We start from the raw sequence: 144,179 nt of genomic DNA, 5'->3' as shown, positions 1-144,179 counted from the left end.
AACTTTTGATATAAGGCAGTGCTTTCACAAAGTTTAAGACTGCTTTTTTGGAGTAAACACACTCACCACTATCTTCTGGGCACATTTTTTCTTCTTTTTCCTTTTCTTTTAAAGTTATATATATTAAAATTGTAATAAAATATTTTTGTCTCTCCTCTTTGCCTCCGAAATGGTGACTCATATAATAGGTGGTGATTACACACAACACAAGTACATTTATTTAAAAAATAAGTCTAACCCAATTTTTTATATCATTTTTTGGTATTTCTCCTTTATATGATAGGAAAGCTGAAGATAGTTGGGAAATATGGGGAGAGAGAAAGAATAAAGACATGCACAGATACAAGGAACTGATCCCGTGACCAGTGCGCTGAGTACTATAGCCTCTGCTTATGGGGACCTTCTCTACCCACTGAGTTACACCAGCGCCCTATTCTACGGTAATTCTTAAAGAATGTTTAATATTATCATTAAATGTTTTAATGTAATGTACACAAGTATTTAAGCAGAAACAAATTCAACACAAATGCCTCACCTTGCATTCTGTTTTTTTAGCCCCTGCAGCGAGCTCAGCCCATTGATTCTGTCAAGCCCACATCAGCTCATCGAGTCTCTGCCTTCATTTGGTATTTGCAGTATCTGAGAGCATGAGGTAACAACAGGGAGAGAGAGAACAAATCAAATGTAATTTATCCATGCTGGACAGACAGTCAGTAAACTATATATGCTGAAGAGGTTCAGGAGGTCACAGAGGAGAAGGTCACGGCTGTATAAATACTGACACAGCAGTCAACCCCATGACTATGTGGAGAACGGAAAATGTGACTGGGAGTGTGGGTGACAGACAAACGGACAGACAATAGATACTCTACAGATCCACAATATTTTTCAAAATTCCCCATTCTCATGATTGAGAATATGATGACATTTTTTATTAATCTGATTGACTGCCATACTGTGGCCACAGTGGCTTTCTATATAGACTGTCACTTTACACTAAGGTGTTGTTAATGAGTTTTCTGAGAGTTATAGTCAACTGCAAAGCAATCTGGCACCAGGTTGTTCGGGTCAGACACCTCAATGATCTTACCTGAGACCTTGGACTGTCATGTTGGCGATGCAGAAAAAGAAAAACAGCAACTGTGCCAGAATGAACCAAGTCATTGTGGTCTGACAGGCCATCATCACATTAAAGACCAGGGAAATGGACTGTGCTGCACAACTGAAATATTATTATGATTATGTATAGAGGTTAATGCAATTACTGTGGATGTGACATCTCTGTCAATCAATTTTATTATTTGTAATCAGATTAATCTGATTGTTCTTTCAGAGATTCATTAAATCAGTGTTGGGTATGAGATAATTTTCTTCAGGGTTAACTGAAATGCGAAAGGTCAGGAGAGGGCTTTGCCTATCATATATTAGAGCTCTGATTGGGGTTTTGGTTATCAGGCACTTCCATCAGAAAAAGAAATCGACTATAAATGACAGTCACATAACTAATAGTGTTGCACACCAGAAAGGAAACTTACCTAATATAGCTGAAGATAAGCAGCCACACAGTGATTTTGTGAAGTGCTGCAAGCATCTTTTCCCTTAGTGTTTCTTACCGAAGGGCAAATTAAACATTTTAAATGTGCTTATGGTGTTACTTTGACTAAGGCTTCCTCTCACAAGTGTTTTTTGACATTTTAAATCTTGAAATTCTTTGAAATCTGACATCTAATCTCCTATTCATCTCTTTGCTTTTTCCCCTTTTTTGTACCATGTTACCTGTTATTAAAGAAAATCAAAATTATATGAATAATGACAGAGTGAACAAACAGAGAATATTCATGTGTAAAATATAACATTTATATTCAAGGTAGAATGTTTCATTATGCATTTGCATTCTTTTACAAAATGTTACAATTACATGAACATACAAAAACTGAGTTGAGTTGAGTAATGTTCAAAAGTATTTTTCTAGGTATGGCAGAAGCTGATAAGACATTAGCCTTCTGGTGGTAGCCTTTATGCTCCAAGATGCCATACTTCAGCAAAAATTGGTTAATAATCCTCCTTTTGGAGAAAACTCTTGCACAGAAGCTACTGATTGGTAACTGTTTTCCTTAATGTTTCTGACAGACTGAGAGAGAAACTTTTTAAATTGTTGGTGTACACTCTCAGCAATCAAGCCCTGCAGGGAGGGGACGGCTCTGTTTCTACCTTTCTACCCGTTTCTTCACATTTCGTGCCAATCAGTGGATAAAACTAACCTTGCAAAGCAGATGGATACACCCATTTCCATGTGTCTCACTGGCAAATCAATCTTGCAAAGCTCCCGTCTGAACCGTTTGGGCCCAGTTAGAGAGTGACAGGACCAATCAGCGACGAGCGGCAGTACTTTTGGGCGCGACAGAGGCGTGAAGTAAGCAAGCAGCAACAAGAGGCCGGTGCAGTTATGGCGGAAGACATTAGGGTGGATGCTGCTAAAACACCAGTTTTATCAGAACTTGACATTTCTTCGTTAAAAGAAGAACAAAGAACAGCAGTGAGTTGTTTTCTTTTCAAAAACGACAAAAGTTGTGTACTGACATGTCTACAGTTGCCATCGTTCGCGTTATGCAGTTTTATATGGAGTTTACTTCTTCAGTAGGGGCGCAGCTTGGAAGCGGCTGCGTCACGTGTTTTGTTGCTCTGACTGGCCTGTAACATTGTGACAGACAAAATGTTCATCCACTCACCCTCCGAGTTTTTTTTTTTCAAAGCCTCTGCCCTTTCCCAAACGCTGTATATGAGAGGTTTTCCAGATGGATGCGTGAAACAAATCCATTTGGTGTGTCAGGTTAGGATAAAACAGACAGCAGAGGTTAAAGTAGTGACAAAGGGAGGAGCAGTGAAATCCTGAATTTCTGTGTTAAGCTGAAGATTCCTAAATTCTTCAGAGCAAGATTCTGTGAAACATCAGAAAATATCATTTTCTGTTGTGTTTGTGTCTTTCGCTCTACCTGGACTGTTCACAGCTGTTCTCCTCTGTGACTTGCGCCGTGTGCTTCACAGCCCCCCACCTCGCAACTGTCTGACCAGCAGGATCTTGGTTGGTAAAGAGCTCATCAACCAACTAATCCCCCAACCAACTGGAAGGTGCCAGCCCTATACAAGATGACACATATTATTATGGGTTAAAAAAAATCGATACCCCAATCCAGATCGATTCTTTCGTTTATTTATTTTTTTTATCAATACGATATCGATTCATATAACCCAGAGATCTATCTTTTAATATATGCCTTTTCCTTCTCCTGGCGGCTCCTGGCGCTACCAGTCTCGGACATACATCACTCAAACAGCTTGAAATTTGACCTGCACCCTCCTCTAAAAGCCTGTAGACTCAGATTTAAGGTTTGAATCGTGAGCCCAGTCATTTTATTTTTGATATCTGTGCATCATCAATATGAGCTGAATATCTCTTCCTCAAATGTGAACCTCCACCGGTGCAGGAAGAATAGCCAAACACTGCAAGTGATTAGATGGGGAGTGCTAAAACAGCTGATGCCACAGACTGAGCTGACTTTCACACTCACTACAGGTGATTGTCTGGGGTGCTACGTTCCAGAGGAGCCCTGGCTCAAACCCTCACTGTTTAGTGAAAGCCTTGCATACGATGCTCCGTACAGCGTGCTTTAACTACCTGTGTTCCTCCCTTTCGCAGACGCTAAAATGTGCAAAGAAGAGGAACTCTAGTTATTCAGGAAGAGATGAGTAATAAACTCACATCTTACATTTCCTATAAAGGTAGCATAATATTACATTTACAGCAACATACAATGTTCATAGACAACATGATGCATATTTCTCTTTCACATGTGCTGTGGTTCTGTCAATTAATTAATGAGCATAAACGTCTGCTTATAACACACACGTGTAACACGTGTTTGCATAATCATGTGTTTTCACTGGTGCTACTTTCAACACAGCTATAATATCTCTACCTCTGCAGGCTGTGTGAGTACAGATCTGACTGATCCTTGTCATAAAAGTTGAATTGCACTGCTGGACCATGACTGACACAAACCCTTCTGTGCCTCTCCTTGTACTTCACTGCAGTCCCATTCATGAAAAGACACAGATAACATCAGCTAAAGAAAGAGAAAGAGAGAAGACAATGCAGCATGGAAACCCAAAGTGTTTCATGAGAATAATGCTTGACCCCTATAACACCTATTAATATATTCATGCACCTTGTTAGCAGCTTTTAGCAAGCGTACCTGGATGCATCCGAGGACCTCCACTTCACCAGAAGGCGGAAAATCATCGCCACATCTCGTCTTCTAATACTGGAAGTCACTTGAACTGAATGTCTTCTTCATTGTTTTCTCCACATGTCGCTGCCATGTTAATAGAGGCAAGTCTGCCAAGTAAGGAAATGCAAGTAGATGAAAAATTTGCGAGTTTTTGGGTTAACAAGCACGACAATAACGTTACATTAATTTTAATGAATCCATTTATGATCCAAATTCATGTATCACTGAGCACAGACATAATATGCGACGGGAGATTGGCTGGCTGGCATCGCCGCCATGCTGCCAGAGGCAAGTCGCTACATCATTCAATACAGTAAACAAGGATGTGCAAGTTTTCAGAATAAAAGCTTAAACGATAAGATTGCATGGATTTTAATTAATCATTTATAAAAAATGATCTAGGTAAAAAAAAAAACTGACAGTGAAACATAAAAGCAGAATCTGCTTTCTTGTATTTTCTCAGTTAAATGAAAAGATCTACTCAATGATAAAAAAAATTATTATTTTATATATAATATATATGAAATACACCTAGTCTGAGACAATCATAAACTCCTTTACCAATCTACAATACAATTACTAAGAAGTGAATTGACCAACAGCTTACTGGGATTACTATCCACAAAGTCCTAACTCAAATGTTGTTAAACTCAATCTCTGGAAATCTAACTGAATATGTAAAAGTCATTTTGTGTCTGATATTCCCGTGGGAGACACACCCTAACCCATGTTAATACCTCCTCCCCAAGTCCCAATATTCATCTAAACAATGTGAACTACAAGTGACTACAAAACTGCTTCCCTCAGGTTTGATTTGACAGTCCATCTCTCAGGATGTGTCTGTAGAGGCCTGGAATATTCTCCAGGGAGTATTTGTTGATCACTGGCACCATTCTGTCATTCAGCAATACAAGTGATTTACCTGAAGACAAAGACTTGAAACAATAGTCACTGCCCATCAATCTTTGCCTCTGCCACTTTTTCTGTTTCTTCAAAGCGTTGCATCTACTGCGAGCACTAACACATTGCAAACAGATATCCAAGGTTTAAAAAATCCAAGGTAAGGTTCATGAAAGCAATAGCTGCGATAGTAAAGCGGACCCTTAAATCAGTAGAAAATCACCTGCAGGGACAAAAAACTGAAATAATGAAAGATAAGCTGAACTTATGGACATAGTGTCTCCAATACCACTCTCAATTGCATTTGCAGAAAATATATAATATATTTTATAACTAGGCTAGTTTCACTTTTTTGAATAATTCTGTGTTTTGCAGGAAAGCATCATGGCAGTTTTCCTTAACTTTTCTTAAGAGGAGAAAACTGCTTACATTCTATTGATTTCTCTTTTTTTATTCCCTATTCCCATTCTGCAGACTCCTCACTTTTTTCTGCCCATCTGTAAGTCCTGCATTTCCTGCCAGTAGATAACAGTTATCTGCACAATTATTTGTAGCGAAGTGACGGTCAATAGAGCTAATATAAAATGGTTAAAGAACAAGCAGCCTGATACCCACAAACACATTAGCATAAGTGGGCTTGAATGCAGAAGCCACCAGGATGACTATTAAATGAGATGGGGTGTGAGAGACATGGAAATGTATTCTGAGTGTGTGGCTGGTGGCATTAGCACCTCTACCGCCACCTGTCAACACACACACTGTACCCACATACACACAATGAAACACTCACAAATACACACCTACACAGGCACATGCAAACAGTAACAACAGCATGATCATGTGACAGAGAAAGAGAGAGCGAGAGAGACTGAAAGAAACTGCATGTAGCTAGCACATAGCGGTCTGTCTCACTACCAGTTACTTTACACACAGAGGCATCAGTGTGTGTCTGGCCCATCTGCTGAGAGAGGACAGTAAAATGGGAGCATGCAAAAGAGGAGAGGAAAGGAGAGGAGAGATGACAGTGTGTCAGTAATGTGTTTTGATAGTAACTGTCTCTGCTGAGAGACCATAAAGCATTCAGTTTGAATATAAAAAAGCGCTAAACACACATGAATATAAACAGCCTTTTATATATCACAGGAATACTCTTATGTTGCACAACATAATAAGAATACACACATAAGCAGAAAGGTGATAAACACATCCACATAAACACAGCAAAAAACAAGTAATGTGTGCATAATACAGCAATATTCTAACACGCCATATAGACTGTATCATATGTCCATAGTAGAGCTGTGCATCTTGACTTGTCTCACAATCGAATTGCAATTATAATTATCAGGCTGATTCTATTTGATACCATGATGCATCACGATTCCTCCAGCACATCCATCATTTATACACTGTCACGCAAAAGCATTGTCCCCCTTCCTGATTTCTAATTTCTTTGAATATTCAGGCCAGGTATGGGAGCATATGCCAGCTCTGAACTTCACCACACCAACTCTGTCCCTGCACCGCTATGGCCTCCTGATGGCCATTGACGCCCCATCTCTCCAGGCATCTCCCAGTTAACCTCTCCTCTCCAGACAAATGCAGCTGCCCTCGACGTCTGGTTTGGGTCCCCGGGACGCAGTGAGCTGGATAAGGTCTGGGAAAGCGCACCAGCTTCCACTCCTGTATACAGCAGATGACCCATCCCATCCCTGCTCTCCTGAGTACGTCAGCATTAGACACATGGTCTTGTCAACAACACACCAAAACCCAGCCAGTCCAGCCAGCACCTCTGGCCATCAGTCAGCATCCAGGACTCATAAGAGTATAGTTTTTGGGCCAAGGACCAAAAGACTCTGTCTTTCATCCACATGCTCTGATTTCAGCAGTACCACACCACCTTACCCAGTAAACCCATCACACTATGCATGAGTCCAAGTATGTGGTTTATCCCAGCCTTGCAACAGATCGATGGATTGCGCTGCCAAAGTTGGTGAACTGCTCCACAACTTCCATGCTCTCATCACTCAAAGACACAGATTCCATGGAAATATACAAGGCGTCCCCGAATACCTGGATCTTTGTCTAGGCCTAAGAGATGCACGGTCCAGATATTTAAGCCTTCTCGCTCAGCAAGTTAAGAGCCCCCACGAGGACATCTACAGTCTCCCCAAGGATTCCAGCAACATCAGCAAAGCCCATGCATTGATCATAAAACAATTCTTTAATATTAGACAAAGATAACCTGAGTTCATACAAAATGCAGTTTCTAAATTATGATTTCATTTATGACGTTAAAAAGCCATCCAAATCTACCTGGCCTTTTGTGTAGTGGAGCAGAAGTTTTTTGTGTTAATTCAAAATCTGAAAAAAAAAAAAAGAAGAAAAAACTTGAAAGACTTAACTTGCAAAACCAATATGTGTGCAGTTAAAAATGTATATGGGGAACAAGTTTGATTTTTTTCTGGTCTTTAACTTACAAATTTGTCAAAACAATAGAATGAAAAAATCCTGATAAGGTGTTTTTTCCATATCATCAACCCAGACTACAGGTCGGCTGCATTGCATTTTTAAGTGGCCTGTTAAAATTCTACCTTAAAAAACTAGGCTTAGTGTTAATTAATGCCCAGTGGACTGCCCAATGATTGAAATATTGTCTAAATATGAGAATTACCTTATCTTGCCTAAAGATGTGGAATCAAAATATATATTGATTCAGTAAAATCCAAAATACCCCATGCGAACAAATTCTGAAATGATGACTCCTCAGAAGGATTTAAAGAGTAACCCCCTTCTGGATTTGTCAGTATTGGCTCCTTTAGATAGATTTTGATGTGTTCAGAGGCTCAAACATGTTGAAAAGATTTTTGGGAGTGAATCCTTTCCTCTCCACTGTTTGCCGTGCCACCCACTGGTGGGAGGACAGCTCCACCCGCTGAGGGACATAGTGTCCAGGGGCATAATAACAGAGCGTCATCAAGTACAACTAAAGGAGAGCCAAGAGTCTTTCCTCAACAAAGGAAAGACTTTCAAGGGCCTGAAAGACAAATATAACACAACCAAATCAACATGCTGATCAATACTTCAAATTGATCGCCCTATCCTCTTTCCAATGTTTATTTGCACTCATCTGTTGCTCACTCTCAAAAACTCACAGAAACAATGAAAGAGGAAGTGAAGGACAAGGGATGTGTGGAGACAGAAAGAGAGAGGGGGCAGAACTTGTTTTGGTCTGGAAATCTGTTCTAAGGAACTGATCACTGTGGATTTGTGGATTTTGTGTTTACATGTGGATGTGGATTGACGAAGTGTGTAAAGAGCAATTAGAGTCCAAGGCAAATTTCCCCCAAGGGACGGTAATGTGTATCTTATCATATTGTAATTTGAACCATAGAAAGGTAAGCATAGCGTTTTAAACTTCAATTTGTAAAAACTTTTAATAATTAAATCAAGAATATTTCAAAAGCATTAACCTCCCCCCTGGCTAATTACAGGATTAATAAACAATAAACTTAATAAATCAATGTAAGACTTCAACAGAGCTACAACCCTTGATTTACTGCTTAAATTATTACAATAAAGGGAATAAAGGCATATTCTTTACACAGTCTTTTATAAAACAGTGCATGAATCTGTGGTAGATCTTTATTTTAAAATAGTAGTATTGAAAATGGAATAAACCGTCTCATTTCAAATCCACAATATGTTCAAAGCCCAGTGGGCCAAAAGGAATTGGACATCTTGCTGTCACGCTGACTTTTTTTTTTTTTTTTTTTTGACTTTTTTGTATAGTTTTTTTTTTTTTTGCTTCCCCATGTTTGAGCTTGTTTCCACTCTAGAGCATAGTCTCTCACAGAAATGTCAATAGCATGCCAGATACATGGGAAAAATTCAAACAGAGAGCATGAGAGGTAGAGTGACAAGATGAAGAGGAAAAAACAGACAGAAATAGAGTTGTTTGTGAGTTTATTTTGAGCTCCATTAACTCTATTACAGATGAGTATGTGCTCTCCAGCCTCTCCTCACTACTGAGGATGCAGGTGGCCCAGTGAGGAGAGCACCTATTAATCTCTCCCTGGATATCTACCTATCTGTCTGCCCATTTATTCATCAGCTCATCTGATGACAATCCACCCTGTCCATCCCACTATTCTTCTGCCTTTCCTCCATCTTTCACATAATCAGTCCATCAACACATCCATCTGTGCACCGATCCTGCTATTCATCTACCCATCCATTTATCTACCCATCATTCATCCATTTGTCTATCATCTATCCATCCATCCATCCTAACACACATGCTCGCTTCCATCAGTTTCCAGCAGCTCCATCAAGACTGCACCTCAGTGGTTTAAAGTGACTCACATGAATACAGCAGGCCATATGTTAGACTTCTGAAGAGACAAACAGAAAACAGAGGAGCTTTCAATCAATAGACAAGGTGAGCTGTGATCACTCCTGGGACTTGATAGTTCTGGGAAAATGCAAACCACAGCAACAGGGGAAAACAATTAAAAATACTGATAGAAACCAATGTACAGGCACTGTTAGGAGACGTGGTTGATAGCTAGGATTACCAGGAGTCTCGTCCTCAGAGTCAATTACCAGTTCACAGATATCCTGTAATTGAAATGGATTAGTGTTCAGGGATTATTCTCCTGTGTCATGCACAGTAAGGAAGTGAAAAACTGTCTAGACATGGACTTCAGTGTAATGACATTTTTCAAAGACATTTTTACTTTCCATAACCAGAGGTGTACCAAAACCCATGTTTGTATACATACATGAAAAACGTGAAATTATCTCAAGCAGACAGTGAGTAAAATAAAAGACTGGTTTGGCATTTCTGGTGAAAAAAACAAACAATGTTTGTACAGAACACTTCTATTTTGCATTTTTCCTGGCTTAGTTCAGCTACACAATGAATTGTGTGACTTGTAGGGAGATTTAATAAGGTAAAACTTATGAAAAAGACAGGGCTGTGACAGCAGGGAGAACACGCACCTGGAATGAGGCTGTGATGGCTCGAGTCAGAGTGGGCATGCACAGCAACTGCACGTGGCAAAACACACACCCAGTCTGAAATAGGCATATGACACATCAAGTGTTTCAACAGTCAATCAGCAACTTGGATCCAGAAAGAAAGTCAGCTGATCACTGCAGATTCACTTTTATGAAAGAGATACATCATACAGAGAATATAGTTCATGTTTATCAACAGTATGGGTCACCTGCTGCCCAAAAGCTCAGCAAAATGACATCAAACTAAAAGTCAGATCCAGCAGGAAGAAAGTGATCTTTTCTCTTTGGTTGATTATTCAAGTGGAGCACCCTCCAAAACATATTTTTTTATCCAATAATGCATAAACCATTCTTTATTAAGTGTCTTTTAGCTTTTACATTCATTCTCAGTTGTTATGTTCTCCTCTTTGACATGTTAGGATAGCTCTGTGCATAAGGGCACCTAGCAAGTGTTATTTTATAATGTATGCTCCACAGAGCCTAATTTAACAACATGCATGGATCAAGGATTGACTTCCAATTACCTGTCTGTTGAGCAATGGATCTGAAAACCTGCAGTCGTATCTGCCTAGTCACAGGAGACTACCAGCCAGTGTATGTGTAATGTTAAAAAAAGGGAAAAAAATATGTGAAAGGGAATGGTCTTAGAAAAAGGATAAACAGACTACTTAATAGTGCATAAAGAACACATCAAGAATGAAAGAGTACCTTGATTCAAGAAGTAAACAGAAGATTTGATAGACACACAATAGACTTAAAAGTAAGAGCTCAGGACACAGTGGCCTAACCCTTTTATCATATTGACTACATTAGTAGCAGATTTTGAATCCATGCAATAGACCATATTCCCACAGTGTGGGCATCTTAAGCCGTTGCTTCTGACCCAGCTTATTTAATCATCAGCGGCTGGTTTAAGCAGCGAAGCATCATTTCAATAGCTACCTTGTAATGCTGTCAGGTAAACAGGTTAGTTATATACTGTCAGATGAACAAAATTACAACCAAACACAGTAATTCAACACTTATAGCTAAATTTTACTCAAAGCTTTACTCTGCATTAAAACAACAACTATGACACCATAAAGTAGATCACTGCATAACAGGTTCCTGATTAGTGTTAATTACATCAATGGAAAATGTTAGTCAACTACTTCTTTCCAACGAGGACGATGAGACCAAGAATAGACCTTTATTGATAAAAACAATCTGACAAAAATTAAGTTCAGTTTCGTAAAGGAGACTTGAACAAGACCTATGTGTAAGTGCTGGAATTTATAAATACATGATAATCCTCCACTCTGACTACAAGTAATGTCAGTATTTTCATCAGCATGCTCTAAAAATTAGAAACTTTTTTTATATATATATAAAGAAACCAGTTTTCAGGACAAACTGATGACAATTAAACCTGAAAATATTTCATGTTGCTCTGCATGATTTTACCCTCAGGGGTATAAAAACAGAAGCTGTGTTTTTGCAAGGTTTGCTGTTTCAGACATTAAAAAATGATTGAATTTGTATTGATTTGTCCATTGTTCTCTCACTGGTATGTCTGCTATTGTCTGCAAAGTTGAGGCTCACTGGTAATATGAGGAGGAGGAGAAACAAATCTAGAGGAAAGAGCTTAGCTGCACGTGTCATTCTCTGACACCCCTCCAGGCCAACCATTAGCAAGCAAGAGGCAATCACCATTTCATCAGCGTTCACCGCACGGCCTCTCCCCCTCTCTCTTTTATTCATGTCCTCCTCCTTTTTTGTTTTGTTTTTCCTCCTCTATTTCTCATTTTCATTCCATTTTCATCACTATTCTCCCTCTCTGAGCTCGTCTCACCCTCCCTTGGTTGACAGTAGCCGGGGATACATCAATTCATCCACCTCTGTATGGACTGATGAATGTTGATTTGGGTGAAGAATACAACCCCCATTGTGTAAGATTCTGTATGTGCGTATGTCTGCAGGAGGTGTGTGTGTGATTGTGTGTTGATATTTGTGTGCATGTGTTTGCAGCCACCTGAGGGCGACCCACCTGATGCACCCTGATGGCAGCAAAGGAGAGCGCCTGGCCACTGTTATGGGATAATGGAGGGTGTATCTCTCATTTCTCTCATTATATCTCTGTATCTCTGCAGTCTGTCTCTCTAACAGAAAGCAGACAGCTCCCACCGGCTTCTTTCCACACACATATCCACTGACTGTATGCTTCCCCTTCCCTCTGTCTCTGAGAGGCTTCACTCAACACCTTATCGGCCTAAACCAGCTCTGACAGTACTGGCCCTGCTCACACACACCTTGTCTCGGGGGCACACCACATTATGAAACAATTACTCCCTTAATTGACAGTTAATTAATCTAAAGTCAATTTGACCTTGCCAGTGTAACCTTGAGATTGAGAGCCGTGAGAGCCGTGGTAGCCGTGGCAGTTGTGACACTGAGGCAAAAGAACTGGTGGGTTAAGCGAGCCAAACAGGGGAGTGAGACATTTGGGTCGACTTATCTCTTCCACAGTGGAGAAATCATTTGCAGTATCTGCCTGTGTGATGATAGGGATGTGCTTCTGTGTACGTGTTGTGGCTTGTTTGTGTGTGCAGCATCACACCTTATCAGAACTGCCAGCTTATTCTGCTGAGTTGATCATTTAGGTGTTAATTACACTCCTCATTTGAACACTCTGCAAAGCTGAGGTTTTCTGTTCACTCAGGCAACCATCTTGGCTACAGTTCATGTTTGTGTATGTGTGCAAATGTCTTCAAAGGTCAAAGTGCAATTATCTAACAGTGTTACCTTTGTTGGCGGTCTGTCTTTGTTATCTTCTTGATATGCAGAAATAAATATTGACACGAGAGGAAGACTGAGAGACATCACACACACAAGAAGACAGGGGATCTCTCAGAGTTTTACTTGAGCAGCTGCGGTCACTGACAGATGCACAGGCCAAAGACAAAGAATGGACACTTTGACAGTCTTATACACTCTTGATGCCTGATAGGGGGAGGCAACCCATGTGACCACTTCAGTCCCATAAAAGTACATTCCTTGCACAGTATTTCTGGTAGCTTGCCAACTTTGAGCCAAACTTAACTTTAGCTGTATGTTACATCATTCCATTAGAAAAAATGATATTTTCACACCAACAGATCCCCCATTTTTTATGTTAATTCTTTTTTCGTCACAGATAGTAACTGAACGCTGCATATTTCTAAGCTTGCCAAAGCACAGGGAACTAAGGCTTCTAATTATCTTTTCATGTTAAAGCAGTTTTACAGGTGGCCTTAACATCCCACCTCATCCCATGGACCCGCTGCAGTTCGCGTACCAGCCTGGCATTGGAGTGGACGACGCCATCATCTTCCTCCTCCATCAAGCTCTGTCTCACCTGGAGTCACCTGGGAGCTCTGTTCGGGTCCTCTTCCTGGACCTCAGCAGTGCTTTCAACACCATCAGGCCGGACATCCTGAGGGACAAGCTGGAGCTGTCTGGAGTTGACCAACACCTCACATGCTGGATTGTGGACTACCTCACCAACCGCCCACAGTATGTGAGGACCCAGGACTGTGTGTCAGAGACTGTCCTCTGCAGTGTAGGGGCCCCCCAGGGAACGGTGCTGGCGCCGTTCCTCTTCTCCCTCTACACTGCTGACTTTTCCCACCTGTCACCCACCTGCCACCTGCAGAAGTTCTCTGACGACTCTGCCATCGCCGGCCTCATCACAGATGGGGATGACCGTTCGTACAGAGGACTCATACAGGACTTTGTGGACTGGTGCCAGCGGAACCACCTCCAGATTAACGCTGGTAAGACCAAGGAGCTGGTGGTGGACTTCCGTCGGCACCCCCCCCCCCCATCGCCAGTGAACATCCAGGGAAGGGACATTGAGATGGTGACATCTTACAAGCACCTGGGTGTTCATCTGAACCATAAACTGGACTGGACTGAGAACACCACTGCACTTTACAAAAAAGGTCAGAGCAGACTCTATCTGCTCAGGAGGCTGAGGTCATTTGGGGTGCAGGGGGCACTCCTGAAGACCTTCTATGACTGTTGTGGCTTCGGCCATCTTCTACGGCGTGGTCTGCTGGGGGAGCAGCATCACAGTAGCTGACAGGAAGAGGCTGGACAAACTTATAAAGAAGGCCAGCTCTGTCCTGGGATACCCTCTGGAATCTGTGGAGGAGGTGGGGGAGAGGAGGATGACAGCCAAGCTGTCCTCCATGATGGATAAAGACTCCCACCCCCTCCAACACACACTCACTGCACTAAGGAGCTCCATTAGTGACAGGATGCTACACCCCAAGTGTGTGAAGGAGAGGTACCGCAGGTCTTTCCTTCCTGCAGCTGTCAGACTCCAAAACAGAAACTGCTCCAAGGAATTGTGCAATAACTAAGTTATATGTATAATTTGTACACGTTTGTATATATATATATATATATATATATATATATATATATATATATATGGTGTGTGTGTATATATATATATACATATATACATATACATATATATATACATACACACACACATATATATATATATATGTGTGTGTGTGTGTGTGTGTGTGTGTGTGTGATGACATTAATATCTCCACCACACCCAATCTGTAATATACCCAACCTGTACATAACTGTTTGTAAATACTATTTAGAATTTGTAAGTCGACGTCCTTATATTCCATATTTTTGTATTTATTAGTGCTCTTGCAACACTACTCTTATTTGTACTCTATTTCTATTGTGTTTCTGTTGCCAATGGCCTGCTTTGTCTAAGATACTTTGTGCTGCTGTAAATTGGAATTTCCCCTTGTGGGACTAATAAAGGAATATGTTATCTTATCTTATCTTACATTTAATATTACCAAGCCATTGAATACCCACCAAATCTCATGCATTAAAACAAGACACCACTCCTTATCCCAAAGTGGGCCACAGACAGCAGTAATGTCACTCACATTCTGGTGGATCTAATCTAATTTAGTTTTCTCAAAATGCTTCCTTTTATGGGATAATGATTGTCTGTTCAAGTTGTTAGAAAAGTCAAATATGGTTCTACGTAATCGTAATCGTATTTCAGAGACTTTAATTAAAGGAGTCATATTGTCAATTGGTTTATCAAACATTCGGTTAATTTTAGTCTTTTGAGTCTGTTTTAGGTTAGGATTTCACAGCTTTAGTTCTTTACCAGGCAAAGCAAACTAATTTATACTATCTGAGGACATCTACATGTCACGCTTTACTTTGGGCTGTACCCATGATCAAAATGAATTATGGCCTTACATAGAAGTATTTTTATATTTAATTTAATCAGGCAAAAATTCTATTTACCTTTCAATTTAAATGAACTATCATGTAAATACCATATGAACATTACAATTATTGACTTGTACAATCATAACGGGTCATATTTCATTTATCTGTAGTCATTTATCAATGGTTTCCCCACTTAATATTAAATCATAAAATCAAATACATGCAACAAACTGAATATTATAGTGCACTTAAAAGTAAACTCTAGAGATTTAAACCAGCCAATTATTTTCTTTTATACCACATATTAAACAGTTAACTTTGGACATTTTTAGCAATTGAACATTCATGAAAGAAAACCAGTCTGCTGCAGCATAAGCTCTAAGACAACAATTGGTTTGCTTTTTGTTGGAGTCTGGCTGCAGTTATGCAGTCTGAAGTTTGGCTTCATCTCTAGCTGAGGCTGGTTTAGAAAAAGGCAGAACAATAGTCCAGGCATAAAAAATATCAATACCCCAAAGATAGAAGAAAGTTTTTTTGTCTTATCAAAAGTTAAACTGCTTGAAAAACAACACCCAGTACTGGGCTACACCAAATGCACAAGTTTGAATGTATCCTTGTTTGAAAGTAATCTCTAATCTAGACAAGTTAGGTAAGTTTTCACACAACTAACAACTAAGGTGTTGCATCATCTGAGACAGATTCAAAGTATGCATAAACTACACATTTAATCTTATACCTAGGATCTATGTGCAACGACCCATACAATATGGTTGTCCTGGTGCATATACGACCTAGTCAGACTCCATGTTCAGAGGTTATACTCCTCCAGGTCCAACCAGTTGCCTCATAGTGCATTTTATTCCAATTTTTAATTTTGTCAAAAATAAGACTTTTTTAAAAAACCAGTGGTTATAGTGCATCATTTTGAAGTTGGGATAACTCAGATATATAATGTGATTCTCTGAGTTAAGATGAGAACATTATTTTCAACTGTTATACTACTGAGACACAATTGGCACTACAGGGAACAATCAAAAGTGCTGTGAAAAGCATTTGACCCCTTCCTGATGTCTTCCTTTCTTTTTCTTTTTTTTGCTTATTTGTCAAACTAAGATGTTTCAGATCGTCAAACAATCCCACCAATGTGAAAAGTAAAGCCCCCCCCCAAAAAAAACACAGCTTCTTCAGTCTCATTAGCCATTAGCCACATCCAGGCCTCCTGCCAAATCTGTTGATCATGCCATGATCTGAAGAAATTTAAGGACAGATGAGCAACAAAGTCATTGCTCTCTACCAGAAAATCCTGAAGGAGAATGATCAGCCATCAGTTTGGGACCTCAACCTCAAGCACACTTGGGTAATGCAGCAGGACAATGATCTGACACACACCAACAAGTCCACTTCTGAATGGCTTTAAAAAAGAAAAAACAAAATAAGGATTTTTGAGTGGCCTAGTCAAGATCCAGACTTAAATCTGATTGAGATGCTGTGGCATAACCTTGAACAGGCTGTTCATGTACCCTCCAGTATGGCTAAATTGAAACAATTCTGCAAAAAGTGGGATAAAATTCCTCAATGTGCAACTGCATTTTATATTTACTTCGTTCATCTTTGTCTAATGATAAAAAATGTGTTTGATGATCTGAAACAGTTAAGTGTGTGACATAGGCAAGCATTGATCTTTGATCTCGACAACATGCCCATGTGGTGGGAAAAACAAATGAACTGAGAAAATAGTTTGTGTTTATGCAAATATAACTAATAGGTGTAGAAGGTGCACAACATTATAAACAATATCTGCTATATTTACGAGTAATGAACATTAACTACTCATTTATCAGTTGCAGCAATAATGCAATGCTATTCAATATAACAGCTTTGGTAATAAATCTCATCTTGCCTTAAAGTTTATTATGTTAATTTTATGTATACACTGTTCTACTAGGCTTTAATCTGGCTGTATTGTTTTTGTGTTGCTTTTGTATTGTTTTTTTTTTGGGGGGGGGGGTTGGTAGTACTGTTGTTTAGGACTCCATTAAAGAACATGAATTTTCAAAGTTTACCCCCTTCCCTTATTTACATCCTTGTGTACCTCACAAACTTTTCTCAATATAATGCAATTCCATCACCTCATTATCTACAACAAAATTAGCATGGAGGTGTCCTAATAAGAAAAGTCTAACTACTGACATCACATGTTTCACAGATTGGGTGTCCTATTACTAGAAGTTTTAGTCTGCGTCAGATTTTACAAGTGTATGTGATAAAATGGTAAGACAGTCCAGAGGAGAGATGTGCCAAATGTGTGTGGATGCTATCTGCATTAAGGGTGTGAGTGGCAAATAATCGCACTGTTTCACACAAGTTTGTTTGTTTTATAGCTAGTTAAAATCCATTATGTGTTCCATCCATACTTTCATTTTCTTTATTGAACCCCCTTTTTACATACACGTGTGTTTGCATATGTTTGCATATGTTTATTGTGCTATTACAACCCCAATTCCCAAAAAGTTGGAGTGCTGTGTAAAATGTAAATAAAAACAGAATGCAATCATTTGGAAATCCGATAACCCCACATATTATTCACAGTAGAACATAAACGACATATCAGATGTTGAAATTGAGACATTTTGCCATTTCATGAAAAGCAATAGCTCATTTTGAATTTGATGGCAACACATCTCAAAAAGGGACGGCCATGTTTACCATTGTATAGCATCACTTCTTTTAACAACAGTCTGTAAACATTAGGGAAGTGAGGAGACCATGTCTGGAGTTTTGGAGAGGAATATTGTCCCATATTTGTCTGACGTAGGATTATCGCTTCTCAGCAGTCCTGGGCCTTCTTTTTTGTTTTATGATGTGAATGTTTTCTGTCGGTGAAAGATCTGGACTTTAGGCAGTCCAGTTCAGCACCTGGACTTTTCTTTTGTGAAGCCATGCTGTCGTGATGGATGAGGAATGTGGTTTAGCATTGTCTGGCTGGAATATGCAAGGCCTTCCCAGAAAGAGACGTCTAGATGAGAGCATATGTTGCTCTAAAACCAATCAGAGACAATGCAATCAGAGATGCAGGCTTTTGAACCATGCGTTAATAACAAGCCCTCTCCTCTTTTCCTCTCCTTTAGGCCGGCCACACACTACAGGATTTTAAGCCTGATTTGGGGCAAGATTTGACTCCCCCGACGATCGTGGGGGCATATACCAACCGGAGCCTCGTCGCAAACGATTATTTGTCTGAGTAGTCTGCATGTGTGTGGTGTCAACACAACTCAATTACTGCTCCAAATTACGTCGTAGCCTCCCAAACCCTGAATCGTGAATATCAAACATGTTTGATATTTACGATTCTAAGTCGTAGTGCCGCTGACGGAGTACCCACAACAACCAATGAGAGCGAGCACACCAGGAAGCGTCACCAGACAAATCATGCCTACTTTCACTGCTCACAACCATAAACACAACTGCAGCTTCATTCCAGGCAGGATTTCAGCCGAAGTTTTTCCCCTTGTTTTATGATTTTTACTGCATCTGTACCGCATGCCAGCACAGCCTGTTGTGGAGGGACAGAAAGACGGTATTGACAGACATCCGTGTTTTTTTTGTTTTTTTTTTTTTTCCTGAAATCACGTGATCATGCGAGGTTGTCGGCAGGTCGTCAGGTGTGTGGTCTCCAGTGAGTTGTCTAGTGTGTGCGTTCAGAGGATTAAAGATGAAAACTCTTTGGAAATTGTCTTGAAGTCTGTGGTCTCTCACAGTTTTAAAATCGTTTCAGATTAAAAAATCATCTAGTGTGTGGCCGGCCTTAGTCAATGAACTTTGACCTCGAGGAGATGGCAGTGTTCGTGGATGTCCTTCACATATGGCTTCTTCTTTGCATGACACAGCTTTAACTTGCATTTGTGGACGGTAGAGACCCTGCCTCGCTACAATGCTCCTTTTAAACCTAGTTATATTATTGACCTGTTGCCAGTAAACCTTATTAGTCACGAAATGCTCCTGCATTTTTCATAACTACCACTTACTTTTCTAGCCTTTGTTGCCCCGTCCCTACTTTTTTGAGATGTTGTTTGCTGCCATCAAATTCAAAATCAGCAAGTATTTTTCATGAATTGGTAAAATGTCTCAGTTTTAATGGCTGATATGTTGGTATATGTTCTATTATAAATTAAATATGAGTTTGTAAGATTGGCAAATTTTTGCATTCAGTTTTTATTTGCATTTTACACAGTTCCCCACCTTTGTTTGATTTGGGGTTATACTTTAAGTTATTTTACTCCCTATAGAACCTTGTACTTAAGATAGCAAAGTTAATTCATTACTCATACCAAACCATGCCTGCCTTACAGTGCTAACCACATGTTCCACTTGTTTATCTGATACGATATGGGTATGATAATGAGTTGTCTTTTCTCAGTGGGGGTGCTTATTTAGAAAATGCGCACCATTGGTCATACTAGGAGGCAGGAGGGAATAAAGGGATAATTGGATTGGAGAGCTTGTGTTTAAATTAAATGGAATATAACAGACAGTTCATGTGCTATTATCAAATATGTGTATCATGGCGTTCTGTACTCACCTTTAAGAATTTACCCTCTCTTAGGTGAGACATTTTGGAAGAACTGATGTTATATATGTGAGAGGAAAGGTTTAGTTAATCAAATGTAATCACGCAGACATTGCACATGCTTGGGTGTGTTCTTGACAAACATATTAGTAAGACACTGCCAGTATTAAAAATTGACTCAGCATGTATTGTCAAGCAGTTCTGGATTTCAGTGACAGTGGCTATTGTTTATCCTGCTTCACCCTGTTTTACCTCGTCATAGCTGTCAAATTAAAAGTTCAACATCTTGTCAAGCAACCGAACAGCAGCCAACAGTTATCAAAACAACATCAGAGCCGACCACAACACGAGGACTCGCATTTATGTTTAGCCTTTTCTTCACAAATGCCTACACATCTTCTGTATCAAAATCTATAGCTCCCTGGATAAATTTGTCTCCACTTTGTGTTGCTTTGACAAGACAGAGCTTCGGCTTCATGGCCGACTGAATTTGTGTGATTAAAGACGACAAGCAAAACCATCTGCTTGTCACATCCATCTGTCATCGCCCAGCGTTCGCCATCAGCCGCACATCACTCAAAAACAACAGCAAGTCATGGAGAGAAAGAGACAGAAGAAAAAACAGAGAAGGGGCCTGTAAACTGAAACGCCTGAGAGAGAGAGAGAGAGAGAGAGAGAGAGAGAGAGGGGGGGGGAGAGAGAGAGGGAGAAAGTGTGTGTGGGGAGGGGTGGAGACACTGGGAGGTGCAAGAACATGTATCAGAGGGTGTGAGTGAAAGTAAATGAGGGAGTAAGAGTGAAGAGGCAGAGCCAAGGGGTGATGGAAAGAGGAGCAAATACAGCAAGAAAAAGAAAGAGACAGTAGGAGATTTTCTGCTGGTTTATGCTGCCCATCTCTTAACCAACCTGTTGATGTCGCCCTGTTGTGGCCTGTGAAGTGTCTGGCTAGCTCCAACCAGCCAAAGAATAATATTACCTATGCTTCACACGCTTTTCATTTTGTCTTCTCCACTGCTGTTTTTTTTTTTTAACAGATACTCACTGCTTAAACGCTTAAACAAGAATGAATAAAGGCTAAATAAAGGCTGTGATGTGCAGAAAAACATTAGACATAAAGTTCACAAGCTCCTCCTCTGTCACTTGGATTTAAAGGGCTAGTTCAGTTTTTTAAAAGGGTTACATGCTACTTTTAAGTTAGTACTAGACACAGGGATGGGCAATTGATCACAAATTAGATTCAATCGCAATATGGCCTGTTGCAATTTTCAAATCACAGAAGATGCAATATTTCTTTAACTTGAAATTCCTCAAAATTTGATACAAAAATTTGACTGAACCAGTTTGATAAATTCATATCTTTGCAGCAGAGATTTTATGCACATTATGCAAACATTCAATTGTCAACAGAGCGGTACATTTAAATATGACGTACTTCTCATTAATCCCTGCTTGCATCAATGCTGGTGCACCATGCTGCTGCTGGCAAAGCTGAACATCCTCCACCCCAGCCACTTCCTTTATAGCTTAAAGCTTGTTTCACCCTCATAGTCATGCTACTATGGATTAATTGCTTCTGAAATAATTTCATTGTTTTCAATAAACATCATCATAAATAGATCTATCTATTTAGATATATTTCTAGTTATGCACTCCCTGGAAGGTCAATGCGGACTGACAAACCCCGGGAGCATCTTTTGAGAAGATTCTTCTCTGCCAAGTAAAACTGCATATCCTTTGTGCAAAAAAATGGTAAAATGTATGATGAGCATGTTCCTGACTGAATGTAGGTTTAATATAGAATGATTAATTGCTTGCATTTGTTGGAAAATGCACAAGAAGAGGAACCTAAAAATAATCGCATATTAAATTGCAAAGGAGACAAAATGCCAAAAGCAGCATCGTCCATTAGTGCCTGACACAGAGGGGTTTTTGGTGAGAAATAAAGTGCTTTGTATGTTTTCAACACAGCATACAGGCGAGTTAACATATTTTCTTGGCCCATTTTTACGTAAAACTCGTTAAACTACGCAGAATAACCGGTCCCATTTATAGCCATTATGCCGCGGATCTCTCTGACTCTCTGAGCTTATAAAGACTACAGGATCAACTTTCACAGAAATCCCTGGAGGGTTAGCTTGCAGTCGTGCATAAACCTACTATTCGGCCACCCCTAACCAACGCTCACAAGCAGAAACGGTTGCAGTGGGCCCAGAAATACATGAAGACTCATTTTAAAACAACCTTGTTTACTGATGAGTGCCGCGCAACCCTGGATGGTCCAGATGGAGGAGTAGTGGATGGGTGGTGGATGGCCACCATGTCCCATCAAGGCTGTGACATCAGCAAGGAGGTGGGCGGAGGCATCTTATGGGCCAGAATCATGGGGAGAGAGCTGGTAGGCCCCTTTAGAGTCCCTGAAGGTGTGAAAATGACCTCTGCAAAGTATACAGAGTTTCTGGCTGACCACTTTCTTCCATGACACAAAAAGAAGAACCTTCTGTAGCAAAATTTTCTTCATGCATGACAATGCACCATCTCATGCTGCAAAGAATCCCTCTGTGTCACTGGCTGCTATGGGCATAAAAGGAGAGAAACTCATGGTGTGTCCCCTGACCTCAACCCTATTGAGAACCTTTGGAGCATCCTCAAGCAGAAGATCTATGAGGGTGGGAGGTAGTTCACATCTAATCAGCAGCTCTGGGAGGCTATTCTGACATCCTGCAAAGAAATTCCAGCAGAAACTCTCCAAAAACTCACAAGTTCAATGGATGCAAGAACAGTGAAGGTGATATCAAAGAAGGGCTCCTTTCTTAAAATGTAACTTCGCCTGTTTAGATGTTTTTGATTGAAATAGCTTTTGATTTCAGTAAATATGACCTCCTAATGCTTCAAATTCAACAAATGACAATTACAGTTCTTTACAACTTATAAAATGTTGTGAAACTCTGTTGTGCAGTGGAACACTGCATTTTGAGTTTTTTTATTTTTGAAAAAAAAAAAAAGTTATCAATAGTAACCTTTCGAGGGCTGATGACTGTTGAACACAGATGTTTTCCAATGTTGTTGCTAAATAAACCTTTGCTTTTGCTTGTGTTGTTACTTAAACTGAAAAATAATGACCCCTTAAACTAAGGTGCATTATTCCAGCAGTCTGTCTGTGCCATCAATGTCCTTGGTTGAGTCATTTTGGGGGAAAATTTGGGAGAAACACCAGTGTTGTTGTACCAAGATGGACAGTTTCAGAGGATAGAAATATATGTGATAAGCTGTGTTCTAATTTTTGTATTTCCATACTACTTAGTATGAGAGAAAAAAAATTTGTACGTCCAAATACACTGTCAAATATAGGCCAGCCAACAAGCTTTTTACTAATTATTCATGCAGATCTCAGTGTAGCAACAGATATGTCATATCAACTGTCTTACAACCCTCATCTCTTGCAAGCTTGGAAAATTACACTTTTTATCTCGGGCAACCACTTCACACAACAACGTTCAAATTTGGCATAACTGACTGCTACAAAAGTATGAAAAACATTGCCAAATTCAAGGCCCAATCTGATGAACAAGAACTGACAGTAACACCATAAAAATTAGCACTGTTGTTTATTTCAAGTCAATCCCACACACCCGTTCAAAACAATAGAACTAAACAAATTCACTTTATACTGCAGCTTTGAAAATATGTTCTGCCAACTAAACTTACCGAGTAATGGCCATTTCAAAATGAAGTGTACAACACTTCATGGGTACCTACAAATGAAAATAAAATCCTTTTGACTGGTCCTATGACGGAGACAGGCAGTAATATCATTTTGTTAGGTTATGTTTTTCTAGTTTATTATATTATTAAGAGCATAATGGTCTCAAAGAAGTGAATGGAACTGATATAGTATGATATTAAAAAAGGAGCACTGTATTAAGCTTAAATCACATTATAGTCTTTTCAATGGAACAAAAACTTTGCCACATGACTAGGTAGAAATGACTCTGCATTTCTTAGACCGCTGAGTCAAATCTATATGGAATAAGAGTAGGCAAAATCTCTAAAGAGCTGTTTTTTGGCCAGAGGACATCTTCATAATTCAATGTACCGCTTCTTGTCCACCATATCTTTCTCTATGATTTCTCTGTTTCAGCCAGTCACCACTTCCTCTCCGTCTCCTCTCTCGTTCTCTCTCCTTTCACCCCAACAATGTCCTCTCATCCTCAGATAAAAACACAGTCAGCAAAGGGGCCTGTGGGAGTTTGTGGGAAAAGCAGCCCTCATCTTTCATCTTCGCATCCTGGCCCTCTTTCTCCCCATCCCCTCTTCAGTCCCCCACCTCCTCTGGAGTTTCTGTCTCCTTTTCTGCTCCTCCTCCACCCTTTCCCTCTCTCCTCAAGCCACTTTCTCTCCATCTTTTGCTGTCTCCCTCCCACCAACTATCTCCAGGATTATCGATTTAGCGTAGGCTGTGATTGAGTCTCACTGGGTGTAATGCAGGCCCTAAGGTGTCTTCTGAATGGAGAGCATCATGAGTTATGGACTAACTATAGTCACTCTTCCACAACACCTGAATCACAGCCAGACACGACTTCAACACACACATACACGCACACACACAGAAAGAAAATGCCTTCCTCAATGCAAACCAACCATTCTGTGCAAAAAAAAAAAGGGCAGAACGATTGTTTTTGTGATCCTCAACACATATCCACACGTGCATTCTGATTCACAGTGTTGATATAGCTTAACTCAAATATTGAGGTGAAATTTCAGGGTATGCCTCTAGTGTGTTGCTTACTTCTGTGTTGACAGAATGTATCCAACAATGACCTCAGACATTTTTGTGTTTGTTTTCATTGAAATGAAAGTATATTAAACATATACAACATCATTTGGAATACCACACATATGCACAACGCACAAATAAATCTCTTAAGAAAACAGATTATCTTTAACGCCAGTGGAATAAAGTTTAAGCTTTACTCACCATTGAGTAAATCAAAAATGGGAGATTGGATGCTTCAATGCTGAGCTATCCAAATAGTATTTTTTGAGTCATCAGCATACTTCATTGGTCAGGGTCCTCTTCAATTTCAGCCGTGTTTAAGCAGGCCTTTGCTGTTCAAAACAACCTGCAGTCAAAACAGCCTACAATGTGAAAGAAATAAAGCGGATGTGAGTGTTTTAAAAGCCCTTTCACATGTAAATGCAGGGCATAATGCACATTCACAAAGAGGCAAGGATGTAGTTAACACCAAGACTGGGGTATATCAACAAGAAAAAAAAAAAAATAATACAGTTACAACCCACACCCGGTCAGGAAAGAGACATTATCACTTTCTAGTTTTTTACTTTATATTCTTCCACCTTCCTATGGATTCAACTTTAAATTTAGGTTAGGTGATTTGACCAATCTGTGATTCACTTTATAACTTAAATCATTTTACTTGTCCTTCTAAAAATGGACCAAGAAATGACTCAAAACATGTTTTACTTTTGCAAATACCGTAAAATACCAAATAATAGCCGGGGCGTTTATTTGTCTCAATCACTGAGCAGACCAGGCGTTTATTTGGGACCAGGCAGCTATTTGGAACAGGCATTTAATTCCTTTCTCACAAAAATCTTGCTTTGCAAAAATTGGAAAAATATGGTAAATTTAATCAAACTATTTATTTACACCAGTATGAATGTCACTTTTACATTTTAAGGAGCTCAAACAGGGAGAAGAACAGGAAGGGAGGGGGAGTGGAGAGTCGATTCTATACGTTTCTCATCTCAACTCAGTCACATATCGTAGCTGTAAATAAATTACACCCGGCATTTATTTGGAACAGGCGTTTATTTGTCAAAATGTACAGCCACACCTGGCGGTTGATTGGGACCTGGCAATTATTTTGTATTTTACGGTAATAAAATATTTAAAAAAGGAAACTGAGTTTCCCTCTGAGATTTTTTAAAGCTTACCGAATTTCGGTGTTAAGTGCAAGATTCAAGCCTGGCTTTAAAAGCGCACCATGTAGTTTCAGGAGAGGGGATATTATTCATGTTAAAACAAAAGACAACCTTATAGGGATGGATTTTTGCCAATACCGAAGTAATGTTATTTACAAATAATATTAGCCAATATGCATACAGATACTTTAACAAAGTTGAAACCCAAAACTTCTGTACTTAAAACACCAAATTTAAAATTGGGGATGAACACACTTGAGTCCCTAAAACACACTTTAAAGTGTAAGTTATGATAATGAGTCCTACAGAGACTATGTAGCCAATATTTATAGCTAAGCTGGCAGAATTAAAGCCAGTATTGGCAAATATTGTAAATATTGTCAGAAATGTACATTTCCTATACAACAATACCAAAAATTCCCTTTACATGCTAACACATGATATCAATATCATGTCAATGATGTCATGCATCCCTTCTTTATTACTGTTCATAGCCATCTTATTGAGTGTGTCTTTGAAGGAATTAAATGAAGGGTTAGGGGCTGATCTAAGAGGGCCCAAAGGGAGTGGCAGAGAAAGCTTGAGGAAAGAGAAGATCATCTTTAAATAGGGTCCCAAACCAAGATACAAATTACTCCATAAAATTGATTCACCTCAGTCCTACTCTGAGATATCATGAAAATGGGAAAGAGGTATGGCCTTTCGTAGGCACAATCAAACATTATATCAGACTCTTGTTTACACTTATTAATGGACAAGTCCTTCAGGACCAACAGGCAAAATTTAATTATTACATTTTGACTAGGTGAGAAGGTACAATTTTGATGTCAGTTTATACAACCAAGGTTTAAACAACTACATTTTATTTTACCATAAAGGTCTTCATCTTATTTTAACTTGTAGTACACATTCCAACTAGAACAAAAGTACGATATGTGTGAAAGTATTTAACTGTTTACTTAGAGATTAGTTGCAAACTTGAGGTGGCACAACCAGTATGTCAGGGGGTGCAACCACAGAAGAATGAAGCCTTATATGTCATTGACCCTTGTCCAGAACACACGAAGTATTAAAAGCATGAAGTATAGATGAACCACATCACCACTATAGTATTTTTAGCATCTTGTCAAGTCTATTAAAACTTTGTTTATGTTTGTTATTTAGCCTGTTTTGTAAGCATTTTTCATCTACTAACCTCATCATCTTCTACTTATCATCTATACAGCCTATCAATAAACCGACACCATTCTTAAAAAGTCACCAGAATTACACTTTGGGATCAAACAAACGGCACCGGAGAAAGCTATCTCATGTTCACAAGAAAGCAGCTAAAAGCTCATGATAAAATGCATCTTTCCTCGATTATTTTGTTCAAAAATGGTTAACCTTTGGGTTACCTTAGGCTCCACTCCACTCCAATCCACAGCCTGACGGTGCGGTTAGTGGTTTGGCTTGCGACGTCACCATTGCAAAGTCTCGTGCGCCTAGCCAACTGTCAAGTTAGCCGTTGAACGGTAGTCGATTTCTCCAAACTAACTCGGCATATTTCACACTTTTGTTGCCCTTTCCTCAAAGCACCTTGTATTCCTGTGTGCAAAAAAACACTGGCTTCCATATTTCTGGTGAGTAGAGTTGGTTCAAAATAAGAAAATGTCAGAAAGTTGCATTTTAGCTAACCTCTAGTTGCCGAAATAAAAGAAACTTCCGGTTACTCGTTTAAATACGGCTCCGCCCCTACCTCGTTTGCAGATGTTATTTATTTATTTATTTATTTATTTATTTATTTATTTGTTTATTATAAACATTATGGGATGTTTTTATATTCGTTCATAAAACGTTTTTTTTTTTTTTACTGCTTAATCAACATTATTTACATGAGCCACACTGTTCTATGTAAGGGTGACCTCAAGCCCTCAAAACTGGGAAGGAGTTAAAGGAATGTAAAGAGACAGCATCCCACCGAAGTTAGTTTACTTAGGCACAGTGCTACATCCAGTATGTCAGTCCTACAGCATAGTGAGCACTGCCAGCCAATCTCTCCCTTAAGCACAGATGTTCTCTGCAAATTGGTGACATCGACAGATTTTCTGTATGACTGCTCTCTCACATATTGCATTGTAACGGAGGAGTTTTGAAGGGAAATTAAATTAGATTTCCTCTTGAGTGGGTATAGCACTTTGTCAAAGACTTAACGTTGAAAAGGAAGCTTCTATGGTGGAAAAAAAGCTACTAGAGTGGTCAGGCTTGTTTATTTGCATAGCCTGATATCCACTGCTATGTTGTATTGCACGAGATAAATTCCAAGAAGACAGCAGCAACTAAAAAAAATCACAGGAGACTCAACTGAAGAACAGATTTCCAAAAGTTGCAACTACCAAATAAAAAAAAACAGTTAAAACCAGAGCATTTAAGTTTGGACAAAAAACTTTTGGTGCAACTCAAACTAACATGAAGCTGCCTGCTTTTGCTGCCACTTTAATAGGATGCACCGGAAATAGCAGAATTCAGGAGGTCACTTTCTCTGACCTGACTTATTCACACAACATGCAGAACTACCAGGGACACCATGTTTTATTGATAATAGCCCTGGAGCCTATTATAGGTCTGCATAATTGATTAAAAGGCAATTATTTTAGCATAAGCCAGATGCATTTGCAGCTGATGTTTCCAAATGTATGCTGGCTTTTATCCATGCATTAACCCTCCTCTCCTTGTTGAGCATCCTCAGTGCCCCAAAAAACAAGTCGTTCATTGTAATTCGGAATCCTATTAGGATCGGCCCCAGAGTCGGCCTCTGCTTAGCAAATAAATAATGGTAATGATGATGATCCCTCATCTTGTCACTGGGGCTCTCCCCCGGGGGCCCTCACAGTGCAGGTGGAGGGAGCCTCTCCTGGCCTAATTGGTTCCAAGCCTGCAGTCTTCTCTCCAGCCTTTTCTCTCTCTCTCTCTCTCTCCCTCCCTCTCTCTCTGGGCCTCGGGAGTCAGTCAGTAAACTTGTCATTCTCTTTATGTCTGTGCATGTGTCATCACCATCTTAAATTAATTGTCGCACAAGCATGAAATCACACAAACACAGTGGAGCATTCTGTCTCTGTCTGTCTCTGCTCTTAATCTGGGCGTACAGATGGATGGACAGACGAGCTGTAAACACACTCAAGAACATTTAGTGTCGAAACAGGATGACAATATTTTGAAACAGTCTTCCCCCTGCAGTCCTATTTTGGTGCAAATAAACACATTAATGTTGCCAGGAAGGGAACTGTTCCCTACCTGTCTGTCTAACCCTTGCCCTGCACGAAGCCTATCACCAAACCTCATTACATTTCCACTTTAAAACATTTCTATCCTTTTGTGACACACGAGATGGCACAGTCATTTTGTAAGTATGAGCAACGGAGATTAATAATTGCACAAATCAGATTAGATAATTGAATTTTGGCGCCTCAGTGAAGAATGGATGGGAATAAAAGAGGTGTTATTTTGCAACAGTTATTAAAAGAATCATGTCACTGCTTTAATCTAATGCTTCAGAGGTTTTGGCAGGAAATATTAGATTTACACACACACTATTACACACACATGTCAGAAAAACAAAGACAGACAGAGAGCAAAAGAGTACAACATTTCTAAATATAAACCCAGCTCTAAAGCTTTGTTAAAATGTTATTTTGCTGCTTTGAGGACTGGAGAAGAGAAGCAGCTTTTTGCAGCGGCCCATGGTAGAGACTTTCTGAAACATTTCTTCAAAAATCAATACCCTCTATGCTAGGCAAAGAGGATCTCTAATATAGTTTTATGTTATTATTTTTCCTCACACATTGCTACATTTCTCAGCAGTCGGTGAAGGGAAGAGAAGATGGATTTTCTCTTCGACTGGATGCTAAATGTGTTTCTGAATATGGTGGGTCAATGAGATGATGCGGAGCCTGCACTCTTAAAAAGGGATACCTTACTCTCACATCCATAAGTGCACTTTGACACCTCTGAAATTTGCATTACTTTCAATGCTGAGCAAACATGACAGGAAGTGATTTATAGCACTTTTTTTTTTTATCTCTGAGTGGAAAGCAACAGGCAGGCATTTTACAAATCAGATGAATTAATCACAGAAGGGGTGATAGTGAAACTTTGAACTGATTAAGCTGATTATCAACTATTTAAGATTTTCATTTGATTACATGGATACAAAATTACTTCACGAATGAGTGTTGTGATTTTTATCAGCTGCTTCTGCAACTCTGCAGTTTTTTTAAACATGGCCATTCAAATACACAACAAAAGTATATTTCATTGGGAGGATTTGATGCTTTGGCATTGCAAACTGTGCACAAGCTTCAAAACTGTGATAAACACACACTTGGTCCCTGTGGCTTGTTGAGTTGATTTGGTGAACTTGTTTTCTTAATACGTGGTTCAACAGGGCCCTCTGTTGGGTAAAATAGTCATTGCATGTTATAATCTACCAGAGCATCACAGTGTTACTCTGTATGCTTTTGTTCTTTTTAGACATCTGCATCATAAATCTACATAGAATAAATCCATACTATCACTTCAAATTACATCTTGCAGGGTTTGAGAGTTCAAGGATAAACAGTGCATGCCTGTTGCTTTATGCAGTTTGATTAAGTTTACTTTTTGTATGTATGGAAGTAAAATACACTCACCATCATTTTATTAGGCATACCTGTTCAACTGATCATTCATACAAATATCCAATCGCACATGGTTGCAACATGGTAGAGGACATGGTAAAGGCAATGTGCTGGAGTTTCAACTGAGCATCAGAAGGTGATCTCAGTGACTTTGAACATGACATGGTGGTTTGCATTTACTCCAATTACAGTAGGTTTTTGGGGGTACTTAGAACGTAAGATTTAAGATGTTTTAACCAAAGTAGTCGTACTTTTACTTGAGTACAATCAGGGCCGTTTCTAGCTTTTTGGGGACCCTATGCAAGATGCTGTTTGGGGGACCGTAGTCTGCCAAACTATGATGCAGAGATTCCTAATCTATTAGATGGTCCATGAACAAGCTACAGTCACTCATGATAATCTCTCATATCTAATTGTTTATGGTCTAAACCTAGATGTTTGTCTGTGGGCAGTGCTAACAGTCATATATAGCATAGTTCATACACTTACTTCAGTTTGTGATATTAAGGTTATTTGAGTTAGCAATAATCCACAATAGTCCAAAATAATCAACAATGGGTCTAATTTTTACTAATAACTTCATAATAACTAGTGTTATTTATAAAGCAGTAGAACATTTCTAATTGGAGGCCTATAGAATACACAATAAACTTAATAAATTAACTTTAGGTAATCCATTCTTAACTTTTTTTGCCCCACTAGGATAACCACTTTTTGATACCATAAGGCTGTTTGCCATCCATATTCTCACTAACGGGAATAACAGGTACCTGTCAATCATCCCCATCCTACCTGTCAGCAGACATCACTCACTGCATGACAGTGGAGTTCAACAGTTTTGACTTAATTTTCCCACAAAAACACAAGCCACAGCTTATAATTGCAGCTTATTTTATTTGTACTGTACATCCTACATTTATTTTCAAGCGTAAAAGGGATGAAGATCGGTAATTTAAGTTCTCTTCAGATGAGGCTGAAAATTCAGCTTTGGGCCCCCCCTAGTGGGTTGTGGGTCCCAATGCATTTTCATTGACTGCATATAGCTAGAAACTGCTCTGAGTACAATACTCCTGTACTCTTCCACCACCTACATGTGTCTAAAGTTGTGACAGTGATCCTGGCTGGGGTTCTTTTGCTCTGGTGGATTGTTGTGTTGGACACATTTGAACCATGAGTGAAATTATCCACTGAGTTAGGGTTTGATTTTAGGTTTTTCTTCATCAGAATGCATAGTTTCACTATGAGGTTGACTCTCTGCTTTGATCCACCGTGTCACAGATTTTTAGCAGTTACTTCAGCACTGTCATACTGTAAAGTATTTAACCCTTTAAAACATGTGGTTTAACTGTGTGGTTGTGAACCAATATAGACATGTTTAAAGTGCTAAATTTCAATCTATATGAGTATAATTAACAGTGTCAATTTTGCTGTGTTTTACTTTCTTATACCAGTGTGACTTAACCTGAACAACCTTGTTGGGGAGCTATTCTCCTGTTCATGCCAGTGAGGAAAGATCATATTGTACTACTCTCTTCTCAGTACTCAGTACTTGGAGTAAACTTGGACTTAAATACTTTTTACTACTTTTACTTAAGTAGATTTATAGACCAATACTTTTACTTATGTAAATTTTGTCCAGAGTAACTATGCTTTTACTGAAGTACAAAAGCAGTGTACTTTTTTTCCATCACTGGTGGTTAGCCTGAAAGGTTTTCTTGTTGATTGAGCCAAATTCTGACCGCCGTTTGAATGTAACGGCAGAAACTGAGACAGTCAGGCCAGGACACATTTTCCAGTCATCTACTGTCCGAATTTTGTGATCCTTTGTGATCTCTAGCCTCAGTTTCCTGCTCTTAGCTGACAGGAATGACACCTGTGGTCTTCCACTGCAGCCCATCTGCTTCGGTGTATGTGTTCAGAGATGCTCTTCTTTTAATTTTTCAAGTTACTGTTGCCTTTCTATCAGTCTGGCCATTCTCCTCTGATCTCTGCCATTAACAAGGCATTATAGCCACTCACTGGATATTTTTTCTATAACCCTTGAGATAGTTGTGTATGAATATTCCAGTAGATCAGCAATTTGTAAAATGCTTGGACCAACAACCATGACACATTCAAAGCCACTTAAGTCACCTTTCTTTCCCATTCTGAACAGGTATACCTAATAAAGTGATCACTCAGTGTAGTTAGTTGTATAACTGCTGACAAATTCAGGTGCCAGAAAGAATTTCCAGATCTTGTAAAAAGTTATGTTTTTATTCCTCTGTTAGGTGGATATTCTATTTAGCTATTAATGACAAAGAGACATAATCCATTAAGTAAGAGTGATAGCATTGCTCTTTTTCTAGGTTAGAGTTTGGAAAATCCTGATATATGAGTGCTGGAGATACTGTTACATACCCCCTGGCAGACCGTCTATTGTTTAAAGGACTAACGGGTAGCATGGAGGCACATATTAAAGAGAAAGAGGTTCAATAAGTTGGGGTTTTGTGCAGTTTATGTGGGGTCATATGTGGGGAGTTAGATCTGGGATAAGATTTTAGTGGCATCCTTATATGAATTTTTAATCCTGCAAAGCAAGCACACAGTTTTTCTCTATCACAAGGGAACCCTGAAAGGCCTGTTACTGACATTTTCTGAATTTTCTCACTCTGAAGTCCACTAGAGATATGAGTGATCATATGTAAGTACTGATCTTAATTTAGTCACGCTTTATGAATGACCCCATTCAGCAATGTCCAGTGTCTTGCCCTGATTCGGAATACTCTCACATATTCCCATATATAGAATCACAGACCCACAGTCATCTGTAACATTTTTGCGACCCTCCTCCATCCTGCCTATCTCGAGTGGCAGGGTCAAAAAAGTCAGCGGTGACAACATGGCAGCTGTGATATCTTCCCTACAGTCCCTCAGTCCTGAGCAGCTTCAAGCAGTGGCTGTTTCCCAGAAAGAAGTGACCCGTGTCTGAAGGGGTGCTCTGTCATCCAATCAGACGACTGCTGAAGCCTGGCAGTGCTACCTGCCCGGGCTGCAGGGCTCCTTTTTTCCTGACAGACAACAGAGGAGGAAGGAGGCGTGACTGAGAAACACATCATCTGCATCCGAATGTGGACGGTGAGTGAGGAGAGGGAGATGATGAAACCAAGGAGAATAAGATGCAGACAGACAGAATAACTACGAAATGGTATGGTGTGAAAAAATGAAGGATTAACGTGTTAAGAAGGAGACAGTGATCCATCTCTGTCCGTGTGGGTGTTATTCAGGTCTGTATGTCTCTTTGGACCAACAAATGCCATTCTCTGAATTCCTGATCTCTGAGTTATCCTTCTTCATAGCATCCTATCTCCACACTGTGTCCTGTGGCTAATTGCACTGCACTCAGAGAAGCTTCAGAATAACTCTGCATCCTTTTGAAGTTCAGGAAATGCCTCAGTCTCATTTGAATCCCTCATTTGTTCCCCGAGAAATTTAAGAAAATAAAAGCATGCTTCCCCCCACCTCGAATGACACTAATGACTCAGTGATAAGAAATCTAGGACCGCTTCACAGAGACTCTTCTTCTTTGACACTTAAAACACATACATACCTTACATATCTATGTAAGGAAAAGTCATAGTTCTAACTCTGGCATATGACATGATTATAGTTTGATGTATAGTAGTTCAGCCCTTATTCAGCTTGAATATAAACAACCAGTGTGTGTTTCATTGGATACAAAGATATGATATATATCAGAGTATTTCCTGACAAGGTGTTTGTAACAACCTTTTTGGAACCACACCTTGATTAAATTTCATGAATATCATATGGTAAATAGTATTTTGGACCAAGAATTTTAGTGTGCTTCCAAAGGTTATGGCAGCATGTAATTACATGAATCTGAGTGGGCTCAGTGCAGAAGAAAACACAGGATTTTAGAGTTTTCTGAATCAATACTTTGAGCCATTTTATGTTTGCAACAGTTTAATTTAGGGAAATGTCAAACTAACAAAGAAACTGCAATAGCAGCCAAAATCACAAGGGTATCTTTTGAATTTGCCTTTTTTTTTTTTTTGTAAAACTTTGTAGGCATTGCAGGCTTTTACTTACATGTCATCAAGTTCCATTATCTCTTTAATCCTGCTATATCTATACACTTTTTCAGAGATTAAATACAAAGAGAGGTTTAATTAGAAGCAAAGAGAGAAAAAGATTCAGAAGTTAGGGAAACAAAGAAACCAGGTTTGTACTCTCTAGGTTTCAATTGATTTAATTTAATTCTACTCTTTCATCTGTCTGTTTTTGCCTGTTCACTCCTGTTTCTTGTGAATGTCTTCAGCCTTTCCTCTTCTTGAGGTATTGGCTGGTTGTAGCTGTTTCTGTAACTGAAAATGTATATTTCTGGACTTAAGCTTAGCGTTTTTCTAGTCATCCAACTACTGAAAGCACACGCCCAGTCACACACTGACTGCCAAGGCTGTTGTGTAAAGTGGGATCAATCTATCCAATTTTACACATTCAACCCCCACTGATGAGAGTTCGGGGTTAAGTATCCAACAACCTATCAACATGCACCTGTCGAAACAGAAATACAAGCTAAAACTTAGGAAATAAAAGTATCAAACGTCCAGGTAGGATTAACGTAAAGGTTAAGGTAAGGGTGAGGTTGCCAAAAGTTAAGTCAGGAACCTGACCTGCACCACCTTACAAAGTGCTTGATAAAAGCAAAATAAATGTCAGCTTCACAAAAAAACGTGTTCTCCATTAAAACATTCTAACGCTGCTACGAAGCTTAGGCTAAAGCCAATGAAGCTTCATTAGCTACGTAGATAGCTAATTTAGCCAATGGGTCTAAATCTTAAGCTAATGAAGCTACATTAGCTACTCTAGCTACGTAGGTTACGTAGCGATATAGCTCAATTTAAAGCTAACAAAACTGAGTAAACTATAGGTTACATAGCTACATAACTAATGAAGCTAAAGCAAAGATGGCTATGTTAGCTACATCAGATTATGCTATGCGTGCTAAAGCTAGACAAATTTAAGAATTACTTATTTGACTTAGTTTCTTAGTAAGCATAGCTAATTTTTATAGCTACTCTGATTTACGTAGTAACGTCAACTATGTAGCTAGTGAAGCTATGTTAGCTTCAGCTAAAGCTAGTGAATCTAAAGTGAGGCATCGTTCACATGACTACTTATAAAATGGGTCAGAACATAATTTAACACTTAATTTGCCATCAGAGCTTTTTTCTGTTTTATTTATGAAATTTGCTCTGTCTGTGATGTTAGTTATGTGGTTATTTCATTAGCATAACTGCCAGACTTTGTTTATGAGTAAAGTTGAATGTAAAAATTCTTCTATAACATTTTACTGGCAAACTGGATCAAAATTGCAATTTCAGCTGAAATTGCGTGGGGATGCTGAAAGCTGAATTGCGGAAAACCTGCTGAAAGTAGCCAAAAGCACAAAAATAGCTGAGAATAGCATAAAAATAGCATAAAATGGCATTAAAGTAGCTGAAAATGGCATTCAATAGCTAAAAAGGTTAAAAATAGCTGAAAGTAGCCTAAAAAGCTGAAAATAGCTTAAAAATTGCTGAAAATAGCCTTAAAGTAGCTGAAAATGGCATTCAGTGGCTGACAAAGCATAGAAATAGCTTTAAAAAGCATGAATATAGCTGATTTTGGCCTAAAAGTAACTGAAAATTGCATTCAATGGCTGAAAAAGCAGAGAAATAGCTGAAAATAGCATGAAAATAGCTATTTTTTCAAAATTTTACAAGTTAGTAAAAATGAGAAAAGTCATAGCAGTTGAATGATGAAGAAACTGATTTTTTTTAAAGTTTAAATGGTGTCGATACGACAAAATATGAAGGAGGAGATAGCTGGCGCGGAGGAAGAATAAACAAAATGGCCGACGCGGATATCAACAGTGTGGAAAAAATTATATCCCCTCAGTTCTAACAGAGGTGGCATCACACAGACATGGTTTGCAAGGGATCTGCTGTCTGCAGACGGACCCCTCTTGCAGGATCTGGGGTTTAAAGCCCAAACCTTCTAGTTCATAGAAGGCCAACCCTACCACTGATCCACAGTTGCATACAACACATTGATGAAGACATTACAGTGATATAACATTTTACTATTAGCAGGTACCAAGATATAATGATGTAAAAAAAAAAATGCTTGTGTTCTGCCATTATTCCTCTTTTTTGTTCCCCTTTTACCGGGTTACATTCATTTCTGATTTAATCCGGGTTCCCATTGTTAGTTCCAATGTATTACCTGGTTATTATTTGTATCATTAAGTGTAACTTATTTTGATCAGTTCATTAAGAAAATTTAAGCCCAATATTACCCATCTGATACATTTAACCTGTAAATTAAATGCAATAGTAAACTTTAGCTCAGATGTTGGATGATGTGCTACACAGGGAAAAATTTTGGAAGCTATAGTATAAGAACAGAGAGAAGTGCTATAAGAACTATTATGTTCAAGACTAAATACCACACAAACAGACAATGGCAAAATAAATGCCAGAGAAATAAAGTCTCACATAATAATCTTAAAACAAGCAATGAGTGGCAGAGATACATGAAAATGTGCGTCTTCATTTAAAAATAAAGGTGCTTCGTGTTTAATAAAATTTAGAGGTATAATTTCTTGATTTAAATTTACAGTAATATTCCAGGTTATATTGTTAGAAATATTTGTGGGAAGGTAAAAAGCACATGAGTTAGGACATCCCAATAAAATGTTAACATCACTCTGAAGATGGCTTAGTAAAGTTTAAATTGACTGAATGACAGAGGAAACACAAAGAAACGTTTTTTACAGACTATAAATCAGTTACAGGATAAGGTGATTTCATCTGCTAACAATCCTTTTTATTATTATAATTAGATGCTTTGCGTCGCTGTTAAGCACAGCTTCATAGCATTATGAGTATGTGGCCTCTTTATTGTATAAACCATGCATTATTAAAAGTAAACTTAAACAAAACAGAAAACACAAAAAAGGCAAAATATCTCTCCAAATGTCATCAGTGCAAGTGAAGCAAAGTTTTGTGGTCCAAATCTTTTTTATTCCACTAGCACATGCCTCTGCACACTGTAAAAAATTATCATGAAATATTTTTCACACAGACTTTATATTGTTCATTTGTGTTACCAAAAAGGGAGAATACAAACGTGTTGAATTACATTTCACAAATATGGTGTTATTGCTTTCTCAGAGTAAAGAAAAATGTGTCGGCTGCAGCAGGTGAAGCTGAGTTCCAAACACAGAAGAGTGACACCTGCTGGTCGTCTTCAGATCTCTTGCAGCAGGTCGGCGGGGAAGAAGCCGAGCTTCCGACCAGTGCTGACCTTCAGGTAGCCGTTCACTTCCTCCCCCTTTTTGACCACGATCTGAGAAAGCAAGCAACATACAGCAGTACTGTTTATTTCTTATTGGGGGATTAGATGAGGGTAAAGGCACTTCATTGCCACAGAGTTGGAGTTTAAATGTAATTGTGTGTTTCCACGGCCTGTAAAACACTGTACATGATTCACGTGTTTCATTCCCTTTTTTGATTCCTGTGTCTTCAAACAGCACAATTATTTTTATCATTTGTACATTCTTCTTTTGGATCAGTTTTTTAAGTCATTATAAAGATATGTAAAATAAATAGCTGAAAAGTCTTTATTTTTTCCTATATGTGGTGGAGTTATATTGACAGCTGCTCTGATAGCTCTGTAGGCTGCATGTTATTGTGGACATTTCCTCACAACATTTTGTATAAAGTGAATGAAATATTTGAGGTTATGTATCTGAGGATTAGATTTCCTCATAAAAAGATACACATAGAAATATTCAAGGTTAACCTTTTTTAAAGTTAGGTGAGTTAGCATGCTTCATGTTGGTACAGAAGCCCTACACCAACATTCATCTATGCATTTTAGATACTTTATATACTTGTGCTTTTGCAACTCTAGGGTTACAAGATAACAAACAGGTTTTAAAAAGTATGGATGCATAATCTGATTTGGGCTTCCATATATTTGCAATACAACGGTGACTAGGGTTATTTATAGTGAAGAAGTTAATAGTTTGGTTACGTAACCACATCTCCACAGCAGAATCTGTACATGGGTCTCTGTAATCATGTGAGTGTGTGTGTAAACCTGGTCTTTCTTTAGAGTGATTTGGCCCATCTCTCTGTTTCCCACAAAGGAGCGAGTGACCTTGTAGACCCTCTCTCCTGCTCTCACTCTGATTATGTAGCTGGCTGGTATGAAGCCTGTCCTCTCTCCAATCTTCCCCTGGTGGAGAGAAAAAACTTTCACAGTGAGTTTCTGCTTCAGCTTCTGATGTCGATCTGTTAGACACAAAACAACTGTCCAATGGGGTTGGGAGACAAATGACTCTACCAACTGAGCCTCAAGCTTCAAGCTAATTCATGGTTCCATCAATTACAGCAAGGGGTCCAGGTCCTGAAGCAGAAAAGTGGCCCAAGACCATCACACTACCAACATGTTTGAATGTTGGCATGATGTTCTTTTTATGAAATGCTGTTAGCTTTATGCCAGATGTAACAGGACAAACCCCCTTCCAAAAAGTTTTGTCTCAACAGTCCACAGAATATTTTCCCAAAAGTCTTGGAGATAAACAAGATGTTTTTGTCAAATGTGAGACAAGCCTTTGTGTTCTTTTGGTCAGCAGTAGTTTTGGCCTTGAAGCTCTCCTGTGGATACCGTTTTTGCGGAGTCTCTTTCATATTGTTGAATCATGAACACTTACTTTACGTGAGTCAGGTGAGGCCTGCAGGTCTTTAGATGTTCTGGGTTCTTTTGTGACCTCCTGAATGAGTCGCCGATGCACTTTTGGAAACTATTCTGGCAGGCTGGCTACTCCAGGGAAGGTTCCCTTTTGTTCCAAGTTATCCCCATTTGTGGAGAATGACTCCCAATGTGGTTTACTGCCGTCTGAAAGCCTTCTAAATGGCTTTGTTATGCTTTCCAGACTTAGTTTGCCATCTGTTCTGCATGACATTTTTTGGCATCTTTTGGCTTTGCAAAAAACATGTTTTATCACAGTTAATGTATGATTTAACAAGGTGAGGGGCAATTACTTTTTCCACATAGGGCCAGGTCAGTTTGGATAACTTTTTCCCTTAATAAATGAAATCATCATTTCAAAACTGCATTTTGCACTAACGTTGGTTATCTTTGTCCAATATTAAACCCTGTTAGATGGTCTGATGATCTGATGAAGTGTTACAATTATGTCAAAACATAAGAAATCAGGACGAGGTTAATACTGTTACATGGCACTGTATATTATACCACCTGTATGCTGATGACACTCAAATTTACCTGACTAGCTTATTTTAAATCCACGGTTACAGATCTTTATTTTAAAGTGGACAGAGATTCTGCATTGGATCTACATAAAAACTGTTGTGAAGTCCTGCCTTTATAATCCGAGGCTTTATCCAAGATTCAAACTGTTTTATCTTTAACTACTTCCAGCAATTTACTCATGCTTTGATTTCAACATGTCGGGAATACCATAATGCACTTTATGTTGGAGTTAACAGTACAAGCAGATTCAAACATATCCCCATCCTAGCCTCTCTTCAATAGCTCCCTGTTTATTTTAAAATTCACAACTTTTATATATTTATATTTAATACAAATAAAGTGAAATACATTATAAGGCCACTTGTGTTATAGTATCAAGGCATCCAGGTATGTCCATAACCATAACCTTCTGATTTGACCTCAAGCTACCACTAATTAACTCTCTACCACCACTTATTCCTTTTTCCTGCCTGTTGACTTTGCAACTACTGCTGTATTTAACAAAATTCAATTTCACGCAGCCAGATCTTATCAGACCTTCCCTTTAGCATTTTTGTCCTGACATAATTAACTACTGGCAAAAATCCCCAAACAAAATTACAACCAATCCTCCAGCAATCTGGATGCCTGTCTGTAGAATTTCATGACCTTTGGAGAGAAGTGAAAAACACCTCAGCATCTCTGTAAACAAAATGAGAAACCATGGCTTAGACTCACCCTCCACCATTCCTCGTTGGAGTCGTCGATCACTGTGATACGATCACCAGCACTATGAAATAAACAAGAGAGGAGAGTTGACTTGAATATTTCATGGATTAAAAATAAAGACAATTATATTTGATGTGAGTCTGACACTTGGAGGAAAGAAAGCATAAAAAGCACTGGTGTGGACAGGCTTACTGAACATCCAGGTCGTCTTTCTCTATAGCTTTGAAGCGATACAGAGCCAGGTAGTAATGGGACTGACTGAATACACCAATCTTCCCTGGCTGAACCTTTTTACTCTGATAAACACAGGAAGACATCATTAAAGATCACATGTTTAATGTGTATCATTCGCTGTTATCATTACCATTTTTATTAATATTTTTCATAATTTTCTCTGACCTTGTCATCAGCAGGAGCCTTGTCTCCTCGTTTGTCTCCTTCTGTGTTTACTGACAATCATCACAAAAGGCATGAGTAAAGATTATTAACTTTTATATATCATGATCAGCTGTGATTTTAGTGAGCTGTTGTAAAGAAGAGAGCATCATGACATGGTTCAAACAGGATACCCTGCTGTGTCATTATTACCCCTTTAAAATTAATCACTTTATCAAACATGTACCTCCTTCCCCTTCTGCATCCTCCTGTTTGGGCTGAGACTCTTCGTCCTCCATCATCATCATCATCTGAACATGGGAGGATAAACAAAAGTGATAACTACACAACTTTTGTGGTAAATTTATACTTCAGGATTCAAATAAAACAAGCAGATAGAAAAAGGTGAGGTGAACGAAATCAATGTCTGTATCCAGGGGGCATGAAATCTGATTGGCTACCTCAGTAGCCACGCCTTAATTCTAAACTGTGATTCGCTATTTGCTTTGTCAGAGACAAGACCTGTACTTTAACCAATTTCATGGGCTGTTTTGCAGGCTGCTTGTAGCTTTTTCTATGGCACATATCCTTTTGTTAGGACTTTAAAGTGTGAATTCTGACTTCTTTTTAGTCATCAAAACTTTCACTCGCTTTCAGGCAGATTTTGTTGAAGATTTAATCTAAATTTTGATCATCATGTTGTTTGATGTTTTCATCTGTGCTGCACTTTGAATATTTACTTTCTTCAGTGGCTTAGCTAGACTTCTTTTGACTGCGGTAACCCAACTGTGGCTGCCAGGAGAACGTTACGTGCCTGACTGCAATGTGCCACATGTGAAGTTTGGTGGAGGAGGGATATGGGTATGGGGCTGCTTTCAGGGTTTGGGCTAGACCGCTTATCGCCAGTGCAGGGCAATCTCAATGGTTCAGCATAACAAGACATTAAGGACAATGCTATGCAAAATCTTGTGGAAAGGCTTCCAAGTAAAAAAAAAACAAGGGGAGGAGACTCCATACTAAAGTGAATGTATTTAAATACAAAGTCATGTCAGTCCCTATTAGTGGAATGGTCAGGCATCCAAATACTTTTGTCTATATAATGTGTATAAACTGGAACAAAACATTTGTATAAAATTATAGTGTTCAATTAGAAATGTTATGTGATATAAGAAAGGGTAAATAGATGTTATTCATTCTTGTATCCGAGCTCACATATTCAAAGCTCAGCACAGACAAAAACACCAAACATGATGATCAAAATTTAGGTTAAATCTTCAACAAAATCTGCCTCAAAAGGAGTGAAATAATTGTCCATTTAGAAAAACTGGCAATCTTAAAACAAGTGTCAACACTGCAGTTTCACACTCACCTGCTTTTTGTCCTCAGAGCCTTTTTTACGCTCCTTGTTGGCCATGATCACACCGATACGCAGAGTTTCAAACACAGGATCAGTGCGGTTTGACTGTGCTGCAGATCAAAATGTCAAAATAAAAGGCCATAACAAAGCATCTTAAACTTGATTAACATGGGTGTAACTTTTATATATACAAGACTGTTTAATGCTTTTTTTCTAATAATATTTCTTCCTTTCTAAGGTTAATGAATGACTGATTTGTAAGTTGGAATCAGATGTGAAAAATATTAATTGGTTGGACTTACAGAAGGGCAGCAGCTGTGAGATGGTGGCGTTCTGCTGACTGCTGTAGAGCGGAGAGCTGTACGCTCTTCTGAATCCTGGAGGCTAAAAGAGCACAAGAGGGAAGCATATTCAGTAAATATCTTGCAAAAATATCTTTGAGGCATTTTAGAGTTTTATTTTGTAATATGAAGCTCACAATTTTGCCAAAACACCTCTGGAACTCGACGTAGGACTGACACTGGTGGTGGATGCTGGTTTTGCAGTTTTTACATCGCAGAGCAAACTTGTTGTTCACTGAGGAGAAAAACAGGCTACAACATTTTAAACATACGATCAGGTCAACTTACGATGTCATTTAGAAAGCAGGAAGACAGCAGGTAAACTTACACACTATCATGCGTGCGCAGACGTCACAGAACTTGGGCTTTTTGCAGTAGTGGTCCTTGAACTTGTGAGGTTTGTCGTTGACTGGTTTGACTGGTTCTGTAGGAGCAGCTTCCTCTCTCTCCTCCTCCTCAACCTCTTCATCGTAGATAAAATAGACCTGGAGAAAAAGAAGGAGGAAGATACAAAATCAGAGGATGGAAAGTTGATGGAAAAGAAATCTATATAGATATGGCTGCATTTGGTTGAGAAATATAGCTAAATACTTTCTGGCCAATTGAAGCCATTTTTAAGGTTTTCCAACAAATTCATTTTTAGAGATGAACTATAGATGATGAAACAAAATGAGTTTGGGTAGTTAATGGTGATCCATTTACTACACAGAGTTAACCTACAAGATTACATGCAAATAATCACTATTTTTATCAAGCATTTTTTGGTTTCAGTTTTTATTTCATCTTTATTTTACACTTGTCCCTGCCGCCTGGGGCGCTACCGTTTACTCAAGAGATGCATCATGAGGGCACCGTATTTAAGAGGTGTAGGTTTGAAGCATGTGTCAGTGTTGGAGGACTCCTGCAGTTTTCTCTAAGTGGAGACTAGCAGTGACGTAAGTTCTCTAAAATATTCCTGATTCAACACCAATAGAAATGTGAACTATGTTTGTTAGAGGAAAACTGCAGTGATGATAAACCTAAGGTATCAACAACACATGGCTAAGACTTTAATTTCCATGTGCTGATTCACAGGGAAGGGCTGAATGAAATATAAATAGGAGTAAGAGCTGTGTAGTCTAAAGGGTTGAACCAAAAAAGTCCCACAATCCTGCACTGACCACAGCCTGACAGATTCATATGACAAATGCTTCTATTATTACTGATCCTCACTCAAGTCTGAGCCACATGGAGCATCTGGCACAAACACATCCTTTAGAGTGACATCACAACACATACTCAGTCTAATTTTGCTTTAATGCACTGGTTGAGTTGAATAACTCTGCCAGGAGTTTTTGTGCTGCACACATACATGCAACAAACCCCAGGTGGGACTGTCTGAAAGCGCTCAGATCTTTAAATAGACCTCAGCGGAGACCAGCAGAATTCCCCTCTGAATGTAACAAAGGCTGACACTGAGCTCCTAAATATACTGCAGTCTAGTCGAACAGAGCCACAGGGATCACACCTCCCACACTGTCAGAGGGACGCCTGATGGGCTGAACTGTCACAGACTCTCGGTCACAGGCAGGATTAGAGGTGTGCTGTGTCCATCAGGCTGCAGATTAACACTACAATCACTGTTAATCCTGAGGACAATTCACACACATTACAGCAGCAGCTCGGTGTGTGACTCTATTTAGTGCTCACAAGCACACCCTAACTATGCCCCAATACATCCTCCAGTTGACATAGACATGAGTGTTGAAGAAAACATACCAAAAGAACACAAATCAGCAGTGTTAAAGGGCCAGTTCACCCATATTCTTACAATACATGCTGTATATCCCTGCACTGCTACATGACCAATCACACAGTTTGGGTTTATTGCCTTGGTCACACTTTCGTCCAATAAATGCACAGTATATCAAATTCGAGCACCAGGGGGCTCTCAACCAACACAGTACGCTACATTATTTATTAGTCCTGCAGGTTTCTGATTATTTCACCTTGTAATATGTCTCTTGAGTGTGCTACATGGTAGACTCTAGTTACTACATATGTCTTACTGTGTTGTCTTCTTCTTTCACTACATTATCAGGCAGAGGGGGGTTGTCATGAATATCCACAGAGTCCTTGTCATCCAGCCTGTCATCATCAGAGAGCAAATGTCAAACTGGCAATCATAAGATTAATCAAGAACAAGATTAGACAAAGATTTTCAAAGATGGCATATTCAAGATTTTTTTGAGAGCTTTAACTCTCCCAAATTCTTTATTTCTTACTTCTATGTTGCAATTAAATTACAACCCCAATTTCAACTAGAAAAGCACTTAGAGAACGCAGACCTCAGTCATCAGCCTTATCTCCCAGTAGTGAAGAATCCTTTAAAAACATTCCTGGATCCAGGTGATCCGGATCACTCCCAAAATCTAATTTGCCAATGACTCCCTCCCTGCTGGGGTGGAGACACGGTGAGGCAAAGCATTGGCTTCACTACGTGTGGACTGTCATGGCAGACACCCATGGTCTCACCGGATGACTGAAAGTCATGGCAGAGGTTGAATATTCCTCTATTCCTCCCAGCATTGTGAGTATTCTCGCTACAATTCGCTGTGTTTCTCTCTGTTACACTCCGACTCGTCTCCTTGACCAGGCGTGTGTCTTTCAAACTCTATAAACTCCAAAACTTTGAATAGAAACACACTAAAACATGCTGCTGGGATTGAAGTTACTCATGTCTGCCATCTCCTGGTGTAAAGTGGTAACAGTGTAGACCTCTGCCACCAGCCCTATCTCCCAATAGTAAAGAATCCTTTAAAAAAAATTCATAAGAAAAATAAAATGTGTGAATTTTCCCTGTGCTGGAGTTTTTGGAGAGGAATGTTGTCCCATTCTTGTCTGATGTAGGATTCTAGTGGCTTAACAGTTCTGGGTCTCCTTTGTTGGATTTTTCATTCTGAGTTTTCTACTGGTGAAAGTTTAGCACCCAGACTCTTCTGTGAAGCCAAGCTGTTGTGATGGATGCGGTATGTGGTTTAGCATTAACTTAACTGAAATATGAAAGGATTTTCCTGAAAGAGACATTGTCTAGATGGGAGAATACATTGCTCAAAAACCTCTACATACTTTTCAGCATAGATAATGCCTTCTAGATGTGTAAGCTGTCCACACCATGATGCAACCCCATACCATCAGAGAAGCAGGCTGGATTTTTCCTCTTCTCTTCAGACCGCAGAACATGTTGCCGTGGTTTCCAAAAGGAATTTCAAATCTTATTCATCTGAGATTTGGCTCAGAGAAAACAGCAGCATCTTTGGATCGTGTTCGCCTATGGCTTCTTCTTTGCATGATTCAGCTTTTACCATGCAGGGATTTCCAGTAAAGAATCATGCCTGTTTATAATACACTGTCACCTGAGGGCCTGAAGATAATGATTGTTTTACATTGAAGAACATTCTTCGAAAATTGTCTACCCATCTTTACTTCTGATAGACTCAGTCTCTAAAAGGCTCCTTTTATACCCAGTCATGTTACTGACCTGTTGCCAATTCATCTAATTAGTTGTAAAATGCTCCTCCTGCTGTTTTTCACTAGTACCATTTACTTTTCCAACCTTTTCCCTACTTCTTTGAGATGTGTTGCTGCCATCCAAATCAGAATAATCTTAATATTTTTGATGAAATGGTCAAATGTCTCATTTCAACATTTGATATGTTGTTTGTGTTATATCATGAATAAGATATGGGTTTATGAGATTTGCAAATCATTGCATTTTGCTTTTATTTTCATTTTACATGGCGCACCAACTTTCCAGGAATTGGGGTTGTACTTTTAAAATGTCCCGACGTTCTTTAAGATCTTTGTCTGATGTTGAAAATATTCAGTTAGACATACATATCTAGACTTTTCATCCATACAAATGAATGTTTATTTGCCAAACTTACGAGTCATAATGAGCCATGGTTGATGTCTACTCTGAGTTAGGACCAGCAGGTGGCGCTGTGGGCAGAAAAGATGAGCATCAGTAAATCCCCATAAGTAAAACCAGTGATAAAGACATGTTTTCTGCTTCGCTTACAATAAGAAATCCCCCAGTATATTTACATCTATACAAGTTCTAACAATAATCCACATTTCTAATCCGTCTGACCAGGTTTATGTCATTGATGTAATGTTTGAGGATCATTTGAACTCAGAAGTTTGTTCTGTTTTGTTCTGGCAGAGTAATTTACTCCAGTAGGACTGAAGGTACAGTAAACACAGCACCTCTTACATTGCTTTAAACATGAAAACCTGTGTTCTAGACATGCTAAGACATACTTACCAGTTTTCTTGAAGGTTTAAGTGAGTGGGTAATTTCTTCAAAGGAGAATCAGATCAGTATTTCATCAAACGGATCGTTAACTCCACTTCTTGTGTTTCCTCAGACAGCATCCCAGCAGTCTGACTGACCCGTGACTCTTTCTAGTTTTTTCTCCTGTTGTCCAGTCTTTTCTTTGCTCAGTGTTCCAAATGAGGCTCCAACAGGTGGGACAGTGGGATGAGTGAAGTCAGCGGGCCCACCCAGCCCAGCCTCTGTATGTGCATGTTTGTGTGTGGGGGTCCATGTGAGTGTTTGGGACAGCTGAGAACTTTAAAAGCTGAGGAGCTCCCACAGCTGATGGGGAGGCATTTTTCCCTTTAGTTTAAGTTAAGTGGACTTAATTTTAAAAGATAAAAAAACCCCTTTTTACTTCTGAGAGAGAAGAAAAACTGCTGGATTAAGTGTCTGGATTGTAACACATTAAGATTGATATTTATTCTTCTTGTAATAACATCTATAAAAAAAAACCTTTATATCATTTAGTTTGAGTCACAACTAAAACATCAAGAAAAAACAACAAAATGGTCCACCATTTATGATGTCCATCAAACTTTTTAACTGTTGTAGTCATGGCCCTGTGCTTCTTTCTTTCTGATTGGCAATCTTTCTGTTTCATGAAACAATCCATGGCTGATCTCAGTGTTCCCCCTCAAACAACAGGATTTCTGATCTAAATACTGAGCATTTATAATATTTACAATTTCAAATCTTCCGAGCAGATCTAGGAGGGTAAAAATAAAAGCATGAAGCACTCCAGACAAACCTTTTTTTAACCAGGCTGTAAGTATGTTTTCTTCTGCTAAATTTGATGCAAAAATGGGCATTTTCATTTGGTGTATGTGACTTCCAGTGCTTCTGTAGACAAGGTGAGACTCTTCAGTTTTTCACACTTCTGCACTGCCATGTTTCAGTAAGGATACACTGATGAAGGAGTTTGACATTGGTATTGGTGATACTGGCCCTGAGTAATGAAAAACATCAGCAGAATCGGTCCTGATTTTTAAAAACAGTGCATCAATTTTTTTTTTGCTGTTTGCTTTGAACAAGAGACACCAAAAGCAGAGAATGCCCCCCTGCTGGTTACAAAGGTTTTTGCAGTGTATATTTTTTAGACTGGTTTAAATGAGATAAAATAGGATATAAGACAAAGGTGAGGCGGATTGTTTAATCCAAAGTGGAAAATCCAGATTATTTTTATCCACATAAAAGCTTCTGACTAACTGAGGTTCTGAGAAAAAGAGCAGTAAAAAACTGCTATAACATGAAAAAATGTATATTAAGATCAGTTTAGCTGTTCATCATATTAGAAATATCAGTCAATGATGGCAGCGCTTCTAATATTGAAAAAAAACAAAAATAAAAAAACATTAATTGATCAAGGTCCTATCACTTAAACCCAAAACACACCGGCACTGCAGTGTGACGCGCCTCAGTCGTTGCCCCCTGCACACACCTGCAGCAGCACTGTCATACTCCCCATCAGCCCTGCTCGACCAGGCGTTCGATACCAGAGTCGAGAGTCCGCTTACCTCCCGGCCTAACCAGGTAAGTGAAAAACAATAGCGGTATTGCAACAGTAGCCAAGGCCACCCACTTCTTCTTCTACACCATGAGTGGAAGATGGCACGAAATTTCTTCTTCTGTGCTTTCAAACAGAGCTGCCACTTGGCAGCAGAGATTTTCAAAACAGCTGTTCCTTCAGGAAAACACTTCACCTTCCACAGCTGGCTGTGCTGGGAACAGAGTGGCGGTGTAAAACGCTGCAGCGCATCGTGTCCAGGTGCTTCTGGCTGCCACTGGTGTGGGTTTGTGCATAGAAAACAAAGGGGGGATCGTTTAGACGGTTGGATGGTGTTGGCGTGTTTTAGGCTGTGGAAGAATACTGATCATCCTTACAGACTTTTAGAAACTATGGCTAGTGAAAGTTAAGGGAATGTTAGCATAACGGTGCTCACACACCAGACATGTAGCATGTAAACACACTGATCACTTCATTAGGTACACCTGTTCCTCATTCTGATACTCCATTTGAACTGAAATGAGAAGATGAACAGGTATACCTAAGTCTGCTGGTAAGATACCCATATATTGAGCTCCAGTAACATCAAACATGAACCACATGACACAGCTGATTTGATAGATTTTTTTCTTAACTTTTATATTTTTAAAAACAAACAAAAAATAACAGATTAAATAAAATTTACAGTAGACATATGCAATCATTGTGCACTTTTACTACTTCTTCTGATACGTTCTGCACAGCTGTCAACGAAAAAACGCAAACACAATGGGGCGTCAGGGTGGAGTGGGGTGGGCGGGGGATTGTGGGAGAGAGAGGACCAAAGAAGTGTGAGGTAGAGGGCAGTAAAGAGGAAACAAATGTCAGGAAGAGGAGAGGAGGGGATAAAGAGGGAAGGAGAAAGGAAGGCCTAAACGTTTTCACTCGGGAAAGAAAGAAAAATCACTGAATATATAGATTTCTTTTATTCCTTACATCACTTATATAAATATATTGAATCCCAAAAACAAAAAAGAAAAAAACTTCTGAGAAAAAAAAAACAGCGCAATACAGAAACCCACAACAGCAGTAAGGCAAACAGAAAGCAAGAGAGGAGAGAGCAGTGAGAGAGCAGATGAGCAGGACGGAGGAGCAGAGAGAGTGTGTGTGAGAGAGAGAGAGAGAGAGAGAGAGAGAGAGAGAAGGGCGTATGAGACATGGCAAGAAAAGAGAGGAAGGGGGCAGTTGGGGTAAGCAGAGAGATTGCGCAACTGTGCGTATGAAAATTTATAAATATGTGAGATTAAGAGACGCCTGGGTGATGGAGAGCTGAGAGAGGAGAGGAGGCGTTGGCGGAACGAGGAGGGAAAAGGAGGAAGGGTGGGAAAGTGAGGGGAGAAGGAAGAGGAGGAAAAGGTTTGACTGAGGTCGACTGTCCAGTGTGTTTTTGTTTTATGTGCTACGTGACCCTGTTGCCTGCGTTTGTGTCCTGTGTTTGTGTTTGTGTGTCGTTGCATGTGTTTTAATGGCAGCACACATTCCACGGCAACAGTGAAACACATGCTTGCGTGTCTTGTGTGCTCTTCTGCTATATAAATACAAAACAAAACAATGAATAAAAACAAACAACAAAATTATATTTGCAACCAAACACCAGCCACCTCATGATTCACACCTTCTTCCCTTTTATACATTTGACACATCATTAACTCAAGTTTTTTTGTTTCGTTTTTGAATTGTACACTAAGAGCAGTCCTCCTCAGTCCTCCTTCCTTTTCCACCACTCCACCAAGAGTCTTTCTTTCTGTCTCTGTGACTTTCTTTCTTTCCTCCCCCTCTCTTTTCCTTTCACTGAGAGCTGGCCTTCTCCAGCACGCGCAGGTCATAGTTCTTTTTGGCGGCCCTTAGTTTGAAGAGGCTGGCCCCGCTGTTGTTAAGTTTGAAGGAAGCACTCTGTGCAGCCATGGTGCTGGGGAACACTGCCACTACTGTGTAAAGGTGAGCCGGGTCGCTGCCTTCGCCCTTCGCTCCAGCGCAGGCCCCAGGCCCGACGCTGGCTCCTGGCCCTGTGACAGAACAGGGGCCGCAGCCTCCCGGTCCTCCTCTGCCTCCCTGTGGCTCCTTCAGCCACTGGATCTTGGCACCGCACATTGAGAGCTGGTTGAAGAGCTTCTCGGCTTCTGGACGTGAAATCCCCTCTGGCAGGTCCGTTACCTCGAGTACCCGACTCACAACTAGACCAAAGGGACCAGGAGGTCATAGAGAGAAACAGAAAAGTCAAACATTTATTTGTTTAGAAGCGCATCTAATTAAAAAAACACAAAAACACACAAAAAATTCAACCCAACATAAAATCTTCAACCTTGAATGAAAAGTCTAGGTCTACCCGCCAGGGATGTAGTTTAAGCCCACTTCTGTTTACAATCTTTCTTGAACCACTGGCTGTATTAATTAGAAAGGAACCAAGAATTAAAGGAGGTATGGGAGGCAAGAGAGAACATAAATTGTTTCTTTATGCTGATGATATTTTAGTACTAAACCAAGAACTATCAGACTCGGTATCAATGCTACTAGAAATCATTGGAAAATACTCCAAGGTGTCTGGTTATAAAATTAACTGGCACAAATCTGAGGCTATGCCTGTTTCTCAAACTTGCACCCCTAACTCTCTCTCTAGTTTCAATTTTAAGTGGTTTCCAAAAGGCATGAAATATTTAGGAATAGAACTGAATCCGGAGATAGGAAAAATTATGACCTCCAACATGGAAACACTACTAAAAAAGATCAAAGTTAATCTTGAAAACTGGACTAGGTTACGTTTAACTTTATGGGGAAAAGTTAATATATTTAAGATGGTCATTGTTCCACAGACAAATTATTTAACTACAATGATACCTATGGATATACCTGACCAATTACTACAGAGGTACAACAGCATGATAAAAACATTTTCTTTGGGAGGGAAGAAAACCTAGAATAAATCTAGACAAACTCTGTCAACCCAAGATAGTTGGAGGCCTTTCACTTATACACAAATATAAAATACTACAGCATTTCATTTGAAATGGTTAAAATATCAAGACACTGGATGGATGGAAGCGATGAGTTAGATTGGGTCTTAATAGAACAGGAGCTTACCTCCCCCTTCAAACCTATCGAGGTATTATCACAAATATTAAAGAAAGATAAAAATGTCAGAATAAATCCTATCTTGGTACAGCACTTTGGTCAACCCCGGTTGTTTTAAATGTGCTTTATAAATAAAGTTTGAGTTGAGTTGAGTTGAGTTGGTTCACTCTAGGAAGGTATGGCTGGAGGTTCATAAAAGGTGTAAAATCTCTACAAATAATCAGAAGTATGCATCTTTATGGTTTAACCCTAAAATAAAAATAAGCAAGCAAACAATTTATTGGGCTCATTGGCTAAGACATGATATCAGAACACTTACAGATTTGTTTGAGAATGGTAATTTTCTCTCTTATAACAGGATGAGGGAGAAATTAAATTTGGAAGGACGTGGACATTTTTGGAAGTATTTACAAATAAGACACTGTATGGAAGGAACATTTCATTTTTCTGAGGAGAAAAATATAATTGAACAATATTTTCACCTTCCAGTAATTTCGGTTAAGCATCAAAATGGTATGAAATATGCCCATGGTTAAGCAACAACAAAACAAGAAATCTCAAGGGGATTTGGGAGAAAGATCTAGGATATACAGTAGATGCTGAAACATGGGACAGGATTCTCTTCAATAATGGGAAATATATTAGAGAAGCCAGGGGAAAATTTATACAATATAAGATCCTTAACAGATACTATTACACTCCTACAAGATTACACAATATATATATACACAAAAGATTACACAATAAATATACACAAAACAGAATGTGGTACTTATATTCACGTGTTATGCGACTGCCGGATGGTCTTCCCATTATGGAAATGTGTTTTGGATCTTATGGAAGATTGGTTAAAATGTCATTTGCCTAGATCGCCACAGTTATGTCTCCTCTGAGATAAAACAGTTGTACCTAACTTAAGCAAGTATGCATTTAGAGTATTGATGACTGGTTTGATAACATGTGTTCGGTTAATCCTGCGGTTCTGGAAGGAGCCAAAAATTTTGACACTGAAGACGTGGAAAGAAGATATTATGGCAGTAGTTGCATGTGAAAAGATGCTTGGAAAACTAAACAAGAAAGATGATTTATCTAAGGAACAGTGGGACGATTTTAGCTGGCATATTTTGGAAGTAAGAACCTGATCTGATCAAGGAAAGGATGGACTGTATAAGGACATTAGTGTAATGGTTCAGATCCTGCATTACTGTATCAAATGTACTGTATCTTTATCAATATCTATCATGCCTCCTGCCTGTTTTGTTTACGTTTGTAATTATAGATTTCTTTTTGTTTATTATTTGTTTTTGTTCATTGTTATAAAAGCAAATAAAATTTTAATTATTAAAAAAAAAAAAAAACCTTGCATGAAAAGGAGCAGAAATAGAGAATAATCTTGTATAATCTCGCCTCTCTTCACAGGACATTAATCAACAAAGCCTACACACAAATAAAAAAGATATGAAATATAATGAATGAAGTGAAAAAATGCTTTGAAATGTGGAAGACACAGTGAAATGTCTACCTCCATGACAATGACTGTGCTTTAATTTACTTGAGTATCGCAGTTTTATTTGCTTATATAACTATCGCGTTTTGTGTTCAGACATATGAACATCATATTCTCATTTTAGAAACAGGATTAGGGTTATCCCCATTTTAAGAAACTCTTTGACATCCTGGAGAGGTACAAAAACGGGCACACTGTGGTGTGTACAAGTCTGAAGGTTCGTTTATGCGCCCACGGTGTCCAAAAATAGATCCATGCATTATAAACAATACAAAGGTCACTGATGACATGCTTACTGGGGTAAAAGTTAAAAAAAAAAAAAAATCCACCAGAGGTCGCTGTCTCACATGAGCCTTCAATTCTCCTTTGCTGCTGTGTCTGCTCTCTGCTCAGCTGTTCTCTTGTAGCTGTAGTGCATGCAGTGCTGTGAAAAAGTAATTGCCCCCTTTGTTTCAGACCATCAAACAAATTTTAATATTTCACAAAGCAACTCACGTAAATACAAAATGCAGTTTCTAAATGCTAATTTGATTTATTTAGGGGGGAAAAAAATCCAAACTTTTACGGCCCTGTGTGAAAAGTAATTGCCCCCCCTTGTTGAACCGTGAGTTAAAAGTGGTAAACCTTCCCAGGAGTGGCTGGCCAACCAAAATTACTCCAAGAGTGCATTAACAACTGATCCAGGAGGTCCCAAAAGAACCCAAAATGACATCTGAAGACCTGCAGGCCTAACTGGCCTCAGTTAAGCTCAGAGTTCATGACAACCATAAGAAAGACACTGGGCAAAAATGGCATCATGGAAGAGTTCCAAGGCCAAAACCAGTGCTGACAAAAACAACACAAAGGTTCGTCTCAGAGCGTATTTCTCCAAGACTTTTGGAGAAATATTCTGTGGACTGACGAGAAAAAAGTTGAACTTTTTGGAAGGTGTGCGGCCCGTTACATCTGGCGTAAAAATAACACAGCATTTGATAAAAAGAACATCATGCCAACAGTCAAACATGGTGGTGGTAGTGTGATGGTCTTGGGGCTGCTTTGCTGCTTCAGGACCTGGACCACTTGCTGTGATTGATGGAACAATGAATTCTACTGTCTACCAGAAAATCCTGAAGGCCAACGTCAGGCCATCAGTTCATGCCCTCAAGCTCAAGCGCTCTTGGGTTATGCAGTAGGACAACAACCTGAAATATACCAGCAAGTCCACCTCTGAATGGCTCAAAAAAAAAAAAAAAAAAAAAAAAAAATTATTAAGGTTTTGGAGTGGCCAAGTCAAAGCCCAGACTTAAATCCAACTGAGATGCTGTGGTGTGACCTTAAACGGGCAGTTCATGCTGGAAAACCCTCCAATATGGCTGAGTTAAAACAATTCTGCGAACAAGAGTGGGCCAGGATTCCTCCACAGAGATGCGAAAGACTCATCACCGCTTGATTCAGTTATTGCTGCCAAGGCACAATACACAATACTCTGAAATATTTCCTCAGAGAGTCTGAGCAAAGTTTTATTCTTCATTGCATTTTGCTGCTCTGGTTTAAACCGTTGGCTTTATTGCTTAACACTGCTCCAATGATTTCTGGTTGTATTGCAACATTTGTTAAGCTTCTATCATGCAGAAAAATGGATCAAATGAAAGCAGAGTATGGAGAGAAAGCTCTATCCATATTCATAAACCTTTGAATGTGGAGCATTAATGGGCATTTACCCTATTTTTTGACTGTTGTTGACAACACGCGCAGGCACAGCCTTAGCCAAGTCACGGATCAGCGAAACAAACCAGGGAGTGGCAATGAGAGGGTCTTACTTCTGGGGCAACCAATAAACAGAGTTTTGTCTTTTTGTAATAAAATAATTGGAGACTGTCCCAAACAAAGCTTGTCCTGACACCAACCAGAGGTGAGGACATGTTCAATATTTACATTTTTTCTGCTGCTGGTGAGGTGTTGATGCCACATCTGCCATGTAATGCTAGCATTTCATAAGACTAAGCCCACAAAAGCAGCAGTATATTCATTCTTTTAAGACTGTACAATTGCCACAATTTTTGTACAATAGTATAAATATCATGTGATCAGAAACTAGGATCAACCATCCCTCATCATGGAAAGTGTATTAGTATTGAGTAAAAGAAGCATATCGTCTAAAAAAAGAAAATTCATTTTGGAAAAGAAAAAAATAAGGTTTGAAGAAAATCTTAAGTTGATGCTAACAAGTCTTTATGCACTTTTACTCTACAGATATTTGTCGCTCAAATGTTTTCAAGCATCCTCCGGACTAAAAAAAAAAAAAAAAAAAAAAAACTAAAAAGATAATCCCCAAAGCTTAACCTTTAAAAAACTGGAAGCCCCTGTTTGTAAGATGTGCTCCCTGTGTTTGCTTTTCTCCTTTTACTAAACCTTTAACAGTGAACAGGGGTTTAGGAAAAGTAGGCTGTGTCCACCAAAGCTGCTGTTGCCTGAGGGCTGCTAATTTATCAAAGGTTTTTACAAAGGTAGCAGATATTTCCAGTTCACCTCAAACTATGGCAGCAGAAAAAAAGACAACAAATAGCTATTCTCTGCCAAACGCTGCAAAGGTGCTGTTTCTATTGTTGTACAAGAGTGAATTTAGCACCTTAGAGACAACACCAGCCCATACCCTAGGAGTTTTTCACCAAATGCTTAATCACAGTGGAGAAGAGGAAATACAAAAAAAGACCAAACCACAGTGATCACTACATACAATTTTCCTCAACCGTTAAGTCTATGTAGCATATGCGCTTTTTTGGTTTTTCGTTTTCACAACAAAAAAAAAATCAAGAAAATCATCGCAGCTTAACAACTGCTGCTTCAAAAACGCTCTGGAGCGTTCCCAGCTGGCTGTTTTTAGAAGAGCACCTTCAGATGGGAGCTTAATTCTTTTGGCTTATTCAACAGCTATAACATTTTTCACACTAAAGGAGGGCGTTTAAAAATGCAAGTAAAGTAAGAATGTAGGCAGTCTAGACCTACTGTACTGAAATAACCCTAGTTAGCATACTTTCTACTATATATCCATTAACATGCTGCAAAGGTGCTCAGATGTGCTAAAAGGCAAATTTCATTGCTCAAATATTTCCACACTGAATTTTTTTAAACTAAAGCTCACAGGTGTTTTTGTATTGCGACACCTTGAAAAAAAAGTAAGAACTTTTTCCTCTTAGGTGGTTTTTAGAGGTAGTTGGCAGACAAAAATGTTGTATTACATGCAATAGCTTAAACTTTAGATTTCTCTCCTCTGATGCAGCCTTAACTTACCAACATCATTGGTGCCCAGATCTGTTGATGCTGATTTGAGTGTTTGTTTCTTCCCTCGTGCCCCATGTTTCATTACTCCTTGACCCTGACAACATAAAAACAGAAATAAAAGGACATAAGAGATACTGTTTGACAATGCACTTCCACAGTAAGACACTAGATGGGGGTATAAGCAGTCAGTGGGAGTGCTAAACTCTGTCTCATGCTGGTGGAACCAAAACAACACTAGTGAGCAGAAGAGAGGTGAAAATGATCCCTCCAGCTCGAAGAGTAGAATTGTTTTAGTTCATCACCTCTTGGTTACACAACAACACACTACAAACAATGGATTTAGAACAACTTTAACAGAGACTGAACTTTTGGAAAGACTTTAAAGATTTTAGAGGAATACTTAACTTCTCATCCATCACTGATATGAAAGTCTGTTATAAGAGGTTGGGTTGATATTTTAATGTATTTCACTCACTTTTACACCCTTAAAAAGATTTATTTTCTTGTGTTCTTATGGAGAAATGCTCTGCATTGTTCCTCATCAGTGACATGGTAACAAATAGCAGGAGTAAATTAGGACCAGCAGTCACAAATGAGGTGTGTGTTTCCCATTAGAATTAACTCCCGCTTTATTTCAATCACAAACAAACTGATTTATAGAAAAAAGAACAAAACAATCTTAAAATCCATAGTGAAATAAAAAATCAGATTCAATTATTCAAACCTCTTTATTTCCAAGTAATTTTTTTAAATACCAAGATGACTCAAAATCATTGACTTTACATGTAAACAAAATTAGAGATTTTCAAGCGGATCTGGCTGCAGACCTCTATGGTGGGGCGTTCTGGGCTCATCTATTTCATTAATCATTTATTTTCATTTATTAATTAAATTTTGAATTCAACACACCGCAAACTATGGAAAACCCAAAGAGGGTCAGGGTTAGGCACCTGAACCCTAAAGGTTAGGGGGGCAGTGAATTTAAAAATACCACATCACAAACTAAGAAAAAACCCAACGAGGGTTAGTACGTCACTTCCTGCCCAACGGTCGAGGTCGTCCCATTGCAGAGGCCCACATTGCCCCACCATAGAGGGCTGCAGCAGATGCCACTCAAGATTTTAGACAGGAATCAAATGTGTTCATGTACAGACCTGATGGGAGCTGTAGGACGACTGGCCGTGCATGAGAGGAGGAGGACACAGACTGTACTGGAGAGGCTGACCCAACAGAGAGTAACGCCCATCACCTAAACAACAGCAATCACAAGTTAGAACAAAAGTAAGAAATTAAGAACACATGTTAATCATGAGTTTTACATGTACATGGACATGAAAACTGCTTTCTTTGCCTTTGTATAACCAGGTCACATAATGTCTCTGACACTTAAACTTTGTTTTTAAAGGGAGAAAGAAGGCAGCAAAAATGTTGTCAGTAATACATTCAACATAAAGTAGACAAGATGATGGATTTATTGAAAGTTTATTGAATCAGCAAGACAGCAACACAACACTCCTAATGCTTCCTTTCAAAAAACTTCTATTTCTTGTTTTCTTGTGTTTCTTAAGCTTACTATTTATTTTTTTTTATCTATTTGTTCTCCTTCTAGCCCATTGGACACAATGCTTCTTCATCCTGTTGTATGAATGGAAAAGAGATATGGATGAAATGGCAATCAAATTCATCTGGATATGAACCTGAAAAGCCAGCATAAAATGAGCCCAATGCTCTGTTCTAAAGACAATTAAATCAAGACCTGCATCATGGTGATACTACAAAGGCTGTAGTAGATACAAATTTGTTTTGTGAAGGTTTTGTAGGTGTGTTTGAGTGAATATCAGTGAAAAGGCAAAGGCCAGGTTAAACCCAGTACGGGTATAGAACATTTTAAAGTGCCAGTCATGTAAACCTGCTGAGAAAACATTAAATGAAGCTCACTGGTTAAATCGAGTAAAAGAGCTCAGATCAGTGTGCAAATGTTTTCATCAGCAGTTTATATACTCGCCTTCTACTGTCTACTTTTACTCATGACCGGTTTCTTGTTTCTGTAGTAAGGCATCATCCCTTATAAATATGAATCAATAACTTAAAAAGACCTGAATTTAAAATGCAGGGAAAATTAGAGTAAGAACTGTAATATAATATTTACAAGTAGGTTTCTATTAAGACCGGCTCAGACTACAAGAATTTAAGCCCGACTGAGAGTCAGGAACGACAAACAGTCTTGTAGTGTGACATAATTACCGACGCGTCCAAGACTCCTTATGATTCCTCACGATAACAATTCTACAAGACTAGCATGTCAGAATTTTTCATATATCATCATCTAGTCTGACACCCTGACCTGACATTAACGACGTGAATCCTGACGTCTAACAACAGAAGAACATTTGCTCCTTATCTTTGCATCATCATTTACTAGATTTACCACTTAAATTCCCTTTTATTCCCTAAAATTAAAGTGTAAATTTTATTTTATTTATGTTATCACATGCATATCTTAAGTTCTATCTGAAGGAGAGCCAGTCCATATTGTCCTCCTCTTGATACATCCATACTTATTATCCATAATCCAATCCACAGTTGTTTCTCATTTTCCTTTCTGAGAAAAGACCGCTACAATCACACAGAGCACTTCTATTGCAGAATGATTGAGACTCTTTGGCCCGCCCCCCGACAACCTTTGAACTCGCACTTAGTCGCGGAGACAATAGTGACGTCAGCATACGATGAGCGGTCCGGATCACTCTTGTAGTGTTGCCAGGCTGTCGGCCAAGATGGGACAAGATTTTGGTTGCATAGTCTGACATGGTGCCATCGTGAACGACCAAAAAATTGTGTAGTCTGAGCCGGCCTTTAGTGTAAAATCACATTGAAATTAGTCTGGCTGTTTTGTTGCTACCTTAGAATGACCCTTTTTTTTATCTACAAAGGTAGCGTATCTACCATTTTTCATCATTACTCCAGAGTTAATTTCAAGCCACAATAAATTTTCCTGCAAGCTGTCGTATGTTGAAATCTGCAGCTTCACCACTAGATGCCACTAAATCCTATACAAAGCTCTTTGAAACTAATTACTCAGAATCAAGGTTGTGACATTATAAGGACACCGATTTTCAGTAAACCACGTATGTTTTATAAAAAAAAAATGTTTTCTTAATATCTATTGATCTGTACACAAATTCATACTTCAATGTTAATGAAATATGAAATATGAAATTAAATCAAATGATGAAATGCTAGCTTCAGGACCAGATTCAAAAGAGAACTGATGTTTGAATAAACAAATCAAACAGACATTAATAATAGAGAGGCCAATAAAAAAATGTGTACACACTGTTGAGAACAAACTGACCACCAAGAGTCAAAACTAAAGTTAACTTTGCATTTATGTGGGGAAAAAAACGTCAAATGATTTCAAGTGGGGGATAACATGAACACTTTGTCAGCCAAGTACTGTTTAATTTGTCTGTTAGACTAGAGTCTATGTATTCTTCCGTTAACTTTGAACATTTGTACCTTGAGCTGGTCCTCCTGGCCGTGGAAACTGGGATATGAGGGGTAATGGTCCCAGGCCTGGACAGACACTGCTGACACTGCCGGAGGGAGACGGGGTGGGAGACTGTGTGGGAGACGCGAGGGGACTCGTCAGCTGGGTGCTGGCCTAGACACGAGGAGAAAACAAAACTCATGTGACTTTTTTAAACTATGTTCCTGAGCACATGACTTTACTTCAACTCCGCATCACATCTCATAAACACAGACTAAGCATTCAGGAGACCACTGTTACTAATGTGACAAGCATGCCATTCCTCCTGCTGACCAAAAGAGGGCAGGCAGACTAATGTAGGTTGCAGTCGCAATTGTGTGGTTTGTGTGTACCTGTGGAGTGTTGTCGGGTTTGTAGAGTTCTCCAGGTTTGCTTGGCCTCTGCTCTATGCTGTAGTACTTGCAGGGGTTCCATTGGACCAGAGGGGGGTTCTGGGAGGGCTGGGGTCCGTTGGGGACACTAAGCTGCATGACCATAACCCCCGGCCCAGGAGGTGGTACTCCTGAGAGAAGGAAAAGGAAGAAAGACAAAACATGTACATTAAATTAAATATATTTTGAAACAACACTGACAGGTATCTGTAGCTCAGCCAAACCCTGTGGCTGACAAAGTAAAGACCCGATCTTTATTTAGTATGTTTTTAAAGATGAACCAGTAAACGGTAATAGTCAGTTGTGGGTCAATTTACAGTTCCTTATTGTAATAAGCAAGAGGATATTGCTTTTAATATCTTTCTGCAAGTTCCACGGCATAGCTGATCAAGCTTGCTTGGTAGAATAATCAGCATTTCTAACAAGCAAAACAACTAAAATGATCGAATTCTTCTTTTCAATTTCCATGAGGTTAATAAATAAGAAACTGACCTAAAGACAAACCAAGGATGCCTTGTTTTTGGTTCTAGATTATATTCTGGTTTGACTGAGCAAAGCTTTACACTGAAAGTGACTGTCCTTACCCGAATTAAGGCAAAGGTAAAGCACAAGGCCTCTGTCAAGATCAGGATTTATCTTTTTTTTTCTATTTCTAAAGGACACCAAACACACTGTCTTAATGTCATCTTTAAAACCTACTAACACCAGGTCTTACCTGAATATTGCTGCTGCAACTGTGGAGGGTTGCACGGGGACGGCGACTGTGTGATCTGATACTGCTCAGAACTGGGAGCCTGCAGGTAACCTACAGACGGGCTGCACACACAAAAAAGAAAATAAATACGATTTTAAAGGTGAATCACAACAAGTTTCAGAATTACTTGCTAGCCTAGTTATTAACAGACTACTTAAACTTTAATTTAAATGACAAAACCCTAAATATTCCTAGAGATTGATCTTTCCAAAGTTACTGGGAATAATTTCTGACTACTACATGTCTTTCGTACCTTGTGCTATTCTGCTGTGTGGGTGTGATAACACTGTAGTAGACAGGCATGGGCCCCTGGACAGACTGGCTGACTGGCACCATCACCTGCTGCTGGTACTGCTGCTGCACCACCTGCTGATTCTCATTTCCCACCGGTACCTGGTAGAGGGGAAAAAGTAAAATAAATTTTAGAGGAAATAACTTTTAGTTCACCCGGTTCCTTCAAATTCTTTGCAGGTTTAAAGGACAGGCGACTTTGTCAGCTACAAACTATCTGTGACCTAAATAAACCTCTGCATTAATATTAAGCAATCTTTACACCATTTACTTGGTGCTTTTGTTAACCTTGTTGCAACTTCAGGACTTATATATGAGTGATATGCATATTAATGTATATATTAATATATTATATACAATTAATGACAATGCATTTATTATTTATACCCTGATGATCAAGATAAGGATCAAGATACACAACACTGATAATACTTTATAGACCTGTTCATCCTCTGGCTATTAGCCTAATGTACAGTATATAAAATGTACCAACATTTTCAGCATACAAGGCAGGGCTATGGATGCTTTCAAACAGATGTTCAGACCTGATATGATGGCATCTGTGGGTATTGAACCATGATGCTTTGCATTTGTCCTCCCATTCCTGCCCTCTGGGAATTGAGCAGACCAGGGTTTTGAGGCTGCTGCACACCCATCATGCCCTGATAGCTCGGCTGCTGGCTGGGCATCATAGTCTGGAGACCTGCTATGACAACAGATGACAAAAAGAGGACAATAACAGTAAAATGTTTGTCATTTATTGCTAGGTGTTTCTCTGGTTTAAAAGTAAAATGATCTTTTTTAAAATCAGTGATGCCAACATGAATGCAGTTAAAGTGTACAGCACTTGGGTCCAAGAAAAAAATGCCCTAGGTAACAACAAAGTGTATGGTATGGTAACATAAATAGGAAAACAGTGCAAGACAGAAGATTAGAAAATATGGTTGTACAACAATATACAAGAGAACCAAAACAGAGCATTTACAGTTTGTAGTTGTATGAAAGGGAAAAAAATATGGCAAAAATGACACAAAAATGCAGCCCACTTTGTAGATGATAACAAATGGGAATTTAAAGTGCTTCTTGTCCTACGTATTACAGCATATATGTTACAATGTTATTGTCATTGTAAAGGTCACGTCCAAAGCAATGTCCAAGGACCTTGCTAGCATGCCCACACAGGATACTGATCATGCCATGACTGGGAAAGTCAGTGATATAAACCACTGAGCTATCCATGATGTGAAAATTCTGTTAATGTGTCTCATAGTTAAAGAAAGCTGTGTTAAGTTGCCTTGATTTGCCCCCTGTATTTAGTTTTTTTCCAGAATCTGGGCCACCCAAAATGTTCCCTAGCCACTAAATTTAGGGTCACTGTTCTTTGTGAGGCCAGTGCCTTAAGAATTGAAGTGACCGACTGTGACAAAAGTGAATTTCCAAAGGTCTAAGTTCACACTCTGAATATAATTTTTTAAACTCATATTTCAATTCAGGCACCAGCCTTAGGCTGATTCAAGGTCTCACTGACCGTGATCTTTATGATCCATGAGGATTTGGCAGGCCTTCACTATGAGCCATAGTCCATTAAGGTTGTCAACAATGTCTATCTGTCATGCACTGCATACACACACAGACAACCTTCACAGATCCCAAATGAGGGGGATTGAGGGATATTGCTGTCAAGGTTTTCCATGAAAAAGATGAAAGTGTTCTATTTCTGTCTGAGCATATTTTACTTGGCAGAGCAATGCAGGACAAGGTTAAAATTCAAACTTCTACCCGATAGGCTCAAAAACGATAATGATAAAGCAGTTTTCTGCTGAGGAACAACAAAGTACACTCGCTAAAAAAATTGACTGCACCTGTGTGTACTGAATGCAAAAATAAACACTGTCTGACTTTAATAAAAGGTGACATAAAATATACAAACCTGACTGCTGCGTGGGCTGAGGCATGGGTTGTGTGCGCTGGGTAGGATAAGACACCTGGTGGGAGATGGGCTGGGGCACACGGTACTGCTGGCCTGAGCTGGGGTACTGACCAGGAGGGTAGTATGAGACCTGTATCTGAAGACAAACAAGAAAAATACTTAAAAAGAAATGAAATATACAAAGATGAAAAAGGAGATGCAGCTGATAAACAAAAGTGACCTAGATTCTTTAACCCTGACATGTAGAACAGATAAAAAAGAGGGGAAAACCTTTCCTTTCTTTATTCTCTTGAGAATAAATCATTACCGGTATTTCTACTTGTATCATCATTAACATTATAATGCTTTCTATTATTTTGCCACCAGTTTTCCTAAGACAAATACCCCTGACTTAAGTGACAAGTAATAAACAAATCATGATCTAAATAATGTAGCTATATAATGTATAATAAAACCAACTTCTAGACTTTGTTTCTGTTTTATTTAGTTACAGATAATCAAGTTCCCAAAATTTCAAGCATCCAAAACCCACACTTGACTTACCTCTGGCTACTGTACTGTCCCCACTAAGTTCAAGAAATGTTTATTTTGTCAGCTTAATTTGCCGGATTTGACTGTTTCCTGTTTTAAGAGCGTTTCATAGAAAAAACTACTGCCTGCTGCTGAAAACAAGGACATACGAGACTGCTGACACAAATTCAATTACTTAAAAGTAAAAGAATTGGACAGGTAATACGTTGAAAGCTGGCGCAAGGATGTCAGGCATGAAAATGGGTCAGGGGTGAAAAAGGTGAGAAGGATATGACCCCTCTAGGGGGTCTGGGGGGATGCTCCCCCAGAAGAAAATTTTGAATATTTCATATTTAAAAGCATCAATCTAATGCATTTTGAGAGACAAATCAAGCAGAATTACAAGACAGTATGAATGTATAATAAACTAACTATCTATACATGATCACATTATGCTATATAAGAAATGAGACTGACAACTTCTCTCATGAAATGCGCAACAGCACAACTTTAATGTAGTCGGCTTGTTAAGATAGCTACGTTATTTCCAGGGCTTGACATTAACTTTTTTGCGGACAAGCCACAGTGGTTAGTGGTTTTGAAAATTTACTAGCCCCCTGGTATTTCCACTAGCCACAATTTTGGTGTTTGGAAACTATGAGCTATATGCCAAATTTGGCCCAAAGGTTATGATATGACACACATGCTTTACCTTCCCTCATCAATATGATCATTATCAGCTCTCCTCTTAATAAAGCACTTCTCCCTACACAGCACACTACAGAGATATGTCATACTTCACTGTTAGAGACAGTCATCTAAGAGTCAAGACTCTTAGATTTTTATTTTCTTCAATGGATATTAAATTTATGCTATTAATAAAATACTGTTAATTTGCCGTTTTGTAGAAAAAAACAGCAGATTACAAGAACATTTCTAACTTTCACTCTGACCAGAGACTGCTGTGTCAAACCTCCTGTCCTCTGCTCTATTCTCCTTTAAACTGTATGGTGGAAATGTCTACATATGTGTTTCTAAAATTAATCAAAATATCTTTTCAAATAATAGATGACATATATTTGGTGCATGAAGCTCACATTTGGAGAACATTAAACAACTGTAATGTCTGATGTTTAATATTAGAAGCAAAAAAATCACGGTTTAGTTGAATTCTCTTTGACTCCTAAGTGATCAGTTAGTGACTTTTTTCCTTCTGTCTCTGTTTCTCACTGCCTCAGTAAACTGATTCAAAGTTTCAGAGTTTCTCTCATCTTTTATAGCCGTTAATTATTATATGGCAAATACAAACGTATCAAAGGTTTTAATAATGTTTAAATTATGCACGCATTTGCGGAGGTTTAATCGTTTAGATCACCCTCAACAAAGAAAGATGTAAGATATAAATGGAGAATTAATCGAACAATATTCAGACAAACTGCCTGCACTGGCTCACACGAGCGACAGAGACACACAGCTGGAGCACGCATACACACACACACACACACACACACACAAATGGCGCTGACCCTCCATGGACAGAGAGGCACTTTAAAGCAGAAGGAGAAAGTTGAAAAAGCGTGGGGTGTGTGTCAGTAAATGTGTGTGCATTGCGTTTGTGTGTGTCATACAGCATCAAAGCCCTTGGCGTTGCGTAAAAACGCACAGATAGATTAAAAGACCAGCCTCTTCAGTTTTTTTGGAGGGAAATTTGAGCCTTTATGTGCTGAAGACCTCACTGTAACAAGCCTAAATCATAAGGGCTAACAGACAAGCACGGTCAGAGTGAAACATTAGTTGTGACACTGATAAATTCCACCCGGCATCGTGGCTAGTTATAGGTCGTTTCCACCGAGCAGTTCGGTTCAGTTCGGTGAGGGACGGCACGCTTATTTTGTCAGGCAACTAACGTTAGCTATATTCCACTTTCCAAATCGGCGAGGCATCTTTTCAGCTTCTGAACGCTTTGGTCTGCACAAGCGAACTGGTTGTACACTTCACAAACCAATTGTTGTGATCGTATTCAAGACTTCCTTCAGACGTGCGCACATCTCATCAGATCTACACGATTCACGTAGGTCATCTATTTTGGTTTCAAAACTTCAACTTTCAATTTCGCCCAAAGGTGAGTGATTTTCATTCCTGGATGTTACTGGATCTACTGTACTTTATAAATCTTGATAACAGCATACTTAATCTGGTGTCTGAGGAAATAACTTCCATTTTTGAGAGAAACTATCCATGTACAGCAGACACAGAAGCACGAGCGTGAAACACTGAAATATGAACAACCTGCAGCTTATAGAACTGGGCTAAATGTAGAGTTCAGAATTTCCAGCTAGACATAAAAACGACAAACATAGCAGGAGTTGAATGTTAGGAGGATCAATAGTTCGTGCCTCCACCTTCATCTGCATACGTGACAACATTTATCCCATCTAGAGGCTGCAGCAGTGTCAATATTTGCACTCCGGTTAAACTGTTGACCACCCACACTTTAAACATAGTGCATCTTTCTCTCACAGCCTGTGCTGTTTATACAAGCATGGAGATGCAACAGTGATGATAATATAGCCAGGTGTGTAGGGTGATAAAAGGCAAGAGAACAGAATGTATATTTAGGTCAGAGCTTGGAGCTACAGAATAAAAGCACAGAGAACAGATCAGATGAAAAAAGAGGAACAAGGATGATCAGTTTAAACTGCTTCACCATCCCTATAAAAACTATTTGAAAGATTTCAAAATGAAAGAGCCTGCAAAATATGTATGATAGAAAATCCCTTAAACAAAGACATGTGAAAGCAGAAACTTTACTAAAGCCATTTCACTTCTTCTTAAATGTGCAACCTTTTCTCATAAACCCTCTGCTCTCCATCACTGATCTAATTAACAAGCTGCTCTAAGAGGATACTACTGACCCTAGATTAAGTTCATAATAACACAACACTATTGCTTTATGAAAAAAAAATGAGGTCCCTTTAACAAATAAAGATGCTACTAAACAGACCATCTTCCTTTACAGCATAGCCCCAGAGCAGCATTACAGGCCTAATGTCTCCCACAGGGGGCTTAATGGTTAGGCCAATTTAGCTCTCTCTCTTCAAATGAATTATTATAACTACCTCATTGATTCAAGTAAAATCCTGAGGGGGGGATGAGTGACAGAGTGAGAGAACTCATTATTGTCACCGCCTCTGCAATCAGACGAATGTGCCAGGCTGGCTGACTGACTGAGACCGAGCCTGTGAAGGTGACGCACGGCGCTCTGAGTGAGAGGGATGGACTCTCAATAGAGCTGCTTTAACAGGAGTCACATCACTGATATGTCACTGCTAACAAAGAGAGATTGTGTTACATTTGTGATATTTATAGCATTTATGCATCATTGAATGGTATTTACAGTAACATCATTTACAGGGTTATTATTTCTAAAGAGAATTTCAGGGCATAATTACGTAATTCACATTTTCTTTCTTAAGTTTAAATGGATGAAGTAATACTTCCCACAATAGTGGTTTCCAATTCTTGATACTTTTTTGATGCCACTTTTTTTTAATATGATATGATCTCAGATTTTTATATGATCATTTGCAGCAAAAAAAAAAAAGTATAGAAGCTTTAAACAGTTACAGACCTCCAGACACATTTTAACCCAATGTTGGCAAAAATGAAGTCAACTTTACAGGTCAGGGAATACTGGCGTATCTTAAGTGTCTCATTAAGAAACAAAATGTATGTTTAGAACCAAAGACCTAACTGTATTGTGAATATCTTGGTGACAGAAGTGTCTCAATACCGTTGTGGACATGTGATGGTTTCAAACGATAGGTTTTCAGGGAAATTGTAGTTATTTTAGCAGAGCAGAGCTTTTTTATTTCCAGGTGTCAAGAAATGAGAAAGGAGAAAAGGTGACAGCCAACCAAAAACAATACGCAGACACCGCCAGACTGCAGTGACACACTTGATGGGGAATACGAGTAACACGAGGAGCCAATTGGCAAGTCATCACCCTGAAAGGATTTATCAACATGCAAAGAGCAGATCCTGGCCAGGCCAAAGACTTATAAGGAAGGGTTAACAATCACACTTCCCCACAACAGCGCTAGGGTGCAACAGAGGTGTATCTGTAAATATATAACCAAAGACCAACAGCTGTTTTCAGTGGTGGACAATGACAATTTTAGAGCCAAAGTATAGGTGTATATTTTCAAGCCTAATGCACACCTACAGCATTTTTTGTGCCATATTGTAATGTTAAAAGTGCAACTGTTGATTCATAAACGCTGACATCACTTTTTCCCCAAGTCTCCATTTGTTGTTTTGTTTCTTTGCTGATACCACTAAAAAACTGTACTGTGGACTTGTTACTGAGGTATTATTGTACCATTAAATTTTGATAACTTACATCCCTACTGTTTAGGTCTCAAAAAAGACAAATTCAGACAGTGAGCAGGAGTCTGCTTGCAATTTTGTTAATAAAACAATTTGTAAGTTTAGGATTTTAAGCCATGGTATCAATGCAAGTATTGATAGTTTAAATTCTTCTGTCATTTATGAATACGCCCTGATTCATTTTGGTTGAAATATGTTTAAATTTGCTTTATTTATCAGCACAGAGTATCTCTTTATAGTTGCATGTGTAAACAAATATACCTCTCTATGTATTGCAATTTGGTGCAAAACCTGCCAAGAGCGATGAAAATGAATTAATCTAACAATGTATTCAAGACAACTGATGCATCAGTCACACCTGAATACACTTTGAAAAGAATCAGTGTAGTTACTGCTGAGCTCACGTTGAATACCAACATTAATTTTTATAATGCAATGTTTTTTTACAGTGAAACATCAGATGTCTTACTACAATCTTATACAATCTTTACATTTTGGAAGGAAGATGACTGAATTGTGCCGCGATGGAAGGTTTTTTAAATGAAATTTTAAAACATTTGGGACAAATATAATTTCTTAATATCTGGTGCTCAGTCTGTGGAGATTGGCATACCTGTTGTGGAGGAGGTGGCTGCATGTAGCCTTGTGGGGGTGGTGGGGCCTGCATGACGGGCTGGGATGGAGGAGGCGGTGGAGGTGGAGGATGGGGGTGTCCAGTGGCAGGCTGGTAGCCAGATGGAGGTGGCATAGGCTGGCCGGTGGTAGCCATGATGTAGCCGGTCTGTGGTGGTGGGTGCTGGGACAACACTGTGGGAGGAGGCTGGTACATGGGGGGAGGCTCAGGGTTCTCACTGGAGCCCTGCCGACTCAGCGTCATTTGGCTGAACTGGGGTGCCAGCTCTTCTCCCTGTGAGGGACGGGAACCATGTTATAAAATTTTGATGCAACCACACAAAAACCCCCTATTATCAATATAAAAGTGATTTGAATACAGAGGTCAAACAGAGAGAACATAAGGTTAGCCAGATATGTTGAGCTTTATTTTAATATGGATGGACTGTCATGATAACTTAACTTTAACTAATGGCTGCTACATTTCCCCACCTTACATGCTGCAGAGAAGATATAGTTTGCAGTTTAAGGGAATTTAATTCGTCTTTAAACACTACTCTTATCCTGAAGGCATTGTCTATAAGTGATGTAGTTTCTAAGTGACTAATAATGCCACTACAGAAAGCCACAGCTGCACAAAATACACTCTCTGCATCATCTTCAGATAAATCTCAACAGCTATACCCAGCTTTACATTATAGAAATTCCTCCTCTCATGGGCGGCCAAGACAATTCATGGGCACAATTGCTTCTTTTATATTTATGGACCCCACTTAACACATTTTTATTAAACTGTTGGCCCCTCAAATGTGATGGTGACCCCATTTGTACCTTGCATGAACACTGATCGACATCTGTTCTGGGCATTCAGGTGCTAAGTGGTAATCCTTAATGTTGGATAACTCCATATGAATATATGTGTTTCTGATGGTTCAGATTGCTTAGGCAGGTGGTCTGGAAGGCCTTTATCTGAACAAGATTTGCAGTACAGATTAGGGATGGGGATCGTTATAATTATTGATACTGATACCCTGATCGATACTCCTTATTGATCCGAGTCCCTATCGATACCACTACTGATACTTCTCTATAGGTTGGTGGAAAGACAAAATGAGGACAAATATTTACGCTCGAAGTGGTCTAAGCTGAGTAGTGCTTGAGTTGGAAGCTATAATTCGCATCATGTTTTCCGTCTTTCAGCTTGTTAGGTTTGCTAATTAACTTCAACTTTGCCGATTCCACTGCAGATTTCTACACTGGATTAATACTTTTGACAAACAGAACTGTCTCAAAGTTTTGGAATACTTTTCAGCATTTATCTGAGCAGCTGAAGAAGAAAAACATTCTGAAGCAGCTTAAGTGAGGGATATGAGAGCCTGTTACTCCCAGCACAGGCGGATATGTTTGCATGCAACTCGCAGGCAGCATCTTTTTCTCTCAAGCCGACAGCTGAAGGTACCACACTGGTCTAATGGTCTGGTCTAATGTGATGTACAGTATTGATGTGTTTTTAGTTTATGTTCCCCATGTAAGAACTGATGTATTTTTTTACACCAGCTTTATCTTAAAATGACGTTACGTCACAGAGCCTGTGAGACTCGATAGCAGTATTGATAACCCAAAACGTTATTGATTTTCGGGTATTTCAAAAACACAGAACCGGGTCCTTATGGACATGGGTTTCGATCCCCATCCCCAGTATAGATGCTATGTGTACTGGCACAAGCTAAAGACTGATGTATATGTGGTTATATGCCAGTATACAAAAAGTTTGGTGTACTTACATCCATACAGCCTTGTAGTGATGGGAATTCTGGCTCTTTTGAGAATTCCAGTTTATTAAAAAAAAAAACAATAAAATAGAAAAAAATAAACAGGCTTTTAAACAGGAGCTGGCTCCCATTGTTCACATAGAAGCAGCTCATTTACTAACAACTACTTGCTTATTGTCTTGTTGGCTTAAAGTGAGCTGTCAAACCCCACAATGTTTACTTACTAAAAAGTTGTTAAGAGCCCTGCTAACCTCTTAGCTCATGGCTAATTGCCTCCATTCAATTGCATAGGTTGTTCTACATGATCCCGAATTCTTGAAAGGGGGCAGGACTGTGGGGACACTCATGCGAACCGAATACGAACGGAAGAAAGTTAGCACTTTAACCCCTAAATGGACCTGCATGCTGCAACAATCATTAGAAAAGTTCCTGCAGTTCACAAAATACTTTTGTTTACCCCAAAGATCTTCTAGTCTCTAGCGTTTTCTGGAAAGATGAAGGAAAACAAGAGTCTTGAGGAGTCTTGTACTGAGTTAAGAGGCTAGCTGAGCCCCTTTAAAACATAAAAATTACTCATTTTATCACAAATATTCTTTTAATTCAAACAGTGATGTAGTATCAACTGAATTAACCTTGTGGGGCAAGTGACTGAGTAACGATTTGCTGTTTCTATGCTACAAAATGGCTATTCTATAGAGCCAGCTCTATTTGCAGCTAGCTCTTGTTTGAGTGCCAGTTTCCTTTCCTCAATCCTTTGTTGTATTTTCATACACATTTAAAAAGCCAATCTGTGTGTCTCCACATTGTGAAACTGAGATTCACCTTGAAAGGATCACTTAAAAATATAATATTTGGTCTCCATTCATTGAATATGTTGAAAATTTATCCTTCCTAACATCCTGAATATAAAGGCCACCCTTAGGCTATCATTCATTTAAATGAGTGCTTAATCACCTAATTTTTTTTCAAGTTTTGGGATTGGTATTGTTCATGTTGTTTTAAATGTATCTGTTATTTTACTCAGTTATAATCCATGTGCTTCTTGTGTCCATCATTTTTTTAAATGTATTTATTATTATGATTATTATTTTTTCAATCTATTTTTTGGTTGACTTTATATCTTTTGTTTTATTTTTTTATTTATTTGTTTTTCCTTTCCCTCTTATTTCCCATCCCTACTCTTTTTTTCCTGTCTACATAAGGTGATCAAGATTACACCATAAGACATAATTGTCTAGTCACTGGATTATTTAAAAGCAGAATTCTACAATGTGATGCTGATAAACAAGAAGCAATTGAAAACTCTGTCTCCCATGCAATAGTTCTTTACTTGTTTCCTTTTGTTTCTGTATTTATATTGTGTAATACTGTTTTGTTAAACAAAAACAATAAATAAAGTGTTAAAACATCTTTAAAAAGCCAATCTGTGATTAATGAAGAGCCATTCAGGAGTCAAACAACCTACTTCACTAAACTGAGTCAAATGATCTGGATCTCTAAAAAAACGAGGTGAATATCCTATTAAAACAAGTGAGGCTGGATGGATATCAGCTAAGGAAACACAGGCGAGATCAGAGTTTAAAGTTTTAAACCATGGAAAAACTGGACTGAACAGCTCCGGACCATTTTGTGGAAACTGACAATACATGAGCGTTGTGTGTCATCCAGGCTTTGGACAGTAGCTTTTTTAATCCCTGCCTGCTGCCATTTCTCTGTGAATTTTTAAACTTTTTTTCTTCCCTGAATCTTTCACTACTTTCAGGACACAAAAGCAGCTAAAGTAGCAAAAGTACTGTGTGACATCTTCTACAAAAAACTGGGGACACCTAGCCACAGTGAGCCTGAGAACCATCGAAATGATGTACAGTCTGTTACCTGCATGAGAGTCAGGCAAGTTAGCTACAACTGCAGGTCAACACAAAGGATGTATTATTAATATGAAAGTGTGAACGCACCAGTGTAGTGCAGTCAAATTTGTATGTAAATGCCCAAAACGGATGATGATGAAAATTGTAAACAGGGTCTTTGAGTTCAAATGCAAACAGGTTTATTTTCCCAAATTTTAAAGATGAGTCTGTTCTGCACACACACTAATCTGATTTCTGCACATGTTCACTTGGCTGGTAAGGATGAAAGCAATGCAATTTATTTAATTTCATGGATATTCTTGAAACGTAAATATCTCTAAATTTAACCTGTTCAGCTGATTTCATATCACAGTAATAAAGATCAAACAGAATCCCCTTTTCGGATTTTCTCAAAATGTAATTAAAATGTTCTCAGTTGGGTTCTTTTTCTTTTATTCAAGGAGTGTGTAAAGTAAGAACAAGTACATACATCTACCTTTAAAATGGAATACGGTGTGAATGGAAGACCAAATCAAATATCACATCAAAAGGAACCACAAAGTTATAATTTCCCCCCAAAGACTATTCAAATCAGTACCTCTCAAATACAGAAAAATAAAGCTAATTATCTCGCCCTAAGTTTAGTCTTTCAGGCTGGGCCACATTTTCTGCAGCCCGAGAGGCGACACTTCCTAAATTATTTGTTAATACCTTACTGGAATGAATGAGAACAGGATGAAAGTGAGACTGCAAGCTATAAAGAGAATAAAGCAATATCTAAATGTGAAGTGTGAGGGTGTCAGTAATGCACTCTTTAACTCAATCTATATAAAGAGATGAAGCTACAAGAAGTGTCAGTACCATTGTGTACTGCTGGGGAGGAGAAACTGGCAGGAGAACCTGGGGGCAGGAAGGGCTGGAGTAGGAGACAGGCTGAGAGGGCTGCAGTGATGCCACCGGCTACACACCAGCAGAGAGAGGGAGGAAATAAACAGGCAGAGAACAGAAAGAAAGAAAGAGAGAGAGGAGCAAGCCAGTGAGAGGGAGGGTGTGAGAAGCAGACGGATACAAGGAAATAAAGAGAAATTAAGACATAGGAAACATGTGGGTTAGAACACAGAGGAAAAAGTTGTTAATGAACAGATGGAAAGAAATGGAAATCATTTAGTTTCTAAATATTTTTTAAAGGAAAATAGGTGAACAGAAAAAAAATGAAATTACCAATACTGAGAGACACAAGTCAGTGTTATTACATATGTTGTCAAAGCTCTTATGTACTGTAATTTAAAGTATCACCTTTAACGTAGGATCCATTATTAATTCATTTACCCCAGACACATTATTTATCAGTCCATCCAGGATTTTACAGGCTTTTTTTTGTCATTTTTATGACACAAATGATCAGATTTCTGGACTTCTGATAGCCTCATGCTTCTTTTGCAAGCCAAATGTAGCGAGGCTCTTTGCTTTGAGGAGGGCAGCCAGGGTACAATTGAGACCACTGACACTATGCAAATGCTCTAATGAAAGCTATCTATTGGCTTTATTATCAAAGATCAACTGTATAAAGTCTCCATAAAGACTGTGTAGTCTAGGTGTGCAGATGGGCTAGCAGTTAGGTCATACCCCATATATGCAGGCAGCTTGGATTCAAGTCTGGCTCCTTTCCTGCATGTCTTTCCCCTAATCTCTAATCCCTGTATTGACTCTATCCACTGTCCTCCTCTCTAAATAAAGACATAAAAAGCCCCAAAATGTATGTTTAAAGGTGGTGTACTCTAAAGGCAAATTTTGAAGCTAAGAGAAACACCAACATTGTAGCCTTGTTAGAACAGAACAGTTGTCTGCTTCTTTAGCGAGTAGCAGAGATAACACAAACAAAGTAACCCCCCTGATGTGTTAATGTTTCAGACCATACGTGAATCAAGGACGGGAAACTGTTGACATACATTTGAATGCATGCAGGAAAAAAGAGGTTATGGGCCAAATTAGAGGAAATGTTGCAGGGACTGTCAAAAATTCAAAGGTTGCAAAAAAGGTGCTGAGATTCATTTAATTTGCATGAATTCACAGAATCACAACTTCCTGGAGGGACTGATTTATTCATAAGCAACCCTTTCAGAGTAGAGGCCACACTTCTCTTTCTCCAAAAATATTTTACAGAACATTAGATCTGGTTAAATCCTCTTTTTCTGGACATCAAATCTTCACTTCTAAAGTTAACATGAACGACGGTTATGTGGATACATACCTGAGCGATCATGTGATTGCCCATTGGATGTTGCTGTGGGGTGGGCAGCAGGGCGGTCTGAGGCGGAGCCTGGGGCTGTGGCTGTTGCGTCGGGCAGGGGAGGAGGCTACGGCTTGACTGTGAGGCTGCAGGTGGGGGACATACATCAGGACTGACTAGGGGCAGGCCTAGTGGTGCAGAAGAAGACATGATGGATGCAGGAAATAATTTCTTACATTAATTTTTTTGCTTGGCGCAAAATGGGAAACCCACCAACATGTCATCATTACTTGTTAGAGTTGAAGTCTGTTTAGTTTGTTTTGGGATTGGGGTTATCTATAGAACCAAATGATTCTTTTAGTACTAATGTGCAAGGAAAGTTAAATAAGGGAAGAAACATTAAAATATACATCTGGATATAAAGGTTTATTTATTTAAAGAATATTTCTTTTAATAAGTGGGGGCCACATTGCATTCAAGCACTTGATATTTACATAGTCAGAACTTCAGGTTTTCCTTGTGAATTCAGTGAGTACTGCTCTAACAGGAGCTCTGTTTCGCATTAGAGGCTGTTAGATGCTTTAATGTTTCTATGCTAACAAGTCGGTTTAAAGAGCTGTCTGTTTCTGAGTTAAACTGCCAGTAATCTGTCAGTACTGCTTGTTGGAGAGACAAATGGCTTCAGAAGCTTTCTCCCCCTTGCACTTTTCTGATTTCAGTTGAGACGATTCTGTGTCCAACAATATCTTCTTCCAAATCAGACAATCTTACCTACACCTATTTCTCCAGTAGCACAGAGCTTAGAAATAACCTAAGTTCATTAAACACCCATTTTTACCCTCAATGCAAATATTGCCATGTCAATATCCAAATCAAACACTATGGCCTCTTGAAGAGGCTAAATTTATCAAATTAATGTTGTTTCTCCCCCTCTATCAATCTGTTTTCCCCCTGCATTCTAATGTTTATGATAGGCAGAAACAACATTTTTGTTCAAGCAGACACCAACCTAAAGTCAGGCCTGTTAGTTTTTATCCCGTTAAACCCCCAAAGCTTCTTTCATGGTTTATTTAACAACAGAAATTCTGATATTTAAGTTGCAGAAACAGCAAAGAACATCTCATTTGTCAAGTAGTAAAAAGGAGCTTAAAAGAGAAAAGTTTGGTAAAGGAAAGCTTCTTTGTAGAGCAGATTTAATGCGTTTTTAACTTTCTGTTTACAAAACAAAGAGTTTAATAGCATCTTTTTGTAGCGTATTAAAGCAATGCTCTTGTAACAAGCTACTTTATATTATGTCTGTATACATGGATACAGGTCATCTACCCATGCACCAAAGTGAAGCCAAAATACCCCCTACAATAGGAGCTGACATTTTGCCCTAGCCTAGTGATGGCAGTTGGAGCTAGAGTTGCCCTGTGGACTCAGTAACTCATCTAAATAACAACAAATTGCTACAGATCCCTCAAGTTGGTATTGACTAGAGCAGATCAGAAGATTCCTAAATTTATGGAAAGTTCAATCATTCCTGTGTGCCATAGGGTCTCTCTTATGGTTTCCCCTTTACACTGCAGGAGCCACATTTGTTACAAGAACTATCAATCACTACCCAATTTTGAAGCATCAAATAATTAATTAAATGGAAACAAATAAGTCAAATAATAACTTCTACATCAAGAACCAAAGTTTGAGAAAAGTGTGTTTGATATGTATTCTAATTTTGCAGCTTGACTCATTTTCCACCTGTTAAGGAGGAAGAGGTGGAGCTTAAGACCTACAATGCAGCCAGCCAGCCAGAAAGCTCCAGATGTTTTGGCTTCACTTTTAGGGGTCTGTGATGTCGTCCATCTTTTCATAAGGCATATACTATTTTTTTTTCTAATTGTTTTATGGCTAATTGATAAAATAGCCTGTTTCCAGGGCATAGTTTTTATGGACTTTCAGCAATCATTTTAAACATGAATAGTGTCACAGTAACAAAGGAGTTTAAGCAAGCCTTACTGATAAAGTCTCCAGACATGACTCCTTTCTCCTCAACTTTCCTCCACTATCCTTACCAGAACGTGAGCCTTTGCAGCTTCCCTGTGAGCCTTTGTTGCTACCAAGGCTATCCCCTCTGGTCAGAATGGAGATGCCAGAGAAGCTGCTAGCCTTGGTGACAGGCGGCCGGAGGGTGCGGTTGGAGCTGTCCGAGTCAGTGCTGCTCCAGGGCCGTGGCTCCAGGCACTTCATGTCACTGTCTGTGCTGCTTTGACGACTACTAGATGCCCTGCTAGAGCTCTCGCGGTTCCCCCTGAGAGTCAACAGAATAGGGAGGAAAAAGGCGACAGAGACGAAAAAGATGAAATGATGGGGACAAAATGGGAACAGGAGGGGGAGAAGACAAGGTGACAACAGAGAAAAAGTGAGGAGAGTTAAGGAAGAAAAAGTTTGAGAAATCAGGAGAGAAACACAAAAATGTGCATGGATAGAGTGAGACATAAAGAGACAAATGTAGATGGAAACAGAAACAGAAGGATAGTCAAGAACAAAAAAGGAGAGAGGGGAGAGCAGAGGAGCACAGTGAGGTCATCAACAGGTAAAAAAGACTGTGACAGGCTGTAGGATGGGCATTCAACACAGATGCATATTGGCTGTTTTTGTGAATCCACAATACAAAAAAAAAATCAAGCAACAAACCACCAAACAATATTATTCCAAGTTTAAACATACAACCGCACACACAGTCACACGCACAACACGCATACAAACCCAACCATGTAGGAAAACATACATGCAGGGAGATAAGATGCTTCAGACTATTGACACTTGGGTGAGGAGGATTTTACAGGGACACAAACAGAATTCAAACGATCTAAAACTGGGGACAACATTCACAAAAAGGACTTTACAGAGTGAGTGCTTGCATACATACATGAGGGCACGTTAAAGGTAAAACATGCACTTTGAGTTTGTCATATTAAAGACAATAAAATGGTGTGGAAACAATACAAACAAATATTCCTGTGAAAAAATAATACCAGATGTACATCAACACTCAGACAGTAAGGGAAGATGTACATCAACACTCAAGACTCTCACAAACTTACGACTAAATAACCACTCTCTACTACTGGTTCACCACTATGGCTTTTTGAACTGTTTTGCTGTATACACACTCATTGTGTTGTTGTGATGTTGTCACCCTGGATAAGGGTAGCTGCCAAGAAAACCAATAATCACACTGTAAGCTTAACCACCACTCTGAGGACACCCGTCCCTCACTGACAGGTCAGCAAGAAGAAAAAGGTTTCATTTAAACATGTCCTACTGTGCTTGAAAAACTATTAAAAAAAGAAAGGAATTTTTAAAAAGGAGCATGTCGCACATGTTAAAGCTGTAAAAGATATTTTTTGATACCATATTTTATAATATCTATTTTTGGTAGTTGATATCAATAAGTTCTGGAGCTTTAAATCCCACTCGAGATTTAGAGACATATTTCTAACCAAGAGCACCGTCTAAATTGCACAAATATGCTGGCAATGTTTCCAACATTTTTCAACAAGTTAAACAGAGTGGTATGTGTTTGCCTGCAGTTTTAGTAATTAAAACAAGAAATTACCCAATACTGGGAACCTTTAACTAGGTTATCATGGTATCAAAACAGGTATCAAACTGTTTTATAGTCTAGGAACCAATCAAAGTTAAAAAAAATACATATGTGACAACCCTGCTACATATTGTGTAGCTGAAAGTACAACAGAGACCTACGACTCTGCATTGAGGACAGTAGAATTAAAAAAAAAAGCCAAGTCAGCTGCAGTCATCGTCTTTTTTCATCCTCTTTGAAGGGATCTGAACAGAAAACGTCTGTGCAGATAGAGCCGAAGCTAAATGAATTCAAAACACAAAAGACTGATTGTGGGAATCTCCATGATGATGAGAACAGGAATGTGGGTTTGGGTTGTAAAAACCCTTGTGATAGTGAGCGCTGTTTGAAGGTGGCTGTGGCTGATAAATATTTCACTGAGACTGTAATTAATGGAGGATCTATTTTGAGTCCTCTCCCTGCACAGCCTATTTTGAGACAGGGTGGGTGCTCTGCCGTTCTCTGGGAAGGGAGGCGCGCACTTGTTCAGTTCGCTCTGCGGACAAAGATGAGAGCATGATGAGCGGGAGGAGGAAGAGGAAGAGGAGGAGGAGGGATTCTGCTGTTGATCACATGATAATTCATCTCCAGTCTCTCCGCACGACTGCAATACCCGTCACATGCATATAAAGACGAGGCAGCAGCATTGAGGTTGATGTGTGATCCCATCATTCCCCATCCTCAGAGTACAGCTTTTGTTTTGGTTCATTAGGGAGAAGTCAGCTGTTTTATGGTGTTAACAGCATATTTTCAATAAAGCTCAACAACTGAAGATACTTTAACATGAACACTGGAAATGAAATATTGAGTTCATTTTCAGGTGAAATGTAAAAATTATCTAAACTTCAAAGTGGAAACAATGGCTTTTTGGATTCAAAGGCGTTTTTGTCAAGCACCAAAAATACAAAAGAATAAGTAAGGAATGAACTGACACTGACAATCATATGGCTCCACCTTTGATGACAAAAAATTACCTTGGAAATACACAATTAAGAGAGATCAAGCAAAAAGGTTCAGATGAGGAAAAATGATTATCTTAAAGCCTTGAATAACATGAAACACACCAATTTATTTTTACAGCATATAAAAAACGTGTTGATTTCTTTGCACTTTACAGCTGAGGAGATTAGCTAATTTATTAAGCAACTTTTTAATTTCAAAATTCTGAATTCAGTTTTATGGCAGGTAATGCTGCTGCTAGAAAGCTACTGTCTCAAAATGAATGCCAAATAACCTCAAATTTACTTAAAAAAGTCTAACTGAAACAGTGATAAAAACAGTTCACTAAATACAAGGAAATCAACTAAAGCTTAAACTACAGAACAAAACTGAAGTACATTAACTATTTGAAGATGTCCACTGCAGCTCCTTTCCTCTCTATATGGAGCATTTTGCATGAGCTCATTTATAAGTCTAACAAATCAACACATTTCCTAGTGTCATCTCAGGAGGACGAACTACTTCACCATTATGTTCTATTTTTCAAGTGAGGATAATGTAGAAGGCAGGAAATTATTTATTTTAAATCTTTTTTCATTTAATCATAACCCCCAAGGTCATCAGATGTCTTTTTTTTGGATTTGATCATTTGGTTGCTTAATTCCTGCTTCAATGATGCCTGATCATTTTGCAATGATTTTTACTCAGAATGTCTTCTTACCCATTTTCCAACAATAAAAAAATGTTCAAGGATGTTTATAAGATTATTTCTACTGGTTAGGGCTTTAATGATTGTATTTACACTGTTAGACATTGTTAAAATAACCTGAAAGGCTAAAGCCTGGCACACACCAAAAGATTTCTTATCATTTAAAAAAATGTGACGACAAATAATGACAAATATAACCATTTTGTTCTTAAAGTGTGAGGTTCCAAGAGGATGTCCAAAACAGCACACCACGCACCAACAGGTCCTGTTCACCAGATTCTCTTTTTTTAAAACTCCAAATCTTTTACAATCCATCACGGTAGCAATTTTGGTCCAGTTCCTCCCTTGTCCGTTTGTTTTTACAGGACATGCCTTATAAACTCTCATGTTGTTTCCACTATTCAACACATTGTTCATCCATTTTTTATGTCTGTCTAACTTGACGCCTCATATTTACTATCATTGAGTCATGAGTCAGCTTGCTTCCTTATAGGCTATTGCTCCGTTCCACGTAACAATCCTGCTCATGCCTGCTTGGCTATCCTTGCTGTTCCCTCAACACAACAGGATTTCTGATGGTAAACATTGAACATGTTCGATATTTATGATTTCAAGTTTGAGTGGCTCTGATCATGTAAAGAGCAGGTCAGAGAGGGGATGATCACTCTGAGTACACCACAGGAAAATATGTAACAATTATCTTTAGAGTATTCTGATAATCAGGGGTTTGCTGACTTTGGTCAGAGGGGAATCAGGCTGATAACTGTCAGATTATCTTGTAGTGTGTGCCCTGCTTTAACAGTTCTGCTACCTTTCTATGATTAAGTTTTTTGTTTCCCTTGGACAAAATAGGGACAAGAAACAACAACTAAAGCATTGCCATAGATCAAACCCTTTTCATAAACACTGTTATCGCCCTTTTTTTATTCTTATTTGTTAACTTGTGCATTCCTACATAACATGACATCACCATCTTGTCTTTTTCAGTCTCAGTGTTGCTAATTTTCTTCTTGTCAGGTTGACTTTGTTGTAAGTTTATCAGCACTGTTACACTTTCACTGCTTCCATACTATGAAGAGCTGTTATGCAACAGGTGACATATTAACAAAAACTACAGGACTAAGTCAACCACAAAACAAACAGGTTACTGTGGAAGTGATGCAGTTATTTCATAAAAAATGTGGTTGGAGGTGGATGGGTGGAGGGGTAAGTAGGTCAATCAGTCCCCAGTGAAACCACAAAGCAGCCATGCATGGGCCATGGGAAGCCCCACGGTGCAGTGCTGGAAGAGCCATCAATCAGCCGTCTACGCCAAGCATATATAGAAAAAACCACCACAATTCACCACTATCATCACCAAACCACTTTCAGAAAATGGGCATGGCAACACACAAGTCAAGGTCAGCAGCACCCCAATACCTAAAGATCTGCCTCCTCTTTTGAGAGCTAGAGCAGTAGCCCTCAGTGGAAAGTCTGTTGGGGTTAACATTAGGAGAAAACGCTGGGGTTACAGGACTGGATGGAGAACAGGAAGGGGTTTAGGGGAGGTTGAAATAAGGAGGGGTGGCAGGTAGAGGTAGGTACAGTACAAAACTTTTATCCCTAAGAGGAAGAAGAAACAAAAAGGCACACAACGCAGAAACTTTGACTGTTTAAAAGCCAAAACTTGTCTGAAAATGCTTATCTTTTAACCTGAAGTGAAGGGGCACCGAAGGATCCAGGCTGACTGTTACCTTTTAAAGAAAACTTTTGTTCACCAACTGTCTCTAAATAATATTTTTACCCAAAATCTTGAAATTAACATCATTTTGAAAACTGTCGCCAGGGTAGAACCTCAGCAAATGCATTATGACAAATCTTCTTGCACTGGAAAGAATAAAAACGTCTGTAAAATAATTATTAAACATAAAAATATTCAAACTTTCTTATTTAAGGGAATATATAATTGCAAGAGCCCAGGTGTTTGCAGAAAAAAAGTCAAGTTAGATCTGTTTAAGTATTTAAACTGCCCTAATGGCCAGCCTACCTAAACAAACTAGCTTACAGGGCAAAGAAGACAAGGGTAGTTTCCTAAAATAAACATACTAAAGCTTACAGTGGGAAGCATTATCTTACCTGTTGTCATTGATGTATCCGTTTTGAGAGGACTGCAAAAAAAAGGACACCTGCACATTATGAAATGCTCCATTTATTTTGAGTACTAAGAGCAAAATGTTCCATTTCATCAAATTTTCAAAACTTTTCCAGCCCGAAATGGTTACTTCTAAGATGTAAAAAGTGTCTTATGCCACAAAAAGGAGCACAAAAACTTGATAGAGGCAAAAAGTACAAGGTATGAGGTACTTAATGAAACTTTTTCTGACAGGAAAACAGCTAAACACAGTTTGCAATTAGGAAATTACAGTAGGGTTAAGCTGCAACATGCTTTTTTACTCTGAGGAAACTGATAAAACATTCTGCTGAGTTAAAAGTTACTTACCACCTGTAAATCACTGACTTAAAAATGAATTATAACAAAATCTTATTAACTCTTGTCTATCTTAAAATACAAGTCATCTGTGATTTCAGCTGGAGGCAACTCCTAATGTACTACGTACTATGATGTTCATATGCCTCTCAGCATTTTCTTTCTACCCTGTCAGGGTTCAATACTTACTTCCCGTGCAAAGATCCGGTCTCGTACCCTCTGATATTCCTCCTCTCGCTCTTCAATAGACTTGCTTCTTCGGCCGTCCTGCAGCGGCACACGGATCTATTAAACAACAATCAAGCAATGAGAGACGGAAATTTTGATTTAGAATAAAATGTTGGTTATCTGCAAATATATCATGACATTATTGTGAATTCTCAGTGTGGCTTGCTTTAAAGATAACTACAAACAAGTCACATGATAACAATAGCATGTAAAGGAGAGCAGCTGTCTGCTGTCAAAACAAACAACAGAATGAAAACTGTGCAAAATAAGTGTTTTGAAGGGCAGAATTAGCGTGGGAAGGTTTAGCACCAAGACGTGATGGAACACTTGCAGAATATTAATACAGAAATATGACAAATGTGTGCAAGCATAGGCATTGAGCAAAGTGATAATGCTTAAAATAGACATTGTTGTGAGAAACACTTGCTTCAGATGGCAATATAACAATCAAAGAGGGTTAAAATAAGTTTAATTTTTCTTATCTATAATCATCAGCTAAATAGTGGTTAAACATAATAATTTAACCCCAAACTAAAAGCTTTGAAACACGTGATAAAGAAAAGACAAAAGGGGAGAGAAAAAGTCATAAAAAATCTGTAAGTGTAAATTCGCTGTTTCTTATAACCTTATAATTGACAAAGCCAAAAACATTTGATCACAAAGAACCTGTCATGTCTGCTCCACCGATGACTATAACACTCATGCATTCAGACCAGGGGTGGACAGAAACGGTCTGAATTTAAAAGCTTGAAAATCCAAGCTCCCTCCAGTATTATTACAGCTCAAGTCTAAAAGACTTTTAATTTCCTTCCTCGTGCCAATTTCCATTTCTGCTGGAATGTACACTGTTTCACACCCACCTGCTGACTATGAAACTGAAATCTTATACAGTAATCACTTTTCAAATCATGCATATGCCAACACATTGCTCAATCAAATAAACACTCTCTGTTAAGATCTATACTTTGACTTCAAAATGCAAAACACTTCCTTTCATTATAAAACTCTGGCAGGGTCAAAAGGTTGCTGCAGAACTTGTTGAAGCCACTCCGACCTATTACTTACACTACTTACAGTTAACCAGTCCCAAAACTACACCCCTATTTTGCTTGATAAACAGACTAGTTGTTAAAAGAATACCTCTGGCACTTTCAGACTGTGGATTTTATTACCTCCGCCAAGGAGGTTATGTGGTCGACAGGGTTTGTTAGTTTGTTTGTTAGCAACATAACTCAAAATGTTGTGGACGGATTTTGATGAAATTCTCAGAAAATGTCAGAAATGGCATAAGGAAGAACTGATTAGATTTTGGGAGTGATCCGGATCACTGTCTCGATCCAGGAATTTTTAAGGATTCTGTACTATTGGGGGTAGGGCTAATGGCGGAGGTCTGCGCTCTCTGAGTGCTTTTCTAGTTTGAAATATGTATGCCCATTTCACCTTGTTTGCAAAGGTTTTACGCAAATTGTGAGGCAAATAGTTCCTGACTGGCCATCAGAGTTAGTGACAGAGACGTAATGTAGGGATTTGTTCGGTAACATCAGGATGGGTGAGTGTTATGTCAGTATGTGAATGTGGAGCATGTCTACTTCTCAGTGTTTCAGAACACAGTTATGCAATGATACACACTGGAACACCAGTACTGCATCAGGTCTTGTCTCCTTATAATCAGGAGCTCAACAATTTAAAGTCTGACAACATACCCATTGAGTCACGACTGAGAAGAAACAATGACAAATTTATAGGCTATTACACACAAATTTAGAGTTAACATTGAAAAACTGATGATAAATACAACATACAGAGGTTACCATCCTATCCTTGTAGCCTACCTGATTATCATCCTTATCCATGCTGGCATCATCTCTCTTGAGGATGAATTTCTTCTGGAAGTCCATGTTGCGTTCATCCTTGATGTGTTCAGAGAACCTTTGTTCTGGGCTGTAGAAAAAAGCAAATGACAAAAGACTTGATTTATAACATTCTAAAAAAAAAGATATTAATTGGGCACAGATGGCCTGGTGGTTAGGTCATTCCCCATGTACATGGGTGGCCTGGGCTCAAGTGCCTGTGGCTCTTTCAACCCGCTTTCTCATCTCTGTTTCTGGCTCTATCCATTGTCCTATCTCTCTCTAACAGAGGCAAAATGCCCCAAAACACATCTTTAAAACCAGACAACTGTGACCAGACTGGCCACATGGGTTTGTTATTGCATTTTCTCTAAAGTCTGTTTACATGATAAATTTGACCTAAATATCCTCTACTATAACCTCAAATGACACAAACTGACACCTGGAAAAGCCACAAAGAAGGAATGGATTTCTTTTACTGTTCTCCTCTAACTCCTGAAATATCTCAGAGCTTTTTTATGCAAACATATAAAAATAACATCATTATACAAATAGTTCCCTGTAGTTTTAAAACTGTATGGACTGCCAAGTCAAACCTGTACTCACATGCGCGTGTTGCCAGTTTTGTTGATGATGACAGCCTTGCCTGTCTGGTCCACATTGTGGTCCATGCCGAAGTAGGCGGCCACACGGTGCAGCAGCATACGGTGATAAGAAGTCATCTGAGGAAACTTCTTATACTGGTTACTGGAAGGGACACAAAAATAAATGCTGTAATTAGCATGATTTCAGCTGTACATTCTTTTTTTCACTGCTTTGTCTTTTCCTTGAATGCTATAAAGTCTATTCTACATTTCAAATGTTTTGAAAACATCACTTTCTACTTGTTTTGTGCGAAACTTGCTTTCAAGGGGACTTTTCAAAACACTCAAATGGATATTTCACAATGCTGAAATAACATCCCTCTTCATTTGAAATTTCATTTCGAATATTTTCTACAGAATACAGAAAATACACCAATTATGTATTTTTTGGATAACACCCCTTTGCTGTCTTGTTTCTCACAAGTCTTATCCTCTCAAAAAGGGTTTGTTTTCCAGAATTCAAAGTTGTTTGAAAAGCAGGATGTCCCACTTTGACGCCAAATTATTTGTCTCTGTTGAGCACAAGATGATTTACTGCTTTCAGACAGATTTCAAATCCTAATACTCAAGTCACATAACACTTTTCTGGCTACAGGGGAACAGGGCGTGCAAGCCAGAAATACTGTCAGCCCATACTTGCCCTGTAATATCAACTACACTTTGCCATAATTATCCTGTTACCTCGGTGATCTATAAATAAGTGTGGGATGGCTAAATATATGTACAAGAGAGAGGTTATAAAGAACATGACTTACTTGTCGTCATTAATGAACTCCAGGATATCTTGTTCTAGTTTGAGCAGCATCATTCGATCCCTGTTAGGTCAAGGGGTGTGGAAGAAGAGGGGGAGAGATCAGAGAAGGGAGAAGATCAGTGCCTGTTGTGCAGTGAAGATCACAGAGGTGAGATATGGCAATACTGAAAATAGTGGCTTTAACAGTTCACTTACAATGAGGATCCTTCCAGCATTTCTAACCTTTTCAAACTGCATTTTATCTAGTTATTATTTACACTCGTATCCAGCTGTCGTGACTTTATGACTTCTGTTGCCTACCATATAAACATTATACAAGGCAAGCTGTTAATGCAGGAAAGTTCCTCTAAAATGTTAAGATATAATCATGAAGTTTATATAAAACACTTATTAATGCCCTAACTCCTGTCATCCTCTGTGGCAAGTGTGGTGCCAATCATTGTTTTCTGTATAAGGTTGGATTGTCCTCTTGCAAGGAGAGAATCAACACTCACTAGAACATTTTGATTTGGAAAGCCGTTAAGGAAAATTACCAAGTTGCCTCAATGGACTTCTTTATTTCTCTGATGGGTTTTAAAAGACACGATCTTCAAATCAGTGACTACAATACATCCCTAGAGTGAGGTCAGAAGAGGAAGGCAGCTTTTTGTTGTACTTTACCCCACTTCTTCAGCAAGACACAGCAGCTACATTACATAAATGCACTTTTAAAACTTTGACCTTTCATTTTAACTATTTTTTAAAATATATTTTGCATTTTCTTCCCATTTAATAATCAACCTTCTCAACTATTCTTATGCTATAAGGACTCTACTTTAAACACTTTCTTATTTTACATTTTGTGTTAATCTACACGTCTAATAACTCTGCAGGGTTGTTTCAACAGCCTTTCAACCATCTGTCTTCTGGTTGATGTGGCACTTTGCTGTCTGTCTTTTAATTGCTTTTGTAATGGACTCAACTGTAAATGAGGTTTGCCCCTCGATGATCACTGAAGTACAAATGAAGGTGTAATGAAAAATGAATGATGAAGCAACTACCATGTTAGCAGTCTGCATTTCTCTCTATGTAACCTGAGAAAGAAAAGAGCAAGAACTTTTTGAAGCATTCTTGTCTTCGTTAAACTGTGAATGTACTCTGACGCCCACTGTAATGATCTCCATAATAAATGATGAGGAGGTGGTATGCATTGAATACCTTTTAATAACCTTAATCATAATCAAATATTTCACACATGTAAATAGTCTGTTGAACTAAAGCTATTTTACATTTACAATGCATAAAACCCTCTTTAAATAATCAAAAACATTAATATCAAATGTAAATTTCTATGTCATGATTTTTAGGGATACCATTATTCCAAGAGTTTTGGATGAAGGGAATTTAAAGAAACAAACAAAAAAAAGCCTTTACAACGTCAATGTAGAAACATGGCTAAGGCTGGAAGGGGGTAATACATGCTAACTCACTTGTTTGTGTGGTCAGATTCAAACGTGCGCACATACATTAATGGATTATCAAGTTTAGCTAGGTTAGGTTAGGTTAAGCCATGAGCAACAACTGGAGAAGCATCAGTGACACGGAAAGTCTGTGTACGTTTCCAAAAAACGCATGCTTAACTTTTTCTTTATTGCAGTGGCTCTCAACAGATGGGTCAGGACCCAAAAGTTGGTTATGGAGCTGTTTTTAGTGGGTCGCAAAGGTGTGCCTGAAATAAACTGTGGTATTAGGTCCCTGATGTACAGAACGTCTAAGGCATACACCCATATATTTTGTTTTATCCTGGTTTTCTATGATAATAGATATATTTTGGACTTTTTGGGGGGCAAAACTGGTTTCCTCATTTTAAATGTTCATTTCTGAAAATATCAAGAAAACAAGAAAACATCAAAAGTGTATGCCTTCTGGGCAACGGAATAAAATACAACAAAGTCCTAAAAGTCAATTTAGGTTTTAAAAATAATAAACTACTTGTCCTGCCCCTTTGTTTAGTCATGCTTTTTACTATATATGGCCCAAACTTCAATAGTCATTTAAGTTATTAATGGTTTTAAGGAACATGGGTCACAATTGCTTAATCCACTGGTTCCCAACCTGGGGTCCAGGAACCCCAGGAACTGCCAAGGAAAAATGGTTGGGAAAGACTGGTTTCATCGAAAGGTGGTGGTGGATCCTGAGGCTAGACCAGTTGAGTACCACTGGTTTATGGGTCATATTAGGAAAGCTATAATCTACAATTAATTAAGGGAAATGCAATGGATGATGGGATGTGTAGTTTTTTTTCACTGCCCCCCAAAACAACATACACAGTCTTGTACCTTTACCCTTTTCTCTATTTATCAATCTTTTTTGTGCTTAATCAATTTTTTCAAAGTCACAAGTATCCCGATAGCTGGTTGGCTTGGTTCCAGAATTTTCTGAAATGGAGGATCTAAACTGAGAAATCAACTTTGGAAATGGTGTGTTAAAAAAGGTATGCAGTAATTATTGAGAACTACAGAAATGAAAGCTGGCACCACATAGGTAAACTGCTTCAGGATCAGGCAATAGAATAGTCGATACAGATATTAAAATGTAATACAGACCTAAAACTGCAGTCCTAAAGTTTGAGGATAACAAATTCCAATCCCTGAAACAAACTTAAAGGGGGAGGAATGATGCTGAATGAAAAAAGAGATTTCAGTTGACATAGGTCTGTTGTACCAGCCTAAAACTCTACTGATAACAACATCATACCGATAATACTGTGCATCCCTAGAGTATACATGGGTTTTCAGGTGAAATGTAGTTACTCTTAATAATGTTTTGTTTCCTGTTGTCAGTTCTTGTCAATACAACTTTAAATACAAGTCCATCTTTCATGAACCTCATACCTGGGATTGTTCTTCAGTGTGTTGACCAGAAACTCATGAACATCGATCCCCGTGGAGTCGGTGTATTCCTGACTCGAGTCTGACAGAGAGAAAGACAAAGTAAACAGAGAGGTGAGAGGAAGGAAAGGTTAAGAGACTGTGAGGGAAAAAAAGACAGATGCTTTTGAAAAGTGCTGAAAGAGTTAAGTCAAAACGCTGCCAAGCAGAGTTTCTAAAATGGCAGCCCAACACACCAGCAGTTACATTTCAGGTTGTTCAGAGAGGAAAAAACATAAGCAGGAGATTGCATGAGACACCAGCTCGTTGTTCTTCTATGCTTTCACACACACGCAAACACACACTCTTCAGGGGATCATTTTCCACTATTTTCCACTACACTAGACAGTCAGGCTAGCCATTTCATCTCTGCTGCTCTCAGACTGTAATGACGCCTGAGGGTCTCTGCAGAGAGAGAGCAGGGTAGGTAATTAAAAAAGAAGTCAGGGTTCCCATTATCTTAGAGAGAAATTAGCTTGACATCATATTAGTTTTGGTATTAATAACACAGTGGACATCATATTTACATGTACCAGCCATAATGTGACAAAACCATTTAAGGATGACTAATGCGGGACTAATACAGGACATCGAAACTCATACTAAGCACTCATTGCATTTGCTGCACAGAGAATTAATTGGAAAAACTACCAGTTTAATACTATAAATTCAATTCCTTTTCATAAAAAAAACAAAAAACAGTGCCAATATGGATTCTGACCAGGGTTTTATAAGGACAAGACTTCTAAAATGCATCAAAGCTTAAAAGTTGCATCTCACCACGTGACAACATCTTTCGCGGAGTCTTGTCTTTCTTCTCCTTCTCTTCATTTTCGTACTCGTCTTTGGAGGACTTCTCCTCTTCCTTGTCTGATGGACAGCTGATGTGAAGCTGGATGATGTCCTGAAAAAGCACAGAACAACACAGTGGAAAAAAGGAGGTTATTTTAATTTTTTTTTGCCAAGTCTATCAGGCAAGGTAATCAAACACAGTGTTTACATACAAACATGAGAACTGCAGGTTTGCCTAACTGCAGGGCATGACAGAGGTTAGGGTGGGGTGGTTAGGGGTTAGAGATAGGAACAGTACCGATTCTGGAGGTCCATCATTGGAGAACGGACCAGACGACTCCTCACACACTGCCAGACTCCGTACCAGCTTCAGTTTGGCATTAGACTGAAACAGAATCACATATATAATTACCTGCAGGACTAAGCATGTTTATTACAGAAATTCCCGGGCCGTTTATAATTAAACTAGAACCCGAAATATGATGCTTCAAGCTTAAAGATAACATTGATCATTGAGTTTTTTTTATTAAAAAGTTCCTGTTGCAACAAGCAAAGCCCCAAAAGAAGTGCAAGTGTAATGAAGTTAAGAGAAAAAAGGTGAGAAATGCAAATGAGCTGCTGATTAAGCACAAGAGTGGCCTGCAGTAAAATATTATATTCAACAGTGAACTATACTTAACAACAGTGTTGACATCACCAGGATAATTATGCCAGGCTACTTTTTTTTTAACCAAAGCTTTTTGAAAATTTAGTTTTTTTATGTTTTGTCTTCTACTGAAAATGCTTGGTTCCTTGCTTTTGGATTAAGAATTAAAAAATGGAAATGTCTGAGGGGTAAAGGGTGGAAAAATTTGGGTTTTGATGTAAGATAAGGAAGACGCCAGTTTATGAGTGCGTTATTTAGAGTTCACACAACTTTCACACGCATTATCTGGCTCAAGCATCGAAATTGAAAAATGTATGTCAACAATAATATTAGTGAACTTCAGATTCTCGTTTAGTTATTTTCTATGGAGTATTAGGCGTACACGGGGGAACACCACAGAGGTAAACCCATTTTACAAGGATATGTAAAAACTAGAAATGCTTTAAAAACATTTAGAGCTGTAATACGTAATTCACTGGAAGACAGAGTCCACTGGACTTAATTCCAGAGGTAGGCTGATTGTTTTTTGCATGAGGTCCTGCTCTCAGATGGTGTTTTCATGATTTTATAAGAGACAAATTGCATAGAAACCCTTAAACGCCTGTTAATCAAACGGAAATTAGAATAATGAAATATTGAAATCAAAATTCACATAGGACATGAAGAGAGGCTAAGAGGAGATGAGGAGAAAATTCAATACAAAGAGCTGAGTGGTTAGCTGTCTCGGTGATTATACTAAAAAAAAACAGAAGGCGATGTAACAAGAGGTAACCATCATTAAGTTTGTTATGTGTTTTGTTTTTAAACTGTGATAACAGTGATTTGATTTTTACTTTGCTAACTGTGCTGCTGCCTACATTGGCCGCAACACTTTGAGAAAACAAATGAGATTTTGGATCTCAACAAGGTTTCCCAGTGAAATAAAGTTAAAAAATAGAATTAAAGCTTCAAAAGAGGCATAATTAAACATGGTATGTCATAAAATAAAGTCACCCCCAAATCAAGTGGGTTACGTTTTATATCTGTTGTTCAAGAGTAACTTTGATATCTATAAAGATGCACACAGGCCAAAAACATCATGGTTCACTGCCTATCATCAAGTTAAGAAAATGCAAATTAGAGCTACAGCATAAAAATTACAGCATGTTGACACAACTATTATGCACACCTATGCACACTTATCAACATTATTCCCTTATGTTATAATGGGCTCTTATCTTATAAAAGCATGCATAAAACTAGTGGTGGCAGTAACTCAGTTTATAGCGACTTAGGTTAGGAATTGGAGGGTTGCCAGTTCAAGTGCCAAGTGTTGAATTAGGCCTAGCCAGAGTAGGGCTGTGGATTAATCGTGATCAATCAGCCCCCTGTTGCCACTTGCAAAACTTCCATGAACCCCTAATTCTTAACAATATTAATTGTTTACAGCTGTTTTGCAATCCATTTGGCAATTACAGACGTGTAAACATGTCACAGTAAGATTTCCTGAGGGACCTACGTTGTTCAGTGAAGGCAGTTTGGTGCAGCATTCAACTTGAACTCCCTTCGCCGACCAATGCATGTTTTGTGTTGAGGTGGTATTTGAGGCGCGTATTGCTTTAGTGAAACAATAACTTCTTCTCTAAGGGTGTGCATATCACATTGGTTTTGTTGAATATTCTATCTTTGTTTTTTTTGGAACAAAAACTTATCATCAGGTCATAGTGTTCATCAGAATTGTCCATCTTCTTTGTTTGTTTGGATAGCTGCAACTGTCTGGCTGCGTTAGAGTGGTAACAAGTGCAGATTGGTTGGAATTGTGGGATATACTGGAAGGCTCATTCTGTGCATGCCTTAAAAAATTAACTAATTAATCTTGTTATTTAATCATAAGATATTAACTTGTTATTTTTCACAGCTCTAAGCCAGAGAGATGCCAGCTCACTCCCTGAGTACTGAGTACTAGTGCATGTCCATAGGATCCTGCATGTGTTTATATGAATGATTAATGCATATCTTCTTTAAAAAACATAATAATAATTTCACAACAAACTAATGAATGTTGCTGTGTTCCCCTGTTTTATTCAATGAGAAGGGAATAAAGTAATATTTATAAATAGCTTTAAATGCAAAAGGCTTGATGGAAGTCATAACTACTCAGCTTGAGTAGTGAAAAAAAAAATTGTATCATGGGCCAGTGGGAAGAGAGGAAAATAAGTAAGACCAAAGAGTTCATAGAATATACAGAGTCAGTGCATTTTGTCTGTTTTTGAAGCAAGTGACAAACATTATTTATTCATTCAGCATACCAGATGTAGTTCTAAAATTAACTGGATAAATACTTAATCAACTGCCTTAAGTATATTCCTTTTTTTTGGCTCTAAGCCGCAGTCAGGCTACAAGAGTTTGTGGCAAATTTATCATCCTTTTCATCTGATGGTTGGTAAAGGACCTTGATCAGTAGAGATGCTCAGTTCAAGATTAAGAATAAACATACAGAGACTCATCATGATCACCAGTCATTTCTGTTACACTAGTTCAGAATCTGGAAAAACGACTTTCCAGGGACTGATGGTGATGCTAAAACACAGTGAATATATTTGCTCTAATGTAAACTCCATACTACTGTAGACTGATTTTAACACTATTAGAATATAACGTCCATATTCACTGAATTAAATATCAGCAGTGTTGACTAAAAAGAGTGCCGTTGCCTGGGAGTTATGTCCGTGCACCCCATGTACAGAGGCTGTTGTCATCAAAGAGGGCGACCCAGAGGTACAGATGGCCTAGTGGCTACGTATGCAGCCTGGGTTCAAATCTGGCTTGCAGCTCCTATCCCACAAGTCTCTCCCCACTCTCTCATCCCTGTTTCTGAGTCTATCTGCTGTCCTCCTCTCTGAATAAAGGTACACAAAGAACAAAAATATATCTTTAAAATAATAAGAAAAAAAGGGGGCCGGGTTCAAGCCTGGCCAGTAGCTCCTTTCTCACGTGTTTTTCCATATTTTCCACCTCTATCCACTGTCCTATCTGCATAACTACACCACACCGGTCTCCATTTAACTTACATTTCCTTCTACATGACAGAAATACATTTCACCTGAAAACCTATTCGAAATCCATTAGTGTGAGTGTGACTGGTCAATATCTTTAGTGAATGCATGTTTGAGATCAGACGGAAAGAAGACTTTCAGAGATTCTCCCAACTTGTTTGATGACACCTGATGTATAAACTGGTTAAACATTACAACTCCAACAGTCTATGCCTTGACTTTCTTTGGTCATTCTCACACACCTGCTCTAAAGCTCCTCACAGGATTTAAGCTGTTAAACTAATGGTAAGAAGATGGTGGTCCCCTTTAGATAAGAGGATTAGACTGTTAGCAATGGAAGGCCATCTTGTGCTACAAACCAGTAGGTTGGAGATTATTTCATGGAGCGGGATTATGAAATTATTGAGGTGAGTTTTGAACATGTGAATATGGCTTTTTATTTGAAGACACAAAAAAAACTACAAACAGATTACTTACCTTGGCTCTTTTCCTGCCATGGCTATGATTAGGAGCTCGTTTCTGCAAGAGAAATATAACATTTCAACAATTTCAATGACGAGCATAATGGAGATTAAATGCAGCTACAAAAGTGTGAGTGATTGTGAGTGTGTGTGTGGAGTGGGTGTCTTTACGTTTAAATGTTTCTGTATTGTGTTTTGGATTTATCTCTAATTATGATTTTGTACTACTGATGAATGTATTTGTTTTGTAAGGACCCCCTTGAAAATGAGATGATGCATCTCAAGGGGCTATCCTTGAAATAAATAAACAAATAAACAAATAAAAATGAAAAATGTAAAAACCTACACTACAATTTTGGAATTTCAAGGGCTCATTTATTACCCATATTCCAATCTTATCTAACATTTTCTATGTTGGAATATTAGAAGAATCAAAGATTTAGATAACTGGACAATTACCACTAAGTATCCAGAGGTTGTGTAAAATGAGGGACAGTCAATATTATCTGGGAAAAAAAATTTGTTTTAGAAAAAAAAACAAAACAAAGATACAAACAATTGTTGAATCTCATTGTCTCACAGTTAGGGGGTTGAATCTGTGGAATACCTTGTCTAAAATTTAAGAAAATGCAGTACACTGGTCAGGTTTAAAAAACTATATAAGAATCATGTAATTGTGAAATACAACATGGAAAATTTAAGTTATATATGAATATGTTAACTTGTGTTTATTGTTAATGATTGATAACAAAACAACGCATCAGTTTTGTGAATGCTATGAACTTGTTTACATGATTGTTATGTTTTTGTGTGGTAAGAAGAGTAGGTTTAAATAAGCTCTAGCTTCAGCCTCCACCCTCTTGGTCACCCAAAAAAATAACTGACCTCGTTAATCGTTTTGTCAGTTGTTGTGAGTGAACAGAAATAAATTTCATTCATTCATTCATTTCTTAAACTGGAATCACCTACTCAGCATAAAATTGGCAAACATTATGGGTGCAGTTTTCAAAATCAGGATTAATTTTTACAAAGCTTAAAACCAATGAAAACAAAAACTTTGCTGCTATGTTCTTCTCTCTTTTACAACATGTAGTATCTGTACTCTGCTTTCTGTGTGGGCGTCTTACCGAGAGAAAAACACACAAAAATCTGAAAAGGCCAAAGCTATGTTCAGACCAACAATTGGCAAGGAGATGACGTTACAGGATGTATACTGGCTCGTCACGGCCCTCGAGCCGTTAAGTCAAGCAGAGATGCTGATGGTGTTACCATGGAGCCAGCTTGTCAAATAACCAGTGGCTGATTTTAGAACATAAGGCACGTCACTTATTTCAACAGCCAATCGGCTTGTAACAAACTCAGAGAAGTCAGCTATTAACTATCACCTGGTCAGAATTGGACCAAAACTGAGAAGCAAGATTAGCAGCTCAATTTTAAGCCTAGCTGTTGCTAAAGGATGTCTATCAGTCAGGAGAACAGCAGGTTGGAAAAGGAGGAAACTGTTTGATTCAAAACTTTTGCTGCAATTTCTTCATTAATTAATTAGTTATCATTAAACTTTGAATATTTTCCCAGTGATCTGTGGAATTTTTAGGCAAGGACTTCTGTAGCACTGTGCTTTTATGCCAAAACTAATAAAAATTCTGTCATAAATGTCCCTAAAAAGTTTGTTTCTACCTCAATGATTGTGTTAGGCATTGATGAAAAGGTGCACTAAAAGGCATTAACTTATTAATGTGAAGTCTGTGTTTATTTTTAAGCTCTTTAAAATGTCAGTCTATGCTAATGGATGATAGACCAGTGGAGCTGATGTTATGGAGGAGCTTTACTAATGTCCTGTTTTGAATTTGCATTATATCTGTAAAATACAAAGTATGGTTTTCAAAAGGTTCCCACCAACACTCTCGTATTGACTTTCCCTCTCACCTGTGCATCCTGTGGGGAGCTCTCCTCCGGCTCCTGGCCCTCTCCTGTCCCTTCCTTGCCCTGTGGTTGAGGGGAGGTCTTGCCTCGACCGCAGGGCTCAATGAGTGGACCACTCTCTCCCTCCTGCTGGATGTCTGGTGTCAGGCTCACTGACATCTTCTTAGGGGAGGGGGAGAGGGTGGGAGTTGGGGAGGGGGTTGGGTGGAGAACCCAGGAGTGGCTGTAAGAAAAGAGGAGAAACAAGAAACACAAGAGGAAACGTCAAGGCTCTGATTGTACAAAGAGCTGTAATTATTTTTCATTCAGTGTATGTGTGAGGCTGTAGTGCCATAATATCTACCTGTAGGTGGTACCAGATCTGTTCTGGACTCAGTACAGTGGATCTGGATGGGAACCACACAGGAAGATGAGGGGAACCCACTAAGGTATTATACTGGGCAGGGCTGCAGCAGGGGGCGAAGCGCAGTCCATAGTAGGTCTAAGCCTTCGACGTGGGGCTGGAAGGAAACAACACAAAGATGAGGGAATAAAAGAGGATCAATGGCTATTCTTTGCAGAATAATTACTCATCAGCAATGCTCTATGATAAACTGTAAACAAAATGTTCAGTATAGAGGGGAAAAACTTGGCTGAGATTAACATGCATGGATGCAAGATACATTTTATGCACCAAGTAAGATGTAATTCAGTGAGGAAATTTACTTTACTTCCAGACAACCATCTTAAACCAGTCAGCCAATCTGTAGAAATGCATAATTTTTATTGCCAGTGCCCCAAATTTCAACTGAACACTGAGCCTTCACGAAACATACCACATTTTGCAAATCAAAATGACAGTTTGGCCTCTCAATGCTAACACGGAAGTGCCATGACATTTTAGCCTTAGCCAGAAAGTTATTCTTCCCTTTATGAGTAGATGATACAAAATAAAACCCTCAAAGGATTTAATTTGTTCTTTTTAAAAAACAAACATATCACAGAAAAACTAGTGGATTTAGTTTGGATACAAAGTTACTAAATAGGAGAAATCTTTAGTTGACAGATGCAAAAAGAGTAACACAATACACAAAAAAAAACTTAAGCAATATTTACTGCAATTAAGTGTACAGAGGAGGTATCAGCAAGCCAGCCAGACAAGGGGGAGGGGCACACTACCTCAGGCGTCACAGGGGCCTCTCTCTTCTCTCTCCCTCTGGCTCAGTGCAGCAGCATGGTCCGTCCTCCAGTCAGGAGTCCTGAACACTGATAACAGAAGAGGAAGACACGGATGACGTCATGTTTCACACACTTGAGTGACTCATCGCTGCTGCTGCTCCCCCTGCTGCTCCTGACTGTAGCAGGGAGGGGGACAGAGCAGCTGAAAGCTCAGAGCACACTGGTTCAGAGGGTTTATAAATGAGCCCCTCATGTGAGGTTTAATCTCCCTGACACAGCTATGTTATTCATTATTTGACTTTGCCACGGCTAAGACTGCAGTTTCTAAGGTGTGGGCACCAATCTTCATGAAAGGGAAAATGTGTTTTCTCTGAAGGATTTCTGTCAGATTTGAGGTATTTGTGACCTTAATCTGCCCATAAGACTGGATCACAACAGTATCATTTGTCTGACTAACTGTGGCTGAACATGTCTCATCCCTTCAGGAAACTCCTGGCTGCAAACACATCCTAATTTCACTTCTATTGACCTAGAACAAAAATGCTACATGTGGGCTCATATATCTTCATTAATAGCAAACTGCTGTGATAACAGTCTTTGAGAAAATCATACTCTTAAGACATTTTCTCTGGACCATGCTTACTTCTTACAACTTGCATCCTTTAACCCACTTTTTCCAGGGTGAAAGACATGAGACTTAGCCACAGAAACAGCTCTGGGGTAACTTCATGTTACAAAGAAGCAACTGTTGTATGTTAGACTTTACACACATGTAACTACACAACATAGATTAATTCAAACTCATCAATCCTATAAACCCTGTATAAACACTGGTAGGGCAAAGGATGGAGATTGTCACACTTTCTTGATATTTAAACCGTTCTTGATACGAGTCCTTATCGTCACAAATATCAACACTTTACTATTTTGTAAAAGGACAAAATTGCAATACATTTTTAATATAACTGGTTTAAGCCGAGTAGAGGTTGAGTTAAAAAGTTAAAAGAGTCATAATATATTGCAAAAAAAAAGATGCACTGTCCTCACAAATTTATTTATTCCCATTTATTGTCAACAACTGAGTTTCTTTTTCCTGCTGTTATATTCGAACACATAATGACATTTTGTTTCCAATCACCAAATAGCCATTTTACTGAGCTGACCTTGAATTTTTCACAAATTCTGAGGCCGGTTAGTCCGCGATTCAAATTTTCTTCTGCTGATTTCATCAAGGATTTCAACGCTAGATTTATTTTTTAACTAATAAGACTTGCCACAATGTTTTCGAATACTTTTGACCACAGCAGTTAAGGGAGACAACTGTTTTGCAGCAGCTAAAGCCAGTGTTATGAGTGCATGCTCTTCTCAGCACAGCCACTGGCAGTTAAAGGTACTGCACTATGGTTTGATTTGATGCACAATGCTGGACGCCCGGAACCTGGTAGACCAGACCTAGAAATCTGTATCAAAAAGCTAAACTACTAGTGATTTTTGGGTTTTGAAAAATGCACAGCCAGGTCCTTACAAAACTGGGTTTCCATCTCCATCAATAGGTAGGGCTGCAGGATATTGAAAAAGCTGATATCAACATAAAGTGTACACTGCAACTAAGATGACTGCGTGCTTTTTCTTCAAGATGTGCAACTTATATTTTTTTCATTATCACAAAATGATAATTTGCAATGAAAACATGAATGAATAAAAGGCCTGAATTAACCAGTGAATAAAAGGAGTTATTTAATGCAAGCAATGATTTCTCCCCCTTCATGTGCACATTTTACCTGTTAAATGGAGGCCATGTATTAAAGCCATGCTCCAACATAGTTTTCATACAGTCAGATAAAGCTCATGCTAGCTATGAACTATTCTCTGACTAATTGATGCAAATTAAGTTGGAAAAAAAAAGCTTCCTGGAGAAACCTGAAACTTAATAAAAGCCAATACATGAACTTTATTATTAAGTCAATTTATTGCATCTCATATCATAACACAATTATGAACATGATTGCACATCACAATTTTACAGATATTGGTGAAGCTTTGATAAAAAATACTTCCTGCATTTTATTTGTCACAATATAAATCATAGACGGAGAAGGTATTGCAGGAACAGATTTGTCCAATATCCTTCAGACTTGATTTCTTATTAACATTTCCATAATCTAGGCGCCTTTCATCTCTATCATGAACTGACAAAATTCTGAAAAAAGGCAACTCCAGCTCTTGAATCGGCTCTCTGCCATTCTTCCAGAGTACAGCTTGGACTTCTTCACAAGTTCAGAGAAAATAAGTGGAGAGGTCCTTTTGTAAAAACATGCTTCTAAATAAAGTGTTAGTCATCTGCTCTTTTCTCTACACGTATGCTTAATCTGTCTGGAGGAAGATAAATGGACCAGCAAGCAAGATGAACAGGTAGATCTGGTTATAGGCAGTGATGGCATTAAATTTGCAAATTTACAAACAAGCAATCGTGCAAAAAGCTGCATCATATTGTGCAATTATATGTTTGTCCTTCTTGACTTCGTTCATGAACAGCTAAAGGTCGACAGGAAAAGTGTGTGTGGGTAGGTGTGGGTGGGTGGGTGGGTGGGTGGGGGGGTGTATGTAGGCCTTCATCTAAGGGTAAAGGTTGAAGATGATTCTGCAAATGGTGCATCACAGACTGTAGTCTCTGAGAATGTGGGCCTCCTCAACCAACTAATCTAAAGTATTTCCCTGCAGGTACAGTACAGTACTAAAAGATGAACTTATTGTGACCCAAAGTGTAAGCTAAGGTATTAAAGATGTGATTGCCAGGTGAACCATGCAGCACAGACAAATCTTGGTCATACATGCCCCTGTCTGTACAGATGTGAGATGATGCCTTGTAATACACTGCGCCATCCTGTGCTGTAGGGGAGCTGAGATGAATGAACAAACAAGGCGGGGATTCCCAGCGTGGGGAGGACCCAGGCAATGCAAGAGCACAAGCGTCATCATCAGCAGCATCAGCAATACGCCACATCACTGACCAGGACACCCACATGCCCCAACCCCGCTCTGATTATACAAGCCGGCCTTGCAGAGGCAGAAAATACAACCACACTATCTACTGTGGGCAGATACAACTGCCTGACACAGTCTCTTTGGAAAAAATAAGCTCCCTCGCTCACTCACACACACACACACACACACACACACACACACACACAGTGTAGTCTTGCACAAAAGAACTGAATGGCTTTGGATTAGAAAGCAAAGATAATCATTCATCTCAAGTGGCAGTCTCACGGCTGATTGGACGATCATGCTGAATAGCAGGGAGGGGCTGCAGGACAAATTGTGAATCAGAGCCAGAAAAGGGCTGGCTGGTGAATAAACCAGCATTACCCATTCTCTCCCCCTCTACCCCTTTGCTCTCCAATGTTTCCTTAGCGCTCTCCTCAGTGCTTCCCGCTGCTTCTCTCAAATACACACACAGAAACCAGCCTACAGCGTTGCCAAGGAGATGGCAACGTCACTCTCAACTGCTGCCATTTGTGTTGAGCGAGTACCAGGGAGAAGGGCAGGGAGGAGAATGATATTAAAAATAAATACGTGGATTGCAGTGTGCAAAGAATGAGAGGGATGGACTGACAGAGGCAGAGAGAACAAGGGCATGATGAAAAGAGAAAGCAGGAGAACAGGATACACTGCTGCTGCTATTTCTTATCAAGTCATTATGTAAAAAACAACAACCGTAGGTAGCATCTTTAATAGATTTCAATTAAGATCAGATGCTTTGACTTAGAATTACCAGGTGAAGTGAAATGGAACCAATAAATGTAAGAATACATACCCTTCAAAATTACATATAACCTAAACACATGCTGCAACAAAAACATGCCAACAGTTTAGTGGTGGTTTAAATTTAAGCAGTGATTGGAGGCGTTATGCATCAAAATGCTGCCTTTATTCTCGGAATAACATCGGGATGATGCTGGTTAGCTTTACACAGAAGCTTGCTCCTATAATCCTAGTATCGTGGAAACATTCACAGAATTACAGTTTTGTCAGTATTTTCAACGACCTACTGGTTGCACAGAAAACAGTCTGTATACAAACATGCCCTTTTGTCCTATACCGACGAATGAGATTGCACAAAAATAATGCAAAAATGTTCAAGTGATGATTCAATTAAGTTTTGATTTTTCTCATCGCTTAAAAATGCTACTTTGCTTAGATATAAGTATGTTGATGTGTTTTATGTACTCCAATTTCCGTGCTAAGCTATACGGCAGAAAAAATCCCATCACCGCAACATAATGAATCTAGCCCCTGTACTGTACTATAGTAACGATTTATATAGCCTGACTCTGGGTTAAACCTCCAGCTAGGGATGGGTACCTTGCACATTCAAACCAGTACACAATGGTACCCATTTTCGGTACTTTTGTGTGTGAATAATATGCAATAATAAATGTTACATATAGGGCTGGACGATATATCGAGTATACTCAGTGTATCCTGGCTTTTGCCACCCACGATGTATAAAATTACTACACTAAGTAACTTTAAAAACGCACAATGAAATTCACGAATATATTACTTGTAATTCATGAACTATATTTCCAATTATAGTTACTGTTCTTATTGCACACATCTTGTGGGAGATATACACACAAAAATCAGGAATCAAGGAAGCAGTTTATTCAGTCACGCAATAAAAAGTTGACAGTACCACCCATTCTAACAAGTCCAAATTTCAATATCTGGTATGTCCTCCATTTGCTCGCACCAAATCGGCCACTCTCTAAGGCATAGGTGTTATGAGGCCATTAATCTGTCTCTGTGGGATCGCCTGCCATTCCTCCTGAAGAGCTGTACGCGCCTACATGTTTTTAGTCAACAATTTATCCCATCCCAATATTTCACTCACCTACCCAGTTTATACACTTGTGAGGACAACTCTCATGAATTGGTCTGTGGTTGAGAAAAGGCACAATCAGTCGTGCAGAACAAAGGTATACTGTGTGTCTGAGAAGTTGTTTGAAGTATCTGAGTACATCTCATGACAATTCTAGCAAATTTTACAAAGTGCGTTTTTAAAGTTACTTAGTATATATCGCAAATATCCGAGTATAAATTACGTGGAAGTTTTGAGCTGTCAGCATGCATTTCTCGCTGGAGTTTCACTTCTACCATTGTCCCTGAACGCATCTCTCACAGCAGAGAGCTCACTCTCTCTTCTGCGCCCATCCAGAAAACTTCGCTGCACATGCGCATTAGTGGCGAGAAACAAGGAAGAGGAAGGCAAACAGAGCAGTGTGGCTAGTTAGCGGGGAGTTAGCTGACTTTTGAGACAGTTAACAAGAAACAACGCTGGATCTACAGCATTGAGCAGTCGTTCAACTTTGAAAAGGAAGAGGTCGAACTCACGCGGTATTCGTTCAAACACGTCGCTAAAGACATGATCCCAGCTTTGTTGAAAAGACACTTAAACCAGAACACAAGATTTGCCTGGGCGCGAACATTTTGCTGAAAACTCTCTGCCAGAGTCGTACAGGTCAGAGAGAAGACAACCCAGCAACGGACAAATGTCATACACTTCTCCTCAACTACGGAGACTTATCTCAGCCTAACAGTTCAAAACACCGACAACGAGAAGTTAAAATGTTCCTGCCTCCAGACAAGCTTTTCCCCCATGATCACACAGGACAGTTTCTTGAATAAGGTCTACAGACGCTCTGATGTTATGAACTTGTCAGAAACTGCAGGAGCAGAGTCTGTTCTTTACTCATCAATCAATCATGCACTCGTCCACGCAGAAGCTAACCGAGCCCTAATCTTAAAAAAAACGTCCTTCATCTGAATTATGCACACTGGGTTTGTTACGTCTATTTGTATTTACTGCAAAAAATTAATTGCAAGTGACAAATTGTTTCATTCTGCGATGAAAATAAGCAGTGAGGACAAGCCTGTGGCTCTGTCACTCCTTCAAAATCACTCTGAATCCATCCATCCTGACAGAGCGCTTCATACGGCACCAGCTGTGCCAAGTTGGAGAGATGGAGAGCAACTTTTAGGACGCACTCACACTAGGCAATCCGTACCGTGCCTTAATCGAGTCTCTGTTAGGTGACTGAGAGAACAAACGTATCCCTTTATCTACTATATTTCCATGGTTGATATCCACATGATAAATGGGCAAATCATGATGTTCAAAGTGAGAATTCGGTGGGAGGGGCAAACAAGCAGGAAGGAGCGGGAGCTAGCTGATCTGAATCATCAGTCATCACACTGCCTCCTTAGATTAGAAGTTTTGTCGTACTTAACCTTGAACTTCATATCACAAATATTGCAGCATAATTTGCATCGTATTTTGAAAAGTGGAGCGCTACCTTCGACTGCTTCCTATCAGCCATGCTTGTTTTGTTGAATCAGTAAGCTGCTACCGATGTCATTACTCTCGTGCGTGCAATGCTGTGTTCGGATCCTGCATGGAAAATTGGCTACTTTCCACTCTCTTACAGTCACAAGGATGCGTTTAGGTACTGAAACATGGTACCATTTGTTTTACGTGAATCAGTACTCTGGAGTACCGACGGAATTCGGTCGGTACCCATAAAAGTACCTAATTCAGTACCCATCCCTACCCCCAGCCCTACAAAGGAGATCCTTATTCTAAAGGAGTGGTAAGAAAAAGTTTTATCTCTCCTTAAGAACTTCACTACAAAGAGTCATAATACAGGCTGAACACTGCAGACCCAAAATCTACAACACAAGCAGCGGCAGCACTAGTCTGAGCTGGTTGTGTCCCTGTTCAGTCAGTGTGTCGGTCGGCCTCGACTTGGCATCTCTCTGCCAACTGTCTGCATCATCACATGTGGCTGTAGACATGCAGCAGGGAAGCTGATTCACACAGGACTGTGGCCAGTTACATCATAGCCAAACGGGTCATTCACATCATGCTGGTCTTAAAATACACATTAACCAATGAGGCTGCTCGATTACAGCAGGAGAGGCTTGGATGAGGCATTCAAAAGTGAATATTGATAATCCAATTTTTGCCTTTTCAGAACTTAATAAGGATTTCTTGCTTTTTGAGATTTTTCAAGAAGTCTCACAATACAATTTTAATTTATTCTAATATAAAACTGGGATTTTATTATTTTGAAGTTTTGTGGTGGCAACATTTAATTCCATAAGCCAAAACAAAAAGAACAAATGTTAATCTTCATCCTTCATATTACTCTTTATCTTCTCAGCTTATCCTCTCCAGCATGTGATCAAACTGGCTAAAAAAATCGGTGGATAAAACCATAAACCACAAATATCATCAAAGACTATTTATTTCCATTATTAGACAACATCAGTCATGTGAGAACATATGCAAACATTTTTTTCTTGGCAAACAAAACTTGATGTTCTTAATCTGCTGTCAAGTTCAGGTGACACTGAAGGTAATAGTCCTACTATGTAGTAGGAATTGTGTGCTCATTCAGTGGTATTGCATTTAGGAAGTACTGTGATTATATATGTGTCATGACTCAATGTTTAGTATCATGCATGCAATAACGTAACAATAAAATCAATGTAATTTTGCAGATAATATCATGTACCCTATTAATAAATAATAATAATATTCAGGTAGTGCCTTATAATCAACAATTTGCTTGTAGCTTGGTTTGATGGTTTTCTTCTTTACTTGGTCCTTTGAGATGTAGGCTGTATCGTAAAGCCTAGTACTGATTCACTGTCAAGATTTCTCTCATCCTCAGTTAGCATTAAATCATTACAGGGTTGACACTTCTTTAAGAGATAATTTTCAAGGACTTCCCAGCATATTTTCCATAGAAAATTTAGCTGGTATGAGAGGGATGAATTATGCCCATATGCCAATTTGTAGGGTTGTGACAAGATCTCACAAGACTGAAATGCCATGAGATTTCTCGTGGAGGTGAAAAAATGTCCTGTGAGATTAAAAGGCTGTATTGATGCAGTGCAGCAGGGGCCATAAATAGTCCAACTGAACTGGGGATTGCCCATAGAACTGCCCCTGGCACTCAAAAAAATTGTGTGGCAGCTAGTAAAGAAATTGAGCACAGCTGATCCTTCATGACCTGTCTGAATCACCGCTGACAAGGGTTAGGGTTAGGCACAATATCATCAGTTTTAGAGATCAATGTTGCGAAATCAGGAGAATGTTTAAATTATCTAAAGAGACAGCACCAGAGATTCTAAGAAATTTGGCTTTCTTCTCATTTCCATGGCTAAAAAATTGGGCAATTGTTTTCCAGAATTCATGGGAACCCTGTATGATTACCCTTTTTTATTTAGATTGATAGTTATTAGAAATACACCAATTTTAAAAATCAAGACCAATGAAAATGTTTAAAATAACAATTTAGCCAAAGGCTAATACAAATGTTTTTTATCATTAATTACTGTCACCATTTTCTCTAGTGTTTGACCACAGAAACAGATCAGTTTGTCCAACAGATCACATCTTCTACTCAGGTTCAGCCTTAAATTTGTGGGGCAAAACAGATGGACATCTGCTACAGGCATCAGTTCATGCCTCCATTGTTTGCTGATCGTCGATGTTTGTCAACAGGGCAATACTGGCCAATAACAACGTTAATCCGATCTATTTGTACATCACTAATTATTGTGCTTAATTTTATTTCTCTCTTTAATCTATTGATATTGGATTTATTTGCTTCCTATGTCATATTTTGTTTATGTTTCTAGTTGTGCAAAGGAACAAAGACATGCTGGAAGAAATCTGATAAAACAATGTTATATTGAACGGATGTCTATGTTAACATATCAATTTCTGCTTTAAATAAAGTATATGCCAAGTTCAATTTTTTTTTTTTTCTGAAAATGACAGAATGGTTTTGCAAAGCACTACAACGAGCCCCTAACACAAAAACATAAAAATGACCATCATCCTCATAATGCACTGTAAGGCACTCTGACCCACTTCACACACATTATCACCCTCGCAGCCTCTTATATGGGCCCTCCTGATGACAGGCAACCAGCTGAGACACACAGGTCACACACTGCCCTGCCCACTGTGTCAGGTTACCACACCAGAGACCGCCAATGAGAGGGAGCCCTGAGGGGAGCGTGTGTGAGGAAATGAGTGAAAGGGACAGAGAGAGCTATCTGTCTGCTCTACACTGTGAGTTGGAGTATGTGCGTGCCTGTGTTAAGACTCACAGGACATATATCTCTGCTTCAGACAGTAGGCTAGCCAGACTAAATATTTTTTACAGGTATGAGCTCACTGTCAAATATAGCTGCTTCAGGTCATGCTGGGTCAGGGTCTCAGCAACAGTTAGATGCAGAGCATGACAAAGCATTGAGAAAAATTCTACTCCAAGTGTCTGTCTATAACTATTATTTCAACTTATTGATAGAGATGTCGACTGATCAGATTTTCATTTAAAATATGTGACAAGCGTCAGGCTGAACATGACAGTATTTTTTCTTTCTGTGATATATAATTGCATTTTTTTTTAAATAAAAGTGGAAAATCCACCAGATAAATGAAGTGTCTTTTTAAATACACTAATTACATTTTAACCCAAACATACCCATTTCTTTTAGGTCTTTCAGTCATTTTCAAATTTCAGATATTACGTACTGTGTGGCTCTCTGACAGCAGCTCTGAAACACAGAGGACAAGAGAGCATGGGTGGACTGAGCGACTTGTTTCTTTATAAATATTGCAAATAAACTTGTTGCTGTGTCATTTTTAATGATGTTCAAAGTTGTGTTTAGACGACCTGACAACCTCAGCTTACAATGTCTAGCTGCTGTGATTCTCACATTGTACAGTGCACACCAAGAGCTGTAAAGCAAACAATGGGCCAGTCTGTTCTTTTGTTGGACCATGTACAGTTTAAATAAGCACCAGGACAAGGTGCTGCAGATGGCTGGAACACACTCACTCGAGATCTGCTTCACAAAACTGAGTCTGCCTCCAGTGTCGGGCCAGTGTATCTGTGATAGAAGCAGAGTCTCCAGAAGTCTGAACCCTTATGCAGGATAAACACAAACTCATCATGGACAGTGCTTAGTTCTCTGACTGCTCATGGTGTTATTCCATCCAAAAGCAACAAAACTCGCAGCAAAAGTGGCAGCATGCTTCAGGTCATATGACTAACACTGCATGTCCTGCAAATTGACGACTGCACGTGCATGCGTCACCATTGCAGTTGTAAAATGATATATCATTCAGCTCTACATCCATCCAATCCAATCACCAATACTCTGGTGTCTGGCACTAGAAGAAACACACTGTGTGTGGCAGGTGTAATTATATAATTAAACTGCCCACCAATAAGTAGCAAGGACATAAGCATAATGTTTGAATTAAATTGTAATGCAGCCTTTGTTTATCTGCTTGAAATCAACTTGTCTGCTGTTAAAGCTGGTCAGTCATCATAATCCACAGCAGCAATTATAAAATACCGATGCAAGACTAAATACCATGTTCATCCAGCAGGTTAAAAGTGATTAGTTTACTATATGAGGCAACATCATGTTACATTATAATTTTTTTCAGTCCCAATTGTTAAAATGACTACAAGGCAAAAGAAAATAAAATGTCATCATGAGGTAGTCAAATGCAACTCCAACAAAGGTAAATTTATGTTTTGGTGAGAAACATTAATTAAATAAAGAATTATATACGAATAAATATCTGGTAAATGTAATGATATTGGCTGGCAACACAGTGAGATTCACTTTTTCATATCAAAGAGGAATCTGATCTTAAGCCAATACATTTTTTTTCTGTTGCATATTAAAAGGTGGCATCCAAGTATATGGGGAACTTAAAATGAGCTCAATATTTTCTCTACACATATATATCATCTATTCATAAATATGACAACAGGTCATTGTATACCTCAACCAGTGAATGGAAAGCCCAGTGATCAATGAGTCGAAGATCAACTCCCACCAGGTCTTGGTATAAGGGATTGTTTCATCAAGCATATTTTCAAGATGCGTTTTGTCCTAATCAGCAAAAAAGAACTCAAAGAAACCTTCCAAAAGAACTTTATGAGACTAAAATTCTATCAAAATTGGTGGTGAAAGATAATTCCTCAGTTCATAAATTCCCCCTAAGTGAAAGAACCTAAGGGAGAAAAACAACATCAAAAGGAACGACCCTACATAAAATTAAAAATATTAAAATACCTTGCCTGTAGCAAAAAGTGCATTGTCAAGAGAGCATGCAGCATGAACAGGATATATTTTCAGTGCAGAGCCTGTGCAGATGCATGGATGGACCTGAAGTGGCTACTTGCATTCTGGCAGTCATCAATGAGGTATAACCAGATAATGAGCCTTGTGTAATCTTACAGTTTCCTGTGTGAAATGATTGAGAGTTGCCACTATTATCAGTCATTTCATTCATTGCATTATTTCAAGTTTAATAATGGAGAATCATGCGTAGCACATATGCCTCTCCATTTTCTCTGCAGAGGCTGAATGAAAGATGAAGGTGAATGGAAGCTGGAAACAGCAGTGAGCGAGGCACGTACACACACCCACAGACGGCAGTGGGAGTGACACGCACACATGCACACACAAACAGTTCGACCCAATTCAGCTCCTCTGTATTCAGCAGAACACCTCGCCCATTTGACGTCAGAGAGAACCCATTTCACAAAAGGCAGCAAGGTTATGTCTTTACGGAGCAGAGGCTGGTGTGTAGTGCTGCCAGAGTTTGTGCAAGCTCAGTGACTGCACATATTATATATCAGCAAAGCGTTCACAGAGTGCGTGTACCAGTGTTTGTCTATGTCAGAGAGGATTCCCCTCTGCGTCGATTGCACAATCTCACATGCGGAGGGGGAGAAGGGGGATGTCACAGCACTGGGGATGGAAAAGGAGCCGTCCAGGCAGGAACTGGGAATACATGCAAAGACCCTCCAGTATGCTGTAAATACTGTCTGCCATGAGCTATGAGAGAGATTAATGCAGCCTTAAGGCTAAGAGAAACAGCATCATAGCAGCAAAAGAAAAGAAACCCAACTGTTATAAAACACAGTTGCGGGGGACTTGAATGGTCATAGAAGCGGAAGACAGGGTTTCTCTTTTTCCATCTACGTCTTTCTCTGTCCTTCTCCTTGCCACCCCCTCGCTCTTTCTCTCCCTGCTATGAGGATACCCCTTCCTGCCTTCCGCCCCCTTCGCATCAACCCCTCCCATCAATATCTCTCTCTCTGCATCCACCCACTTCTAAGGCTTTGCTCTCTGTCTGTCTCTCTCTTTCTCTCTTTTTCTTCCTCTTTTAATGTGTCTTCTTAAATTGTCAGGCCTACTGCTGACGCCATCCTCCTCCACTAAGCCGGCCCACTCAGTCCTGTGGGACGAGCTATGACTCATTCTCTCCCTCCTTCCCTCCCTCCCTCCCTGGTTACCTACCTACCTTTCTGCAGCTCTCTCCAAGTCTCCCTCTCTATGTGTTGCTATAACCTATGTATAGTTCTCTGCTGCTTGTGGGGGAACATACAGAAGGTGTATGGAGAGAAGAAAAATGAGACCAAATGAGAGAAACACAAGAAAGTGGGTGATGGATAGAAAAGGATGCTGGCCAAGTGAACAACAGTCCTTCCTCTGCATAATAAATGAGAGGCATTGGACAGAGAGGGGATCCTGATCCTGCATGTATTAATGATGAGCGCAACAATGCAGGAATGTGGGTGAGGGAGAGAAGTGCAGAATTCCCAGGGGTCAAAATTAATAAAGTAAGCTAAACACACTAAAAATTAATTCAACAAACTTCTCCCCAACTGTTGATTTAAAAATGGCCTCTTTCTTTTGTTTCTTACTCCAGAATTTGTTTTTTTTGGTGTTGAAATGACATCTTTGTCTGAATATGATGCTATTACTTTCACCTTAAGAAGTCAGGGGCGGACTCTCCAGCCACTGAAAACCAGTTAATGCACATGCAATGTCTGATTTTATAGCAGGAGGTAATATTTGAAACTTAATATCATTAACTGGTAAAACTGTTATGCAAAGGAATGTGTATTTTTCCAGTGAAAAGTGGCGGAAAGGGTGTATGGGGCTTAGTCACACTAAAACAAAAAAAAGAGTTTATTAGTGAGACAGCCAAAGTGAAAACTGTCAAATCTGTTGATACACCATCATATCTGATATAGAAGCAGTGACGCAAAAGTCTCCTGTCTAAATGAAACTGTCATCACTCTGACTGAAGCAGCAAACAGAACATATTCCTTGTTTATCAAGGGTTTATGTTACATGACTCTAAGATCCAAAAGAAATTACTTCAGAGAAACTACTGAAGAGAAAAAACATGACTCAAAATCAAAAATAACCACCAGTCTGTAAAGTTTAGGACTAGGAAATTTGGATAATGCCAGAGCTAAAATAAACCTTGGGCTTCTCATGATTAATCCATTGGTGATGAAGATTGTCATGATACCAGATTTTGAACTGCCATCTGATTATGGAAAAATAAAAATCAGCCAATAGTTAAACTCGTAATCAACAGTGGGTTTCAACAATCAGACACATGGCCGTTCCACTTAAGGACTGTGGATAGTATATTAATAGCAGGGATGTCCCGATCCTGATCACATGTATTGGATCGGGGCCGATACTAAGCATTTTTAATTGATCGGCGATCAGCAATTTGATCCGATCAGCCCAGCCGATCATTTACGTCAGTTGCCGTAAATAGAGCACAATTTACGACAGGCCGTAAACGCGCCAGTAACAACAAACAGCAGTAGCAACATTAGCTTTCATGTGTTAAATTGTCAGCGATCTGGAAATACTTAAAACATGAGAGCGAAAACAGTCCAACGGCCACTTGAAGCATCTGTAACACAACCGTTTCACGAAGTGTAGCAGATGAGCTGCGTTTAACTCTACAAATTTGATCTGTCATCTCCGAAGTAAACATGCAGCAGAATATGGTGACTTCACTACAGCAACAGGCAGCTTCACCAAAGCAACACACTCTGGACTTTCAGAGGAAAGACAAATACCCTTGAGAGAGGGATAAGGCAAAAAGATATCAGAAAAGGTGGTCAAATTCATCGCGCTGGACAACCAGCCCATCTCCCTGGTGGAGAATTTGGGTTTTTATCGTTTTCTTGAGCTTTTAGACCCACGCTATGCCCTGCCGTCTCAACATTACATTACTGACACTGCATTACTGGAGCTATACAACAAAGTATGTGACAGCATACTAGAGAATTTTAAAAGCAACTTCACTGCCGTTACCTTCACTACAGACATTTGGAGCTCAGATGTTAGCCCCATGTCACTGCTGAGTCTCACTGCACACTGGATTGAGTCCTCCACCTTTGAGTTAAAGTGTGCAGTATTACATGCATGCTAGTTTCATTTTAAAGTAACAGTGGGTAAAGAAATAAAAGTGAGGGGGGAAAAAGTGATGTAGCAGCTCTAGTTGCACTTTAGAAATTACACTGAATTAAGAGTGCTTGTATTTGATATTTGGGTTTTCTTGCACTGGTAATGTTTTGGTTCATGTCTCTGATTAAGCTGCCACATTTTAATAAGGATTGTTGTTTTGAATCTGTATGATTCATATGTTTTTGATTCTATTCAAGTGAAACTGTTTACACCATTTTAAAGTGGAGTTGGAATGTTCTGAATTAATTCATTTGTTGTGACTAGTAGAGTCAAGTTAACTTCTAAGTGGAATTATAATATTTAAAATTCATTTATTGAATCCATATGTTATTGTGACTATTGACCCTGTTACACCACCATGAATCTGAGGTTATTTGAGTTCACTTTTTTGACTGCTCAGGTCATTCAGCAGACCACTTTAAGTGGATTTTGATTGTCTGAATACTAAAGACTGCTCTAAGTGAATATGTAAATTTAGTTTTTTGACAGATAATTAAAGCGAATCAGAGATATTACACCATTCTGAGCAGAAATGTGATTTTATGTTTTAAACAGGAATATTGGCTGTATTGAGTTAAATGGAATAAGTCTGAGATATCTAGTAGTAACGATTAAAACTGTAATCTAGGTAATTATGAGTACAGGATCGGGCCTCGTACCGGCAGATATTCAATATTAAAAAATCGGGATCAGAGGCCAAAAATGCTGATTGGGACAACCCAAATTAATAGTATATTAATAATAATATAATTCCACTTAGAAGTGGTAGTTAACTTGACTACATTAGTCACAACAAAAACTGAACTAAAAAAATTAAATAAAAACATCCCAACTCCATGTTAAAGTGGTGTAAACAGTTTGACTTGAATGGGATCAAAAACATATGAATCATACAGATTCAAAACAACAATCTATTAAAATGTCGCAGCTTAATCTGAGACATGAACCAAAACATTAACACTGCTATGTAATATAAATATCAAATACAAGGCACTCTTGTTATTACAGTGCAATTTCTAAAGTGCAACTAGAGCTGATACATCACTTTTTCCCCCTCACTTTTATTTCTTTACCCACTGTTACTTTAAAATGAAGTGAAGGTTCTTGTTTAGAAAAACCAGCATTCTCAATGGCCTGCTTTACATGCTCTGCAGTGTGAGACCCATGAAACTAGCGTGCATATAAAACTGCACGCTTAAACTCAATGGTGGAGGACTGTGCAGTGAGACTCAGCAGTGACATAGGGTAAACATCACAGCCCCAAAAATCTGTAGTGAAGCTAATGGCAGTGAAGTTGCTTTTAAAATTCTCTAGTATACTGTCACGTAATGTTGCTACAGCTACTGGTGCGTTTACGGCCTGCCGTAACTTGTGCTCCGTCTACAACAGCTGATGTAAATGATCGGCTGAGCTGATCGGATCAAATTACCAATCTCCGATCAATTAAAAATGCTTATATTGGCTCCAATTCGGAGTAGCTCATGGTAAGTTTATTTCGGATGTTTATGGCATTATGCCTAATAATCAAATCTACAAAAGCATCCTAATCTATATAATGACGTGTCTGATGGGGATAGCACAAAGGAGTGAGTAGGCGTGTCTTATTCCTCCACCTTCCAGGTTAGAAGCACCTAAGCTGAAACTCTGGGGTTTAGTTACTCTTAGCTATCCACTTTCAAATAATTAAAGTAAACTGTACTTGTACTTGCATAATCCACAAAACAAGGAAAAAGTCAGCCAACAAAAACTACTTGACATATCAGAAAGATAATGAGTAGGGCCAACTTAACAATGTAAGAGTAACCCAACTTCACATCGTAATACTGCAACACTGGTTTAAAGATTATGGCTAACATTAGCAGAGTCAGCACTGCTGTACTTTGATAGTCTTTGCAGGGTAATGTCTACATTCCTGTGCTGTATATGGTCACAAATTTCTTCTGTTACATGGGTGTATAACCTGACACATCCTAGGTACAACTTTGTCCCCAGTTTCTTGGTCAAAATAGGACTAAACCATGCTGATTCCATGGGATGCAATTGGTGCCATCAGTTAACTGCTGTTTATATCTGATTAAAGACATCATCATGGCATCCTTATGCATAACAATCACCACCACAGATGAAAACAATCAATGCTTTTCTTTCATCATTGATGCATTTTACCTGTTGGATGCCTGAGTATCACAGCCATGCTCTCACACCAAGTCAATGGAGACAGAACAAGCATAGGTCCTTTTCACATTGGCATAATTGTTTCGTATGCCTCCCCCACTGGTCTGCTCTCAAATTACTAACACTGTTCCATGCACTTTACACACTTGCTTATGTACACAGTCTGATAAAGTAGGTGGCGGTATCCACATAGACGGTTTGCAAATCTACTAAGAAGAAGCAACCATGGCAACCACTTGCGTTGACATTTGTTTATGCGCCATGTGGGCAGTGGAGTTCTACTTCTTTGGATGCTTTTATCGCTTTTGAGACGCTATCAATGATAGTCTTTCCAATTCCACATCTATTGTACAGCTCAGAGGATGAAATGGATGCTGTGTGAATACAATATTTTTTTTGAGGAGACATGAATAATAGAACCACAACCTGGGGTCAAGGACCCCCTGGGGGGGCGCCAAAGATCTTAGGGGGGATGCCAGTCTCTGTCTGTTCATTGTCTCTACAATGGTCTTTTGATAGGAAAAGCATGCATAGGCCTTTTTAGGGTTTTATCAGTAAAACACTTCAAATCTATGTTCATTTTTGATGGCATGTGTCACTTTTTCCTTCTCTCTTTGGTTCTTGGGGGGGGGGTCATGGCTTTCTTAAGTACATGTGGGGGGGACCCCAAGGAAAAACGGTTGGGAAACACTGGTCTTGACACATTAAAATAATTTGTGAATCGTCATGCTGTGTAATAAATCTGCTGCTGCTTAATACCTGTGCGAAGTTTAACTGAGAAAAACTGTTTAATTAGTGTATATCAACACACAGAGACAGTTTGTAAAGTGATGACATGTGTAACTTTGTTCCTCAACTTTCACTCCATCATCTCTTCACTTCTTCAACTTTCCTCCGTTTATCTCTCCATCACTCATCTATTAGCTGTTGGCTGCATGTCACACCAGAGACCTAACTTGAGTAACAGCCCATTGTACACACTGCAGGGTTAAACTGGGGTAAATGCACAAAGAAAACACAAACTTATCACTAAATGGCCAAATTAAGCACATGGGCAAAGCACTTGATGTGCTAGTTCGGCTAACTCTCTGTAACACTTGCTGTGCATTAGCGATGACAACAGCAATTCCATGATTTTCCCTGTCAAGTTACCATTCAGTAGCAGACCTCAGAATCTCAGCATTATTTTCTCCCAGTATGTGCTGAAGAAAAGACAAGTTTAAACTCACTGCTTATGAGATGAGCTGTGTATATCAGAGGTCCGGCAGTCCGTTACTGAAACACTATCTGCATCTCTGACTGCTTGAATTCAAAGAGGCTGACATGTAGGGATGGGTACCTTTCACATTTGAACCAGTACAGTCCAGATTTCCGGTACCTGTGAACGGGTATCGGTATGGTACCCATTTTTGGTACTTTTGTATGTAAATATGCAATAATAAATGTTATATTATTTATAAATGAACCTTAAAATTCTGAATTTTAGATATGTATTTCTCCATATCAAAACACCATCAAATATATCAAAACATCAAACATGGTTTGTAATGTAACATCATAAGGGTTTTTACAAATTACTCCTAACATGGAAAACCTAAACTACTATAACTACCCAGTGGTTTTTCTTTATATTGCACAAATTAAAACCCAGACCCAGCAAACTAATTCTTCTACCTTGAATTACATGTAGTGCACATATCCCTTCCTAATGCAGTTCTTTTTAACAAAACTAACAAGTCAACTTTCTCTGGTAGGAGCAGAGCCTGCTGACCCCTGATCAATCAACTGTGCGCCCGTCCACACAGAAGCATAACTTAGCATTAATACAAAAAAAGTCACATACCCAAACCTTGCACACTAAGCCAGTTACATTCTACTTGTATTAATGCAAAAATTCATAGAATGTGCCAAATTGTTTCATTCTGTGATGAAAATAAGCAGTGAGGATGAGCCTGTGGCTCTGTCACTCCTTCAAAATCACTCTGAATCCATCCATCCTGACAGAGAGCTTCATATGGCACCAGCTGTTCCGAGGTAGAGAGATAGAGAACAACTTTTAGGACACACTCGCACTTGGCAATCCATACTGTGCCTTAATCCAGTGTCTGTTAGGTGACTGAGAGAACAAACGTATCTCTTTATCTAGTATATTTCCATGGTTGATATTCACATGATAAACAGACAAATCACGGTGTTTAAAGTGAGGATTCGGTGCATGAGAGAGAATCATCACACTGCTTCCTCAGATTAGAAGTACTGCTGTGGTAAATCTTGAACTTCACATCACAAATATTGCAGCATCATCTGCGTCGTATTTTGAGCGCTACCTTTGACCTCTTCCTATCAGCTGTGCTTGCTTTGTTAATTCAGTAAGCTGCTACCGACATCATTACTCTTGTGTGTGTGTGTGTAATGCTGCACAGCAATAACTGGAGTGTTGAATTCTCAGTGTTAAAAATTTCAGTGTTTATTTCAGCACTCAAAGTGTAATTGTAACTCCATTCAGAGTTAAATGGCCTTCACTGTCAGAGTTATTTGACAGTGTTGATCTGTGCAGTGTTCATTTAACTTTGAAGAGAGTTAATTGTTTTAAGCCCTGCCCATTGTTATTTCAAATCTGGGGGGCAGAGTTTTCCCATCATGCCTTGGTGCAGAGTGTTGAGATGTATTTTGGAAGTTTTAGATGTTTTAGATGTATTTAGTTGTGTTTAGATGTTGCCTGTTGTACAGCTATAACTGTTGGAATTCATTTTCTCATGTTTCTGGTGAATTATTGTTGTTTTTTTTAATGTTAGACACTTCTGCACCATGAGTGTAGCTGTCTATTCAGTTGGTCACATCCTGACTGTGACTGTACTGAGGGGCAGTACAGTGCAAATGTTAAACTCAGGACAAACACAGATACTGTGACTGTCTTACTGCTCTGTACCTGCCATGTGATACCTCACATTACCTGAGTAGTTTAATGTGAGCTGGCAATTTATAATTAATATAAAGTACTTTGCACTATGTACAAAAACAACACTGTGAGTGTTAAAAATGAACACTGTGAAAGATGTTAATGTAACACTTCCCGATGTGTCATCTGGGGAACTCATGTAAACTCTGGGAAAGTGCTGAATTTAACACCATGGGGGTTAAATCAGCTCTGATGATTTGCTATGAATATTTAAACTGTAAGAGTTGTTAGCTAACACTTTGCTAGTGTTGACATTTAAACACTTTACAAAGTGTTAATTTAACACTATCAGTGGTTCCCATATAAACCCTGGTGGAGTGTTAATTTGAACTCTGAGGGTGTTAAATTTGCAGTTTCAAATTTGCAGTGTGCGTTCGCATCTGACATGGAAAACTGACTACTCTTCAACTCTCTTTCAGCCACAAGGATGTGTTAAAGTACCGAAACATGGTACCATTTGATTTTCCATGAATTGGTACTCCTGCCATGACTGTTTTGTTTACCTGCTGCTCTCAGGTCAGCTGAAGAGAGTTTATGACGTTAAATAAGCAGAGTTAATGGCAGGCAGCACCCCCGACTGTTTAAACAGAGTATTGATACACAAGCTGGACTGTATCAATTTATATCCCCCTTTATTTGTATCAACTTTTCGCTGATTCAGGATATATCCTTACATCCTTATTCAGGCTTATCAAACTGCTTCTATTTTTTTTTTTTTTTTACATTGGAATTGACCCTTCGCTAAGCCCCACCTCCCTTGGTTACAGCTGCTACATCGGGCAAGCTTTCACATCTGCAGTGCTGAATACCTGTTTTTCCCCTGTGTAAGTAGATGGTATTCTGAAGGAAACACTATCAAATTTATAGTAAAAAGTGTTCAAAAATTTCAGAGGAGACAGAAAAATCCACAGTGTGCTTGTGAAAGCTTCATTGACAATACCAGTTGCTGACAGAGTGTGAGCAGATACATTAGCAGTAGGCTAAACACCCAACAAGTAAGCTAGAGCATGGGTAATTAAGGCAGCATATACTCATGAGATCAAGAATGAGGACCTTGTGCAAAATATCCTCAATGACATTAAAACTACTGACAACTAGCAGGAAGATGACAGTATGGATGGATTTTGATTTAATCATCAAATGAGGATGTAAAGAAGTTGAGACCTGGAGGACTGCAGACGGATAAGTTATATTAACACAAAGCAGCATTCCTGTGCCTAACTTCGGCTTCAGCCGATCCATCAACTAAAGGACAGCATTTACAGTGGATGATTATCTTGGTTGGGTTTTACATTTTTAAGTGAACAGCAGCTGCAGCTGAGTTATTCAGCTTATGAAGAATAAGACAGTAAGACCCCAGTTTTTTTTAAATGCTAAGTGTTAATGTGGTGTCTGATGAAAACTGACTGCCGGTTAGCTATTTGTTGTATTAGTTTGTTGGTGTTTTCCCTGGAGGGTGTTATATGGCTGTTGTATGGTAGTAGCTAACACACTAATGTGAAGCTGAAGTTCTGGTGTTTATGTGTTAAATGCAGCAGCATGTATGTTGCATCTTACAGTATGTGTGTAAGAAACAGCTGATGAGGTTTTTCATGATGTTATTTAAACAAGTAACATACAGATAGATGAAATAATGACCTTTAATAGTTATTTTAATGTTCTGATCATGTGTTATCTGTGTAAACAGGCAGGTTGGAACAGGGAAACAACAGCTTAGGCTCACTATCAGGCTCAGGTTTTATGGTCTGTGTCTTGGGTCAGAACTCGGGCGGATATATGTGACCCATTGGGACAACGTCCGTTTCAGGGAGGGGCTTCGCGATGGGTCAACTGTAGCAGTAAAAATTAATCTCACTTTAGATTCAGAAGAAAAAAATTAAAAACAGCAAAGGTTTGCAGCTTGTTTCTGCTGAATCGAATTGGGTATAAAATAATGCAAATGAAAATGTCTATTGTCTATTCTTAATCCTCCATTAATGCGATGTATTTATCTGGAGAAACTTCCTGTATTTTTCATATACCAATATACACTCAAAGACCACTTTATTGTACCTGTTCAGCTGTTCATTAATGCAAATCTTTCATGAGCACAGGTGCACTGTTCTTAAAAATCAGGGCCAATGCTGATTTAAAATGACAATCTAGCCCATAGCTAGGGTTGGGTACCAAATTCGGTACTTTTATGGGTACTGACCGAATTCCACCAGTAATCCCAAGTATTAATTCATGTACCATCACATGGTAAATTTTGGTACTCAAACGCATCCTCGCCAATACATTCTATTTTTTTCACTATCTGAGATTATCCTATCGCACAGTAATACTGTATTCTTCTGGAAAATTTTGGGAAGGGTAAAATGGTATTAAAAAATGGATACTGCCCAATCTTAGCCAATACCAGTGTTAAACCAATGCATTGGTGAATCCCTACAAACTAACCAATTATATGGAATCAACCAGTGGTCAAGGTCTGCTGTAGTTCAAACCAGTCATTAGAATGGGCAAGAAAGGTGATTTAATGGTTGTTGCCACACAATTGGGTGATTAGATATTTGTGTTAATGAGTAGTTAAACTGCTATACCTAATTAAGTAGGTGGTGAGTGTAACTCTTACCAAAAAAGGTTATTATAAGACAACTTTTTTTTCCAGTATTGTTCAGCCCTGATCAGGACAACAGAAATCTTTATTTTAAACAAAGTATAAACTGAGCACCTAAATCACTAGGAAAATCCTGCTCCCAAATGCAGTTTTGGTCTGATCAATGCCCAATAAAATGTAAAATGCATGAAGGCATCCCTTCCTCAATGCATCTGTCAGAGCCCTTAGAGGATGTGTTAACAGGCCCCATTGAAACATGGCATGGTGATTTAAACACATAACCACCATAAGCATATACACATCTTCTATCTTTTTAAAATACACTAGGGTTCTGGGTTGCAACACGACACAAAAAATTATACTTATGTATTGGAAGGCCAAACTGCTGCGGCAACTTTTCAGTCTAATAATTTGACAGACGAAAACTATTCAAAGGGCACAAACCACCTACTATTTAGACAAATCTGTAGCCAACATTGTTTGTTTTTAAGCTGCTTGTCCATTCAGAAATGCATTATAAAATGATTTAACACCAATATAAATCTCTAAGCCATCCTGTAGAAGGATAAATACCTGAATGAGGTACTGAGGGTTTGTCTTCTCAAGCACAGAGAGATTGCAAGATTTGCAAGAGATTCCGCCTGCCCAACTTGGGCTGCTGATGTAACATGAATATCCGTGTCAAAATAAAATTGGGTGCCGGCTCATGCAACCATTATAAACCTTATGTAATTTATCAGCTTCTTTTACTAGGGGGGGCATGGAAGGAGAGTGTAAGAGAGATAGGAGGAAGAAAACAGAGACGAGAGAAACACGGAGGAGCAAGGGGCGGCTAGTGAGACAGGAAGAGAGGAAAAACTTCTCAATGATGAAACAATCTGTGCTGTTAAGCGATTGGACCAGGCTTCCACCAATGGGAGGACCAGCTCCATGGCAACAGGCTCTGTCACCAAGAGAAAAGCAACCATATCCCTCAACACCCCCATATTTTTCTCTCTTTTTCTCTCTCACCACCCCCTCCTTTCCCCAATTACAAGGCCCGGTGTATTTATTGCTAAGTAAATGCAAATAAAACAGCATTCAGACACATACATACAAAACAAATAGCAGCATCATGGGTTGCTTATAGCCTGAACAACAACAGCTCAATCGCACAGACACAACAAACATGCACACATGCAAGCAAACATGGCCTGCAGATGCACACACAGGCGCACACACACTCAATGGGGCTTACATAGTGATCAGAGAATGAGTCATTTGCACACACTGTTATTTAAATGTGCGGACTGGCGACGACTCCCCTCACACTCACACTGTCTGACTCTAAACAACTCTGTTCCACTTCGTCCTGATGAGAGCAGTGACTAACCATCGGGTCTGCCGGAGGTGAACCTTGAACTCAACAGAATCAGCTCAGAGACACAAGAACAGACCTCCAGAATGAGGAAGTAGGCATTAGGAGGTAGAAGGACCCACTCAACCTACCACCCTTGCCCAAGTAATAAAGAATACATGCACAAGACTAAGACAGCTAAATGACCAAGCTTTACTCAGCTAGCTTTACTGACCAAACGATCCAGCTGATATGGGTAAATAAAACAAACTCCCAAAATTTAAGAGAAGGCACTGTGAAACTCTTGTTTATCTTACTCAGTATCTGTCAAACTTTGCAGCATATGACTTTAGATATTTTAGCAGACAAAGTTAATGTCATGACAGCGCTAAAGATGTTATAACCTCGAGTTTCTTCAACAATAGCAGAGCCCTTTTTAATGCATTAAATTGATTTTAGTGAGGTTAGTACACAGTCATAGCCATAAATTCAATAGTACTAATAACTGGCATAATAATTTCTTTCGTTTTTTGTCCTTGGTTTCCTCATTTTCAGTTTTCAGTTTCGGCCAAGAATTTTCATTTCGGAGCATCCCTACTTATGATGGTTCTCACTAGGGTTGTTCCTATTCCGATACCAGTATGGGAAATACATCCGATACTGCTTTAAATGCAGGTATCGGTATCTGCGAGTACAAAAGTTTATGCACCGATCCGATACCGTTTGGTTTAGCTTTATATTTTACTTTGTTTAGCCATGCTAAATGTTAGCGCTATAAACCGGAAATCCATTCTTCTTCACCGCCGGAAAGCACTGCATGTATGTATGTATGGACTACCGTTTTTAGAACACCAAAGAAGAGCCAAAGGACCAGCTACTGCAGCAAAGAATGGTGGCCGTGTGACAGTTTTTCTCTGAATGTGAAAGTTAAAATGTCTTCCAGACCAGCGCTGTCGTACATGACAAAAGGTGACAGAGTTAATCTAAAGTTGAAGCATAAATCGTTGCCTCTACTATTTTTTCCTCTCAAAGCTAGCCGTTGTGCCTTCCCAGTGATGCTATTGATGCTTTTGAATCCCAGGGGCAGCATTTGCAGAAAGCCTGGAACTCATTTGACTTTGGGGACTTTAATGATTAAATCAACACCAGTAAACCCGATATTGAATGTCTTTTTTCAAATCTATTTTAATTGAATTCTGATCATTTATTACCGCTAGCTGAAATGCTAACTTGAATGCTAACTGCCATATTGTATTTCCTTTCTGGTGGTCTGTTCCGTAATAACGTGATGCCAAAGAGCATAATGGAGAGAGACAGAGAGAGCCTGTGAGGCAGCCCCGTTATTTTAAGATTTAGCAATAAAACTTCATAATCGGCAGAAAAACAACTTAAGGGTCACTGAGGTGCTCTACATTAACAAGTCTGTTCTGTTGAGCCATCTTCTGAGTCAAATATACGTCTGAAATAATTCGCTAGTCTGCACAGTCAGTCCAGAAAGTTCACACTGGTGTCGGAACATCCATACTGTTCCCTATTGGTTAGTAGATCCCCTAAGTGATAGTCAGCAGTCGTTGGCTGTTGTTTTGCTTATTTTAACTCCTGGTGGTTGCATATGGTGAGAGCTCATGCTTTATACTTATTCCTAAAGTACCTCATTTCCATTTAGCAGTCTTAGCATATTGAATAAGTCATGCTTCCTCTTACTCGTGTACTGTAGAATCCAAAGCACATCTTAACACTGTTCTTTTGTGAAAACAGGATGAGATGAGTGTCTTAACAGCTCCAGAGACAATGGTAGTATGTCAGCGTGTCAGACTCAGCCTTGCAGACATTACAGATATGGATGCACAATATTATTGATATGGTATCAATATCAACAGATATTAGCTTGCAAAGTTAATTATCAGTATTGGCAGATATGAAAAATTTTGCTGATAGTTACAACCCATGTCATCGGTAAATATCGATCTCGATCAGCTGTAAAAATCAGCCATATGAATGTATGAAAGTTTGTGGAGTCTGGGTAGGAACAACAGACCTACAGTGCTTAACAAATTTATTAGACCACCACCCAAAGTAAGGTTTATGCCACAGCTGCCCTAAATTAACAGCATTGGTAATTACCAAAATCATTTTTTATGTTTCTTTTATGGTTAATACCACGCGGCAACCTCCGGTCCTGAAAAATGAAGCCAATGCCGAAGTGCAAAAAATTGCTATACCGTGAGTGTCCACTTGAGGCAACAAATCAATTTATTTATTTTTGGAAACAGTCTTTATTAACAATCTAAATGGACCAAAAAGAGACATTAGAAAAAACTGTCAAGGTGCCTTCACAGCGCGGTTAATCTGTAGTCTTGACATGGAGGTGTGAGAATCTCCTGCTCCTCGCGCAGCTGAGAGGGGCTGGAGTGGGCTGCCTGTCAGTGCTTTGGGACAGGGAGGGGCCCACGGCAGCTACCACTGCTACCGAGGCGCTACAATGATACATGCTTTCATGTCAGAGTCTCCAAAAGTCTCCAGTAACACCAGACCCCTCTAGCGTCACTTTTTTGAAAAGGAGTCGCTAGAGGGGTCTGAAAATTCCCTAAATATAGCGACAAAGTTGCTAAGTTGGCAACACTGCAAGACAGTAACAACCAGCCATCCACCTCGGCGCGACGTCATGACTGACGCACTTACATGACCGAAGATCGTCTCGGCCTGAAATACACATTACTCTGCCAGGAAACCAGCCCATCCAGCATCGTTCTCCAGTAACAAAAACATTAATTTTTCGCTGTTAAAAAAAATAACTCGCCACAGTGGCGAATGGTCTTAAAAATTTACCAGCCAGAGACAAAATCTACCCGTAACTGGCGAGTGGTGAGTGTTAGTTTTGGACCCTGTGTAGAGGTAGAGAACAGCATGTGTATAACTATATATTAGGGAGTCTAATTATTACACACCCCTTTCTACTTCTGCATATGGACTTTAAAATGTGTTGGTGTCACTAATGTTCCCGACCCTCTCTGCTTTTACATCCAGAGGCTTTTTAAAAACAGTGTGGAGAAGTTTGTAAGAGGAAGAAACCGGTGGGTCTCACCTCTCTCTGCCTCTGAATCCACAGCTACCTTTTCTTCTTCTTCTTTGTGTTTTGTTATGCCTGTTCCTTCTTCTTCGTTGGTTGTTTAAAAGTGGGTAGCAAAGAGTCAGGCATTACTACCACCTAGATTGGCAGGTAATAATGTCATCTGTGATTGCTGCTTTCCTCCATTCAGACCATCGACTCCAGGAAGAATACAGACATCTTTATTGTGTGACTATGTGCACCAAACTGTTGTTCAGGAAGAATACAGTTAAACCCCCACTGACCAGGCATTTTTGGCCCACATCTGCCCCAAATAACTAAGCAAACATGAACCAGCAGCTCCTTTAATACACCTACTGTCACAATGTGCTGTAATACACCAGCAAAAATATGCCAGAAGTGAAATGTAAAAAAAAATGCGTTCAGTAATCATCCTAATCTAAGAATATCTTCCATTAAATGGAATTTACCTAATATCTAAGCTCAATCTGACAGCTTTCTCAATGCATTCTAAACGTAAATACAGTTGAAACCAGAAGTTTACATACACTATATAAAAAGGCACATAAACTTTTTTTTCTCACTGTCTAACATTAAATCAGATTAAACTTTTCCTGCTTTTGGTCAATTAGTATTACCAAAAAAAATTTCTATTTGCTAAATGGCAGAATAATGAGAGAGATTTTTTTTTAGACAATTTTTTATTATTTTCTTGAGAGTCAGAAGTTTACATACACTAAGATTACTATGCCTTTTAACGATTTGGAAAAGCCCAGATGATGATGTCATGTCTTTGGAAGCCTCTGGTAGGTTTACTGACAACATTTGAGTTAATTAGAGGCACACCTGTGGATGTATTTTAAGGCACACCTGAAACACACTGCTTCTTTGTGTAACATCATGGGAAAATTAAGAGAAATCAGCCAAGATATCAGGGCGAGAATTGTGGACTTGCACAAGTCTGGTTTATCCTTGGGTGCAATTTCCAGATGCCTGAAGGTGCCACGTTCATCTGTTCAAACAATTATATGCAAGTATAAACACCATGGGAATGTCCAGCCATCATACCGCTCAGGAAGGAGACGGGTTCTGTGTCCCAGAGATGAACATGCTTTGGTCTGAAAAATCCATCTCAACCCAAGAACAAAAGCAAAAGACCTTGTGAAGATGCTGGCTGAAGCTGGTAAGAGTGTGTCATTATCAACAGTCAAACGAGTCCTGTACCCACATGGGCTGAAAGGCCACTCTCCCAGGAAGAAGCCATTACTCCAAAAGAAACATAAAAAAGCCAGATTACAGTTTGCAAATGCACACAGGGACAAAGACCTTAATTTTAGGAGACATGATCTGTGGTCTGACGAAACTAAAATTGAACTTTTTGGCCATAATGACCATCGTTACATTTGGAGAAAAAAGGGGGAAGCTTGCAAGCCTGAGAACACCATCCCAACTGTGAAACATGGGGGTGGCAGCATCATGTTGTGGGGTTGTTTTGCTGCAGGAGGGACTGGTGCACTTCACAAAATAGATGGCATCATGAGGAAAGAATATTATGTGGAAAGACTGAAGCAACATCTCAAGACATCAGCCAGGAAGTTAAAGCTTGGGCGCAAATGGGTTTTCCAAATGGACAATGACCCTAAGCATACTGCCAAACTGGTTACAAAGTGGCTTAAGGATAACAAAGTCAATGTTTTGGAGTGGCCATCACAAAGCCCTGATCTCAATCCCATTGAAAATGTATGGGCAGAGCTGAAAAGGAATGTGCGAGCAAGGCGGCCTACAAACGTGGCTCAGTTACACCAGTTCTGCCAGGAGGAATGGGCCAAAATTCCTGCAAACTATTGTGAGAAGCTTGTGGAGGCATATCCAAAACGTTTGACCCAAGTCATACAGTTTAAAGGCAATGCTACCAAATACTAATGAAATGTATGTAAACTTCTGACTCTCAAGAATATAATAAAAAATGTCTAAAAAATGATCTCTCTCATTATTCTGCCATTTAGCAAATAGAAATAATTTTGGTAATACTAATTGACCAAAAGCAGGAAAAGTTTAATCTGATTTAATGATAGAAGGTAATAAAAAAAAGTTTATGTGCTTTTTTATATAGTGTATGTAAACTTCTGGTTTCAACTGTAACTGGCATCAATCATTTTTCTTTTCTTGTGGAAAAAACTGTGATCATGATTTAATTTATTTAATTGTGCAGCACAACCTATCATTAACTTTAATTGTCTCTCTCTCCAAATATCCTTTTTTATACCAGTTTATCCAGTTTGACTCTGGACTAAGGCTGAAGTTCCTTCTTTGTTACGTAGTTTTGTAATCCCTCCACTCCCAGTCCTATGTTTGCTGTCAGCTCACACTAAGAACAACCTTACTCCTTTACATACCACCTCAAATATGGCCAGTCTTGTCTTTATGCTGCACAGTGTCTTTGTAATCTTCAAAATTAGTCATGAAGTTAGACACAACTTTCCTTTATCACAGCAAATTATCAGTCAAGTTATACTAAGGCATGAATAAGGTGAGCGAGTAGAAAGAAGAGAAAAGGGGTTCTTGTCAAGTTTTAGAGCTGTGTCTGTCACCGCAATGTGACCTAAAAAAAAAGGTCAAGCTCCAACAAAAATACAGCACAACAAAATCTTGTTTATCTGAATAAAGATGTCTGTGGAATGGATGAGTATCTTTAAGCAAGGAAGAAATCCAATGTTCCTAGCAGAGACATGTCACTCTGCTCTCGTACACAGTTTCTTATCAATAACATTTCCTGCCTTAACTCTGATCCACTGTCTTGTAGACTCCATGTAAGGATTGAAAACTTGTGGGTTGTTTTCAGAGTAACAATGTATTCAGAATCACTTAACAGTTTTTTCACATTAAATTTTAACACTTGGCTATACCTTTATTTAGACTTTGTCTTTACTGTGTGTCAATGTTTAAACTTTTTGACAACACTTAGAAATTTCTATAAACTTTAAGATGATTATCATCTACAAGATAAAAGTCAGTTCTCCTAAACACACAGGTGTATTCTCTTTAAAATAGCATTATAAAGTAAAGGTTTTCAATAACTTGTATTAGGGCAGGGCAATTAACTGAAAAATAATCAAAACCAACATTTAGAGCCTCTAACCGACATAAACCTGCCATGTCAATTATTTTTCCCCTGCAATTTTCTCCCCTTAAAAACAAACGACTGGCTGTGTAGTCATGTGATAGGCAGCCAGGTGTCCCAAGGCATATAAGCCTGCTGGAAATCCAAAAGAAGATGAAGAAGAGGTCACATGACGCTAAAACTAGAACATGGAGCAGACTGTGCAAAGCGAGCAGCAGAGTTATTTTCTACAAAAGTAAAAAATAGTTTGTTTTGTTAGCAAGAAATACAAGTCATTTAGTCCTTCTTTTCCAAGAAAATTTCATTAAAACAATCATTTTCATTTCAGCTAATGTGTGTTTTGATCTCAAATGTTAAAAAAAAAATAACCATGCTTTGCTCATAAATCACATGTTCCAAGTTCACAAGTTATTTGTTGTAAAATTAAATACAGCACAAACAGAGTTGGGGTGGGGATGGGGGGGATAATTGTTCATCAATCGTAATCAAGGTAAAAAGTTCAATTAATCGTGATTTTGATTTTTGCCGTAATCGCCCAGCCCTAAATGTATGAGTTTTCTACCTTAACTTCTAAGAGCACAGAGGCTATCTGCTCTAGGTGCTGCCTATCATTAACACAGTAAAAAAAACAACATTATTTCAGAAATAAAGTCACTGAATTCTGAAAAATATAAAATATGCTACTATGCAACTAAGTCAATTATTAGGGATACCTTGATCATTATCGGACAATTTTTATTTTTAACAAATAAAAACATCGGAAAAGATGCTGGGAGTCACCAATCACCTTGAAAGCTGCTGCTGCTGGACCAATCTGGAAAAAAAAGAAATCTGGACTGGTGAAGTATGCCATTGCAGCAACAATTTCATTGTAACAGATATGCAAACACACTACACTTAGGCGAATTGCCCATTCTTCAAAACTGTAGAAAGTGGATCAATACAAGCTTAATCGATTACTGAGACTGACAAACATGCTGTTGTAAAGACGGGTGTGGTAGAAGACCTGCTGGGGCAAAAACATAACAACAGTACTTTAGCAGAAGACTGCTGGTATCCACATCTTTAAAAGGATGGACCTAAATTATGTTCAAACAAGAAAATGACTGCACCCAGTTTAGTCTTTCAATACTTTAATTAAAACCACCCATTTTTAAAATATATGGAGCAAGGTACAAGACCCCTTTCAGGGTCCAACATTAACGGCTGCCTGAATGCCCGGGGCAACCTTAAAAAGTCGACGGGCAAGCAAAACTTGTAAGGACTTGCCCGATCGGGCAACCACGACTCTGAGCTTTTCTATTCATTATATTTTTATTTCCCTCTCTCGTTTCTGTGTACTACAGAGCCCCCAAGTAGCCAGATGCAGTGTGTCGTTGCCTTCATTGGCTGAGCGTGTCCGCTGACGAGCAGACAGCTGCACAAACTCTAACTAAAAACCTTTAAGAAGGTAAACACTCATCAGTAAAGATTCATGGGAGGTCACATCAATAAATCTGTTCCCCACATAAAGAAGACAGGCTTTAACTTCCAAATTTAAACGTTCATTATTTTAAATCTGTACTTTATTACCAATGGATGCGCTCGACGGAGGAGCGTGTCTAAGAGAAGAGAGCAGAGGAAGTCCGCCGGTGGTGCGTCTCTTCAGTTTGCTCATTCATTGAGGTGTGCTGTCATGTTTAATCTGAAGCTTCCCATTTCCTCATTTTAACTTTTTCTCCAGCCACATCCTGCTGATGCTCTCTCACACCCATATCTTATGACAATTATGCTGATGCACGTCATCAATGAACGTAACTGACACGGATCATGGATCTGAGGCAGGGTGAAACAATGTGTCTGGAGAGCTGCAGATGTGAGGCAGGGCTGGTTTTAGTCATTTTGAGGCCCAGGGGGAAAGACCAATATGAGGCCCCTCCCCCTTTTACTAAAGGATTAATAATGAGTGGAAAAAAATTAGAAAGCATCTCTTATGTTAATAAAGTCACAGAACTCCAGTAAATGCCCCAATGTGAGATATAAATACCCAAATAGCCAACCATCATTCATCATTTTCTTTGAAAAGCATCTAAGAGCTCAAACTAAGCACATTCTAATATCTTTAAAAAATCTTTAGGCTAGGTGGAACTTTAATAACGCTGGTGTTGGGCCAAAGACTGGTATCTCCAAAAGGATCACTTTTCAGGGAATGAAAAGTTTGTCATTTATAAAAATGATATAAATATGATTTATAAAAAAATTTAAATCATGAAAAATTGAGATACAAGGTTTTAGCCTGATGTCAGTGATATATTAAAATATGCTCATTAACTGAGCATAACTGACCTATTATCTACCTTACATTCCCGGTTTGTATTGTGGCGCTCGCTAAAGTATTTTTTAGACAATGTGCTCTTTGGTAAAATAAGGTTGAGTACCACTGGTCTAACTATTACAGTTACAGGGTGGAACTGTGAAATAACACTTCAAAGGGGCACTATGTAGTTTTGGGGAAGACATTTTTAATCAAACAAGAAAAATCTTAATTGGTTGATTTTCACGTGTCGGCAAAATTTCTTCAGTTTCATGATGAATAAACCAAATAAAAACAGAAGAAAGCACCATTTTATACTTGGTGCACATGTAGCAGACCCCGCCATCTCTCCAGTGTCAGTGTTTTGCTGACCTAATTTTTTCTCTGAGAATAGCTGGTTTCATCAGCTACGAAAAAATATTTCTGAGTTTGTATTATTACCTTATTAGTATTGTAAATATGAAATTCCTGATTTTGTATTTCTTTGGAAAACAACCTGGTGCAGCTTTCACATTGTACTGATCTGTACAAAGTTAAATATAATTTTCAGTGGGCTAACACATAGCTAATAAATACAGTTTTCTTAAGAAAGAAGTGTTGTGTATTGCTTTCCACAGCTGGCAGCAATGGATTTTAGTTCTAAGTATGCTGAGCGAAATCTATGCACTTGACAGGCAGAAAAAGTACCTCCTAGACACGGCAAGTAGGAATTTAGATGGGGCAAGTAGATTTGGGAAGCACTTGCTCTGAAGAGCAAGTAGGCAAAAACCTTAACGTCGGATCCTGCCTTTCACATGATCCATCTTTCATAATAAATTTATTTATAGAGTTGAAAGAAGCCCCATCAAACCAACTAGTTACTTTTTTAAGCTTATATTCTCGGTCAAAGTCTGAGTCTGAATCAATGAAAAGATCTAAAAATGTAATATGACATTAACAGGCCTTTTGTTAAATTTAGTGCCCTTTTTGCCCATTTTATATGAGCAAAAGGGGTGAAAAGAGAGTAGCTTACATGATTTATATTACATATAAATCATGTAAGTAACTTGACCTGCTGTAAATATATACTTTATACATTGTGATCCAGAATGAAATCACTTTATTTGATCCTACAAGCATTTACACATTTTACTGTACTTTTTAATCAACTGTTAGAACACACACTATATGGCACTATATTGAAAACCATTCTTGCAAATACAAAAAAAGACTTAAAGAGGTCCAGTTACGGCTAAATATATATTTACCATTTAATAAATCATGGTTCGGCTCCCTGGCTAGTCTAGAAAAAAAGGAAACTTGTGACAAAGCTGCAGCAGTAACTGCAACACATCTGTCTCCAACAACAAAAAAGTTTGTGTGCAGATAAAGATAGTCACATGCCATGGTGTTGTAAAAGTAAATATCTTCCAACTGATCATTATCAGCAGCAGTGCCATTTTCTATCTGAGCATAGCCTAAGACGAAAATTGTGTAGCTATAACCTGGGAAAAATGTTGAATAATGCGTATTCCAGATGTTAGCCAGTAATCTACACGAACACACCCTTTAACTGCTGCCACACTTAATGAAAGCTGGCTCTAATACTGCCAGCCAGCCACCCTAACCCGGAAGTCAGGCATCCAGCCAGTCACACAACAAGACGGTCTCTGTCGGGCCAGCAGCAAGTGTGGTCTCTTACAATGTGGCTTGTGCACTCCAGAATAGCCAGCAGGAGGGCAGCATGCCAGTCATTCAGACATCCATCCAGCCAGCATCCAGCCAACCAACACTCATCCTCAGTCTCTCTGCTCCTCAGTGCCTCTCCTTCCTCCTTTGTCGCCTAGCCAGCTAAATATAGGCCCTTTTAAATCATGTTGGCCCACAAGGGTCATGGTCTGCAAACCAAACGTGCGTCCAAAACTAGATCTCTTGATACACAAAACAGTGAGGGCATGAAAAGCACCATCAGTAACAATCACAACAGCAACCCAGAACACATGCATAAAACTTGGCCCCTGTTCTTTTTGCATTGCCATTACACTATATGTAAGCCATTCCAACCATGACAATGCTGTGCTAAAATAGAAAAATAGGAGGGCGATGACAGGCCTACTGTTGGCTCTGGAAGCTATGAACACAAAATGACATGCATACTGTGTAGATTGTTTAACAGACTTGTAAGCTCAAATAAGTAGTGTATATTTATAATGCTGTGTATTGTGGCCAACCTTATGCATTACTCCAACAAACTCTTTACATGGCAGTTTTGACAACACCCTTAGGTATTCCTGTTTCCTAGAAATAACATGTCACAAAACCTCCTCTTTCATTTAAAATGTAAGAACCTGCCATTTTTTGTAAAATGCTTTACTGCCCCTTTAATTTAATTCACTTGCTTTCTCTTCACCTATTTTTGTGTGTGAAATTAAGTGTGTATGGCACAAGCACTGCAGCCCCAGCTCAGATTAGGAGGCAGTGTTAATTAGAGAAACTGCACACAGCAGTGAGTCGCTTGATCACGTAGCTGACCCGACAGCGGCGACAGGTCAGCATCTTGCTGTGCTTTGCCATCTGTTTACCTGTTAAAGCCAACCACTCCCAGTGGCTATGCCTGCCTCATGGTAGAAATTATCTGTCCCGCCTTCTTTACATGTTTCTTCCCTTACTGGTTCTCATTTTCTTCATCCATCATCATAACCTACAAATTACATCAGAAACAACCACTCCTAAACTTGTTTTGGTTGGGTGCGGCATTTTCTAAATCTTGTTCTCTACTCCAACTCCTAATCACTCACTTTGATTTCTAATCATCAACCCTGATTAATGTAAGAGGCTATTCACTGGCTGTAGTGCCCCGTGAATCAGTCTCTTGAAACTTCAACATGAGCTGTCTTGTTTCAACTTTCATATGAACACAATGCTGATAGAAGTCTGGACTGGCATTAAATTACACCTATATTCCTATTTATAAAGTCTTCCATACATTTAAGGGTTTAAATAAGCACAAATTAGTGAGTAGTTACTGAAAATCCTCAAATAGCAACCCATAGTCAACTACTTACCAGGAATATGTCACAGCTCAGGTTGTGACCTGCGCAAACAGAAAAGGCAGATACCTCATATGAACCACTGTATTAACTTAAAAAACGTAATTCCCAGCCATTTCCATTTTGAACCGTGCATCTTTTAATACTTTTTAGTGGTGGTCAAGTTATAACTGCACAGCTTTCTTCCCTTAACAGTGCAATTGCAACATGCAGTGCTATGGCCAATCAAATCCCTTACTCAGACTAGTCTCATGAGTAAACACAGAAAACGCTGAGGAGTCAGCAGATGAAAAGTCTCAGAAACACAATGGAAGAAACAATCTAAAGTTTCATGGGTGCCTTTGAGGGCGATCAGATGGTCAATTGATTAGGTTATGCCCCATGAACGTGGTCGACCTGGGTTCAAGCCCGGCTTGTGGCTCCTTTCCTGCATGTCTACCCCCACTCTCACATGTATCTTTCTGTTTCTGACTCTATCCACTGTCGTTCTATGTCATACCCTTGCAAAGCAGATTGATTTGCCAGACTCCATGTCTGTCATGAGGCAAATCCATCTTGAAAAGATCCAATCCACAATATTTGTGCCAAACTGTTCGGACCAATCAGCGTCATTTGCAGAGAAGAGGCAATGGCCATTAGTGGGGTCTTGTTATACTAGCCATTTGCAATGGCTGCTTCAAGTGTGGTGATTAGCTTGGATGTAGCTACAACACAGTGGCAGTTTTATTAGATCTGCACCACATTTCTGCATGAAAAAAGAGTAAAAACAACACTAAAAGCTTTTCACAATGGAAAAGATTTTTTTGCTCTTCTCCTGGCCTGCTTTGGCATGGGTTTACAATCGTTATGGCTGGGGTCTGCTGGTGTGTCTATTGGCTGCTGCTGTGGTAGCTATTAGCTCGGATGCAGCAGTAGGAAAGTGGCAGTTTAATCGGAGCTGGACCACATTTGCTTTTAAAAAAAGTACCAAGAGTCGCACTGAAAGCTTGTCTTGGCAGAGAAGATGTCTTTGCATGTCTCCCGAAATTCTTTCTATGAGATCTTCCCCACATGAATGTGAAATATATCCACGCAGTAGATATACGACACTGCCTATATGGCATGTCAGGTTACCCATGTTAATAAAAGCATTAAACATCATCTGTTTAAACTAACATCATTAAAACAGCCTTCATAGATATTTTATAGGCTGGCATCCTCACTATCTAAACATTGGTACAAAGACACTAACTAGAGCCCGACCGATATGGGATTTTTGGGGCCGATGCCGATATCGATATTGGGGGCTAAAAAAAGCCGATATCCGATATATAGACCAATATCCAGTATATATATTGGCCGATAACCGATATTTTGGCCGATATATGAAATAAGAAAAATTGATATACACAAGATATATATACTGTACATGAACACAAATGTGGACATGTGAATAACCAGTTGCATTTATCTTTGTTTATTTCACAAAGATGCAACTTAGACGACATTAAACACGACATTATACTGTGGCTGTGGACCATATTAGACAGGAAAATGATTAATGGAGAGCCATATTTACATCGTTGTAGCAAATATGCACATAGAATATGTTTACAATGTGTTTCTCGATAACCCTGAGGAAGGCCACAAGCTTAAATGTGCCTGTTTTATAAAGCTGTTCTCTAAAGATATACTATTAGTGAAACTTTCTGTCTCCACACTGGTAGAATATGTCACAGGAAAGATAAAAGACCATATGAATGCTTTTCTGGTTTTTGCTTTTCAAAGTAAAAGCCCAGTTCAGCATTTCTAAAGAGAAACTCCGTTCACTTGTACAGAATGCTTTTATTTTGAATAGTTCCTAACATACTTCCTCTACACACTAAATCAAGTCGCTTTGAGGACAGGGCTTTGAGAGCAGGGAGATGCGCCTGACACGCAGAAAACTGCGTGAAAGCCGCACCGGCAGGAACTGGAGCTGACACGCGCGGCATACGCAAGCAGCAAAACACGATCCCAGTCTGAAACGAACGTTACTCCTCTACTCTACTGCAGTCGAACTGCGCGAGGACGGGACTGCCCGTGAGTGCTTAGGGACGGGGAGGGGCCCACGGCTGCACCCGCTGCTCAGTGAGAAGAGCAACAACGATGCATGCTTTCACGTCAAAGTCTCCAAAACTCTCCAGTAACACCAGAAAAAGTCACTAATTTGTCGCTAGTTGCCTTTTTGAAAAAGAGTCGCTAGAGGGGTCTGAAAACTCGCTAAATATAGCGACAAAGTCACTAAGTTGGCAACACTGAGTGAGGGAGAGCTGCTGCTGCACTCTGCGTCTGAGGAGGAGGGGACAGGCACTCGGGCTGAGTTCAGCATGGACACACACAGAACGACAGGAGCAGAGTGCAGCAAAAAGTTAATATATCGGCTACATATTGGCCGATGTTGATTAATCTGTGAAACGCTATAATCGGCCTGATTAATCAGCTTGTCGATAAATCGGTCAGGCTCCAACACTAACATACATTTATATAGGGACAAAATCTTCAAGTAGAAACTAAGAAGGTAAAAATTTTATGTGGATGAAAAGGAATGGCTAATACCCCCATTAGATCTATGATAAAGAAAGGCTATACAAGGGCAATAAAGGCTTACAATGTTGGGTATTGTTTGGAGGTTTTCCTGCTTTTTAATCTTAAAAAAACTTTGAGGGCATTTTTTAAGCTCTGGATGAGAAGTGTGAACCTTCTGACTTTAAGGCAATTACAGCGGCAAGTACTCCAGGGGTTTCTATTGATTTCTCTCCTCCTTTCCTCTCCCTCTCGTGCTTCCTCTATTTGGTGCTCAGTCTTTTTCCCACGCATTGGCAATTAGTATGCAGGACTGAGGCTGCAGGAGCACCAACTACCTGGTGAGCAGGCAGAACTTTGAAGTCGCAAATAAAAGAAAAAAAAAAAGAACCAGGATATGTGATGAAGAGGATGTCCAACATATGATTTCAATATTAAGGATGAATCACACCATGTCAGTCAGAGCTAAACAGCTTGCTTTGCCACTTTAGCTATCATGCACATAAAGGGGCTTACATGCGGAATGGCAGACATCTGGGAGAAAACAGCATGAGCTCTGGCAACATGACACCAAATGGGTGGCTTCTATCTAATTTGGGGGTTGCTGTTGTTGTTGTTGTCTGTCTTTTGCATTTGTAATTGACAAGATGGTATTTTATGAGGAAACATCAGGCTAGTTGAATTAGGGTGCACCGCTCAGGACACCGATGCATCTTGATTTATCATAATGCTGAGAGATGTGCACACACGTACACAAACAGGCAGGCATTACATAAACAGCCCATTTCCAGCACAAGACAGATCTGGGCCGAGTGAACAAAAAAGACGAAGAAGAAGAAAAGGCGATGAGGAGGATTGTGAGAGTGATTGTGTGAGGCGGAAACCATCAGAACAGAAAAAGAGAGGGGAAAAGCCAGGTCTTCTAAACCTGAAACAGTGCTGAGGCAATGAGGATGGCTTTCTATTTATAGCTACAGATTTTTTATTCAAGAGGGCTTTGCTGTTGTGCTTTCTCTCACGCTTATGCTGCCTCTCTCTCACCTCCTCTCTATTTTTTCACTTTTCCCCGCACATTGCGATCCACAAATACAGGGTAAAAACACAGAAATACGCAGGTGTGAATTTGTATATATTCTTTAGCAATCAAAGGATATTTCTATTCTTCTATACATAAACGCTCATAATCGATAGCTATTACTGCTCCTTCAAGTCAAGCAGATCATTGAGGATAAACTTCAGGGTCTCTTAACACAGGACTTCCCACATGCAGCCTTATGTAAGCACCTAGGTTGTCCTTTTTCCCTGGACCCCTCCCTCCCTCTTCAGTGTGACAGTGTTGCAGAGTGACGCCCACTTCTCCGGTGACTCTCCACCCCCACCAGGCCACCTCCACCCTCCTCTCCCTCCTCCCACACAGGGACGCAGAGGAAGGGAATTCCTCATTACCTCAGCATTTGCCTCACTAAACAAGTTTAGTGTGTGTTGGTGCAAACATATACAAACATGAACTGACCACAAGGCACAAACACCATTAAAGTCATCCCAAATTAGATAAGCTGGCCACGTGTGACTTTGATCTCAGGAAAATCAATCAGGGTTTCCTTTTAGCCTCAGCATACAGATAAAACAAGTTACATTTCATAAGAGGAAGATGTATCTTAAGTCTAGTCAATTAGCTTCCATCAAGCTCCATGTATGATTTTCACTGTGTTACAGAGGCATAATTAAATAAATTGCTGCAGGAACTTTACAAAAGCCAACAATGAGAAGTGCCAAGATAAAAGGTAATTACAGCCTTGGCGATGGCTGCACTTTAAACCAGATCTCAAGAAAGATAAAAAGGCAGATGAACAAGCCACAGCTCACCTACAAATTATTAACACCCACTGACAAAGAGACACTCACATGCATGCACAGCACATGCTTACTGTATTTAGAATTCAGCTCTGTGGATCCCCAGCCAAGTCGGATCAGGTGTCTCACAGATAAAAGCACATTATCGCAGGAGAAGCGGCGGCACAAGCAGAAGCAGCTCTGGACCAAGACAACGCTGACATTAGTTTAATCTCGCCAAGCAGAACAGATGAATGAATTCCATTTCCTGCTGCATGTAAATAGCTGAGTGTCAGGGGCTGTTTACCTCTGTCACTCTTTTCAGCTCATTCTACTTTCTTCTTCTTCACGCTCGCTCTGCTGCCTCCCTGTCTGCAGGTACCATCAGCTCTGCTTCGTAACTGGGTTTCATGAAAATGGGCAGAAAACTCTTTTATGACTGCCCCCTCTCTTTTTCTGAATGAAGCACAAGCACTTCATGGAAACAGAAAGCCTTGCTTGCTGGCTGACTCTCTCTCTCTGCCTACTGCTCTTATGCTATCATACGCACAGTTTGCACCGCTCCTTTCTCCTCCAACCAACCCTCCCTCTTGTGTGGATTCTCTCTCTGTCTCTCTCTCTCACATATCTTGTTTGTGCTCTGCCTCTGTGTTACAATATAATTGCGATGACAGCCTACCCAAGGCTTGCAAGAAGCCCAGCTGTTTAAAGGGCTTCTTGGATCAGCTAGTATGTCACTTGATAAAACAGCAGGATGCCTAAATGAGAGGCAACATTATATCAGTTTTTTCACAAGTACAATTTAAGGTTTTGTACATTTGTGCAAAGGACATAAATCTAGATAAAATCCAGGCACAATTCAACACTCTCAATTGAATGGAGTATATGAAGACATTATCTGAAGTCTGGACCTGGACAATCTGGAGGAGCTACAAGTACTGACAGCTGCTGGTGAAAAAGGGCACTGCTGCAATGGTCAGAAATAAGAAATAAAACCAGAGGGTTTTGAAGAAAAGATAGTAGAAGGGAAAACAGCAAAACCATCTCATTAGCCAGGAAAAACCTTAATCCCACAAGACGACATATTTGCATCTTTTCCCTGCAGCCCCCACACTGCAAGCAGAAGCTGAAAGATGCAATGGAAAAGAGGCAGTCAAAAGTTCAGCATCAAAGGAAGTGTCAGCAAGGAACTCTGGGTAAGGTAGCACAAGTCCACAGATGTCTGTCTCTTAGATTGCCGAGCTACTGAGATAAGAGCAAGTCACCAGACTTTATCAAGGACTTAGGGGGCAATTTTAAACAGAACAATGCCTGGCCAAGTTAATCAGTGCCCCAATTTTAAATTATATCAAAGTAAGTACAAACACAGTGTTTTCATTGTTCTATCAGTTATTGAGTTTTTGGGCTGAAAATATTACCCAGACACAAGTGGCAGTCTGATAAAGAATAAAGTCTTGGTTTGAAAGGGAAACATGCACACTAGGGATGCACAATATTGTAAGCATGATAGTGATGCAGCAGTTATTAAAATTTCTGACTATTGATACCGCTCTACATGTTGATAGAGTATGCAGAACTAATACCTCTAATTTCCAGATACTTCGCAATCCACACATGGAGCCCACTCCGGAGCAAATCTCTCCTTTTCTGGTCAGTTTTTTGCAGTTCCATTGCACGTGGCCTGGTCTGTCGCTGGTTGTGCCAAAAGCACCAACTGGCTCTGCTCTACTCGCCGTACGTACAAGGTATTTTCTATTATTGAAATGAAAAGCAAATCAACCTCAAAGAGGCAACTTAATCTGTTGCTTACAAACCATTTCCAGGCAAATTTAAAGATCTCCTGTGATCATGTAATCTCTTGTCTCTTTCTGCTCAGGGCTGTGTTCCACTGTGCATCGCTCCAGAAAGCATCCAGAGGAAGGGTGCATGCCATCGATTGGTGCATACTGCTGTGCACTCAGAATGCAGTGCAACATCTTCAAGATTATTTTACTGTTTTCCCAAGTCCAGCATATAACACAAAGTTCAGTTATTTTGCATTTGTCGCAGATTGACATTTGCCACCAGCCCACCCAGATAAGGCTCTTGCTGAGAAACAGCCACAACTGCTTTGTAACTTCAATCAACATAAGTAAATTCAAACTCTGAAATCTACTCAAATGAGCCTATATTAAATACATATTAAACTATAAAAAGACTAGACCAGCTGCTGATGAGAATGGGTGCACTCAACAGGTGTCTGTTGCAGTTTAGACTAACATCAAAACATACACGATTTTCTTTTGTGTGAAAGCTGCGAACATTATGTCCATTACAAAAAATGCACAAAGTGCTGGAAACACCACCTAAAATGTTTAGGATGAGCTACATATGTGAGCAAAACCAACATTTTTCTTTTGCCATCAGCACAGTCAATTTTACCATTGAAGTTTTACGTGCCTTTGTATGTAAGTAGCATAAACCACAAGTGAATGGGATGGGGAGATGAAATGTATATCCAGCAACAGAAACACAGCCATATACTACACAGTAAACAACTAGTGAAATATATGTGCATGTAATGAAACTGCTTATAATATTAATATAAAGGCAAATAATCTCATTACAGCATCAAGGTTCACGATAGTAGTACTTAAAAAGGCACATTTGTAGGGCCCCATGAAATCAGTTTTAATTTTTGCCAAATTCTTGGAATTCCGTTTTTTACTTTTACACTGATTCAACCATTACAAAGAGTGTCCTGTTCCTGTAAGTGAATAAAATGTTCACTAATTAAATAGAAGTAACTTAAAATGTACTGAAAAAGGGGCGGAGTTGACCCAGGAGCTGCAGTTTGGATAACCCTGATATAAAATAATTCTAACTAATGTAACAGACAGATAGTTTCAACATTAAAACAACATAATCACACTGGTTCCAAACTGATGTTTATAATGTAAATGAAGAAATCCTTCTGTTCTCTCCAACACAGAGTGATAGTGACTTAATAAGGAGGTAACATTAAAGTTCCATGGTTAAAAGTACACCTGTTGCCTTGACTTTTATTTACTGGAGGAATTATTAAGCCAATTGATACTCGAATGTAACATCGTATAGACTACGGGACTTCGTAAAATCTCTAGTTGACTCAACTTTGAAGTGTTCAAGGGGTGAGTAGGTCTGCAGTTAAGCCTGAAGTCACAGGTGACTGCCTCACGCACAGACACACCTCACTTTCTCTGTGACTCTCTGGAGTGGTGAGGTAAAATAACTTGTAGCACGGATGACCTTTCTTGAAGGTGCAACATTATGTCGCACATTACTGCTCCGTGTTGAGCTATGCGATGTTTGCCAGTGTTTGGAGCAGCTGCTCTGACATGCTGTTGTTTAAGAGGGAGGCAGATGAAGTGACGTACGAGGTGTGCCACGCTTTAGTGATCCCCGAAGCATATTCCCCGGATATACGTTCCTCTTTCAAAAAAACACAGTATTTCAGTCAAATTCATTCAATGTCCGCGATTTCCACGTTAAATAGTAGATTCCATTCCAGGTTAAGGCCTATGCTTGTTCAAAGAAGAACTTAAGTTGTGCACATTAGAGAACACATTCGGTTCTCAGGAGATCCACAAAAGTCTTGTTTTTTCAAAACACTGTTTTCAGTTGCTGGGACCTCATACTGATACTAGATAGTTGAGCATGTCAATCTTGCAATCTTTACTTCCAAGGACACTTCACTGCTCTAAAGCACAACTATTTGAGGCAATACACAGCCCTGAATTCCTTTGAAAGCACCTTTAGTGCTGTGAGTTTGTCCACAACTTTAGTCTGCCACTTGCATTGCATAATAAAAATTTATATTTGGATCCTGATGATACCAAATGCAGTGTTCTCCTTTAGTTTTGGAAACAAGCTGTTCACGTTTACCAATCTGTTCAGGCTCATACAACAGCTTGTAAGTGGTGTTTTGGTATTAGCAGTGCACTTTACATTAATTTGTTGACATTGCCCATACAGGCAGTGTTCAGGCTCGGTGGTTAGCAAAAAGGCCTCACACCAAGAGGGTCTCTGGTTCAAGCACACAGCCAAGATTTTCAGTACCTGCAGGTACGGGAAATTAATGAATGGACATAAAGCACACATTTGGTCTAATATGCCTATTCAGAAAGGAATCCAACAGATGACTCTGCAATCCCTGCATGGCCCTGGTAAAAGATTTGTGTCTGGTTGACCACATGACTGGGATAAAGGGAAAGCACTAATGCCACCTAATGCTAACAACCAAGTCCACTAGTATCTTCTGCATTTGTGCAGCCAGGTAACGTCTCTTTCATGGGACAGCAAGGGAGACAGCAAAGAGCTTAAGAGAGCCGGAGGAAGAAAGGGGAGGAGCTTAGCATGGATCAGTAGCCAAAGATACCATGGATAAACTGTTCCTTAACACAAACTCTTCTCATGGTGCTGCAGTCTCAGCACAATAAGTTAAGTTTTTGGAAGAATGCAGTAACAGCAAATGAAAGTGTGTAACTTCAACGTAACCCTTTTTTTATTTACCTCTGTTGAGATACACGTTTCCATCAGATTCAAAATATTTGATCTAATAAAGTTAACACTGCATAAAATCAATAGAGGGTTACATATACATAAAGTGTTAAACAGCATATTTATTAGCAAAGCACACACTTCCTCAGCCTGTTTGGATTCAATCGCAACTTTAAACATATGATTTATTCTTTGTTTTCTTTCTCCTTGAACTACTGAGAGAAAACCCTCCAGCTTTGCAGCAATTACAGTGAAGTCCGTCAAGCAGCTCTACCTATCTGAGGCCAGACATACGGCGATGCAACGAGTCGCCTCCCTTCTGCTATGATCAATAATTTACATCAAAGCATGCAATGAAGGAAAGATACAGAAAAAGGACTGCGAAACAGTGAGGGGGGAAAACATCAAAAGAGTGGGAGCTCAGAATAATAAGACAACAGAAGAGAAAGACGAGGGAATGAATAAAGATGGAGAGCGACAGAGAAACAGAAGCAGGAGTGGTTAAGAGAAGAGAGATAGGAGCAGCAGCAACAGCACCACGCTTGGTGCTCTGGCAGAGATCTATAAATAGCTCTTCAAATCTCTCTAGAAAAAGCCACTCTTCTGCTTATGCTGCTGCAAACAGATATTCGGAGACAGAAGAAGATATCGATACCTGACTGAAAAATAAAAACAAAGCTCATATATTACTGCATGCAAGATACCCTTTTTTTAATCACACCAGTCCATAAAATACTGGTGATAAACAGCTTTTGCGTTGACAATCTTGGCTTGTATAAATATTTGATTGTGGGAAGTGAATACAGTTATAGCAAATGGGTTACCTCCAACACACTAAATCACATGTCTAGCTAGTGTATGAATACAGAACTGTTTATGGTCACTCATCCTGCAAACCACAGAAAAAAATAATAAGCTGCTGTATGATATCCTTTCATAAACTCTTACACTCAACCAAAAACAATGACAGTTTTAGATAACAGATTTCTCATGCAATACATTCTGGATTTTCTAAGCAATGCAAACATTTTCTTGTTACAGGGAATGGAGAACATGTTAACAAGGAGGAAGGATACTCTCGCATTGCTGACCTTAGCAACAGCAGACTGTTGATTCAGTGACTCACCTCCATTAGTTCTAACCACGGTTATGGCTTTTCTCAATGATACTGCCCTAGACCACCAATCAGACCCAGTGCTATTTAGGGAAAATGAACATTTCCTGCGTAACAATGTAGATAAAAAATACATAATAGGCACACATTTAGCACAGAAGCAATCAACAGAGTACTCCAATACTTTAAATAAGAGATACTGATAATGCTCAGAAATGGTACAATGGACATACCTTAAAAAGTCCACAAAAGAAAAAGGCAAATCATGCTTTAATGGCTTTAAGATGTCCCCCGACATCAACTCTAACAATACTGGTAAGGGAATCCTAACCTGGAAATGCTGTGCATCACATGACTGGCCATTGCCAATTGATATGAATATTTATGTTTTCAAACACACACACATGCTGCTTTCCCATAGCAGATGTTTGAATCACAGCTCCAACAGGCTGTGCTGTGATCCCACCTAGTTTGACACTACAGTCTTGCCATCTATTTTCAGCTTGAGTGTCAAAATGTAGAGCCAAAGCCAAGACACAGAGACAGATGACCATTTGTCAAGTATTTATGGACAAACCCTATTTGTCTGAATCCTCATTAGCTCTGATTTACAAACCAAGAGCAACAAGCCAGATGCCGTTTCATCTCACTAAATCATTTGATAATTATTCCTCAATGCACTGCAGGCTGGGATGATACTTAACTTAGTTTGAATGGTGTTAAAGAGAGCTTTAGACCAGACGTTACAAAAACAGCATGGTAGTGTGCTTTAATCGTTAAAGACTGATATACAAGTTATCTCACTCAAATTCAGCCATATAACTCATTCATATTAATTCTTTTCATGTTTCTAAATTCCAGATGCACCTTGAATACATTTTTGTCTTGTTTTCCCATGAGTGGACACATAAATGCCAGGATGCAATGGCTAAAATAACACCTTGCTGGCAACAACTAAGGTGGGCTTTCGGCGTGATAGCAGCAAACAGGTATAATCAATGAATTACCGCATCTCCTCGCTTTAAGTCACCCCTGTCATGTATTCATTCACCGACTTTCTGCAGCTAATGTCTCTCAACTAAAGCTTAAAGGATAGATGTTAACATGGCTATCTCGTGTCAGGCATGGAGAACGCGGATTTTAAAGATGGTGTTCAACACTGCGTTACATATCTCACTTAATATCGAGTAACATTGATTTAAAGTGACTTCAACTCATCTTTAAGATTTCAACTCACCGTTACGGTGGCCTTATGTGGTGAGCCTTGCGGTGAATCCTTCAAGTTGTTTCTGTAGAAAACAGATGGCAGTGGTCAGAGCTGAGGCTGTGCAGTTGACTGAAAATATTAGCTTGCCCACACGCTAACAATAGCTAGCTCACGGCATTAGCCTGCTTCCTCCGGTGAGTATAATTAGCCACCTACGGCACCTAGCCACCTAGCTAGTGTTAGCCCGCTAGCTAGCCCTTTCTTTTCAGTGAACGTTAGCAGCACAACGTCAACAAAACCAAGCCGTTGTGATTAAACTGGTTAGCACACAACGTAGCATATCTTAACAGTAAGGCGAACAATGTTAAAACCCTCCACCAGCACTGTCAAGTCTCAAAATAGAAGGTGCTAGCTGGTGCTGTTAGCAAGCTCTTCGAATGACTTACCAATGCTAGTTAATATAATGGTGCTGCTAGCTTGAGTTGGTTCACTGCGACCCTGACTGTCAAAATAGCGCCGCGTGAAGGGAGAGCGGCATGGACGTAAACGATATTTAACAAAGTGCTGAGGAGCAAGGCAGGCAAATCTGTGACAGGGGTACAGCTAAATAACAAAAAACGCCAAAGAATAAAAGGACACAAATTAAAGAAAAAAGAAACAAAACGCTATTCCCCCTTCTCGGCTCCGGCTTGTGTATGTCAGCGTCACTTTTTTTTTTCCTCATCGAGAGTTTACGTCAGCGGCGTGCGAAACAAGCGCAAGAAGACGTTCAGGATACAGCAAACTTGTTCAATTAAACTACGAGATATCAATACGGTTCAAATATTTGTTCTTTTATAGGCATATACAATTGAAAGAAAACTTTGTTGTCAGATTTGACGGTATTTCTCTTCATATGAACTTCAATAAAGCTGCAATGGTTAATTGATATATTGTCCAACTGAAACCCGAGCTTATGTTTGGAGTGCATTTATACTGTAATTATGCCCACTTATTTGGGAAAATGTGTGTTAAAGTGTCCTCTTGGGAGACAAAATGCATGCTAAAGTGCCCTAGAGAGCCAAAACGCGTGCTAAAGTGCCCTCTTTGGAGCCAAAACACACACTAAAGTGTCCTCTTG

At 39.2% G+C, this 144,179-nt stretch overlaps 2 protein-coding genes across 19 annotated transcripts; both read right to left on the bottom strand.

The window, feature by feature from the left end:
- Positions 1–37,913: 37,913 nt before the first annotated feature.
- LOC121507475 (SH3 and cysteine-rich domain-containing protein 3-like) lies at positions 37,914–46,671 on the bottom strand. The gene is made up of 12 exons (XM_041783847.1): positions 46,655–46,671; positions 44,777–44,855; positions 43,057–43,213; positions 42,866–42,963; positions 42,690–42,771; positions 42,400–42,497; positions 41,278–41,341; positions 41,055–41,104; positions 40,848–40,951; positions 40,665–40,716; positions 38,769–38,906; positions 37,914–38,012 (listed from the first exon to the last, which is right to left on the bottom strand). Exons 1-12 carry the CDS (start codon positions 46,669–46,671, stop codon positions 37,914–37,916), a joined length of 1,038 nt encoding a protein of 345 aa, XP_041639781.1.
- A 2,559-nt stretch (positions 46,672–49,230) lies between these two features.
- LOC121505217 (R3H domain-containing protein 2) lies at positions 49,231–143,772 on the bottom strand. Of its 18 annotated transcripts, none has more exons than XM_041780343.1 (28): positions 143,506–143,772; positions 143,090–143,141; positions 96,805–96,954; positions 96,053–96,209; positions 95,713–95,932; positions 93,803–93,844; positions 89,943–90,029; positions 89,633–89,756; positions 88,817–88,895; positions 85,945–86,004; positions 85,152–85,292; positions 84,528–84,636; positions 82,657–82,752; positions 82,116–82,165; positions 81,420–81,473; positions 76,779–77,014; positions 74,746–74,912; positions 73,356–73,454; positions 68,877–69,170; positions 63,365–63,500; positions 61,980–62,140; positions 61,397–61,536; positions 61,105–61,205; positions 60,351–60,520; positions 59,988–60,132; positions 57,623–57,717; positions 56,478–56,562; positions 49,231–50,820 (listed from the first exon to the last, which is right to left on the bottom strand). In XM_041780343.1, exons 5-28 carry the CDS (start codon positions 95,866–95,868, stop codon positions 50,420–50,422), a joined length of 3,228 nt encoding a protein of 1,075 aa, XP_041636277.1. In that variant the 5' UTR covers positions 95,869–95,932; positions 96,053–96,209; positions 96,805–96,954; positions 143,090–143,141; positions 143,506–143,772; the 3' UTR covers positions 49,231–50,419. The 18 variants fall into 18 exon arrangements, with proteins under 18 accessions (XP_041636277.1, XP_041636268.1, XP_041636311.1 ...); XM_041780334.1 differs by having other exon boundaries at positions 96,868–96,954; XM_041780377.1 differs by having other exon boundaries at positions 82,116–82,147; positions 96,868–96,954.
- Positions 143,773–144,179: the final 407 nt, after the last annotated feature.

This window comes from Cheilinus undulatus, linkage group 3, assembly GCF_018320785.1.
Source record: "Cheilinus undulatus linkage group 3, ASM1832078v1, whole genome shotgun sequence".
In the NCBI taxonomy this organism is placed as follows: domain Eukaryota; kingdom Metazoa; phylum Chordata; class Actinopteri; order Labriformes; family Labridae; genus Cheilinus; species Cheilinus undulatus.
Note: the sequence above shows the minus strand (reverse complement) of the source record. Positions and strands in the feature narration are given on the sequence as shown.

What these genes read in the sequence shown, in the direction of transcription:
- LOC121507475 (XM_041783847.1), bottom strand. An exon ending in AGAGGTGTTTTGGCAAAATT is followed by an intron (nt 42,772 to 42,865) that starts GTGAGCTTCATA and finishes GTGCTCTTTTAG; the next exon opens with CCTCCAGGATTCAGAAGAGC. An exon ending in AGGCTCCTGCTGATGACAAG is followed by an intron (nt 40,952 to 41,054) that starts GTCAGAGAAAAT and finishes TGTGTTTATCAG; the next exon opens with AGTAAAAAGGTTCAGCCAGG.
- LOC121505217 (XM_041780343.1), bottom strand. Translation starts at nt 95,868, where the DNA reads ATGTCAGTGAGCCTGACACCAGACATCCAGCAGGAGGGAGAGAGTGGT. An exon ending in ATGATGGACCTCCAGAATCG is followed by an intron (nt 89,757 to 89,942) that starts GTACTGTTCCTA and finishes GTGCTTTTTCAG; the next exon opens with GACATCATCCAGCTTCACAT. An exon ending in GAGTTCATTAATGACGACAA is followed by an intron (nt 85,293 to 85,944) that starts GTAAGTCATGTT and finishes TGTCCCTTCCAG; the next exon opens with TAACCAGTATAAGAAGTTTC.